Source organism: Apus apus, chromosome 1, assembly GCF_020740795.1.
Source record: "Apus apus isolate bApuApu2 chromosome 1, bApuApu2.pri.cur, whole genome shotgun sequence".
Classification (NCBI taxonomy): Eukaryota; Metazoa; Chordata; class Aves; order Apodiformes; family Apodidae; genus Apus; species Apus apus.
Genome location: NC_067282.1, coordinates 100,139,008 through 100,283,186, shown reverse-complemented (window position 1 = coordinate 100,283,186; position 144,179 = coordinate 100,139,008). Strand labels below are relative to the sequence as shown.

The window sequence follows — 144,179 nt, the reverse complement described above, 5'->3', positions numbered from 1 at the left end:
CACAGCAAAAGGTAAGTCAAGCACTTCCTACTTAGCTAATAAAGAAACGGCTGCATTATTTCTTAGCTATTGCATCATTATGGTTTCATGCCTTACTCTGCTCTGCAGGAAGCCATTTAACAGGCAATAAAACAATCCCTGGGGAGCCCAGGGGTAAGTCAGCTCTACCCAGGCTCTCTCACAGTATTCCCAAAGGCAGGGCCTGGGGAACAAGTCACCTCCCTCCTCCAAAATCACCAAATCTCTGGCCCCAGTGGAAAGGCACTAAGAAGCCACTTCTTAACCTCATTTACCTGCCTGTATGAACAGAGGGTTTCACTATCCATGTTGATGTGAAATGCCAGGGTTACTGCAGAAAGAACCTTTAAGCTGTTGGTCGAGTCTTCATCCACTTGAGTCTTGCATGAACCCTCTTGGGCACAGCCCAGGAAGCACTGGCTGCTTTGAGGAGCTGGGTGCAGACTCCCTGCTGCTAAGGCTGGGCTGGGGGAAGGGACTCTGAGGAGGTTCTGGCTCCTGCCCCATAAGAAGCTGGAGGGCCAGGAGCAGGCCCCTGCTGGGTGTTCTCCTGAGCATCTCCCAGAAAGGTGTGTGACAGCTCCTCAGCTTGGTCCAGAGGACAAAAACAAGCTTCTCAGAGGTGCTCTGAGGATAAGACCCCAAGCAGTTTCTTAAATGTCTGTGGTGGATTTACTCAAAGACCTTCATAGCCATGCTGACTATTTTGGATGCAATAAACAAACATCTCTCTATCCTCCTGATGGCAGGGCAGTTTCTGCTCATTTTTCCAATGTTCTCACAGGTACCCTGTGTGGATTGATTTCAGCTGTGGTAATGAAGGGAGCAAGGAGGTGGGGAAGGGCCTTTGATGAGTGAAAGCCAGGAGAGGGCTCTGGCAGGAGGTCAGGTAGCAGGTTGCACAGCTCAGCAGCATCACTCTGGCTGAAGCCTGGGGCACCTGGTCGACCTGATGTGTCGGTCCCCACCAGTGCCAGGATGCTGCAGTCAGTCCCCTCCTTGCTCTCCTTCCACCCCCCTTGCCCCTGCCCCTTTCTGCCTGTGCTGCTCCTGACAGTGTGGTGCCTCAGGGAACTGATCCAGCAGAAGAGCAATCCCATGTTTCAGTAGGGGTGGTTTTCAGCAGGATCAGCTCCTTGAATCAGCTCTCCACAGGCTTTCTTGGCAACTGCAGGCAGGACTCTGGCGAGCTCAGTGGAGCCACAGCAGCCCTGCACTGGATCCACCTTTGCTGCCATGTAGCTGCATCTTCAGCTGCTTTGAACTATATGCATTTTACTAGCAAAGCACTTGGGAAGTTCCCCACACACCTGAAAACCTTGTCACTCCGTGCCTACACCAGCCTGACCCCTCCATGGGTCATGCAGCCTGTTGCAGCCAGCGATGCTGAACCAGCCACTTGCTCAGATGCTGAAAGAGCCCAAATTGTGCCAGTGGGGTAAAAAAGCAAAAATCTCGAGACCTATTCAATTCCAGAAAATAACAACAGTGATCTCTAGAAGTGGACCTTAGGTTATTTTGGCATGTTTTCCTCTACTGACAAGGGCACCTGTTCTTTTCTAGTACTGATTTAGCCAAACTTCGCTTAAATATTAAACACAAAACAACCTTTACCACCATTACTAGTGTGGGTTTTTCCACTTAAAGTGGCTTGCTGGATCACAGCTTAAAACAAACCCAGCTGGATCATTGCTTAAAACAAACCCAGCTGTAGGAGCCAAGGCTGATACGTGAGTGGGTGTCATGGTTTGGGGCCCAACTCGACAAAAAGAACAGCCCCATGGCTGCTCACTTAGCTCCCCACACACACACTCTGGGACGAGGATGACAAAGCTCCTGGGTCGAGATAAAGGACAAGCAGGGTTCTTCACGGATTAAGGTACTGGGCAAAACAGACTCAACTTGGGGAAAAAAATAATAATTTAATTTCACACTAAGCAAACACACACAAGACACAGACAACACAGAGAGCAGGGCTTGCATGTGTTACCCCACCCCTCCCTTCTTCCTGGGCCCAAATCCCTTTGTTCCCAGTTTCTCTCCCTCCTTCCCCCCAGCAGCACAGGGGGACAGGGGATGGGGTTTAGAGTCACTTCACAGGCTGGTGGTTCCTGCTGCTCCTTCCTCCTCAGGAAGAAGGATTCCTTACAGTCCTCCCCTGCTTCCCCACAGGGTCCCTCCCATGGCAGAGTCCTCCACGAACCTCTCCTTCATGAGTCCTTCCCACGAGGTCCAGAGCTGCTCCAGCCTGGGCTTCCCACAGAGTCAGGGGCTGCTTCGGGAACAAACTCCCCTGGCCCTGGGGTCTTCCACAGCTGCACAATCAGAGCCCACTGGCAGCAAATCCTCTGGCCACAAAATCCAAGTCCCCTGGCCAAGTTCACCCCTCCTGGCACCTTCAGGGAATGTTCCACCAGGTTCCTCCATGAGTGCAGGGGGACAGCTGCCATCTCACCATGGGCTGCAGGGAAACTTCTGCTTGGGCACCTTCTTCCCCTTCTTCCTCACCAACCACCAGCACCGCTCTCCTCCCCCAGCACAGCTCTTCTCCCCCAAGTGCTCCTCTGCTCAGGTGTTACATCAATTGTTTCATAAGTTTATCACAGAGGTGCATCTATTGTCCCTCTAATGGCTCCTTGGCTGGGTTTGGAGCAGGGGGAGCTTCTCAGCTTCTTACCAGAGCCAGCCCTGGGGCCCTTCCCCCACTACCGAAAAATCCACCAAACCAAACCAGCTCAGTGGGTTAGGGCTGTATCATCAGAACATGGGACCCAGCTGTGAAATCCTGGATGCTAGGCAGCAGTGAAGGGAGTGTTAAATTCTTCCCTGGCTTCCCTGCAGTTGAGGTACTGCTGAAAGCAGGAGATTTAATTGCCTTTGTCTTATCAGATGCAGCGAAGGAGCATTGTGAATAACACCATGGCTTTCCAGCCTTCCTGAAGCCAGGCAACAGACCTGACTCACAATTCAGTTCAATTCAAATGGCTGCCAGTGCTGTGTATTAACCTTCTGCTCATTTTTACACACCTTTGTTAGTCTTTATAGTAAAAGAAGGTTGACAGGGTGTGGAGGTGGTGGCAGCTTTTAATACTTCATTGTTATCTGAAATTCCTCATGGTTGTGTGTCCTGCAACGCTCTCTGTTCTGTTTGACACAAAGCTTACCAGAGGAAAATTGGGGAAAAAAAATAAAAATCCATGTGTTTTTATGGCAGGGCTAACCAGCCTGCTCTGTGGAGAGGGCTCAGTGTTGGGCAGCCACAGTCCATGGCTGGAACAGGAATGTAGGGGCTCCCAACTCTTTTCACCCACAGCAATGCACCTTGGGCACAAATAGGATGAGCAGAGTTCAAAGTCAGAACGTGGCCTTTCTGTAGTAGTTGAAGTCCTTCTTCAGAACTTGACTCGCATCCAAAAAGACTTCCCTGTCTCCTGCTGGAGTCATAACCTCCCCCTGTGTCTTTCCTGCTTTCATTTTGTTCATCCTCTCTGCTCGGCCCTCTCACAGCCCCCATGCCTGGCCAGCTTCATTTTCCCCCTCTGGTTCATTGCTCAGGTGACAAGCAACGTGATGATAGCTGTCTCCATGGCACAGCAGCATTCAAACCACAAAGGAGGCAGCAGGTACAGTGTTTTCTACCTGACTCCCAGCTCTCTGGGCTGCCAGCTGGCTCAGGTACAGACTTAACTGCTCTGGTGACCTCCACTAGGAAATGCTCCTTTTTTCAGAAGACACTCCTTTTTATGGGACACACAAGAGGCGCATGTCCCACATTGGCCACACAGATGTCCTGGAGGCAGGCATGTCCCCAGAGACCCCCAGACCATATCAGTGGCATGGGGGAGTGAATGCGACTGAGCCATGGAGACAGCACATTGCAGCTCCTGCTGCTGCAGAGGGACCTGCTGGAGGCTCTGCTAGGTCTCTCCAGGAGTAGGTACCACTCTTCCAAAGTCTGTCTTTACTTTGCATGTGCTCCAGTTCTTCTCCTAAGCAAGTGGCAAAGGACAAGAAGAATACAGAAGGGCTGCTACTCATGACAGAAGGCAGCCCTTGCGACTGTGGTGCCCCATCTGAGGACAACAGGGCTCTAAAGAGGACAAAAGGTTCAGCGCATCCCCCTAAAACATCTGTTGAAATTGTCTTTTCTGGCCCTTCCCCCAGTTCCCTGTCTCAACTCTCCAGAGCCATCAGCTGCCAAGGAAAATTGTGGGGTGCTCCCTTCCCTTCTGTGCTCACTCCAGCCATCAGCTGGAGGGGCAAGCCAAACTGGCTCAACACATGGCTCTTCCAAAGGCTGTGGTGACAATTCTGCTGCTGTACATCACATGGTAGAGCCTGGGCTGCTATAGATGGGCTGTTAGGCAGCAGCAATAGTGCCCACAGGGGCAACCCCTGCTTTGGAGAAGGAGCATTTCAGGGAGGACCTCAGGGTTCAGAAGGGTGAAGTTCTCTGGCCAAGTTAGACTGACAATAGCATCCCTGCTGCACACACAGAAAGAGGCTTCCTGTGTGTTCTCTCCCGTGAGGATGGATGCAGTCAGATCAAAAACAGGCAGATGCCGGGATCATTCAAGACTGCACCTACATTTGGGATTAACACCCACAAAGTGTTGGGAGTAGCCATGTATCGAATAAATGAAGGCTGAAGGGATGGGCTCAGGAAGGCGTGTGGCTGTCACCACACCTCTCCTCCTGGCCTGCCATTTCGGACACCTGCGCCAGCTGAAGCCAGCAGGCCAACCCCCTTCTGACACTGGCCTGAGATTTGTTGCCCATTCTTACCACATCATCTACAACCGTTTTACTGTTCAGTAAGGTTTCAAAATGTCGTGGCACAAGCAGGACTTAATACCTTCCTTCTAGGTTTTAGGCATTTGTCACAGGCCAACAAATAATTTTCAAATAATTATTTGAAAACATCCAGAGCTGCAGGAACTGAGGGGTAATTGGGAATTAATAGCAAGGTGCTGCTTCAGAAAGTGAGGTTTCCTTGCGTGGGATTCCTGGAGGGAAAGCTCTTGAGCTGCTTGACTGCAGAGGCCACTGCCATGTGCTGCAGCTCCTGGAGGCAGAAGGCAAGCACAGGAGAGGAAAGATGCAGCAGGATGGACACCAGGCTCAGCTCCTCAGGTAATTAAGGGGGGTCTTTGCGAGAGGAGGGCAAACACCAGCATGCAAATCCCCCAGTTACCATCTCCAGTAAGGCTGGGCTGTCCCAGTTAACTAGGGAAAGAGAAACATCACACAGGAAAGAAAAAAAAACAACCACAAACATCTAGGAAAGAAAATGTTGTTTACTGAAAAAAAAAAAAATTACATTCACGTACACCATGAAAATACGAATTGTGTGTTATTTTCATTAGAAGAGGTTAAGACTTTCACAAGAAAACCACATTCTTTATTACAGCATTACTCCACGAGATGAGGCTCTGGTGGCATCTGCGCTGGGCGTTTTCACTAAACAGCAGAGCAGGACTATATGTGCTTTGGGCAAAAACCCTAAATATTGGCCTCTTTCCAGTTGCTACTCCCCACTGAAGACATGACACTAATTTGGTCGATACTGAATTACTTCTGAATTAAGAGACAAATGTCAAGTTTTTGCTACTCACTTAGACCTTAGGAGAATTCATGGCTATCCCTTGCCTCCATTTTTAACCATCTTGATTTGTATTTCCCATTCAGCCAGCTAAAAGCATATCAAAATGGTATATAGGCTGACACCCTCCCATCTTCTGGTCAGAAAACAATCCTGAGAGGGATATACTGCACTCACAATCACTAACAGCAACTTAGAAGATCACCAGAGGGTGCTAAATCCTTCAGTGCTTCCTTCTGTCCTTGCATCTCCAGCAACAAGCCCTGCGGTGTTCCTCCCTAGCAAGGCAGGTATTCACAAGCACACACGAAGCACGTGAACACGTGCTATATGAAGTGCAGGCCACAGGACAGCAGTACCCCCAGTGCCATTTGTCACAGATGTATCACAAGAAGCAAGCTGTGCTCCAAGCCAGCTGTGACAGGCTGCATCACACCACTTGGAAAAACACCTTCCGAAACTCCCTTATAACCTAGAGATCTTTGGTGTGGTAATATTTAAAAATCTGTAGGCAAAAATCAATGCCACTTAAACTCCCAGGTAACTTCCTTATTTATGTGATTCCTTTCTTACTTTAGTGGGGACGGGAAGGAAAAAAGCCAGACCTGGACAACTCTGACACTATGCAAATGCTGTGTAAGTGAACTCAAAACTTTCTCCACCTGGATCTTACTACGTTCCCTAGTCAGGTAACTGCTTTATTCTCTGTTATTTTCTGCCGTGCTAGGCACAAGCATCACACAGATCATTACGACAGTCACACAAAATCTTTTAGTACTGGAATGTTTTTGTGGAACAGGGAAGGGGCTGGACTGAGAACACCTAACTCAGATTACTAAATATGCAGTTCCTCTTCCAAACACTTAGCTGACAAGGACTTCTTTTCTTCAACACTAACAATTCAGTTTTGCAATTAGGTTCTGCCTACCCAGCATCTAACTGCCAGGAAAAGAGGCAAATGCCATTCTCCCCCATTTTGTCCACCTGCATCTTCCCAGCCCTCCCTAGCAGCAGCACAAGTGCTTAATCTGTTCCCAGGATGAGACGGTTAAGGGAATTAAAGGAGATGAAGACTTCAGGGATTTGGCTAGATAATTTCCCCATTGGTTTAGCTTCTTCACTCCTTCTGGGGACAGACAAGTACCAGTGCCAGCACAAACAATGGAAAAGGAAGGTTAGGGTGCAGTTTTTTGGTGTAGCTGAATGGGACAAGTTAGATTTATTATAGCAGCTGTTAAATCTCTCCTTTTCTTTCCCTAAGCCTAGCCTAAATCACCTGAATAATTCACTTTTAGAGCCTCTTCTTCTCCATGGCCTATAGCAGAAGTCTAGGGAAATTACACTGCTAAACTAGATTCCTCAAACAGGGAGGAGAATGAACACCCTGGCACCTCACACCACAGCCAGGAAAGGCATGTGCTGCTCATCACACGCTTTCAAGCACATACAGTTTGGCCTAAACTGGAGCTCTGGTGCAGCACTTTGAAATGAACAACTTCACACAGACCTCATCTCCCACTTGCTCAGAGTAACTCCTTTGCATTTCTCCCAAGGGAGGGTGCAGGCAAAACAGTCACTCTGCCACCCCCACGGGTATATTGCACCCACAAATTCCCAGGGGAGGAACATAGAGAACAGTGAAGCATGCGAACCAGAGCTGTCCCCCTCCATAGCCTCTCACCTCAACAATGCATTATTCGTGTCAGTGATACTTTTCTTGCTAACTCAGCAAAGAACAAGTACTTTTGTTTCAACATATCCAGAACTCGGAAACTCTTGAGAGAAAACTTGTGATAAATTCTCCCCTATTTTTTACAGTAATGATTTATTCAGAAGCATGGAAGGGATGCTGCCATGTTTCTTAAAAGAGACATGAGAAATGATGCTCAGCTTTTCCAGATCACCAACTGCTGCATCAGGAGCACAACACTCAGTGGAGGGCCATACTCCACAAACTGATTTATGTTGCAGACCCTTGCACTTTCTAGAGAGCCCCTGAATGACAAGCAAAGAAATAAACATACATGGACGGTTGTGCTTTAGCCCTTGTCTCCCAGCCATAAGAAACAAAGACTGAAATAAGTACCATAAGATGAAAAAATCATGCTCTGATTTTCAGACATGCGAACAGCTTGCCTTTTGACTGAATGGGATTTTGTTGGTAACTCAACTCTTCTGAAAGGCAATACATTTATAAATTTAAATTCTGATCACTCTAGTAAAATTCTACACATGATTACAACAACTGACAAACTACAGGGGAAAAATCTCCATTTTCTCCCATGTAGCCTACTCTTCTATCTGTTGCATGCATTCAGTACGAGTTACAAAGTCAGCCCAGTCAGGTTCATAAAATGGGAATGAGCTGGTTCTGCTTCAATCTCTTGTCTTGTCTGTTTACATGTTGCTATTAAGTCACTGTAAGATCCTCTAGATGTATTTACTTAGATAAACAAACTCCTCACCTATTTTTAACCTGCTCTAGATGTATTTGATACTTTATTCCAATATAAAATCTAAATGTCAGGCGTAAGCCACAACTTACCTGATTTTATAATGGATAAGGTAGCAATATTTAGGGTTTTCTTTTTAACGAATGGTATCTACCATCCTACTGCTTCTCTCTACAATCAAGCATACAAGCCTTACTGTAGAAAGAATACAACTCACAACCGCCAACCAGAAAATACACAAACACTACAAAAGCCTACAATTTCATCAGAAATAAAATAATTTGCTATTACACAGAACTTAATTGTTTTTCTGGCATAAAAGTAATTGAATAACTACATACGCCTTGAGGACAATCATTAAGATGTGTAAACATTTAACAGGTCCACCTAGTCAGTACAAAGCACCACACAAACTTTAAGTACATAGGAAGTTTGCTCATAAATATTTCTTTGTTTAACAACTCAGCACTACAAAAATATTACTTAAAAAGGCATCTTTTATTAAGTTACTTCAGTTTGTCTAGGGCTGGTGGGGTTGTACTATCCCTACTGTATTACAGCCACCTGACTTTCTTTCCATACTGTTTTACTTTTCTGGAAAAAAAGGCCATGTGTGGCCGGGACCCAAAGCTTCAGCACAGTCTATAAAAATATAAATCTTTTAAGACCTTCTGCTCACATCCTGAAGGCCTACACAGCCAGCCCCCAAAATTCAGTTTCCCACCCTCACCACATTGCAAATAAAGCTTCAACATACACACACATACATACACACACAGAGTACATATATTACACTCTTCTACACACAGATTTTTCTTCTAAATAGCGATGCAATCACAAGGGCAACAGGTAAGGAGTACATGTGATTTCAGTGGCAACATATGGCACAGCCTTCTCATATTGCTGGTTTTCTCTGTCTGAATAACATGCTGCCTTGTTCACTGCTCTGCAAATTGTGTATTTATTACTATTACTTGCACTGCAGAGGTACTAAGTCAGGAATGCAAGCACACCTGGGAGGACCCCATTTGCCTCGAGGTCCATTGCTACTGGAGCAGTAAAAGCATCACACTGGTAGCACTGGGGCTGTCACCTGGCACTGGATTTCTGGTGAAGCAGACGGGAGCTTTCCTAGGCTGCTGAAAGCCAGACCCCATTCTCCCCTTCTGGAAAACGTGTAGCCTAGCTTGGGATCTCGGGAAAAAAAGTGTGCTGACAATAGCAGCTCCCTTGCATTCTGCAATCAACACCCTTCACCAGGCACCTAGGGCACTCCCCCAGTTTCTGATTGAACCGCATGGATTTATCTTAAATTTGCTCCTGCACACATGTATAAACTCGCTGCTTTACTCATGGATTTAAGAGAAAAGAGCTATTTTGGGGGGCTGTGATTGAACATCTCAAAGCTTAGTTTCCATGGTTAATATCTGTCTTCAACTGACATGTTCTATAAAGCTACAAAATTGTTCACCAGTAGGTTCTCACTTATCAGAAGCAAACATCTTTCCTGAAGAACAGCTGTCTGCATAACCTCATCCTGTGATTCTTACAGAAGATGAATGACTAGTCAATGAGTAAGAATAGGTTGTGTTCCCATTTATGAAGAAATACTCTGGTTTTAGAGTGACCAAAATTTTAACAGTTATGTCTCAGCTTCTAAAGGCAGTATTTATAGGGGCAGGGACCTCTATTCAGGAGAGATGGCTTTCTTGAGTATAAATATAAACCTAAGTTTTCCAGTGGGCATAAGCATACTGACCTTCTCCAATAACCAACGCCCTCATTAAACTGGATACCTGCTCTCTTCCTCTTGCTAAACACCACCGCAGTAGAGAGACTGTAGACTGCTGACAGAGGCACCTTGTTCTGACAAGCAGGAACAATTGTTTCCAACTACATAGTCTTGTATGCTCTAACCTACACAGGAAGATGAAAAATTACTCTGTGAAACAGAGTGCTGCACAAGAAACAGACTTCAAAATGAGTTGTGGTTCATATTCCAAGCTCCTCTTCTCACTTTGTCTGCAGGAATAAAGAGCATAACACAGAGAGATCCTACACATGCAAGTAAGAGGCATACAAGGGCACTGGTGCAGAACTTCAGAAGTTGTCTTCCAATGAAATTTCTTTTAAAAAAATTAAATTAGGATGACAAGTATGTTGTTCACTTCCACATTCCTACTATCTTACAATGAGATGATTACAGAGCATAATTATGCAGTCTTTCATTAGCTACCTTTTTTCTAAGCTAGGACATAAGCAAACCTTTAATTACATCCACTTTATTCAGCAAGACTATCAAACTGTTCTTGTTCTTTTTAATTCTGAAAATATTAGCATATTCAAAAATCGGATTTAACAATTTGTGTGCGCACAGTATATAAGATGTAGATGCTTTTATTACAATCTTCCTTGCCACATATTTTAAAACAAAATAAATCAATACAATCACCATAACACTCTCAGACAACAAATGAACCCCATCCAAACAAGATACAGTTGAGATACTCAGAAAGGCAGTATAAGTAGCTGAAAACCTTGGTCCTCTGATTTCTGTTGTATAACACATTGATTATAGATTTTTCCCACCTACAGTTAAAATCAGCAAACAAACATTAAAGTTAACCATTCATATGGCAGATTTCTAAAATGTTTATATTGAGTGTGAACAGCACTGATTTCAGCACAATGTCCTTATGCATGTCTCCCGAGGAGGTATATCAGAATTTTAAACATGTAGAGACTAATCTGGGCCCAGAATAGAGTAGAACATTTTAACAACTTTTGGTATCTCCTGCACAACGGCTCCACAGACACAGTAATCAAAATGGCTGACCACATACACTGCCAAATTTATTCCAGAAAAAAGGGATCTAACACAAATTACTTCCAGTAAGAAAAAAAGAAAGAATGGTGGAAGAAGTTGACTGGACACAAACATCAAGCATTCACCGCTGCCATGTGCACAGGCACTTCAGCATCAGAAGCTGCTCCACTGCCAACTTCACAGATACACGTGGGAGTACGAGTGGCACTGAAGTTAGCAGTCCCTACCTGGTGAATGCTGGAGTGGTGGGTTATAGAAACCTTTCATGCTGTTAGGACGGTCGTGGAGAGATAATCGATTAGTTATTCACTCCACAATCTGGGCTAAAGTGCTTGTTCTCTTGTAATCAATTAGTACCAACATTGATTTAGACTAACGATTTTTCTTTACTTAAGGATCTGCAAGTGGAGCAGACAACCGTGATAAGTCTCCTCCAAGCCCTGAAGTAAAGCCTGGGCAGCTACCTAATACTGAGACACTTTTCAGCTGCAGCAGAAAGACAGCAGGAACTTTAGAGGCAGATGCAGGTATTACATGCAGGAGAGGAGGGAACAGAACATTGGACAGGACTGTGCTGAGCCTTTCAATTTTGTTCTACAAACTCTCTGGGCAAAGTGCTATGTTACTTTGAACAAATAAAAAAGCATCTAAGTATGTATATGCAGACATTTAAAAATCCTTGTTAACATGTTGTGACTACAAAACATTAGCTACAGATTATATTTACAGATAATTCCTGATGTTTGATGCTGTCAAGAGATGTCAAGCCCAATTCTTCACTGGAGACATAAACCTGACCTAATTTAGATCAGGTCAGTGGGAGTTTAAAACAGATGTCACACAACCAACTCCCAGGGACGTAAGCAGAAGCAGCTAGCAGCTCTACAGAATCCAGCTACTGCAAAACAGGAACTTTTGAATATTGAGCACATTAGTATGGTTACCTTTTTATTTTTTAGCATCAATATGTCAAAGATTCTAAGGAAGGCATGAATTACTGGACTGAATCTTTCTTGGAAGCAGTGGGAAAAGATCATACCTGACAGGTATAAACTGCTCCTACATCTCTCTCTCTCTCTCTTTTATGGCAAGGTCAGGGTTCATGATGGTTTACAGATGAAACGTTATTTGTAAGGTAGCTTTAAGATTCCTAAATTCCAGGCTTCTTTATTTCAGTGAAAACCAGCCCTGCCTTTCTCTGAATTCCTTCGTGAAAGTCTGTTTTTAGTGCCAAAAGCAGTTGTGCTGTCTCATACTTACTAAAAGGGTTTTTCCCACATGTCCATGCTTACAACAAGAACACTTTCTTTGACAGCATGTTTTGACAGTGCACACTTAATCTGGCTTTCAAAAAATAAAGGCCAAGTTTAACTCTCCTTTTGATACCCTGATGTGAAGAACTGAAGAACCTCGATTTTCCACTGCATTAGTGCAGAGATGGCCACCATAAGGTTCTCAGTTTGGCACCATGCAGCTCCCAAGACAGGCCATGTTATGTGACTAGCAATGAAGCTAATGCTGGTACAGGGGATGCTGTGCAATCCACAGCCCTGGCTATAGGACAAAGTGCACCAAGAGCCACTTCCAGAACCAGCTGAGCTCTGTGCTGGCCCTAGAAAGCAAGTGCCATTTACTGTATGCGGATTGCTCCTAGGATTTGTCTAATTCTTGGCAATCTGAGGGACATAGTGGAGGTCTCAAAGCTTGGCCATCTGAAAATTTTTGTACGTGACCCAGAGGAGCTGCAAAACTGGACACAGGTGGGTGAGGGTGTCAAGCATAATGCCACGAAGTCAACAAAGATATTTACAGGCAGGGAAGTTCAATATGTTGATCCCTTCATCCCAAGAGGACAGTAAGAACTATACACTTCCACATGAAACAGTCTAATTTTAAAAGATTAATAAACTCAGAGTTATGTTTGGAATATGGCAGGCAACACTTTCATCAGTGCTAAAAACATTTAAATCCTTTTGTGTTCAACTACTGAAATGCACCACCAGCTAAAGTATTTAAATACCTTTGCTGAATGCAACTATCTCAAAAAATTGTATTCCTGGCACAACTGCCCATGCAAAAAAGCAGCTTACCTAAAAAGGGGACAAATTATTACTACTGAGCTCTTTTCTAGCCTATCTGGAAGTGTGTACTCCAGAAGGAAAAAAAACAACTTGCAACCATTTAAAAATACAGTGCTGCAAAGAAAGGCCATTTGTTGTACTTCAAAGAATCACAGAATGGTTGAAGTTGGAAGGGACCTCTGGAGATCACCTAGTCCAAGCCCACTGCACAAACAGGGTCAGGTACAGCAGGTTGCTCAGGGCCATGTTCAGTCAGGTGTTAAATATGTCCAAAGACAGAGACTCCACAACCTCTCTGGGCAACCTATGCCAATGTTTGATCACCCTCACCGTGAATAATATTTTTTTAATGTTTAAATGGCATTTCCTGTATTTCAATTTGTGTCTGGTGCCTCTTATGCCTTTGTTGCACACCACTGAGAAAAGCTTGGCTCTTTCTTCTTCACTGCTTCCTATCAGATCCTCATATACCCTGTTAACATAGTTCATGTCTTTTTACATGTTGGATACCAGCCATGAGCTTATCTCTGTTTCTGACTGCTACTTGCAGTGATTGTTCACATCACCAAAATTATTATTGCTATAAAGTTATTTCATGGCAGTGGTTACTAAAAACTGTGGCAGTAACGTTTTGTAGGTAATTTCTGGGTTTTTTTGCCTTAAAATTATCAAGTGATTTTTCTTTTTCATTTTTAATACCAAATGCATGAGAGGAAATAAAATTATTATTAGTTGTTGAGAGTAAAACCCTGAAGTTTCCATCCTATGTTTACTGCAAAACATGCTAATCTCTACATTTCAGTTGCGTCAGAGATACGGAAAATGAGTAATATATTATGAAATCTTACTCTATGAATAAAATCTATTTAGCTAAAAATTCACTTTCAGAATAAATTACTCTTCTACTAGGTGAAACCAATTAACTTTTACAATGGCAGAAAATCCACAACAAATGGTGGGACAAGTGAAGACTTCAGTGGCCCAAGCAATCTCCAAACCAGCTGCTCTGGGGACTCTGAAGCTATGCAAGTGACACTGGAAGTTAGGCAGGTGTGATGAGGAAGGTGCAGGAAAGGTGTCTGGGAGACAATCAGGAGTGAGTTTCCTGAGCATACTCAGGTATTAAAGAAAAATTCAGCACTTCCCTCTAAGGCAAATCTGCTTCATGCCACTGCAAGTAAAAATGCAATTTTAATATCCCTATGTCATCTGAGACACTAAAGCTCATCAACTGAATTTGGATTTAACAACCCACTAGACCTCATCTTGGAAGAACGACCTCAGTCCCATATGGAAAACATACAGGAGTATGAGTGGTAGTTCCTGTCAGCATATCTGCCTGGTAGTTCCTGTCAGCATATCTGCCCTACTGGTATATATATAGTGGTGATGTACACGACACTGAAACTACTAAGAATCTCATTTTGAAGCCTTATGATGCAGAATTTTTAAATAAAGATGCATTAATAATGCATTTCTGTAATCTCTAATCAGTGTAGGGTGCAGAGACATTGTGAACAAATCCCGTGTTTCACTGCATTTGGTAAGCATGTGTAATTTACTAAACTAAAAATGTTACTTTTACCATATTGCTTCATTGATAAGCCTGCAAATAGTGCTCACTATTGTGGAAGTGCCCTACGTAGTTTGGAAATACCTCCACCCATGAAGAACAAACTAGGGTAGCCAGCTTTCAGGGTAAGAGCTGCTTTCTCTTTTGTCCTTACAGAATGTTTGATGCTAGTTAAAAACTAAACAAAAATCAAATCTGGCCTCAGAGGTAGAACTACAAATGCTACTGAATAAAGATACTATCTTATTGACGAAAATGTTTCTGGAGCAGCTTTTGGAAGAAAATCATGAGGGCACCTACAGACATTAGAAATAAGCAGCCAGTACCTGCAAAAACTGAAATTATGCAGCTGTCCATTGGCAAGAAACAGGAGCAGTTATCAGTAACATGAATGACACCTCAAGGTCACTTCACAGTACTTATAAATGCCAAACATCTTCAAAGTATTCCTACACACAAGCAGAACTTTGTGTGTAGTTTTAACCCTGCTTAGTTTCATAGCAGCCGAGATACTGAATACCAGAGCAGGTAACCAGATATCTCCAGGAAAGGGGAGCATGGAGCCAGCTCCATTGGCACTAGATGCTGTCCTGAAATATATTTTCCAGTCAGTCAAGCATTCCATTAGCAAATTCACATCTAAAGTCTTTGGCAAGGCAGAAAACATTGTACTCTCTTGCCTGGGTAATTACACAGACTAAGTGAATTTGACAGCCATTTTGATACCTGGTAATACACTTCAATCCACACTGTTTTGTTTTTAAAACTGCACAAGGCCAGCACATATGTTTGAGAGTGGGTATCTGCCTATGCTGGGCACTATTTCATGAAAGTCAGTTTTCTGTCACAGATCTAAGGCAAATATTACAATTTACAGGAAAGAAATGAGGACATCAATACATTGTGCGTTATTGGAGACGTACAGCCTTTATAACACGGTGGCTTTCACTATGATCTCTGGGTTTTCTATGTCCTTTTTGCTTTGGACCATTCTCAGTTCCAGCTGGGCTGAGTTTGGTTTGTTTCCTTCTCCAGCTTGTGCTAAAAAGATGACATCAGAATGTCAGTAAAAACAGCAGGTTAAAAAGAAACAAGTTACATTGCTCTGCCACCCCACTATTTTTTCTACTCTCCTCCCCTCCCCAATCTCTCTTACTACCCTCTGCTAAAGGCTTCCACGGTGGACGATCCAGGCCAGCACTGTGATCTCTTATCATGCCTGTTCTGTACCTCTCTCCAGGATAGAAATGCAGCTCTGATGCTATTAGAAAGTGACACAGATATACTCGGAGAACCAAGAGATCCCATCTGGATCTCCTTAGGAATTGAAAGGCACAGGAACTCCTAGAGAAGCTAAAAAAACCCACTGTTCACATGGAAAACAGATTGTTTATTGTTAGTTGATAAACCGCTCTCAAAACTAAACACACACAAAAGGAAAGTGAGCGAGCTGCACTTAAAAAAGAAGCTCTATTGCATGTCAAACTCAGGTCAAACTCAGCATTTCTTCAAGTTCTTCCACTACTGTTTTGCAAAGCAGTCAAGTGCAGCCAGCACGACTGCAGTCCCACTACAAGGTGAACAGTGACATCTTCAGTCGGGTGTTGTCAAAAATAGGCTTGGAGGACACAGTGAGGAACATGCACTGACCAGACTACCAAGCTCTCATTCTGTAATTTCTCTGTCTGCTTCTGCAATGAGGGCTGCCTTTAGTCAGAAAACCTAGAAAGCTCTCTGAATGTTTCCTCCGATGCAAATCCAGACAGAACAAGGTTGGAATAAATTACCTTTTGCACTCTTAATGGTCCTTTGCAGAACATGTTGCATGGCTGACACAGTTTTTTCACATGCCACCTGCATTAACATAATATATTCAGGTTTTAGTAAAATTTTAGCTGCCTGCGGTTTAATACTATTAATTCAAAACCCCTGCTATTTAGAGGCAAGTATGATGCACAAGATGCAAAGAAGATGACAACTACACAATGCAGTTTTTGGGAAAAAAACGATTTAAACTCTCTTAATTCTCACAAAACAGGTATTAGAAACCGTGCACCTGTTACGTGCTTAAGCGAAAGAAACAAAACTAGATCTGCTAGATGATTTTCAGTGCTTATTAAGAAATGACAGTAAAAAATATAATTACAATCATGCATGAAGTCTCCCTCTCTCTCTAGAGAACCTCTTATTGGCAAAATTACAAAATCCATGTCACTCAAATGCAAACGTCCAAAGTTGTATAATGTTTAGGGAACAGGAAAATTCTGCTTTTCTTTCTCTGAGGTGAGGAAAAGGAGTCAAAACAGGGAAGAGTCTTACGTAATGTCACAGATTAAATGTAATTTAAAAAAAGAAAGTCTAAACTTGGAGAGACACTAATAACTTCTCCCACACCTTCAAATTGTTTGGATGCTTATGTGTCCATGCCAGAAGCATAGCAGCAAACAAGTCTCCAGTTCCAACAAAGACAGCATCCACTTTGGGAGACTCCATTCGAATTCTTTGTGTCATCTTGGTACCATCTGCTTTAGCTACAACACAGATAGACAGTTAAGTAACAGACATGGCAATGAATACAACAGCAATTTAGAACAGCTGTAATTTAAAAGTGATCACTAGATTTTAATTCTTTTGTTGTTTGGACCATAAAAGATTTTAAGGAGCATTGTGCCAGCTCTTTTAAAAGGTACACCCTTTCAGAACTTGGACAAGTTAGGACAGCACTTACAGCTTACAGACTCTACCTACTTGAGGGGGAGCAGGAAGCTAGCACCTTCATTTTCATGGAGGATTGAGAGCCACCTATTTTTGTTCAGACAGCAGTAGCACCTGGCTCAGGAAATGGTGTATTTATGGAGACCATTGATTCTGAGACAGGGCATGCCAAACCATAATCTATAGTATCTCTGGGCTGTATGGAGGCACAAGAGCAGCTGCAGACATCAGCAGAGAGTATCAGATCCAGGTGCCATATTGTAATCACCATTGGAAAGATCAAACTTACTCCAGACCTGACACATATAAGTGCCAAGAGATACTGATTCCTTAGTGGAGTCTGTTTTAAATATCAATACTTTTTTTGGTCTCTCAGTAGTCCAGAATGTGATACCCACATTTAGATCACTTAGACTAACAATAAAATAATATACCAATGTTACATAACTATACAATTCTCACATAAAAACAGCTCGTGACAGTCCAAAAATACAGTGCATCTTGGTCAAAGTATAGAAGAGGAAATAAAGAAACTGGAGAAGGACATTTTAAAACCTAGCAGGGCCAGAAAAACCTGCTAACAGGACAGTGTAACTTTTCATAAAAACATTCAACACATTCAGAGTTCCCGTTTTATACCACTACTACTTGTCAGGGCCACTTACTAGGGACTTTAGTAGCCCTGGTCAACCTCACCAAGGACATTCTCCAACCATGCACTCTCTGCCCACTTGTCCAGGAGCAGCACAAAAGCTCAGGCCTAGGCACAAGCATCCTTGCCTGAGCTCTGCTGTTGTAAGTCCTGACTGGATTTTCCAGATTAACCTCAGACCTGGCTTGTCTCACCTTTCTCCAGTGATCACTGGACTGTCAATGGGACCTGTCTGCCATCACCACCCCTGTCTGGCTCACCTTATTTAGACACTGTGGGCCTCTGCCCTGTTGGTGAGGACAGTACTCTGTGTGTTATGATCACACTCAGCTCCCAGCTTTTCTTCCCTCATGTGGGAGGCTCATGCTTATTGCTCTCTGGTACTACTGTAGAAGAAGCTCCCTTAAGGATCTAAGCTTCTTCTATGAACTACACCTGGGTCTGATGAAACCACTTCTTCATAAAGTGAAACCACACAACAGTTTAATAGAAAGCACTGTTAAAGGAAGGAGTTAATTCCTTACTTTTTCTGTGGCTTCCCAGAGCAATTAGGTAGTCATTTCCTAGAGGTGACTGCAGATCTGAGCTTGTGATCACCACAGTCTCTGGTCCCATGGCATGGAGCATATCCATTACCTTTCCATGTGCAAAGAAGGCAAGCATCAGTGACTGCAATGTCTTTTAATTAAACCTAGAATCATCCACAGTACTAAGGATTTTTAACAAGCACCTTGTTTTGGCATCTTTACTCAAGAGAAAAAAACAGTTTCTACTCAGAGAATTCAATTGAATTAGGGAAATTAATTTGAAATACCAGAATCAAATGTCTGTACTTAAATTTACACACTTCTTAAAACATAAAAGCACCTCTGTATTATCTTTGGATGCTCCTCTGAAAAGAATACAATGTTTCAGCTGTAATCAGATTTTTTTGTCTCCATCATGTTTTCAGAACATACCACCAAAAGAATAAGAGAATAAATACACAGACATGCATGCTGGCATCTTCAAATGCTTGCTAGAAAGACATTAGCTCCAAGTCAGGAAGTCTTATCTAGCTACTACTTTAAGAGTTAGCAAAAATTAAGAGATAAATCAGAAGCACAACTACGCCTGCTGCAAACTTCTTTTTTCATTCTGTTTCAAACCCCAAATGATACCTGTAAATTATGTACCTTTGCAGATGCACTTCCACTGTTTGTGTTCCTCACTTAAATTAATTAATACTCTACTTCTGACATCACAATTGGTTGCTACAGAAGTTACTATGATTTCACTGAAGAAAGAGCAACTTCAATAACAAGTTTAGCATAAAACCACAGATAAAATATTAATTCTCCCAGAAGAGTTTAACTAAAAAGCCTCTCAGACTTGCTATGATTCATGGGCAGCTGAATGATAAGAATTTATTTCTGCTATTTTTAAATTATCTGTTGATTTTCTTTCTTGTCTAAGCCTCCAAGATTCTTCAACTGTCAGACCTCTTTGCACAGACATCAGCTGGGTTTTAAAGCAGCAGTAAATCCACCAGCACATACTGACATAATCAATCTGTGAAGTAGTACTAAACTCCTTTTCATTTCTCAGTCATAATTCACCACAAACCTAATAACCAGTATTTCTAGTTGTAGGACTTAGCCCATTCTACAATGTTATTATGTCATACTTAATTTTATGTTAGAAGACTATACTGTCATCACTAGGCCTTGCTAAAGAAATTAATGAAAGCATGTTACCATAGAAATTGATGCCAGAATTCCTACCACCTCCAAGGGGGGACAAATTCCAGCATGGTTTGTTATTCAGAAGGATAGACTTATATATGACATGCAGCATGGGAGACAGTCAGATTAAAATATGCAAGCAAGTATTTTTAAAATGGAATTATACTTCAGAATGGAAGCATCTCTTTAAAAAAGATTTTTTTAAAGTCATCACAGATAAGAGCTAGCACATCAGTCAGACAGACTGTCAGAAAACTAACTTGTAAAATTGTTTAGCATGTGCAGCTGAAATATGCAAACCTAAAACTAATGGCTGCTCAGCTAACAGTGTTGTTCTCAAGACTGTGGTCCCACTGGTGAGGATCAGAAGAGAAGAAATGAGGCGTAGTTAGCAGCTAGTGGCATGAAGCACAGTTCAGCACCCTTGCCCAGGCCAGTGTGGAAATGTAAAACTGGGGGGGAGCGAGAGGGGCACAAACTGGAAAAGCTGAGATATTTGGAGCTGCTTCCTGCCATGAAGAGATGGTAATCAACACATGTAGTTTGACATCACTGGGGGAAAATAAAACAACAAATGTTTGGGCTAACAGACCCCAGCTACTCTCCAGGGTGCCACTGCAGCTGCTGTTTGTCTGAAGACTGTGTCCCTTTGAAGTTCAAAACAAAACGGGAAGAAATGGTATCAGCCCATTATGAAAGCACTTGACTAGTCAAGAAAACAAAGAGCTCAGCCCTTTTCAATACACCAATAAAATAATTTTCCTATTTTACCAAACCCTACAACTTTTTTTTTAGCACTTTGTGTAAAATGGCAATTCCCTGCACCTCACTACAGTGTATTTGCAGACCACCTATCATCTCTGTATGGCGATGAGAGTAGCTATCAATGCTGTGCAATTGTCTGTTTTTCACTAGGAAGGATGCAAAGGCGTCAACCAGTCTTGTTACTTGTCTTTATAGCCTATCCTTTTGCAACCCAGGCCTCATCTTCTCTGAGTCAATTTAAGGAAAAGAAACAAAGCACCAGCAAGCACTATCAAGCACTATCAGGAAGAGATTCAGAGTGTATTCAATCAACCCTTGTAAGAATGGGCTAGTAAGCTCTCTCCCTTGCAGTCTGTATGGGCGAACGAGAAACTGCTGTCCCCGCTCAGCTTTGCTGCTGCACGACTCCCATGCGGACAGCAGAGGGAGCGACTCACGCAGGTTTTTAATGCCCAGAGTCACGGGGGGTCTTCACCCCAACCAGTGCATTTCCACAGAGCTGACAGTGTGTGGTTACTTGTCATGTGTGCTGCTACTTCCCTTGTCATACTGCAGGAAAGCAAGCTCACAGAGATCTACTCATTACCACTGTAATGCCTTTATCTGAAGTTCTTTTGGGATGTTTCTTCATAAGTCTGTCACTAGAACACAAAGTGATTTGTGCTTGGAGTACACAAGCTTTAGTGATAAATGGAGAGAAAGGGCAGAGGCCAAAGTGACTTCAATATTAAAGACAAATGACAAACTGCAGCACTGCAGACAGGAATACAGAAAGAGATCTTGGACATCCTACCCCTTGCCTACTTACCTCTAAAGCTTCTTTCTCTGTGTGAATCTTCCTGCCCGTGAGTAACCTGAGAATGAAACAGAAATCTTAAAAGAGTCCGTGTTCTCCAGGCGGAGACTGCATTGTTTACTCTTTGAAAGGAGAAAAGCTTGGACTGCACCATGCAGGCTTAAATTATGTGTAAATACATGGTCTGTGATACCAGATCACTGTCATTAGAAGTTATGTACACAGATAAACAGTGCTTCTGAAGCAGACTCACACCAGTCCTAACTTGCCTTCTGTAGAGATCCCTGTATCATAAAATGCCCCTGCAAGTGTATTTCTCTCCATCTCCTATGCAAATGCTCCCTCCCCTTAGGGGGACAGCCTATGATGTACCACTGCATCTCCTGACCAAAGAGTCACAGCTACACAGACAGGACAGGCAGAAAAATTCTTAATTCCTATGAGATGTTGCCACAGAAATACTACTTTCTGAATCTCATTTTAGATGTTTGAGTCAATTATTCCAGTTTTTATATTCTGACATATAATAAAAATCTTCCTATGAATGGTAGGGATGGGGAAGGAAAGAGGTATTTTTTTAACCTGCCCTAGATACAGCTCTCTGGAGACAAAAAGAAGTAATAATGAAAATGAGAAACAGGAGAAAACAAGAAAAATCTTTTCCTCAAATAACTCCTAGATTTTTAATTTGTTTAAATATGGAACAGTTGGAGATTTGCTGGAAGGCATCACTTGAAAGTAACAGCTAAAAACCAAAACCCACCACATACGTACAGCACCGGGCTGAGACACATAAAAGAGAGGGTATCAGTCTTCCCTGCTTTTATCCCCAAGTTTATTTGCCTATAAAAGGAAATAAGTACTTACTCAGCTTCAAACTGGTTAGGAGTAATTATATCAGCAACAGGTACAACTTTGTCCCTGTAGACTGGGAGCAGATCCTTGGGCACATACTAGGGGGGAAGAAAAAGTATTGAATGTTGTCAGCAGCATCCGAGATGTGGGAATGCAATTCTCCTTCCCTCAACTACCATTCATGCTGCCCAGTGTACTGTTATGCAGCAGGAACTGCAGTGGCAATGCATCCTCCAGCTGATGACAGTAGAGCTGACAGCCCTTCCTTTGCTGGAGGCAATAGGAAGCACCGCTAAGCAGACAGGCCTAAACTGGCAACATAAAAAGGAAGTGATGCCTGGATGAAGAACTTTTTGGGTCCCCTCTCACCAAGGTGACACAGCAGCATGAGGAAATACAGTGTCCCAATATGCAGAGCCTTTTCTCATGTCTCTACCTTAAACAGCAAAGGATGAAATGCATCCAAGGGTGCTGAGGGAGCTGGCGGAGGTCATTGCTAGTCCACTCTCCATCATCTTCGGTAAGTCATGGGTAACTGGAGAGGTGCCTGAGGACTGGAGGATAGCAAATGTCACTCCAGTCTACAAGAAGGGCAAGAAGGAGGACCCGGGTAACTATAGACCGGTCAGCCTCACCTCCATCCCTGGAAAGGTGATGGAACAACTTGTCCTTGGCACTATCTCTAGACATATCAAGGAGATGGGGGTCATCAAGAGCAGTCAACATGGTTTTACCAAGGGTAAGTCATGTTTGACTAACCTCATAGCCTTCTATGAGGAAATTACTAGGTGGATAGATGATGGTAGAGCAGTGGATGTGGTCTATCTTGATTTCAGTAAAGCATTTGACACCGTCTCCCACAGCATCCTTGTAGATAAGTTGATCAAGTATGGGTTTGATGATCAGGCAGTGAGGTGGATCAAGAACTGGTTGAAAGGAAGAAGTCAGAGAGTTGTAGTCAATGGGGCAGAATCTAGTTGGAGGCCTGTGACTAGTGGAGTCCCCCAGGGGTCGGTACTGGGACCGGTGTTGTTCAATATCTTCATCAACGACCTGGATGAGGGCACAGAATGTACCCTCAGCAAGTTTGCTGATGACACCAAGCTGGGAGGAGTGGCTGACACACCAGAAGGCTGTGCTGCCATTCAGAGAGACTTAGACAGGCTGGAGACTTGGGCGGGGAAAAACCTGATGAAGTTTAACAAGAGCAAGTGTAGAGTTTTGCATTTGGGGAAGAAAAACGCCATGCACCAGTACAGGTTGGGGGCTGACCTGCTGGAGAGCAGTGTAGGTGAAAGGGACCTGGGGGTCATGGTAGACAGGAGGATGACCATGAGTCAGCAGTGTGCCCTTGTGGCTAAGAAGGCCAATGGCATCCTGGGGTGTATTAGAAAGGGTGTGGTTAGTAGGTCAAGAGAGGTTCTCCTCCCCCTCTATTCTGCATTGGTGAGGCCACATCTGGAATATTGTGTCCAGTTCTGGGCCCCTCAGTTCAAGAAGGACAGGGAAGTGCTTGAAAGAGTCCAGCGCAGAGCCACAAGGATGATTAAGGGAGTGGAACATCTCCCTTATGAGGAAAGGCTGAGGGAGCTGGGTCTCTTTAGTTTGGAGAAAAGGAGACTGAGGGGGGACCTCATCAATGTTTACAAATATGTAAAGGGTGAGTGTCAAGACGATGGAGTTAAGCTTTTTTCAGTGAAGACCAGTGATAGGACAAGGGGTAATGGATACAAGTTGGAGCATAGGAGGTTTAAGATGAATATCAGGAAAAATTTTTTTACTGTAAGAGTGACAGAGCACTGGAACAGGCTGCCCAGAGAGGTTGTGGAGTCTCCTTCGCTGGAGACATTCAAAACCCGCCTGGATGCCTTCCTGTGTGATGTACTCTAGGTGACCCTGCTCTGGCAGGGGGGTTGGACTAGATGATCTTTCGAGGTCCCTTCCAACCCCTAGGATTCTATGATGATTCTATGATTACTGCTGTTGTCTTCCCACATGGCATTTTTTACTGAAATTATTTACTAGTTTTGATCAAAAAATGTTTCTTTGTCAGCATGCAGTACTGGCACACAGAACCCTTCTGCCACTGATCATAGCCCAATGTGTAGCAGCTGTTTGATCATACATGCAATAAGTCATCTTCATTTAGGTTCAAGGGGTATGTCAATTCACACGATTTCTGACAATGCCAGCCAGGTTACAAGCCAGAACAGAGCTCTTGACAGAAGATGAGGGAACTCCAGTGAGACAATAAGGGGGAGCAGGGGGACATTTTCCTGCAGATAGGGTCTGTGTTCCACCTATTGACTCAGAGAGTTGGAAATAATCCCAGAGCTAGGCAATCATCATTCTTCCTCGATACTATGGTCATTCAAATGCAGGAAATTCAAGCACAAACTTAGTTGATGCTGGGATCCAAAGCCACACTTGTGTAAAGTAGCTTTATTTTTGTATTTAAAAATTAATAAAACTTTATATAGCAAATATTCACCATAAAGAGAAAACAAACAGGTAAATACTAACCATAGAGCCTTCTCCATTCCATTTGTCACCCATCACTGGATCGCATACTGTAATAGAATAAATCTAGCTTTAGAATTGGGGGACAGTTAGAGACTCTGGTGGAAGGGAAATGTTTTAGGTAACAGCAGTGGTGGCTATGTAACAGCACTGAACGCTTGACAGCTCACATATTCACTCAGGTCTTGGAGAACACACAACCTGCTGCAAACAGAGGGTTGTAGTCAGTCTTTCCTACCTGATTCCATTATATTATGTCTGAAGGTGATGGGGATGACAGGGTCTGACTGCTGGGAGTGAAGGGGCTTTTGTTATGGAAAATGCAGAGCCCTCTTTTTCACTCCCCAATGCAAAACTATGGAATATCAGTATGTTGGGGAAGAAACAAGGGTAAAACTAAGAGCTGTGAAGAGAGTCCTATTTTTACGTTAGATACATGCCAAACGTACAGACTAAAATGCTCTGTGTACAAATTTTAAAAATATGTGTATTATAATGAAACAAGAAAATCCATGCCAAAGTACATAAATTCATACTTGGTATAATAATATTAACACATATTTGGCACAGGTTCTGAATCATGAGCAGTATTAACAACAAATTCCAAGTGCCCCAGCTTCAAAGCAAGAATGGGAACAGCCTTGTACTTTAAAAGGAACACTTTTCATTGTATTAACAGAGCTTTTAACAAGGTAAAAAAAATACAAATCTGAAGGTATCAAATCAATGTCCAATCAGTATATAAGAAAGTTACTATGAGTAAAGAGAGGGTAACTTGTTCTACGTTTAAAAGTATTTTCTTTAAATTACAATCTATTTATTAAATATAAAGGATCTTAGAAGCCCAGCTGTATTCTCACTATCTGACCACTTCCTTCCTGTTCTCAGTTCTAGCATATAGGGGTTATGATCAAAAGTCCTAAAACGCTCAAGAGTGTCATAAAGGAAAAAGGAGAATCTTTTTTCTCAGGTTTAAGCCTGATGTGACACATTAATGACAACAGTTGCTAGAGTCTGTTATCTTTGAGTGCTTCCAGGTAATATTAGCAGAAGACAGAGTTTAAATAGCCTTGGAATTTAAGCAAAATTATGAAGCCCGTAAGGCACAGTAAGACACTTACTGAGGTGTAACATGAGACCATGGCAGGGCAATATGGGAGAGTATATCTTGCTTTTGACTGACTTGGAAATCAAGGAGACACTGCAATTATCAGCACTTTCAGCCTATGCCTCTGAACTACAAACAACAGCAGCTGGCTGGGATTTTACAAGCCTTTATTTTGATACAAGCTATCAGTTCTCAAGACACACACACCACTGGACAGGATAATGCAAGAAACATACTGAAAGGCATAAAATCAGAAAGATAAAAAAACAACTCCCTCCACACTGAAAAAAAAACCTTAGCTAAACGATCAACTGGTCCCATCCAGATCAGAACACAAAGCTGTTTTGAAATGCTGAGTAACATCGGACCAGCGTTTTCATCCTAAAACATGAAAATGATGGGTATATACAATGACAAAGTAGAAAGAATTATAATACATATCCTTACCATATACTAGGTTAGAATTCTGTTGCTTCAACTCCTTGATAATATCCACCACCATTGCAAGAAATGATGTGTCTCTTGTATACCCTATGGGCAAAAAAGCCACTTATGAAGTCTATTTTCATTAACTTTTTTTTTGGTATTACTATTTTTTTATAGAAATGTTACATACTTCTCATTCTTTTGAACAATGCATTCTTAAAACAAAGGCATGTTAATATTTCATTCAGGAATAATAGCTGCAAGACAAACTCAGACAGTGCTTGCACAACTACAAACACAACCTGAAAAATCCATTTGCTAAGTATGTTATTACATGAAGTTTGTGACTTCTTTCAAGGATAGAAAGGGTGTTTCTCTATTTCCCAATCACAAAGAACCCATTTATCCTGAAATTAATTTCCTTAACCTTAGTTGAGTCCACTTTCTGTTTAGTCTCCGTTACTTTAGAGCTATTTCGCTGAAAAAGGAAGGAAAATAACTCTTCAGACATGCCACACCCTTCAAGCCAGAATGACTGCTTTGGGATTATAATCAATACACTTAGAGTTTCCAGTCTTCCCTGTCTTTAAAGCACTTTCCTACATGCAAAAGCCATGAAATCACTCAAATCTGGCAACAGATTTCTGCTTACCTTAAGACATTAACTGCTATAAAAAACTGACACTGTAATCTAAACCAGATGCATAGCTCTTACCGAGGTGAAACCTGATCAGTAATCTATATTTGAGAGGCAGGAACTGGATGAGAACCAGTTTTTAATAAAAACTGCACACAGAATCTCTCTGTTCTAGAAAGCATTCTGTGAGAAGTTCTCTTTGCCTATATTTCTAAACACTTTACACCTAGCAGCAAGCAAAGGAAAACACTGCACAGTCATTATGTCCTGTAGAACTGTATCCACTCAAAGGAACTACATAGTAACAAAGGCAAAAATTCGAGAGATACAGCAGAGTCAAAACCAAAATCCAACCCTGCTTACACTTTGCGCTGTATCCAAAGCACTGCTCCTTAAAGGTGGAGTAAAAAAATCAAGGACAGACAACTGTGTATAAAATCATGCTATGGTACTGCAGAGTGCCAGTACTGCTGATTTGGGAGAAAGGGTTAAACTCATGTCTTCATAATACATTTTAAAATAATACTCTGCCATCCTCATCCTTTTTTTCAGTAGAGGCACTCCCAAAACATTAATTAAGCCTGTACATGACTGGCCTGTACAAGTCTGTAAACCACACAGGGGGCTCTGCTTACCCATCCAATTATAGTATTCAGGCTGGAGAACTCTGGCTGTTTGAAACTAAATGGCATGAGCAGTTGCAACTATAATATACAGATGAAATTACAGGAGGAAAAATGTAATTGCTTGGTTTGGAATCATGAGGGATATGGTTTATAGCTTTACTTTTGTTTTAACTTCTGGGAACTCCAATGAACAAGCTCTCCTTACCTGTGAGTACATAATCATACCGGTTGACCTTGTTCAGCTTAAGTCCTTCATACAGTTCATGAAGCTCATTTGAATTTAACACCTGACCCTTCCAGTGGGAATAACCTGCAAAATAAATGCCAGATAATTTTTCAGGAGTTAGATGTTTCCATTTAGGATCACACAGATTATACACTTGAAGGGATTGTATCAGATACTAACACCAGGAAGCATTTCCACCTCCTCTTCTGTAAAATACTGTTGCCTGCTGTTGCTTAATGAAAGCTGCTGTCAGCAGAAAGTTAACACTCTCAACTTTTTCTTAGCATCTGTGCTTCTCAAAGGAGCTAGAGTGACTACAATGGAGTTTGAGACTGTCCATTTAACAGCAAATCGAGCAGAGAACAGCCAAGCTGCTGCACGTTTTCCTATGGAGTCTATACAACTGTACCTCTCCTGTGTGGAGGGGGACAAACATATGTTTTAGACTTCACTGGAGGAGGGTGTCAGTATAATCTATTCTACTTATTTTATACTAAGAAGAAAAAAAAAAAAAAAAGGTTGACAGGTAGATGACGAGCTTAAACAAGCTTGTGGATCTGTCTGGACACAGGGATGCAGTGCTGCTTCACCCATCAGATATGGTGTTCACTGGGACCTGGGACCTGCATGTAACAAATAGTGATCCCAGCAGAACATTGCCATGGATGCTTTTTGAACTTACAATGTCATCTGACAGATTTTCTTCCAAAAATAGCACAATTTTAATGCTGAGGATACTGGGGGAGGCAAATGAGTATCACAAAGACACTATAAACAGACAAATAATATCCATACACTCTTATTCTTGAATGATTTCTAAGAATTACAAGCTGATATTCTTGGCTGAGAAGTGGATGAAAGATTAAGTTACTTGGGAGATGCTGAACCGATTTCAGGAAACAACGGACCAAGCTCCACGGTAGTCAATTTCAAGGGAAGAAAAAAAAAAAAAAGTCTTCCTTAACGGACTAAACATTTGTTGAAAAATGTAAATGTACCTTGCAGCTTTCCATTAAAGCTTGCTCATCTAGACAGCAGCTTTCACTTCTGTTTATATAAGAATGGGGTTTCCTCCAGGATATTGGACAAAGAACCCACAATTTAACTCTCCCAACCTCCATAAATGCTGAGTTTGTTAAAAAGCTTATCTTTTATTAACTGGAATTAGGAAAAGTGAAATGTTACATGGGGTACCTTCTTTCACACTACACCCTTGTAAAGAAAATGGTATTTTGTTTGTTTTAATTTCTGCTCTTGGAGTTAGAAAATTCTGTGATAAAAACTGTTGGCTTTGATTATCACTCTAAACTGCATTATTAGAGTAACTGCCAAAAGGTGCCTAGAGCCTAGGATAAGCACATTTTTCAGTTTTCCTTCTTTTACATGCAAATACACCCACAGGAGGTTGAGCAGATGGATCATTTTGTTCTCCTCAGCTCACAAAGGCCTAGGCTCTAAAACACGACTAGCTGCCAGCTGGCTGGGGGACTGACTCACATCAGCCACCATGATCCCCTCCCTAGCAAATGCTTTTTAAAAAAGTCTCTGTGAAGAAAGAGACAAGGTGAGGGATTCCAGTGTTTTAGTTCCACTCCAGAACACAGCAGTACTCAAAGCAGCAACACCTAACACCTAAGCACATGTCTAGCCCCAAGTATAATGAGGAACCCTTGATGACAACTGACTCAAGTATTCAGTTTATTTAACACAGTGCAGACGTTTGCTCTGTCCCATCTGCAGCTTCAGGGTGAAATAATCTGCCCTCCCCTCTTCCTCAAACCTCTACTTCTATTAGCACTGCAAAGGCAGCCCATACAGGGACACAACAAAGTCCTTTTTATTCCATTGTGCCCATCAATGAAACCAAGCGCAGTTTTCAGCCACAGTGAAGATCAGCTGGCAAAGTGGGGGATCAATAATCTTACACACAGCCATAAAAATAACTGATAGACTGTCCAGACAACCTAGATACACCTGGGAGCCATTCCTATAATTTGTGAATGTGCAGGGTCTACCTAATTAAAAGTTCATCTCCCTATGTCAAGCTGTTTTAAACAGACAATGCACAGGGCCCATGTCATACTGTTCCTCCACTGATGGAGAGAAAAAAATACCTAAACAAAACGTTAGGTAGCCGCCCAGCTTAGCTCAGGAATTGTTAAATTATCCACATGAGGCAGGGACATTGTCTGAACTCTGTAGCAGTGACTTCCAAGGGTAACTAGAGTATCCTTTCTACCACCAGGTAACACATATAACACCACCTAAAGTCTAAAGACATGATAGTGGGAGAAAAAAAAAAACACACTAGGGACGCTCTCAGGGAAGCCCCAGCTATTCAGACAGAAGAAAAAGGGCAATGACTTCACTGGATCTGCAGAGAACTGTTGCTTCACTGGGAGCTGAACTATGTTTGAGTATGCAGAAACAAAAAACTGGTGAAGAACATGGAAACCACCCTAAGCCCTTTCCCCAAGGTAACTTCATGTAACATGATGAACAAGGGACAAATCCCACAACCCTACATCTATCCTATTCCGTTAGTGGCACATACAATCAAAAGGTAGCTTCTGTAGAAGAGAAGAAAAAGCTAGTTACTCATGTTCAAAAAGGGTTTAACTAACTGAAGGATGGATACCTTAGGGTCCCAAGAACAGGAAGAGGGATGATCTTGAAAGAGGAGAGGCAAAAAATCCAGATAGATACTGTGTGGTCAAAAAACTACTGCATAGTCTTGAACCCATAGCTAGGAATGCCAACACCAAGTTTAAACAACTGAGATCAAATCGGCTTTAGGGAAAGTGGCTGGAGTTAAGGATGATAATGAGGAATCGCTGACTTCCTCAGCTCAACATATGAATTTGGCTGGCAGTGAGCACATTTGAAGACCCAGAGCTGGCTTGCAAGATCTAAAAGAAAGGCAGTGTCCCAGAAATGTTATTCCTATGCCTACACCACTAAACATCAGTATCTGGGAAACATAGCAAGAGAAAAGTGAAAACTTTCTATTTAACTTACTATAACCTCTACACTGCAGTTGTATTTCCACTCAACAACACAGAAGTTCAAAGTCTCACAGTACTTGGCTATTTGCACAAACTGTACAAAAACCACAGCCAAGAAAACTAAACTGAGTTTCAAGTTTGTACTTGGCAAAACAACTGAATGCCATTCGGAGACCATGGAGCTGGTTAGTCACAGGAGCCAAAACAAATTATTACTCTCTTATTTTGGATATTAAGGTGAGATCTTGGCTTGTATCTTCCACAGTAGAAGAAGATGAGTCCTCCTTGTTTTAGTTAAAAGACCTCTGAGTAACTCCCCTCAGCACCAGACTGAGAGAGGAGAACATTGCAAATCATGATACAGCTCTCCAAAACTGCATGTGACTGAGACAGGACTGCATTAGGCTCCCAGGACAGTAATAAACACGTAGATGAACATAAACATTTAAACACCTTTATACCCCTTCTGCATATCTGTGTTATGGCCTTTTATTGCAATTAAATGTTACATATTTGCTTTTAAGTAGATAAGGGAATGAAAGACAGGTTAGATACGGTGCCTCTTGTCACTTAACCCTCTGATAAACATTCATTAGTCTCTAAGAAAATGTCTTGGTTCACCTACATGAAAATTAAGAAAAAAATCTGCAACCAAGAGAGGCAGCTAATACTGCATCTAAGATGCATTTACATACTTTTTTTGCCTTCCTCCACTGGTACATTTTTTTCTCCTTTGAAATCTATTTATAAGTCTCTTACTTCCAGAAACAAGGGAAAAAGAATAAAAATCCCAGGCATACCAGAAAAAAACCAAAAAACAAGTTACCATTTAAGTATAACAAGGCATGTAAGATTTCTTTGTTTTCCAGCCAAGAACAGTCTATTCTGAGGTTTGAGTTCCTCCTGTGGTGCTCCCTGCAAAACTGTTCCAAGTGTTTTCAGTAACCAAGTACTTCACGTGGGAAAAAGGAAGAAAAGCCTAGTGTTTAAGGCATGTAACAGGCAGGTAATCTGGTCCCAGCTGTGCCACAAAATTCACATGCAAACTCTGACAACCAACCTGGTCTAAACAAATGGCTTAATCTTCAGTTATCAGGAGACCTTCAACAAAACCAGAAATACAATCCAAGTTCTCCACTGTGTTTTTTAAAGCTGGTCAGTGTGGGAGTAAAATACTACCAGTGTTAGGCAGGATTGGAGATCTTCTCCTTTTGTTCCACGCTACACAGGTGTGAATGACTGCATCCATGTGGTAAACTGTGAAGAATCCCATCAGTGAGACCTAGCCATAATTTCTCATGTATTAGGCCTACCAGCCAACCCAACCACCCACTACACATCCACTAAGTGGAAGTTTGAAAAAACAGGGTATTTGTTCTGGAGTGGTTTCAAAGGTAGGATTTGGATGGCAAAGTAAGCACATGATATGCTTATCATTAACTACCAATTAAAAACAAAAATGCAAATCAACAAAGAACTAAAAATGCACCCCAAATGTTCAATAATATAATTAAAACCCCCTAGATTTTTATTTTTGCACATCAGACAATGAGATGCTTCTGCAAACAATACAATAAAACAGAATTAAAAGCACAGAATTGTTGTAGTTTGTATGACAGCTTTTTTATTTGTACATGAAGCCTGATGCTATTCAAGGGTGAGTCACTCTAATCATAAAAGTTCCTCACCAAGCAACATGTCAAACTATTCTCCAAGGGGGACTGATTTTAAGCACATTTTCCGAATTTCAGGATTATCAGAGACTAAAGAATGTTGAATTTTCTGAGCAGGAGTCAGCAGAAATATGCCTTGTGACATGTTGCTAATTTAAAGACAGGACAAAAAAAAAAGATTCACCAAAAAAAGCCTGTGTTAGTAATGAATTCTCTCTGCATTTTATCTTTTGCTGACAAGACCAGGTTTAAAGACAAGGATGGGAAAAGAAAGAATCCCACGTTCAAAACACTTTGCTACCTGTGACCCTTTTGATGTGTCACACTCTTCTAGAAACTGCAGTTCAGATTCTGAAACACTACAGCTTTTATGCTGACCACAGAAAGGTTTCTCACAAGATCTTGTTCTTGTAGGAAAACCAAGTCATCTTTGTCAGTTCATCCAGCAGGATTCCCATGTATTGTGGCACTGCTCCAGACACAAGCCACAGCCCAGCAAGGCAGTTGCTGTTCAGTAAGTCCTGCAGTGGCACAGACAGCATATACATTGATTTGCAGGTACTAGTTTGTGTGCAGACATGCATAAATGTTCATGACTTGGAAAAGTCCTCATATGAGGACACCACATCTTCTTACACACTGCTCTCAAAGAGGAGGTGCAAAGCCACTGGGCTTAGAATCTTCCTTTGATTTAAGAAAGGGTAGAAAGGGCTTAATGGAAAAACTGCAGCGTTAGACAACTAGACCTGCCATAAAAGGGACTATAAGCCCTGTCTTTTCCATTCTTTCCTCTTTCAGACAAATGACCAAGACTTTTAAATATAATCTCCTTTTACACACTCTTGGTAAATCCAAACACTAACCATATTTTGATATTTTTTTTCCTGAAAGCTCCTCTTTCCAAAGTCATGAGGTTGTGCAGCAACCTTTTCAATTTTTAACACATTTACTAAGATAATAAAGATTACAGAAAAAATCCTGAATACCAGGAGACAAAACAGTCCAAAAGTTCTAAATATTTTAAACATCTTGGAGACGTTTTTTGTTTTGGAATGTTCATTTAGGCCTTCTTAGGGGAAAAAAACCCAAACAACAAAAAACAAACCACTAATTTGTTGTTCCTTATACTATCTTCATCATCTGCCAAACCTTGAAGGAAGCACTGGTAATGTTTCTCCAGCTGGGATACTATTAAAAAAAAATAAAAAAATCTTCCTTCTTTTATGTTTTAAAAACCTGGTCATCCTATTGGTAATGTAATTTTCCTACCTTCAGACACATTCCGTTTATGGTCCAATAACACCTCTATTAAGCTCATTTAATGCCCTATAAAGCTGATTTAATCTTGAAACTGAAAGCCAACAAACGACAGGTGCTCATCCATCTTGAGTGCCGAGTTATTTCATGTGAAAAAATTGCTTAATTTCTGTAAAATTACAACAGTTTTACCCAGCGATCAATAACTAAACAATACAAAAAATTTCCAAACTCTAAAACGAGTCTAAAAACAACCCATAAGTCACAGATAAACATCTCTTTAAAAAAAAATGAGAGAAACTTTGGACTGAGCCAAAGGTTACAAGTAAAATAAGCAGCTTTTTGCCTGAGCCAGGAAAGACCCCCACCCCTTGTTTAATTATTACCTCTTTCTGCCTTCCCTCAACAAGCAGAGATAGCTTTCTAGCTACCTTTAAAACATTCACTCCTTCACAGGGTGACACTAAATTCCTTCCATGATAGGAATATCATACAACCTTTTGAAAGCTGCACAGATCTCAACACAGTAAGAGGGCAGAGGCTTCCTGGGCTACCCTATTTTAAAAACTTAGTAGTTTATTAATAGATCTGTATCTGTGAGATATTAGTAAAGTATTTCAACTTCCGTCACTTATTTAGTTAGCGAGTTTTTCAGAAACAATTTCTGCTCTTTTCCAAGATGTTAAAGTCAGAATCTGTTTCTGAATTCTTTTTTTAAGACATTCTTAGAAATTCTTTATCTAGAGTAGACCTCTCCTCAAACAACCTGCCACCACCATAAGAGCAGACGTATTTCTCTTGATCCAAAACCAGCAAGGCCCTTGGAGGTCCTTTATGGATAAAAGGTATTGCTAAAATAAACATATATTTCATCTTTCTTTTAAAAAATAAAATACTCTAGCACTGTGAGTGTTAGGAACTCAAAGTATTATGTAAGTGCATCATGTTTAGGCTTAGAACCTAAGTAAAAATAGACTCAAAAGTATTAACATTCCACCCCCTCTCTCCCTCCAGAATGTAATTTCAGGATATTTGCTAGCCATCTAGGTACACCCATAAAGAGAGAAAACACTGAGTCTAGCTCAGTATTCTTCTGATGTTTGGGCTGGTAACATGATTATGAGTATCACAGGGCCATAACACAGAGGAACAGCACTGAAGACTCCCCCATTCACAGGACTGACTGTGTAGATGGCTGTATTTGTGTCACTTCACTGACTGAGTTAATTAGATTACTGCCTAACAAAATAAACTCACGCTCAAGTAGCAAAACAGGACATTACCACATCATATCACAACCTAATCCCAAATCCAGACTTCTATGTGACTTGAAATAAAACATGAAAATTACATTTCTCTCCTCTATCCTGAAAATGTGAGTGAAAATGTAAAACCAATCTCCTTTCCCCTAACTTGGGATGAGGTAGGTCACATGTTGAGTAGATCTGAGTGACTGTGCAGTGGTATCTGAAGACACATGTAAGATTTTTACCTGTGTGGTTTGAAAACTGGACAGAGTTCACCGTATCAACTTCAAATCCCAAAACCTGGAACAGAACACAGAAACACTTATTTTACTAACACACCTTTGTTAATAAGCTATGAGGATCACAAAACACAAGAAAGCATTCTTATTTCCTAGTGCATGTTTAAAAATCTTGAGAGCTGTTTTAAACTGAAAGCTAAGCCAACATAAACAAACAGACAGTTCATCTCCAGACATGGAACAGAAGTGACACTGGCAACAGCACCAGAAAAACAGAGCTTTGGATCCTCAGGGTAAAGTTCATTTGGAGATAAGAACAGAGAAGCTGGCCAAGCAGCAATGACTGAAGCCCTGAAGAAAGCCTTGTTTTCATCTTCCATGTCAAGAAAAGCAGTCTAAATTTCAAGGTACTAAATTAACGTGAAATAGTGAGGGAGGATGCTGTTAGTATTCCAGAAAGCTAATCTTTCCAAAAGGACAGAAGAATTTTAAAAGGGATGAACATTATTAGCCATCCTTCGACATTACAAGCAGTTTCCTTACAACTAAAAGAGAATAGAAAGAAATTACAAAGAATTTATTTGAGCCATGATTAAGCAATCAAAGGGAGAGAGCTCTTAAAAACACAAAGTAATAAAAGCTTAAAGCATGCTCCAAAAGCCACCTGCTACCTTGCATTACCAACAATCCAAATATTGAAATATCCAAGAATTTGCTACTGCAATCAACAACCACATCCTTGTTACCGAAAAAGAGATAAATACTATGAAAACATGAGCATTGAATCAGGAAAAAATTAATTAAGGTTTTTAACCTGACAATAAGTGCTTGATACAGGCTTGCATTGCTGTTCAAGCCATTTTTAGACATTTTTATCTGCCATGAAAGAAAGTCTAATGCAACAGTGACATAACAGCCTGACAATTAATATCTGTTTCCACATTCTAAGAACTCTCCTCAAGATGAGCTGCTATATATATGGCTCAGTGAGTCATACCAGGAGATAATAGTAATGATGCATCGCTGTTTATGATCCACATTCAGGCAATTTGCTGAGGAGGGGGGAGTGAACAAACGGGGCTTTTGCCAGTCACGCTTTTCACCAAGACACACGCTTCTCCCTTTTTATCACGAAGGCAACCCCTTCATAGATACTAAAAATCTCTGGGTGTTTGGTGCCAGACATTAGGTTTTCCCTGTGCATGTACTTCATCTTGCACATGAAAGTAATTAAATGATAAACCCCTTATTTCAAACCCTGGGCTGCTACAAGATGGAGGTACTTGCTGCAGTGGGTAGTTCCTTCTGCCTGCAGGCGCTGCATTTCTGTCCTTTCACAGCTCAGAGCCCACACAAGTCTTCACAGAATAAGTCACTTCTTTCAATATATAATAAAGATTTCTGTTCATCCCTAACCAGAAAGCAAAGTAATCTTACATTAATTACAAGGCAGAATGGTGGGTTATCTGTGTCTGATCAAGTGAAAATTAACCTCAGCTTCTACTATGACCTGTGTCTTGTTTCACCTTGGTGGATTTTATTTTAAGACCCAGGAGTTAAAGGTGTGAGAACATGACAATAACATTATGACCTCAACCTTGATGTATGCACATGCTCTTAAAAGAAATAAATGAGAATACTGCCTCCAAGCAGGCTGTCATCCCATATGCAAATCCCTTTCCTATAATGAGGAGACCTGTAAAGGTAATAAGAACTTCTAACAGCTTGATAACAATTGTGAATTAGTCAACTTCTGCACAATATTTAGAACACGTCTCTCCAACTGTTTAACACTTGACTCTATCAAACACAACTACTAGGATTTAGTTACTAATCAGGTTTACACTTAGTGCTTTAGGTAAGAAGAACACACAACTGTTTGTAGGAAATGCTGCTCCATAACATGGATAAACAGGCCCTATACGAGCTGGGGATCACAAGAAAGAGCAGTCCTTCTTCACTGACTCCAACAGCACTAGCTATTATTTGATTTCTCAACAAGCTTTTCTGTAGGATTAGGGATTTTTTTGTTTGCTTTGGCCAGTCAACCTGCTTCAAACAGCAGAAGGGAGGCCAGCTCTTTTGGACACAGCTATGTCTCAAGGTTAGCTGAGCTGAACACTTCGCAAAAGATAGTTCAAGAAAGTGATTTTGAATAATTAAGGAAAAGTCACAGATCAAATTTAGCAAAGGAGCTCAATATTTTCACTTTGCTCATTAGTGCAAAACAAGCTAAAAAGTCTCCATAACGATCACTTACTGGTGTTAGTCTACTCCGTCATAGTTACTAATCTGCCCTAAAGTTATCCTTTGAATCAATGCACATTACTATAATCTAACATACCTAATTACCTAATTACGCAATTCTCTACTTCTGATTCAACCCTCAAAATAAACTATGGTTACTCTGCTACAAGGAAGTTCCCTTTACAAATATTATTATCAAAACAGAGAGTAGTTAAAAGGCATAAAATGTCATTTAAAAAACAAATTATAATTAGAAAACATAATTAGTACTACCTTTAAAATGGAAGTTTAAAATGTTGAGGTCTAGACTTAGTATAAAGTATTATAATAATAAATAATAATTATGAAGTCAAGTTAAGCCAGTATGTGTTTGCTACCAAGGCAAACTGAAGTCTCAAGGAATTTAGTCATCAGATGACCTGAAAACAGTGTACACAAAAGTGCAAAAAAGCAGCTTTTGACAGCAATCATCTCTTCCATGGCTGCAGAGGAAACTGTGTCTTAAAATGAACAACACAAACCAAAATCAACAACTTGATCATTTTAAGTGGATAAGGAAATGTTATCTCCTTCCCTCAACCAACGACTAAAAACCAGTACCAACAGTCTTGTTAAATCTTTTTAATATATACCCATATTTTTAATTTCTTGGGCAGACCTAACTAAAAGCACTGATTATGAGGTATTTTAATTAATTAAAAAGTTCTACCCAAAGCTGAGGTTAAGTAAATTTTAAGTGAAATTTAACTACCCAATTAGAAATACAGTATTTTCACATGTATGGACCTAGAAAACTGAGATCAGAGCAAGCATATGAAATCAGATAAATAATTTTTTTTAAAAGTCTGTCATATTTGTACACAAAATCATGCATTTAGCTGGATATCAACAATTTTTTCAACATTATAAAACAGTAAGAATCAAAATTTCCTCTAGAAAATTACTAGAAACCACAAATTCAACACAGCATTAAAGTCAATTATTTATTAATTTTCTTGCTTGTTAATATGAAACACATTTAAATTATTTTAATTAATTGATTTAAATTCAATCAATTTCAGTTACTGTTGTTTTTCCTACATACAGAAACAAACCTCTTCATGTTTCTGAAGCAAATACATAAATAGGCACCAGTTCAGTTGTCAACACCTTTCCTTACTTCATGAGCAACCAAAATGCCGTAATGCAGCAAAGTCTGAATGTCAAATGGTAAATAAATATGAAATGAGATCTATACAGTAATTTTGTGGGGTTCAGTCAACAGAGGACAAATTCAAGCTGGTAATGGCTTGTCACAGTTCACTGAAGTACACAGTTATCACAATGCTTTGCTCAAAAATACAGCAGAAGGCACAAGTAGCACTTTGCCAGGTCCACCTGCCTGACAAAGGTTTTTACTGAGATACTGACAGCTTCACCTTATACTCCCTGATGCACCACTTTCCCTTTGCTTCCTGAAAGTCTCTGCATATCAACCTGCTACGTAGAACAACCTAAAGACCTAGACAGTCAGAAAATGCCTTGAGTTATACAGGATCTACATATATACCTAGATCTTAGTTCTGGTTCACTTCTAAAAATGCAACCTTTTGGGCTTTGTCACTGTGTGAACTCATTAATTAGAGCTTTTTTAAAATTAAGTCTTTCTTCTTCCTTCTTGCAGAAAGCATTTCAGTCATACATAGAATGAAACATGCTATTTCTTCACCTCAAAAATCTAGCACCTAAGATTGTTAGAAATAGAAGATTGCAAGCATACGTTTCCTTCAAGAGAACAGCCTAAGTTGTGCCTCTTATGTGAAGGGTGGCATTGTAAAACAAGAGAAACTAAACCATTCCACATTATGGACAATTGTGATTATAGCAACAGAGAAATTAACAGGAAGATTCTGAAACAAATGCAACATCTCAAACTGAGTTTTAATGATTGCTAAGCTTCATGTTTATATTTGTGTAATTTACATTATGCACAATGGTCTGGAGACAAATACAAGTAATAGTTTTTACCTCCTAATTGTATTTGGTATTTGATTGATAACACCACTTCAGATGGAAAACTGTTCATTTCAAAGATAAGCTCTGCCACAGAGTAAATACTAATATAAACCCTTACTTAATACTTTTATTTACTCTGATAAGCACTTAGAGAAATGTGAAAAGCTGTTACTGAACTGGTTCCGTTTAAAATTTGTACTGCAGCTTTGCTATGCTTCTGCAGAGGAAAAAAGTAAATTTTCAATAGTATCACTTCATAGTACTCAAAAAGTTCTCATTTTTTCTTGCTTGTATTCAGTTGGGGGGGGGAAGGAAAGGAGATAAATAACTTAGATCTCTAAAGTGTGTGAGAAAAACTGTCACTGGAATTACATGAACTTCTGAACCCAACTTCTTTTATTACTTTCCTGGATACTAGACATTACAAACAAACATAGCCTAAGATTTCCGATGTATTATATTACATATTTAGAGAAAAAGAGGTTTAGGGAAGGCTGAGAAATACCAAGATGCTGTGGAATCACTGTCCTTGGAAGTTTTCAGGACCCAAGAGGACAAAATCCTGAGCAACCTAGTCTGAACTTAGTGCTGACCCAGCTTGGCGCAGGAGGCTGGACTGGGGACCTCCTGAGGTCCCTTCCAGCCTGAGTGACTCTATCATTCAGTGATACTGCTACAAACAAAAAGCTCAGCTTTTCCACTGTAGAACTCCACTTGTAAAATCACACAAAATGTCATCACCAGCTACCCATCCTAAAGTTCTGGGTTTATGTTTACACTAGTAACTATACCCATTTTTTCAGTAAAGATAGTATCCCCTTTGCTGTTGACCATTGGACCAATTTAACTAGAATTCTTTAGTTTGTACTTAATTTAGATAACCTTACAGAACAATAAGCTAGTTCTGCAAGAATGAAATTCAATTTAAAATACCTCTCTATTCTGCACCATGGCCAGTACATATTTCCCTCTTTTTAGGCCTCTAGTGGCATTTCATTTTAAGGTTTGAAACTAAAATCCCAAGGCAGCACTGCAGCTCAAGTTAGAGGAAAAATCTGGAAAAATGAATGAAAGTGTGAAAGGTGGCCGGGGGGAGAAAGAAAAAAAGCAGTGTAAGAAAAAAAACACAACACAACAACAGCAAAAAACCAACAGTGTAGAAAAGCAGACTTTGCAATCTGCATACATTTCTTCCATAGTGTCTGTGTCCCTTGAGAGATATTCACAGGTTGCTATCTACATTTCATCAAAGCTGAGACCTCCATGTGAACTTTGCAGTTCCTTCTAAGTTCTTAATTCCAGAAAATGGTAGCTTTACCATAGCAGAATGTATCAAAACAATTTTTCCCGACTCCACAAACCAAACAAATACAGGGAAGATATCAGAGGTTGAAGTTGTAAATCCTAGTTCAGCCAGCAATTCATAAATTCTTTTACTGGGAACACTAGATACTCCATTTCTTGTATGCATAATTAGAGCTTCTCATCCAGATCTGAGCTACCAATGTGCCACAGGTGAAAATATCACTATATAGTTTGTTCACATCTCTAAAAGGTAAGTTTATCTCCAAGGGAAATGCAGTTTGACAAGAAAGGGGCACTGGCTAAGAAAGTAGGAACAAGATTCTGCTAACCAGGAGAAAAGAACCTTTGAGACTACACTTTTGAAAGGAGGGTTTGACCTTAATGCATCTAGTTGCCCCCACTGTATTATAACACTTAACTTTCTTGCACTTCAACTCTTCTGCTTTGTAGCTAGATACTCACTTCATAAGTTAAGTTTATAAAAAAGGATTACTCTGTTCCAATAAATATTTAAAAGATGAACCATCCTAGCCAGGTATGTCCTGTCCTTTATGCCAATAGATGGTAACAGACTGATGAGTTGCAGCAAAGTAGCAGTAGATATTAAGAATAGTGAGAAGGTCAACACAGACTAGATAAGTGAGTCAAAACCATCTAGATAGAGCCTTAAAAAAGCAGCATACTAAATTATGCACAGAACTCCAAATCAAGGATTCAGGTATGCAAACTCAACTGTGCTACTGATTTGTTTTCCTCTGCTGGGCAAGATCAACATGCTATATTTTCAGAAACAACTACTAATTTCAGCTGCTTCCCTACTCAATTACTAAATTGTGCTGCCTAGGAACGATTCAAAAAGTCATGAAACCCAGGCAGATGTCACTGCTTTCAACTCCGAAGTGGCAGTCAGGCTTGTCTTTATTGTATTGACCTATGCTCTGCTAAAATCTCTTGCCTGAGTTTAGAGAGATTGTCTCTGCAGAGAAAATATGTCCTTGCAAAGAGTCTGAGAAGCAAGGAACTGTTACCCTCAAACCTTTTAGTGTGTGCACTCATCCTCCTGGTAAAAAACGAGCAGTTACTGCTACTGAAGGATTTCTCAGCTAATTGCATTTTTGGATCAAGATATGCAAGTTCTAAAGCACAACAAGATCATTACAGTCTGACCTCCTGATCATTTCCTATTTCCAAACCCTTTCTAACCATTTTGGCATTCATTTAAGGAAGCAGAAGGCAGGCATCTGGAGAACATGGTCTACCACCCTGCTATCTTAAATACAACACTACTACAGATTTCAGTGGCAGGAGTTGTAAAAACTAAATGCTGTTTCAAATGCTGCATATTAATCTCCTTAAAGTATTAAAAATAAAAGCCTTCATAGAGCCCTGTGAACTGTACAGGTGTTAGTTCATTCGGAACTGTATTATCAGTGAACAGTGACAAAGGAAAGAAGACCACCACTCTACAAAGCATTGTGCTTAAACTAGTAATAACACTTGAACCCACATGTAAAGATCCAGTGTCCTGTTCTTCACATACACAGTAAGAATACAGCTAGAAACAAACATAGGTCCCTCCCTTCCTGCCACCAAAGAAGAGCTTAAGGAATTTATGCAGAACAGAATCAATTATATGTATTATTTGTCCTCTATCTGTGTGCTGCCATGATCTCTGCAGTACTGTATATGTGTGATCCTGTACTTTGTTTTTCAGTTCTGAGACCATGCCACCCACTGCAACAACTGCAACAGACACAAAATACCCTTGTTTTACCCCACAAATTAATGTGTTGTGTTTTGGGTTTTTTTTGTTTGGTTTTGGGTTTTTCTGTTTGTCTCTGTTGATTTTTTTAAAATGGAAGCTTTCCTATATACTCAATAGAAAACATAGTGTTTAATTTTAAAAAGTTAATGGAAGCACATTATGGAAAACATACATAAAGCAGGGTACAGAGACTTATACACAATTTATGAGGAATTTTTAAGAAATCTTGTAATTAGTCCCCAAATTCCTAACTTTTCACAGAGCATGTGTATAATCCACAAACTGATTTAGCCAGTAATACCTGTAGTTGTCTATAAAATCACTGTATCATATCAACAAAAAACATTTCATCCCTTCAAATTTTTAAATATATATTAAAATCAAGATTAATTGAAGGTCATTAACAGAATTTATTTTAATGCTACAGTTAAAATTACCTTGTTAAACAAGCTAATTGGGTTTGGGTTTGTTGGTTTGGTTTTTTTTTTCCTCTAAGTAACACGAGCAATGCTTTGCCATAAGAAAATATCTGTATCAGGTCACAAAACACTCTATGTGTCCATTGTATTATAAGTCATTTGTATATATGTGCTGATGTTTATGTACTACAGTTTAGAACTTGTATCTTACACCATCATCACTGTAGTTCCAGTAGACACATACTTTAAAAAGTTGAATTTCTGTAATCAAATTAATATGGAGGGGGAGAAAGAGAAAGGATTTCTCAGTTGCAGCTTGCACCTCTCACTATGTGCCAGCTCTTTCACCTACTTGCATTTCCTTCCATTTGATACTGAATCAAAAAGCTACTCTGTTTAGAAAATTTGAACATAAACTAAGTTTGAGAAAAGGAATTCGGGGGAAAAGAAAAGGCATGTCCTAGCAATTAGTGAAGCAGGCATAATTGCTGGCGTGGGTTGATAAAACCGTACTGAAACTGCTACTGACTAACCCAATCTCTTTTTTACACTTTCTGAGCTTTTAATAAACCATACCAAGTAGATAATGAGAACTCTTTACATACAATATAGCTATATTTTAGTACAGCATTTGACAAGGCACTGCCAGAAAAGCATTAAGATATTGGAGATATCGTGCCAGGATAATCATGCAAGAGCAAATAAACTAGCTTAGGAACAGGGACGCCAAAGACACCGTCTGGAATAATCCATTAATTCGGAGTCAGGTACCAAATAGGCCACTTCAAATTCTGAGGTTAGAAACTGGTGATTACAAAAAAGACAATTAAAAATACAGCAGATGACCTTGAGAAAAAAGAAGCTATTTCACTAGTGACACACACAGGAAACACTAACAGATATAAAAGAATAGTATATGGATAGCATCTCATACTTGTTAAAAATGAAGTGACTTTATACTTTAAAAAAAAAAAAAAATCTACAAAATTCACTATACATGAACTATACAAACAATACATACAGGAAAAAAACCCAAACAAACACAAAACAACAAAAGCCATTTACAAACGATGTAGTCACAACTATTGACCCTCACACTAAAAAAAAATCCCTGGAAAACCACAAACCATCATGCCTTTCTCTGCCTGAACTTACCTTTCACCTCAACTTCCTCTACTCTCAACTCAAACTCAACACATCTCAAACTGTATTTATAGAAACTATATATGCTGCAGCCATATCTTTTTGATGCTTCATTTTTGCTCTATGGCCACAAATTCTCAGGCCCAACAACTAGCCCCAAATCAGCAAAAGGAAGACAAGTTGATCACCTGAGGTAGGCTAATACCTGGTTCTTGAGTGACACTTCCTCTTCACCTCTAATTAACTGTCTATTAGTTTTCAGGATTTAACAGCTGACCTCAGCAGTGGATACCACAGAGGACATACTAAAGACTAGAGCAGAAAACAAATACCTCTCTCTTTTGCAACAGCAGACTGCAATTTTTGTTAAAATGCTCTTGCAAAATTGGTACTTACTGAGAACTTCAAGATGAGCTGACCTAGATGAAATATCGTGACCACCGGAACAGAAATGACTAGAATAGCCTGAGACTGCAGTGATTTGATCTCCAGTAGTTTATTTCTTGATTTTTCTGAAAAGGCTCGCAATATAAGTACATATCTGAAACATAATCGGGCTAAATCCAAGATAAGGATAATAGTGCCCTAAAGATGCTCCTTCAAATAAGTCTTTGAGTCACAGGTATGCCTCTAAGCAAATACCACCAGGTCACTCAGTTTTACTTTCCACTCTGACAGACTGATTGGTATGCATTGCTTACTATTCAAGACAAGTTATTTATATGACATTATTAAAATTTCCCCTAAGCTGTTTTGTTCAGCATTAACAAATCCCTTGTTCTTCATCAGCAGCATTTTTTTTTTTCATAGGCTACTCACATGAAGGGCCTCTGCGTCTTCAAGATGCACATGCCCATCACCATTGACCCATGCATTACACCAGTTCAGTTCAGGGCTGACCCAACTGCATAGCTGCTCTATTAACCTCCCTATGGACAGGAGGGAATTCCTGCCATCTGGGGTGGGACCAAGCAATGGATCTGCAAGACTCTGATTTATAAGGGCTAAGGCAAATGAAAGAAGGAAACAACAGGTTCTGTTTCCCCCTTCATTCTTCCCACTAAGGGACAAACATCAAAAAAAGAAAAAAGAAAAAGAGAGAGATGGTGCTGCAAGTATCTGGCTGCCTTCCACCCAAGAAATACATTCCACCCCCCACCCTGAGACTCTGTTTACTGTTAGGTAACAGTGACTTTAGATACTGATTTCAGATGGAGAAGTTACAGTTCAAATACTCCTATGAAGAGCTGTAAAATCTGCATCTTCACTGCAATTTTCAGATTCATCATCTTCATGCTCCTTCCTTCTACACTTGGATGTAATTTGACAAAAACACCATACTTGTCACTGCAAACTCCTGCCAACTGAAACCACGCAGCTTTACACAAGGAAGTTCACAAACACTGATGAGGAGAGTCAGACATACACAGCAATAGGTGCAGTAGGCACGGACTTATCTCGTTTATTTTAATGACTGAAATGGAGAGGGAATCCCACAACACACACTCTTCCTCTGATTTTTATTTTATTTTTAGTCCTGCTATTAATATTTTGGATGGCTTGCTCATTAAATGCCAGTCCACTAGCAAGGCATGTCAAGCACATTATGTACACCTAAGGTGGAGTTATGCTACAAAGAAACCTGTTTTATCCAGCACATATGTTTTATTTGGACTAGGCAGACTATGAATGGATTCCCCTTCCCTATCAAAGTTTTATATTTACACTGCAAGATAATGGACACCTGTAAAAACAGAACTGGAAACAAGTCCCTGAAAGAGGTGTCCCCTTATGCAAAGACCACAGCAAGGCCACTGTAGGGAAAGAATGAAGCTTCTAGTGAACAGCTAAACGTCTCACATTCCTTCAGAGCAAGCAGATGTTTTAGGTAAGAATGTACTTGGAGGAATGCTTCCTTCAGCAGAGAACAGGGGTGCAGGAGCCTGAGGCTTGCTCCTGCTCTTGCACCTCAGTTATGCTGAAAGAGCTATTTGTAGAGCTGTGTAGGGAACTGAATTGGGAAATTGACTTGCAAGATAAACATTTTCTTCTTTTCCTCCTTTGTCAAGTTATAAATAACTTGCATGGCTTCTCAGACCAGTTTACCACATGACCTCACAAAAGTACTTTCCTTAGAAGAGTTGAAGTGGACAGGAGAAATGTGCAGCTGGAAGTACCAGCTAGTGGTGGTAAAACTAGAATTTCTCAAGGTGACTTTGCTACTGAAACCAGCAGATTGTGAAACTATACCCTAGAGAACAAGTGAAAACATAAAACCTCCCAAATTTAAAAACTAACTGAACTGGTGATACATTTAGTTGGTTGTTGTATGAATGAGCAGAGGCACAGTGTTACTTCCACTAACTACAGCGAAAACAAAGAAACTACCCCCAATATAAAGCTACTGGCCAAAACGAATGAGCTGTGAAACAGGCACTATCTTGTGCTGGTCCATAAACAGCAAGTAATGAATGTAGTGTTCCTGCTGGCCTCAGTTCTATGTTTTAAACATTTTTTTTCCATTTCTGTTAGCTGCTCAGAGTGTCTGATGGCTTCCACAGGTAATGTGATGCCCACTCCAATGAGACAGGGACTGTAGCCTGTCAGAAAACCGAGAGTAACCACAGTGAAGAGCCGGACAGATGGAAAACGAGTTCTCCTTCAGCCTAAACTTGTACAGTAGCACTCATCACCTACAACAAATATATGAAGATACACAGATTTAGAAAAAATTACATATATATTAACTGATGAGATTTAGGCAGAACTTTACAAAATACATCACCATAAACTCTAGCATATACTTCTGCAAAAACGGTATCAAATTTTGAGAATTTAGCAAACATCTGTTTCTATTATAACTTTTTCTTTTCTCTTTCAAGAAGACAGAACAAAATAACCTTGCACAGTAAGACTCCAGAAAAAAAAACAAATACTTAAGTTTTAACAACAAATAAATAGAGAACTTTTAATGGGAGTATCAACACAAAGATACTTAGCTTCATTGGCTAACAATCTGCTAAGGTAAGTGCAAGAAAAAAAAAATCCATATTCTGGTATTATTGGGATTGACAAGCAATTTATCTCTTTGACAGTTTTGAGTATGATGACCTATGAACTGCAGAATGCCATTACTGAAGATTGCCACAGATCTCTCCCTTCAGCTTATGACAGCCATTGACAGCTGTATCATCCTTGCTCCAGATTTCCACACAGATCCTCTTTCAAGGTAAAACATTACTGGACCCAACAGTGGGGAGAAGAGGAACAATTGTGACCAGCCTAGAAAGTGGCTCTCCAGCTCTTGCTTTGTCACAGGGGAGACTCTTACCATTTTCCAGTATGTGCTCCAGCACCTCCTCAATGCCACACATCCCTCTGGTAAGAGGTGTTTTGCATTCCCAGGAACGCAAAGTTAAATCACCATGGAAAGATTTCTATTCAGCCCAAACTAGTCCATATGCTTAAAATTTACTTAGGATGACAGAAGGTGAAGTGAGGCTTGGTTGGTTGTTTCTTTAATGAATCAAGTACGAGAATTTTTGTACCAGAGTTCTCTCTCCTACTTTATGCCTAATTGTTCCAAATGTTGAGGAAACTGAAGCTCAGAGGTGTCACAGATGAATTAGCATCAACAAATAAAAGTCCTGAACAAAGACTTGAAAAAAATCAGGTAATGCAGCATAGTCAAATTTCAGATCAGTAATACTTTTTTGCTATGACAAGCTAACCCACAGCTGCTAAGCGCTAATATGATGGACTAGTCTGGCTTTTGTTGGGGCATGTATTATCTATAAACATGGAACTGCTTGGCATGTTTCAGAAGTTATCCTCGTAATATTTTTTTTTTCCTCTCTCTAGATTATGATTCAGCTGCACACTCTATCACACATAGTAATTTCAGAAGAATAGACATTTTATGTACCAGGACTAATGTCCCACTCCTGACATTAACCTTGCTTCACCAACTCCAGACTTCTTTCCACACAACACAGGCAATTGAAGTGGAACTTCCACTTTCATCTTTTCAGCCTAAAGAGGCTAAAAATACCTGCCTGGCACGTGCTCAGTCAGCCATGGATGCAGCATCCCTTATCTAAAATGACTAAATACGCTCTTCAAGGAAATGTGATAATAATTTTGGATATAAATAGAAAAAATGAAAAGTAAGAGACAACACTTTACTAAAAGGGAGATTCTAAGTATCAGTAGCTTTGTATGTAACCTGCTTTTCTCAGGTGTATTTTTGTACATACAAAGTACATATATACATTCACACGTACAAACAAGTAAAGATTAATTTTATTATTAAAATTATACTTGAAAAATTATTTCAGCACATTTTAATATATAAATTTACTTTAACTTGAAGATAACTTTTTTCAGAAAACTGATCAATATTTATTCTTGTGTGTTTATATAGGGAAAATACCCACTCTCTCAACTGTTTCATTTGGAGCAGAAGTAAGACATAAATAAAAGAATTAAAAAAATAAAAAAAACCCATGACAAACCTAAGGCTTACAGATAGGACCTAAAGCCATTTCCTAATTTAAAAAAAAATGCCTTTAGCAAGTAAACACTTTGTACTGAGTCTCAGTACATTTCTGTTCTACATACAAACAGTGCAAATCTGCCTTTAGGCAAGGTTTTCCCGTCCTTAAATAAGATTTGCAATTTCTTGACAACTCAATTTTTTTTTTCCAAAATAAGTGGGTGAATCAGGGTAATGCAGTTTTGCTTGCTCTAAATTAATATATTTGCATGTATGTGTAGACACCAAATGGGATGCTCTTTAATCTTTCTACTTTGCTGTGTTGTATTAGATCAAAAGATTATACGCATGTCTGAAAAAAGCTTTTCTTCACTACAGCACAGATTTCAGTGTAACTACTATGCAAAATATCAGACTATGCAACTGCACAGTTACAATTTTCACAATGTACCATGAAAAAGTTAGCAAATTATAATAATAATTTAAAAAAAAATAATCACTGTAACTATTTATAATCTCATTTTTAAAAAAAATAAAATGGCAACTGGTCAAGAGGCCCCTTACACACTCTGCAAAATAAATTGTAACGTGTCTTAAAATGTTTTCCTCAGCTTTTCCACTGTAATATACCATCAGCCTATGGGAACATCCCTCAGCATTTCTGTGTTTTCATGATTGTGTTGTCACAACAAAAACGTACTTAACAAGCTGCCACAATTAAGTGATTTGTGGGAACAGTTATGAATACTACTATCACACAGTTAAACTTGACCTCAGACTCTGACTCCTCAGTCAGCGCCACCCCCTGTTCATTAGAGACCATGCTCAATAATGTCATTTAGAGTCCATAGCAAAGAGCATGCCCAGTTGCACTTCTTTTAGGCAGGCTGAAATTACTCTTCAAATTAATTATTTTGCATTGCTAGTTGAAAAGATTTCTGTTACAAGCTTGTGAAGAAATTTGGGATCTCTTAGTTAACAGTGCTATACAAACCTAAACTACTACTACTACTGAGATCCCAGTATTTTTTCCCAGTTCTTTGCCTCAGTTTCCTCTGTACTCAAGCAATGCTGAAAGGTAAAAGCATGATGATGACCACCGCCCCCTATTTTTTTTGTTTGTTTGTTTGTTTCAAGGAGTTTTCCACTTTCTTGTCCTCACACCTATCCTACTCCTTTTTCAGCTTACCATATAGGTTGAAAGTCCATCATCTCTGAGAATTTCTTCAAAGTTCTCACAGTATATCTGAGCTCCTAGAGAGCCAGAGCCATCCTTTCTTCATATAATCTGGACAAACACTTCTGGAAAGTTCTGGTAAAGTTTTTTTTTCCCAGAAATCTAGACTGCCAGGTGGGGAACCACCTTGTTATGACCTTTTGGATTACAAGTCTTTTTCAGGGTCTCGCTTTGGTATTTGCCAGACTTTTGCAATTACCTATACTGACATCCACATAGTAAGAAAATGCTGTTTACATAGCTATGAATAAGCCTTCCCAGAGGGGTCGCAAGCTAGCTTTTTGCGTTGTTTTGTTTGGTTTTGTTGTTTGTTTTGTTGTTGTTTTTTTTAATTTATCTGTCTCTTGTTTACCTTTCTGACAAGAACAAGAACAGAAACAAGGAAGAAACCTGTCTGCACAAGCTTCATTTGAAGTATGAATATATAGACACAATTATTGTTTCAGATACGTAATTCAGGACAATCTTTGGATATTACAAAGTGTAAATTCATTCTTTTATCTTTGTATTTATTTTTTTTGTTTAAGGATTAGGCTTTCTCAGCCTTTGATCTGTAACAAAAATAACGGCTACCCAGTAGGAACATTTTTACTGTTATCCTTTAAAGATTTTTTACTGATTCATTCTTCTGAGTCACATAATTAGCACAATGGAAGTAGGTTTTGAAAAACAGAACGAGCAGTCATCTTAAATAAGAGATGCTCTTTATCTGTCTCTCTTTCTGTACAATACATAATCCATTTGACCAGGTTGCTCAAAAGAAAAAAAAAAAAGAAAAAAAAATCTTAAACTAGGGCAGCAGATAATCGTTAAAGATCAGTTGACACTGGTTTTGGTCTCAGGGTATGAAAGCAAATCATACCCTTGGCCAAACAATGCAGCTCAAGACTACTCTTAAATATCAAGGAGACTACCATCTGTGATGACCAAAGTTGGTTTTCCATCTTCTTTAAAACTAAGAAGGTGCTAAAAAATGTAGACTTACTGTTTCTTTTGCAGAAGAGAATCAATGAGGACTAGCCTAAGAATGAGAATCATCAGCTATTTTTAATATCTGAAAAAAAAAATTATTTCCATTCAGCAGGGAAAAAAACCAACAAGACAAAAAAGAAAGAAAATTGTTGAACATGTTTCAAAAGGCCATCTTATCCTGTATTGTAGAAGCTGTTTATGGTGGTGTCCTACAATTCAGAATTGACAATTTCCTCCTCCAGACCCAATTAATGAATAGTATTTGTCTATGCTTTCAGCTCCATCTTCAAGGTAAGCAGATATAAAAGGAGGTCAATAATACTTAAAACATAGACAAGATTGTCTCAAATTCTTTGAGTGTTAGGGCAGACATAAACATAAAAAAAAAACAACCCAAAACATAATCAAGTTTCACTAGCATTATCAAACAGGGTAAAAAACAAAGTACAGAACTCTCTGGATCTCACTGATACCTGTGCACAATCAAAGATCAACAATCTCTGGCATGCAGACAGGAGTATAATCTAGTTCTCTGACAACCAAATGCTAGTGTCCCGTGCCCACGTGAAATTGGCTGGGACTTTCTCCCATCCCTTCCTTGTACTTTCAAACCTCTTCTTGGAAACTCAGAGTCCCAGAGGACTGAACATACAGACCTAAACACTCATTCGCAAGAGCTGATATTATGATGGGTGTAATATATGAATCTACCTGCCTACAAATTTTTTTTCCTGATGGTCAGAATTAAGTACCTCTACAGAACAGCAACAAGCTTGCCCTTATGTATGCACCCTGTTGTTTGAGGTCTGTAACTCTCTACTTGCCAGCACTGCACCCTTCACTTATTGCCACATCCTACCTACCTATAAGGTGGGGCAGGAAAGGTAAGTTAAAATTGTACTTAAAATTAACAAGTAAGATATTGCACTAAGGAAGAAAACATATACAATAAAAGTAATGTTGAATAGCATGGTGAAAATGTTCAAGGCCAGGCAGGATGGGACTTCGAACAACCTGGTCTAGTGGGAGGTGTCCCTCTAGGTTGCAACTAGATGATCTTTAAGGTCCCTTCCAACCCAAATCATTCTATGATTCCATGAAAACATACACCTTTATTTTATATCATAAAATCTATGATAACTGTTAGTCAAGTAGAAGCAACACTCTTTGGTGTTTTAAAACAATTTATCTGACTGACAGTGGCAACTCCGTAGGTTAATGTACACAGGACTGTTCCTCCACTCTTTAAGTGCTGGACAACCCTAAACCATTTCCTGATACCAGAAGTTGCTTAGGTTCAATGATTGTGAAATCACTTATGACTACTTTTAATATAATTCAGAACCACTTTCAGAACTTTTAAACAGACAGTAAAACTATGCAAGTAAAAAACATTTAAAATGTTTGACAAGGTAGAATCCAAAGCACAGCTGAGGACAGTTCATTTCCTGTCATTTTACTTTCTGGAAAATCCAGGGGCATGTTTCCTCTATGACCTATTAATTAATCTAAAAATTCAAACTAGTTAAACACATGTATTTTAACCTGAAATAGTGTAAAGGATTCTGGCATTCGTCACTCAGTTATATTACTTCCATTATTATAACTAATGTAGAGTCTAACTCTCTTTTGCTGTGTTTGTTATGTAGAAAGAGTTTACCACATACATCAGAGAGAAAGTATTTCCACACACCTACCTTCAAAATACTTCAAAAATACTTCAGTTTTTAGTGTAATGGAAGCCTGACAAAGCAAAACCACTGGTTAAAAAAAGACACTCAAGAGTGCTCTCCCGTGCACACTGCTACGCTACCTATTGCTAACAAAGAATAATGACACACGCTTCCACCAGAGATCCAGCCCTTCAAACACAACTGATGTTTTGCAGAAGTCTGCAAACAGCCAGCCAAACCAAGTTCAGTTTTCTAATTGGGTGCTGCTGTCCAAATGCAAATTCCTGAACTGTTCTGTCAGGATTTCAGCCCATCACTCCCCATATGCACACACATGTGCTTATCTACACACATCTTGCCTAGCAAACTCAATACTGATGAGGTCTGAAGGAAGCCTCATCTAACTATTACTGATTTAGAACACCAAAGTAAAAAAGATAATGGGAAATACTATAAGCATGCCAGATTTGCACCCATGCTCCAGACAAACTAACATTGGATTTCATGCTTATCCTCATAATAAATAAATAAATAAATAAATAAAATTAAAAAGAGACTCAGGTTTGTAAATCCTTTCCTTGTTTCAAGAAAACATAAAAAAGGAACGTTTTGCCTGGTGGCAACTTGCTACATCTGATGCTCTAGAAAAACTTGGGTTTAAATAACTTTCTAGCAAGCACAACTTCATTAAGGGTCACCTACATGGGATTTTCAAGCGCAGTCTGTAGTGACAGGAGTTCAGTTGTTCCCCAACTATCTCTTCCCCCACCCTAGCAACTTCTTGTTATGCTATACACTGAGGAACATTACAGTGTGAGTGTGCAAGTCTCCTGAACAGAACACAGCTACAACATCAACAGCACTTTTCATGAGAGGAGTATTTTATAGTGTCCTAGTCAAGGAATTAAAGACACTCTACAGGAAACAATTTGCCAAGTCGTATGAGACACCCATACAGAGGCTTCTATGCCACAGAAAAGCTCAGTTACAGAAGAGTGAAGAAAGCCTTTGACACAGAATTAAAATGAAGACAACAGTTTAAGAGACTGGAGATTTCTGGAACAAGTGCTACTGTGTGCCCTTCTGCTACCATGAAAACAGCTGGGGGAGGGCCACAACTTAGAGGTCATTCTGGTAAGAAAGGAAGGATAGCTGGCCTACAGATCATGACAGCCTTTCAGGCATTAGTCTCCACATACACAGGTTTTTCCACAATACGTGGACTTCATATGTACATCACTCTTCACCATATACTAATTTTCAAGAGTCTTCATTACATTACAGTTGGATGGTGATAAAATGGTGTGATGTTAATTTGTTGCAGGCCTTGTCTCAAGTGCTTGATGTAGCAGAGTATACTGTCTTCCCTGTCTAGTCAAGTGAGATGATGCCATTGCTTGTTAAGCATCCACCAAGATAACCAATGCCGTAACATACTGTGTTCTGGCAATGAGATACTTCATACAGTCACATATGTGCCGAGGAACAAAGACCACTTGACGGCGAGGCCCCAAATTAGCCCCTTACGATACAGACACCTGACAAGACAGAACAGCAAGACTGGCAAGGGCTCACCCCAGGGCACACGGATGTTCTCCCCGTCAGCCAGACCTCAGCAAGCAACCCTGAAGTCAGCACACGACAGCCACCAAGGCCGAGATCCAATCATACCCCCAAGCGCTCGGCTATGGAAGCTCGCTTCCCTGCCCCGCTCTCGTGCGGTCATGAAGCGGTCCCGACCCTCAGAAACCGCGGCCAGGGGCTTTACCCAGCCCCACCGCCCACGGGGACAGGAGGGTCCGAGCACCGGCCCGCCGAGCCCGGCCCCGCGTCCCCCCCCCCCCGCCCCGCACACCTGCCAGGAGCAGCGCACACGCTCCGCCGGGCGGGCCGGCCGCACCAAGCCCCGCCAGCCCCGCAGCAGCAGCAGCTCTCCCGCCGCCCTTCCCAGCCCGCAGCCCGCGGCCAGAGGACGCGGCGCCAGCGGCAGCCGGCGGGAGGCGCAGCCGCACCGGCCCCGCACGCCGGGCCGAGCGGAGGAGACGCGGGACGCTCACAGCCCCCCGGCTCCCCCGGCCCGGCCCCGAGCTCCGGCCCCTGGGAGGGCGCCGAGAGCGCCCAGGCCGACGGCTCTCCACCCTCCCGCGACCTCCCCTCCGCTCGGCGGGAGGAGGCGGCCGCCCCGAGCCCGCCGGGCAGCCCTTCCGCTGCGCCCCGCGGGCGGGCAGGCGGGGGGGGGGGGGGCCCGTCGGCGCCCGCTCACCTGCAGCGGGAAGGTGGCCGCCTTGTTGCCCACGTAGCCGCGGACGACGTGGCTCTGGATGGAGAGGACCCGGCACTCGCGCTCCGGCTCCATGGCCGCGCTGCCCGCCCCGGGCCCGAGCGGCGGCGGGAGGGGGGGGGGAGCGGGGGGCGGCGGCGTCACGCGCTCTCCCGCCCCTCCTGTCACACCGACGCCCCGCCCCGCCCGCGCGCGCCGTTTCCTGTCAGGGCCTCGGCGCGGGGGCGCTGCCCCGGTGTCACGCGCCCCGGTGTCACACCCCCCCGTCCCTACCCCCGAATGTCACACCCCCCGTCCCCACGCCCCAGTGCCACACGCCCCGTCCCCACACCTCAATTTAACACGCCCCCGTCCCCACGCCCCAGTGTCACCCCCTGTCCCCACGCCCCAGTGTCACAAGCCCCAATGTCACACACCCCCTGTCCCCACCCCCGTGTCACACCCCCTGTCCCCACCCCTCAGTGTCACACGCCCCCTCCCCACGCCCCAGTGTCACACATCACCTCCCCACGCCCCAGTGTCACACCCCCCATCCCCACGCCCCAGTGTCACACACCCCCTCCCCACGCCCCAATGTCACACGCCCTGTCCCCACGCCCCAGTGTCACACGCCCCCTCCCCACGCCCCAATGTCACATACCCCATCCCCACGCCCCAGTGTCACACCCCCTGTCCCCACGCCCCAGTGTCACACACCCCATCCCCACACCCCAGTGTCACACGCCCCCTCCCCACGCCCCAGTGTCACACCCCCTGTCCCCACGCCCCAGTGTCACACGCCCCCTCCCCACGCCCCAGTGTCACACGCCCCCTCCCCATGCCCCAATGTCACATACCCCATCCCCACACCCCAGTGTCACACCCCCTGTCCCCACGCCCCAGTGTCACAAGCCCCAATGTCACACACCCCCTGTCCCCATGCCCCAGTGTCACACGCCCCAGTGTCACACCCCCCTCCCCACGCCCCAGTGTCACACGCCCCCTCCCCACGCCCCAGCACAGGGCCCCCGGTACTGCGGGCATCGCAGCCGCCTTGCACGTGCTGTCCCCCAGACACTGCACAGGGTGTCTATCTATCCCCCGCTTCGCCGGGTCCCGCACGTCACGCCGGCCACCGTTGTCACCTCTCCCTCCCCCGTCCTTGCCCGCACAACCCCACCGCACTCGATGTCCTCGGCGCTCGAGAGGTGTGCCCACGGGTTGGGCAGCAGACAGCGTGGGCCGACCCGCTGGTGCCACCCGTCCTGTGTGCGAACGGCCACTTGCCGCCCACGCCGCGGTGCTAGGAACACCTGCCCTCAGCGTACTGGGGACGTGGGAGCCGTACACACATCCCAACGGAGCTGCGGCTTCGCCTCCTTAGGCATCCAGAAAGCCCTGTGGAAGCCACGGGCACCAGACGCAGCCCCACGCCATGCCCTGTGGTGGCCCACGCTGTGGGTGCCCTCCTGGCAGGGCACCACCCTCACACTCGGGCTGTGTAGCGAGTGCGGTTGTGTGTTACTGACACACACACACACAAAGAATAAAACCCTTTCAAAAGGCTGCCAAAGTGTAAAAGAAGTTGTATGTGTTGGCTGGCAAGTGCTACGATACATCAAGACTCTGCTGAGATAGGACTTCATCATCTGTTTGGGTATTTCACCTTCCTCTGGCCATTTGTCATTATCGACCGTCACTGCTTCAGTCAAAGATCACAAGAAATGATGCCAAATGCCTCTTGTTCTTCTTTGCAGATACCTTAAATTGACTCTTGAAATAGCATGATTATTTCTCAACAACACAAAAGAGTATTTTCCTCATCATAAGTAATTTGCTGGAAAATGAGGGAACATACTGTTCTCTTTTCTGTCATCACTCCAGTCGCAAACCTTAGGGCTTGTTCTAGGCCGGCCTTACCACTAATAATTTCTTCACCACCTATAAATTTAGGTACTTAGCTGAATTATACAAATTCGTATGTCTCCATGGAGCATAGGGCCACAACAAGGAATTATCTGCACTATGCTGTGTTGCAGCTCCAGTAATCCAGGAAAATGTTACAAAACAGCATTTCATACGAGGTTATCTCAAGGGAGCACAGGTAAGGGTAAGTCAGCAGAATTAGAGACAGAAGTGTATCCTGGGGTGTGATCTTCTTCAGTTTCTGATCATTCATCTTCCCTCTTCAGGCTCCTTACCTGCTTTCCTCCACTGAGTCACCTGCCACATCCCTCAGCATCCCAAATCTTAATTTTCCTCCTCTCCTCATCTTAGTATTCCTAGAGCCAGGTCTGTTACCTCTTTCACACTTCTTGCATCTCTGATTTTTGTGCCAGTCTTCCCTCTTATTTTTCCCCTGACTTGAGCTATTCTGTTTCCCTCCACAGCAACTGCACCTTATTTTCTTTTCCTCTTCTTATTTTTTCTTCTCTTCTTTCTTTTTTTCTCTCTTCCCTCTTCTCCTCTTCTCGTTCTCCTCCCCTCCTCCTTCTCTCCCCTCCTCCTCCTCTCCTCTCCTCTCCTCTCCTCTCCTCTCCTCTCCTCTCCTCTCCTCTCCTCTCCTCTCCTCTCCTCTCCTCTCCTCTCCTCTCCTCTCCTCTCCTCTCTTTCCATTTTGTCACACCTCACTCTCTTGCTTCATACTCCTTTACCCATTCCGACTTGCACTCTTCCCACCAGCACGTCTTGCTGTCATCCAGACCAAGGGTCTGGACCTGATTGGGGTCAACAGTTTCTGAACTCACAAGGGAGGAAGAGGGAAGGCTTCATTTGCAGTGCTGAGACAAGACAGTACTTAAGACTCCAGACTGGCAGCTGCAGGTCAAATCTGTTTTAAAGAAGCCAGAACTTTAAAGAATTTAAAGCACTTGCAAATCTCAACAAAGCATAGAGAGCATCTTTTTTTTTTTTCTTCACAAAGACTAACAGAAACAGGTTACACTTGGGGTCGCTTTTCATAAGTTGAGCAAAATGCACATTTTTTACATGAAAGCATCATCTTCCCCAAAATAAGAAATCAGCACAAGATGTCATCGTATTTTAAAAGAAAGGTTGCCAAAAACATGGGGGGATATATTCTGTATCTTCTACAAGACTTAATTCTAGACATGACTCAATCATTTTAGCTAATATTCTTTCCCTCTGTCTTCTCTTACCCCAAAATGAATCCAGGACAGAAAATTTCTCTGAAAACACTCAAGCACTGGCAAATTTAGTAACAACTAAAAGTAAGGACTCACATAAAAAATACTAGGCAACTGTAGAGATGTTTCCAGCCCTGTTTATGTTTGACAGTTGTCATAATAACAGAGTACAGAACGCACACACTATAAAGAAAAACGTCTAAGTGCAGCAAGGCATATGCCACATCCATGTGTCCTGATGCACATCCAAAGGACACAGCCTGCTCTGTAATAAACAGCTGTACAAGATACAGACTGCAAGCAGCTAACGTGAAACCCGCTTACAGCTTGCTCCACTCAGCCTGAAGTCCAACCACTCTTTTTCATTTGCTAGCAATTGCTGCATGTGTCCTGTGCTTTTCAAAGCAGTGGCTACTGCAAATTATTTGGAAGAGAAGACAGCTGTGCCTCCATTTTGTTGCTCTGAAGGCCTCCACAAACATGATGCAATGGGTGCTGGAGGGCTATGTTTTTCCACAGCTCTTAATATACTGAAGAATAAAGTTTCTTTGGCCTTCTAGCTTCCAAGACAATTGTTGGAATACAGTTAAAATTATTTTCCTGCTTTTCCTGCCTTCTCCAGCAGTAGGGGTTAATGTTCCACTTTGACCTTGCAAGTGTATGATACATGAATATTGGCATATGTTCCTTTTAAAGATGACTCAAGAAGATCTATCTTGTGTGTTCCACAGTGTTGTCAGGTGAGACTGGGCCTCTAATAAGACAGCTGGGCAGTGACATTAACGGTTTGTCTCTGTAGTGCCTATGCCAACTCTATCTTTCCCTTCCTGATAATGATATACTGTCCAAAGAAGATGCCAGGAAGTGTTCTGGCATTTACAGCTGCTCTTTCTAAAAACTGCCCAAGCACATCTGATGTTCCCAGTGGAGGAACATCATCCTGACCTCTCAAACCAATTCTCCTTGTTCAGAGCAGAATAGTCTCTGGAAATAACAAATTTTGAGTAGAACATTATTGTAATTTGATCAAGAGAGAGGATAGCCAGAAAGACCACAGTTTATCAACAACTGGCAATGTTTCTTCCACAAATGTTTCCTATGTTCTCCCTCTACAATGCCCCATAATCCTTCTCACATCCCCCCAGTTGTCTACTCAGGCTGTCAGAGCACCAAAAAGCAATACACCCCATGGCAGACCTGAGGCATAATGCATGACATTTGTCCAGCCAGCAGTCCAGGAACATACCCATCTTTACCTACCTTCTCCTTGCTCCTGGATGAACAGCACAAACATCTTTATGGGTCATTTGCTGCACAGGCTGCTGCCTTCCTAGATCTCTGCTGTTACCCTTTGGAATTCCAGCTCACCATGCATGAAGAAATAATAAGACTATAGCAAACAACAAGCTTAACATGGGTCAATAATATCACAACATCGCAATAAAGTTTATCACCTTTTGGACTGCATAAACAGCAATATAGTCTGCAAGACATATTAAGCAATCCTGGCAGTATATGCAGCACTGCTAGGGTCTCCGGTGGAGTGCTGTCAAGGTTTTGGAACAGATTTCATGAAAAAAACAACACAAGAGGCTGTAAGAAGGATCCAAGGCTCAGGATGTACAACCTAGGAGGAAAAGGCTTCTTTAGCTTAATGGAAGTTCAACTCTATTTACAAAAACATATAACACAGATCTGTGAAGGAGCAGGAGGCAATAAACTAATGTCCATAATGAAGGGCTTAACTCTATTATATGAAGGATTATGAAAAGCACAGGAAGAGGTTGTTTTGGAAGATTGATGAGGTTTTATCTTCAATTTATTTGCTTTTCATAACTAGGATAATAAATATATTTATAAGTACTGATAACTAGACAGCTAAGATTGTTTGGGAATGGAGGGGTAGACTGCATTAACTACCAAGGTCTCCTGAAATCTAGATTTTCTAAGTAAGGACAATGCAAAAGATATGGAGCTGCCAGGAATGTGACACACTCAGCTTGATAAAACATGCATAGACAGAGGATCTTAAATCAGACTTTGTAAATTGCATATGGATTCTTTAAATCATCATAAGCATAGACAGAAAATAAAAGGTCAAGGTTATGTAGAGTCCTATCAATAGCCTTTCTTTTTCTCAATAAATCTTCAAGGCAGCTGAACTGAATGAGTAGAGTACTAATTGTGCACTCCCCAGTCGGAAGACCATCTGTATTTAAGATACTGATTTTTGCTGGTCAGTTGAGTACTTTACAATCTGTTTCACCAAACACTCAACTGTCGGTGCTGTTTCTCCAAAATCTAGCATAGAACTGCAAACTAGCAGGGTTGACATGCTTTCAGCTTTGATGAAAAAACAACATGAAGAAAAATTGTTGGACTTAAATCCGTATTGACTCCACTAGCGATTATAACGCAGAGAATGGTACTCATAGATGCCCCAACTTCTTTAAACAGAATTGAGAGAAGCAGTCATCATAACAGGCAGTAAATAAAGAAAGTGATATATGTAATTGAATACTCCAGATCCAATAATGCTGGGTCCTCCCTTCTCTTATGGCCTTTGGAACTTGCAGAGCAAGGACCTATACAATCTTTCCCACACCCTGGAATAGCCTGACGTTGTAGCCATTAAAAAAAAAAAAAAAAAGAAAAGAAAAAAAAAAGAGTAAGTTAAGAAATGACATGATCAGAAGAGTAACAAGAGTATCCATTACTTCACGCCTCTGACTCAAACCTGTTCTCTAAGGCTGACTTGCTGAAGCTCCATATATTCTGAGCATTTTTGCAAAATAGGGCCTCAGGGAGGAGATCATGCCTCCAAGTTTCAGGTCCAGCCTTGCAATCCTCCTCACTTCAATTGTTTCATTGAAGTAAACGGAACTGCTCCTACTCATAACACCCAAGGGGCTGGGTGTCAAGATGAGAGACAGGCCAGTAATAACAAAGTTCTTTTTAAAATGCTGTACCACTGTCAGAAGTTGTCACAGTTGAACAGCAGAACATATAGTGTGGCATTCTTCATCCTCATCTTCTTCAGAAAAAAAAAACCCTCTTTTTAAAAAAAAACAACAAACAACAACCTGCAATGCAAGACCACTATTCAGTGAAATTCTAAGCAGAAACACCCTTTTTATTCATACAGCTCTCAGTAACTCTACACAAATATTTCCATTGGTGCTGTTGCCTGCACGTTTTGGTTCCAGCAGGCATTTAACAAAATGGTTGAAGTTAATGAAAAGGAAGCAGATGGCCTGCTTTGGTTGGCTGAGGGAGCCTAAGCTACAGTGCTTAGGATCAGCTTGCAGCTTTAGCCAGAACGCTCATATTTGCACCCTCAGGATCTACTCCCATTGCACTTCGCAACTACTACTACTATTGGGGAAAAGTAACAGTATAATCAGGAGTTTAATCCCAGTTACCCCATTTTGTCCTTGAATTCACCAGCATTACAGAGGTAGCAGAGTAAGTGCACATACCTCTTTGCCGGTGTGTTTCCGGCAGCAGAACAAAACCCTGCTCTGGCAAGCAGAGAGGTACGTGATGCAAGCGGCTTCGGTGCAATACACTACGACGTGGCATGTGGTCATGAGAACAGCTTTAGAGAAAGGCATAAAAATGTCATTTTGCTTTTACTTCACTTTTAAGGCACTTTGGGGGGAAGGAGGGAAGAAATTTGTGTTTCATTGCTTTGAATGTTTTGATTTCATAGGCACTTCTGTACCTGCCTTTTAATATTCAACCTTGAAAACTGTTCGATAAAGATTTTGGATCAGAAATGCTACACTATGTATACTTGCTTTATGGAATGTGTTAACAGCTGGAAAAGAATAAGGCCTTTCTTGGCAGTGGGAATAAACCTCTCAGTCATGAACTGCATCTCTCAGCAGTTCATTCTGTGTGTCTTGTATCACATGCTGTTGTCTTGCAGTCATGAGTCACTTGCTTCAGCTCCCACTGCTCAGGGATATCTGCTTGGCAAAGCTACGTGGCTACACAGCTTATTTCCTGGGGAAATGTGCACACAAAGCAGTGGGAGGTCAGGCCACTGCTGTGCTCAAAACAGAACAGATTTGCATTTGAGTTCAAGCTGCAGGCAGTACATGCTAAGTTGACTAATACCACATCTATTTCTGGTCCTGTTACCTGGGTAATGTTAATTTAATTTTGTTCTTTTCCTTCAGCGGTTACAAAAAGATTCTCTACTTTAAATTAACCTTTAAAGATCTGAATGGAATTCAGTAAGTTCACAAACTGTATACTTTTTTCCAGTTAGTATCACTTAACTAATTAGCAAAATAGTGATCATGCGGGACAGATTTCAGGAGTCTGAGAGATGTTAGTTCTGTTCCAGGCTGGAAATTCCTTTCTAATTTGCTCTTGCTTTTGCTTGTGTTATTAGGGAACAATTCTCCCCACTGATGCTGCTTTGAACACTGCGATTAGTAACAACTGCTAACCCATGTAGTTTTGAAGGTCTCATTTTTCCTTCTTAGTACAAGAACGATAATGGTAGGATGAATTTAGCAGCCATTAATGGGACTATGGATGTCATACCAAACTTTCAGACTTTCATCAGGAGTTTCAGAATGTTTACTAGTACATCGTTGGTTTAGCACCCATAGATATTTAAAATAAAGAAAAAGAGAAACCTAAATCCCCTGCTCCTAGCCAAACAGCCAAATACACACAAATAGCTGAAGTTACAGCAATTCAGAGGAAATTAATAATGAGCTTCCAATCTTGGAACATTAATAAGGAACAATTAGTTTCTGGAACTGAAGATAACCACAGCTTAAGATCCTCTCTGCAAACAGCAGCAACTCCAAGGCATCACTCCAAAACTCTCGCAAAAGTTATAAAATGAGAACCCAACACTACAGACCATTAGCACAAGATAAGCAATGCAATTGCATTGTGTGCTGGAAATAAAGATTCTGGATTTTTCTGGAAAGGGAGGACCAAAAAACAGAATGATGTTTTGGACTGATTTCATTCGGTCACCTAAGTGAAAGCAAGATGCTTCATACAAGATTACTTCTTATGAGGACCTTCCATTTTCCCTTATTTGGTATCTGGGGATTGAAGGAGAGAAAACTTTTTACATGGAAATTACCACATAGTGAAAAACATCCAGCAAGATACAAGTAGATTTCATAGCAATGGTTTTTCTCCAGGACAGCTAGCAACCTCTATATTTACATGAGCTAAACTGATACAGAAAAGATATGATGACTGCACAAGATAGATGGGCAAAGACTAAAAGTCACCATCTAGTCCTGACAGATACATGAGCTGTCTCTCTCATTACTAGCAGCGATGGCAGACTCCCTGGCAAATAATCATTGACCATGGCTGCTTAGAATTAATCAGCAAAAATATCTATCATATGCAAACCCTAAACATGCCAGTGGTCAACTACAAATTCCTGTGCCTGGCATTACAATACGATACAGTATTTCCTATTCTTGGCAAACAATTGTGTTGGAGTTCAGGCCCTCAACAACCAATTTTGCAGCCTGTGAATGTCAAACAGCAATTTCTTCCCCTCATGCCATCAAGGGCTCATTTCTAAGCAAGAAACAGTGGGCATTCTCTCCTTTCTGTCAGTCTATTTGAAAGCAGGGCAGACCTCATTAACGTTTTCTGATCTTCCTTTTAAAGAGATTAATGACAGGGAAAGACTTGCAGGCTTTCAGAAGCAAAATTACTTGGTGGCAATACTCTGCAGAAACAAATGGACATTGGAGAAGTGTTTACAGTTTCAGTTGTCCTTCTGTAGCAGATGCCTCCCAGATGTTTACCACAGTGGCAAAGCCTAGGAAAAGATGAGTTTAGACTGGAACGAGATCTGCTCCCTAAAATGAGTGTGGAATTCACTTCCCTGGAGAGCCTAACTTTTGGCACTTCCACGTTTTTCACAAATTTGTCTCACAGAGGTAGGATTTAATTGGCAATTCTCTCCACATCCCCAGTACTTTGTAAAGAGCAGAATTTCCTTCACTGAGAGCTCTTTTGGTGTTTTATCTTCCTCTGAGCAGGATCAAAGAGAAGGGTCCAGTTTGGATCCTGATCAAGCCTTCATTAAACTAAAGCTTTCATCAGCAGAAAGAAATTCTAAGAAATTGTGCACCCAGAAATCTTACTGGACTTCAGGGTGAAGTCCGGCTTTTTGGTTACTAGGAACACCTTGGAACTCCAGTTTCAGTCTTCTCCCCTGCTGCTTTAATAGTGTTTCTGACCTTGTATGCATATTTTTATGCTGAGTATTACATTCGCTATCGTGTTAGCGCTGTTAGCCTTCAGAGAAGGTGGACCATAGAAACAGTGACAGCAACTTTTCAGCAACAAACACTGCAGGAATGCAAGTAGGAGGCAGTTTCCAAGACTGTGGAACTTGTACCCACAGTAAAAACCACACAGTGAACAGAATTCAAACCTCCCAGGGTTCTACTTTGATTATGCAAGACAAACATCTGAAAGGGAAATGTAAGTAAGGAGCAGTTTAGACCAGGAACTGTGCAATTGTACTGGGTTACATGTTCTATCTGGAGTGTTGTAAAATGCTTGTGCTGAAGCCATTGGAGGTTTGTTTTTTTTTTTAAATAACAACTGTGAAATTGGCTAGTATCTGCTGGTGTTGAATCCAAAATGTTGTGATATTTCAAAAGAATGGTGTACAAATCCTAAAGAAATGATGCTACTAGTAAGTGCACTCCTCTGTTTAACTCCCCAGGAGTCAACACACAATTGATTGTAGGAAGGATTTGAATCTCATGCTTTAAAGCTCTTCTCCAAGAAGAAAAGTGCAAAAGACTTTTTGTGTAGGAAAGAATCTCACAGATGTCTCCTTTACTGTGCTTTTTTCTTTGTTTTAGGGCCAGTATCAGAAAGACAGTATGGAGGGGCTAAATCCTGAGGCCTACCTCTCAGCAATAAGGAGCATGAGCAGCTCTACAGAACACTATCAACCCTACCTTTTCCTTCAATAAGTTTATGTAAAATAATTCCAAGATTAAATTAATGCAAACAGGTTTCTAGGCACAGGTTTGTGAGGTTTCTCAAACCCCCTTTAAAAAGGCTTCCTAAAGAACCAAAAAATTGTCTTATTCTGTCTGATAAAAAGACATACCAATGAAGTGGCTATCTTAAGGAAACCAGTGCACAAAATGGTGTTAAAAGCATTTTTCCCCACTCTTGGATGTTATTTACAGTGGTTAGCTGTATTATTTGCAACAAGTTGCAATGTTTTTACACATGAAGTATTTGCTTTTCCTCCTCAAACTGGTTTGTGCTTTTACATATGCAAAATACTTGAGTTTGGATCCTTCAATAGAGCATAATAATCTCTCTCTTTTGCCCCCCACACCACTCTTTCAGGGACAAGAGGGGAAAAAAAAATAAAGTCCTTTTACCTGAGTTAGAAATTGTTTAATCTGGGATGCAGCCAATACAGATACTTGACTGCAGCACACCGTCTATCATGCTGAAGTTATTTTAGAGATCAAAGAATTATCATGTTAATAATCGTATCCATCCAAAATATCATATGACAACTGTTGCAGTATTACGTTGAAATAAAAAAACCCATACTTTTTTTTTTTTTAAAAAAAGAAGCTATTTCCAGGAAGTGTTGTTTGTATGGTTCAACTTCCAGTTCTGCAACAGACTATTAATCTTGAAAGAGGCCCTATGTTTCTCCTTGATTTGCATGACAGGAATAAAATGTAAAACATACTTGTGTTACCCTGCAGACTTGGGCAGACAGACATTTTCTGCCTTCTTGGAAACACCAGCCAGCATGGATCACTGAAGTGCCAATCCAGGTGGCATTGTATGCCAGGTGGCATACAACCTGTTTGCATGGATCCCATGAAGAATGATGAGAAGCACAGAATCTTACCACAATTCCTTGAAGTGGTCAAGACCAGCACCACTAGTTTTGCTGTAGAACACTCCACCAGAGTGACTTAAGATCCTACATGGCATGAAGGTGGTGTAAGGTACTGCAAGAAATCATTATCTTGGCCCCACAGCTAAACTGCAAATGGGGATTTCCACCTGACACCACATATAATAAAAGCACATTCAGCACTTAATTTATGGTTGTATGCTATCACTATGATCTTCAACACTGTCAAAACATACTACCATAGAAATGTAGATATGTGCATTTTTTTAAACACGTAACAAGAACTTCACCTTTACAGGACTGTTCTGAAGGAAACCTCCTTTCATTTAACCTGTGGATTTATGTTTTCATTTTACTGGTGCCACTGCTGCGGACAGGTCACTTTTCTTTGTCCAAATAAAGATTTTTACATTTCTGAAAATTCTGTGTCTGTCAAGAAAAATGACTCATTTTTTAATTGATCCTGTGCAGTTGCTGGGCTTGTCATTACCAGAGGTGGAGATGCAGTACTCTGTGCAGGATTCCTCTACATACTTAATTACATATGGTGTGCTACTGCTAATGAACATGGAAATGCCTTTCAGAGGGTTCACCTCTTCCCTACTTTGGCACCTGCACAGTTACACCTTTTAAGTATGCCTCTCGCCATGTTAATCACTTCAATTACCAATTTTAATTGCCAAGGAATGGCTGCATGGGATCTACTTAGTTTTTCCTGAGCAACCTTGTAGCTGCTGGCATATCTTCTCTATGGCCCAGTTACAAAGGTCAGAAGCTCAAGGTGTATAAGCAGGTGTATCCTGTCACAACCTTGCTCACTTCTGACATGTGTCTATGTGTCCATCAGTTTTGGTTATTTATACAATAAAATTAAATAAAAAGAGAGCATGTGCATGTATGCAAGAACAACTTCCTTTGTACTTTCAAGTAGCCCCATGAATACTACCCTCCTAACTCCCACCCCCCAAATTTACAGATTTACCCGAAACAGAACATCCACCAAAAAAAAAAAAAGTTTTATTGGACTGGACTAAATGATATAATTCTTAAGACACTGTATTTGTAATTACAATGCTGTTGCAGAGGTAAATAAAATAACACATGGATATTTTTTCTGCCTGTAATTAAGTCTAAGCACAGGAAATACAGGACAAAAAGGGCACTTGATGCTTTGCAAGTCACATAGATTTGACAGACCATAAGAGATCTTGCATACCAAATAATTTAAAAATAATTTCAACTTTTTGCCTTGCTGAATTAATGTTGTGCTTTTGAGTTCTCTTGAAGCTATAACGAATTATAAAGCACTGAAGCTTGGGAAACCCAAAGCTGATCAGATTTGTAAAAAATATGTAAAGACCATAATTACAAAATACTGTCCCTTAAAAGGTATGCCACATACACTTACTCTGACTCACAGAATGATTGGCAGCTGTAAAGTTGGAATAACACTATGAAAAATATCTATGAAGTGAAATCAAACAGGTCAGTCGTTCTCTTTTCCTACTGATACATCTCTCTGTATAGTACCATTGTGACTGTGCAGTGGATATCCTAGATGTTACACTTATTTTTCCTTTGTTTTTGTCCACATTATTTATTTGAATTGTAATTATTCAAACATTTTGGGTAATGTATTCAATTTAACCCAACAATGCTAATTAAACTGCATTGACACTGCGTGGGTTTTGTTTGTAAAGTTTTCCTGAATAAAATTCCAGACCACTGAAGACAATACACACCACATAGGTATATTTAGAAAACATTCCACCAGTTTCATGGCACAGATGGATTATGCATGAATCCCAACAAGCAATCACACCACTAAAATTCTCAATTAAAAACTGCCACTTCTGCCGTCTTCATTTAGCACTGTGGACAACAAAATAAGTGGACAAGTAACAGGTTCAATGGATCCACAACCAATAAAAAAGATCCAGACAACCATTTACACACATTTCTATAATAGGTAACAGATAGTAAAACCAAATCCCGATGTATCCTGATCCTGGATTTTTCTGTGCACAGCAGAACTCCCTACCAATTGTTTGATTTATATCCTTGGAGGAATGTGGCATCTTCAACATAATGCATTAAACAACCATGCACATACAAATGCTTTTATGCATATTCCACAAAAGACTTCTCACCCACAGTACAAAATAAACAGTAAAACATATTGAACAGTCTTTGTTAAATCCTACTTACCATTGTTTTGCCCAAAAAATGCATTATGCTAATATACAATGAGATTTTGTTTTTAAGTAAACGAACAATAATCGCTCAAACAGCAAATATTAAATTTCTCAGACGTATTCTCCAGAGTTCTTTACTAATCAGTCAAGCAAATACGAACTAAAATAAAACCAAATGAAATTCAGTCCTTCACTTCAGATGATAAAAGAGTAAAATTACTTTTTAATACTTCCATGGCAGCACCACAAACCATGGATTGTCACAAACTTAGTGCAAGAACTGGCACGGATTGGAATGGAGCAACTGAGACCAACCAGCAACCTACAAGTACAAAAATATTTTAAAGAAATTTTGGATGAGCTGTGAAAGAGCAGTTTCAATCCAGTTTCTTATGGGGAGTATTCTGGCAGAGGATAGTCAGCATCAAAGACTCGTAAAAAGTAGTACTGAAATATGCAAATTATGATTCAAAATTTAATTTTGCTGGCTGCAGTAGCAAAATGTTTACCAGTTATCATAATACATGGTAATGATGCAGGCCTACCCTCTCTCCTGCAGGATCATAGAAGTAACTGGTGGGAAGTTACATGAATAGCTGTGCTCTGGCACAGGGTGTGTGCTTTGAAGCTGAGCTCTTAACATAGACATCTGCTGCAAAGCCTTTGCCTCATTTGTATAAGCAAAACTTCCAAAGAAAGATTTCAAATCTTCCAACCTTATCAAAGAAGCTTTTATTTTAATTTGCTCTCCCCTTCCTCACAGTTCCCCCTTTCACAGAAATAACACCTCATTCTTTACCAAAGAAGCAAAACAAAACCAAAACATGCACAGCAGTAATAAAATGTCCAAATAAAAACTTAATGCAAGGAAACGGTGCAGAAAGAATTCTTGTCTACGTCAAAACCAAAATCAAGCTGTCTGGGCTGTAAGGTTTTACCCTGTACTGAGAGGCACCAAAGCTTTTAGAGAAAGATGTGTGTTCTAACCAAAGATGCAGTACACTGATCTAGCTCACTTTAGGACAATCAGGGGTTCATTCACTGAATGAGATACGAGTTCTGGTAAAATGTGGTGACACCAGCTGCTGAAGAAGAAATCCAGTTTTGTCAGACCTTCAGGAAAGACAGCAGTGGGGTGTGGGCAAAAGACCTGGAAACATCAAAGGTTTCTCCCATGCAAGAGCATTATTTCAGTTACAATAGAGAGAATAAGCCAACTTACAACATGGCAAGTGTAAGCCAGCTTTGGCACTTGTGTTACTGAAAATAATGTGGTGACTGTTCCCAACTCAGCAGACAACCAGTTGTGATGGTTTATTTGCAACAGTGACCACTGGAGCAGCTAGGCATTTCTTGCTATCTGTAAAGCTACCCAAGTCTTGCTGTTATTAAACAGAGAGATGAGGTAATTATTATTTCCAGAAGAATTAACAGGATACCAAGGATGACACAGGAAAAAATATGGGGCAAAATTTTAAAGACATGAACAACCATAGTAGGTTTAAAATCCACATTGTCTTTTTCCATTTTAAGTACTGTCCAATGAAAGACAATTTAATAGCATGAAGCACCAGTTTTCTTAGACTGGCTCAAAAAAAATCATGGGAACAATCACATCCTGAACATTCCTTAATTAAATAAACAAGCCACTCAAGAATGACATGTGCAGAGACCATACTTTCCATAGACCAAACCTGAGCAGAGATTGGATTTTGTTTCTTTTCTGTAAATACATAAAACGCGTATTTCAAGATACAGCTGAAGTGGTGATGACCTAGGTCACAATCAGAATTTTGTATATACAATCTGTATTAACTTAAAAAAATAAAGAAGTTCAAAACACCTCCAGAGAACATTCTGGGTTAACAAAATGTCCTGTACAAAAGTAGGCCACATCTGTTGGTTTAAAATAAGTCCATAGCCATTAGTCTCTTCTTAGTTGATACAGAAAATGGTTTCTTCCCTTGAGGCTCTCCTGCTGGGGTACCCGTGGATGACTTCAGCACCCCATGACGGGGTTTCTGTTCAGGATTGAAAGCCACACGCGAGGGTCCTTCTGGGCTCACTAGGATACTTTTGTCAGTCTTTTTAAACTCTGTTGAAAAACAAGCAAACAAGTTAAAAGAAATACAACTCTTGGGATAATTTGGCTTGTCAATTGATTGTGGAATTGGCCAACATTGTAAGTTTGCTTTTGATCCTTAAGTCCATCATTATGGATCAGAAGCCTAAGACTTTGCAAAAAAAATACAAATGGAGAGATGGTGGTGAAACACATCTCTTAGCAGAGTCCCTTTGAGAACGGGGTCTGCTGCAACCCAGAGAGGCTGTGAACCATTCCTCATGGTTTCACAGAGCACCAGAGATGCTGAGCCTGCTCCTCAGAAACAGGCATTCCAGCTATCCTGAAGAACACCACACTTGAAAGATGACAATGGGTACGAAGTGGCTCTGCTCTGACTGTTAAACAGCACTGTTCTAGACACTACCTTATTCCTTCTGCCATAAGGTAGGCATTTTCTTCTTTTTGTGCAGCTGTGTTTTATTAACATAAAGACATATATCTAAACACACAATTCTCCATTTGAACTTGGCCTATAACACACCTCGGAGAGTAAAAAATGAATATATGGAATAAACTTTAATGCTATGGAGCCAGACATTATTTTAACAGGGAAAACACTGTCTGCTTACATGTGGGATGCAGAAGGGAACTGACATTTATCTACTTGTTACCATTAATAAATTACAGACAGCCAAGTTGAGACTGAAACTTCACTATTAAACAGCCTGGGCTCAGCAGCCTATGACCCCCTTTGTGCTGGGAAACAGAAATGAGCAATGAAGACTGAAGAGCACGAGTTCCCCTAGGAAGTACCTTTCAGAACAGACAGCTCAGGAAGGACAGTTTATCACTAGTGCACTTTTTCTATCCATAATGCTCCATCTGCAAGCCCATTATGCAACACCCTAGAATCATGCAAATCTAGCTGTTGGGCTGAATGTCCTTAACTTTACCATCTCCTCTGGAGAGGAACTTGAGGATGATTCATAAACAATATAAATATTGAGACAAAAATCCTGTTCCAGAGAGGTGAAGATTGTAAGTGTGTATAAGTGTGCACAGCTTCCCCTTTCCTTGGCTACAAGAGAGACTGTGGAGACACACAGATGCAACAGACTCACCAGCAGTCATGTTTTTATTCAAGCCAAACGTGACCTTTTTGGAGCTGGACGACTGCAGTTTGTTCAGCTATAAAGCAAAATAAAGACATGAAATAAAATAAAATAATGAAATAAAATATCTGAGGCAATGCTACGAGATCTTTTACCTGCATCCCATCAAAATCAACGCAAGGCAACCTACTTCCTTCATTTGATTTAGAACTCCCCCAGTTCTCTAGCACTGACCCCTGTTAAGACAGCACTGGTTTTTTTAGCCATTTGTAGATACATCACATACTGTCCTAAACAAACAAACAAAATATTTGTGTATTAAATACACTGGTGCTACTGCACTCAGGCCTTGAAGTGCAAAGAGGTCTTGAAAAGCTATTATATGTTTAAAATGTTTAGAAAAGAGAGCAGTCTTCCAGCCTCCACAAATGGGAGGCAATGGAGGCTCAAAGTCCCTTAGCAAGACTAAAAGTCAAGTTTATGCTTTTGCTTTTTTTGTGAAATGAGCAGGTTCAAAATAGTGTCCTTTCAACAAGGAGGTATTTCTGAAAGCAGTAGGGGGAAAAGAAGAGATTTTAAACATGCCTACAATTCATTTTATGAAACTCTGGAGCCTTGTGTGACTCTGTCTACAAGGAAATGCAATGGCACTTCCAGTTTTATCTGTCCCTTTCAGAGGACTAAGGCAGAATGGAAAAGACATCACGAGTGTGGTCATACCCTTTGCAATGGCAGGTAGCTTGGAAAGACCTGTGCCCAGACTCAGCTGCCATCTGTGAGATCACATTACCTGCATAGATGCCCTGGTGGAAGAGATGGCACTTCTGGCTTTCCTGAAGAATACTGGCTTTGGTAAAGTTGATTTTTCAAATTTTACAAAGTCACTTCCTGGTTTTGCTTTCTTTTTCTTTAATGGTGATAGGGCAGTGTTGCTTTCCTATAAAGGAGGGAAAGAAAAATACACTCTCAGTACAGAAGTACTATGGTTAACTGTATTTAGTGCAGTGAGCAGTGCTCAGAGCTTACCACACCCTGCTTCTGTAAATATTGTCACAGCTGAAAAAGAGCTAGTTGGTACTCCCACAAGCTAATCATCATGGTTAACTCTAAGGAGTTAGTTTTGCAGTTAGCATGACTGAAAACAGAAGTAGGTTCTGTGCTGAAATAGGATGGTCATTGCAATGCAAAGAACTTGTAATACATTTGCCTGGCCCAGAGTACAAAGAAAGATGTTTTCTTTATGTGCTTGAACCTGCCTTACAATCCCTCCCAGCTCTCCTGCACACAAGCACTGACTTTTTTTTTCTTGGCCTTAAGCAAAATCTCTTTTGTGGTACCTCTGAATGGGTAAGATATGCAACTGATGAACAAACCCAGCCTTAGGCTAAGATGGAGACTTCAGAAAAAAAAAAAAAAAGCAGCAGAGTATGAAGTCTGTCTGTACTCTCAGAAATTCAGCTATTGTGTATTTCTACTAGTTTGCTGCCTCAAATTCAAACTGAGGATTCCCATTTAAAGCAATCCTTCTCTCCAGTACAAGGCAATTCTTAGGACCTGTACTGGCAGTGCCACTAATAAAGTGCACTGCTCCAGAGCTCAACCTGTTGCCTAGGGGCTTCAGGTATCTGTAGACTGCTGTGAGGGGAAGTTCACCTATGCTTCACATCAACCTACAGATGTGAAATTCCAAAAGCAGTTCACAGCTCTGCTGTGGAAAATGTCCAGGGGATGTGCCCATGTTCATTTTGAAAATCACTTCTGCTTTAGTTAAGATGAAAAAGGGTCTTTTTAGCTTTCTGAATACTGGAGACAACTGTGAAATAATGCTGAACTTGCCTTTTTTCTCCTTCTCCCTCTCAATATTTGAAGCTAACTCTTTGGGGGTGTATGTTGTTTTTGAAATCAAGAATCAAAACGCCCCTCATGAGTTCTGGGCACAAGACCAGTATTACATAACTAAACCCAGGAAATAAAACAACATATTATTTTCTCAAGCAATGAAAACAAAATTAGCAAAGCCTTATTTCCTCCACATCTGTGCATTTTAGCTTTACTCTGCTCTCTTCTTTCTTATACCAATACTCTCATTTTCTTCCTGACTCAACCCCCAGATTTCTCTCCTTGCCTCCATCCCCTCACCCCCACTCAACATACATACATACACACGGCTACCTGGACTGGGCAAAAACCAGCAAATGCTGCAGTACTTTTAGAATTACACATGGGATGAGTGGCCCACCAGCCCGTGCACTGACTGCTTAGCTAGCCAACAGACAAGTCCTGGGGGTTATGTTGCTGCCTTTCCCTCAGTGGCTATGCTAATCTGTGCCAACAATTAATTTCCATGAAGCTTGCAGGAACTTCATCTTGAGTCTATCACAGGTCTCTGAACCTGTTGGTCGGTTGCAGCAAAGTTTTACAGATGGAGATGGCATAATCATATTTTCTTAGAAACGAAGCTTTTATAGAAACGGAAAGACAAAGCATACAACACAGAACATTTTGGCAACAGGAGACAAAGCCTATGGTTCCTACCTTGGAAGGACAGCAGGAAGAAAAACGCAGTTTGCATACTGGAGAGAGAGAAATGTTTTGGTCCTTCTCTCTCAGTACTTTATAATAAAAAATAGAAAATATCAAAGCTATTTTAATACTATTTAAGCAATGTTTCAAAAAGTATTTTTCTCCTTTGAAGGACTGAGTTATGTCAAGTTCATTTATGAGGCTGCACTACATTACTAATGATACATTTTTAAACTTAAGACAGACAGAGGTGAGCTGATTGGCTAATAACACAAACTTTAGTTAAAGGAAAATGGAATTGTTTTGTATTCTGAATTTCACTTATGCTTTGTGAATTTTCTTTCCACCAAAAATGAGATTGTTAGCAAGACTTCCAAGAATATAACTGAACCCCTAAAAGTGTTAGGGTGAACAGACACACAGGAAATAAGCAGTTAAAAGAATTTCAGTGGCAGGAAAGGGAAGAACCCCTGCACTCTCCTTAGCCACTCTACTGAAAAGATACAGCACTAAATGCTTCCTGAGTCTCAAATAGCTGAGCAAAATCAACCCTATTCTACTTATTGCCAATAAGAAAATGGGAATGGGAGGTGTGGGGGGGAAACTCGAGCTTGCTCCAAACTGCAAGACATAGTTTTGAAGAAGACTACCATCAGACCTTCCTAGCAAAAAGCCACCGTATTGTCTTTGTAAGAAACAGACCGTTAATAAAAATCCTCTGATTCCTTTTTCCTCAAATACTTTCCCCTATACAGCACCAGCAATTTGTTTAGATGGAGAAGTGAGCTGGCAAATTAAGCCACTATTCGAATTGCTGTGGGCAACACAAGGAGCTTATACTAATCTAAGTGTGTACTGCTGCTGCTGCTGCAAAAGAGATGTTCCATCTTCCCATTCTCATTACTTTGCCAAAATATGCCCTTTGTGAACAAGCTGTAAGCTCAACAAGACACCCAATTAAAAGACTACTTAACCAAGGGATCAAAGAGAAGGAGAAAAAGAAGAAGAAATAAAGAAGAAAAAAAAAAAAGGGAAAAAGGTAAATCCATACTCTAACAACTCAAGTTTCAGCTAGATGAGTTCTTACAGCTGAGTAGCTGGTACAGGATTCAGTGTTGTTGCACAGGAGCGTATAAGACCATTGGCAGTGGGTGTGGATTTGTGGGGAATTGGGTTATTTTTGGTGACAGTGTTTGATGACATCAGTATGTAGCCTGCCCATGAAGCCCCACACTCAGCAAGCTAAAGCCAAATTTGAACATTAAGTCTGGCAGCTCATAAAGAATGTAGAAAAAGGAATAAGGCATACATACCCCCTTCCTGCTTTTCTTGCATGCAGTCTCCAGAGCTCCGTTGCCTTCGACAGAGTTTAGCACCTCTTTTAGTTTTCTCTTCTTTTTCAAGGTTGCTGCTTTCTGGCTGGAGATTTTCATCCCTTCCAAACCAACAGGCTTTGTCTTCAATTTGACCTTTCTGAAGGGTGCAGATTCAGAGTCTGCACCTCCTGACAGGGTCCCCAGCAAGCCCTCCTTGCTGGATTTCATGTCAGTTTGCTGCAAAACGGTACCCCCATTCACTAAGACGGCCCCTCCTTTCTGTTTCTTTTTCACAACCTTAGCAGGTGATGGTGTGACAGATCTGCTGACATCCCCTGCCTCACTGGCATTAGCTGGTCCATTCTGAGATGCTGGTTTTACAGGAACATTTTGCACTTTTGGATTCGTTCTTTTCAACTGACTCTGTTTACTCTGTTCTGCATCAGTTGAACTGTTCTGTGCAGAGATACTGTGGTTTTCTCTGGTGTCAGTTGCTAAATTTGTGGTCTCATTTGCCTCATTTACTAGCAATTTATTTTTCTTCTTTTTCTTATTATTTTCTGGCACCTTGCCCTGGCTAAAAACATTAGATCCAGATGTTTCAGCTTCTCCCTCCTCACAATTTCCATCAGCTGTTCCAGAATCAGCATGTGGGCTGTCCCTCTTCTTCCTCTTTTTCCTCTTCTTCTGGGGAACTGGTGTCTCCTTTGCACTTGACATCTCTTGTTCATCCTCTAAATCCACCCCAAAAAGAATGCCATATAACACAGACATGAAACACAAAGGTATTTACAAAAACTGAGTTCTATAGGGCAACTCAGAAGTCCAGTAGTTTGATGAGATATTTTGAGATATGATCGGGCTTGTGCCACTTGAATACAAGCTGTGATACCAGACATATATGTAACTCTCTTCACCTTTTCAGAAACACCCCTAAATTCCTATATTCTAAAAGTAATTTTAAGAAGTCTGACGTATTTCTGTTTTCTTACAGGAAACAGAACTGCCCAATGAAGCAATTAAAAGAATCACTTCCAAGTTATGCTTTTGAGTTAAATTTTTGAGGTGATGCTTGCCTCAAAATTGGTAATGAAATTTCCACCACTTTCAAAGAGACCTTAATTTCATATTTAACCTTCATTGCAACGTGATACAAATCAGCACATCCTGAACAAGTTTGCTTCCTTCAGAACAGCTTGTATCTGATATTTAGCCAGATTACACAAGTGACTGCAAACTGTGTCTCTTCCAAAGGTTTATTCTGCCTTACCTTTTAGTTTTTCCAACTTGTTTTTCTCCCAAGGCTTGACAGCTTTTTTCTTTCGTCTTCCCCTGTTGAATTCATCATCGTCTTCATCTGTAGAAACTTCTTCAGGAAAATCTTGGGGGAAGATTCCTGTTGAGGAGGAAAGATAAGGTAAATCTAGTAGTTCTGTTTTTATGAAACATTATGCTGTTCATACACAGTATAACTCCCACAGAAAGAAAATCATCGTTCCTTACTCAACCCCAACGAAAATTGTACGAGTGATTCCTATTTGTTTAAGTAAAAAATAAACATATTTAATTTAAGGACAAACTACAAGGTTGCTTAAATTGTGGCCAACTCACAAAAAATGTGTAATGCGTCTTAATGAGATTTAAAAAAATCCCATGAAACTCCCCAAAACAGCTGTATTGAAATACACCCTAAAAAAATGTAAAAAGAAAAAAAAGCTTTGCAATACACATTGTATGGGAACATTATATATCCTTTAACGGAAATAAACTACTGTCTCTTCATGCTGCTCAGTCCTTACCTTCTGCCAAGTCCTGGAACCTGGAGTTCGGGAAGAAGGAAGAGAAAGAAAAGCAAATCAGTAATACTGGTTTAGTACCAACAGTAACACCAGCAGCATAGTGTCACTATGGTTTGGTGACACTATGGTGGTTTGGTTTGTCACTATGGCACTATATTATGGTTTTGTCAAAACAGGAACAGCTTATTTTATTTTATTTTATTATTAACAGAGGAAGTTACAAAGAGCTCATTCCATAAGAGATCTGCCTCCAAAAAACTGAAACCAAATAACTGGAAGTACTGAGGAAAGAGCAATTCAACACTTCCCCTGTATCTGTAATTTGCATCACACAGATGCTGCAGTACAAACCCACCCAATGTAGATACACCTCAGCTAGCTGCAGTTGTCTAGTATCAATGAGGAACAGAGGCTTCAGGCACCCTATGCATGTTACCCTGGGCTGTGAAACAAGCCTACTCTTGTGAGGGTGGGAAGAAAACAAAGTAAAAGTTGTTTAGCACAAGTTGGCACAGGCAAGGTGTATTTCAACAGAACTCACCTTTTGACCAGCTTGTACAGGCGCTTTCTGTTAACAGACGGTGTGTTTTTCTTGCTCGCCAATTCAAAGAGCTTGTCAGCAACAGCCTTATAATCAAACTGTTGGAGGAAAGTATGATACAGCTTTCTTAGGTAGCTTATTCATGCAAGATAAACCAATGCGACTGATGTTATCAAAACTTCAAGCAGCATACACATCCTTTTAACAGCTACTTCCTTTAAACCCAAAGTATTATTTTCTCTGCTGAAATGTACACCCCCTTCGTGCATGGATGCCGACTTCCGCAGATGGCTGCTTCATTAACAGAACAGCTGAACTCAGGATCACTTTCTCAAACATCTCTAACCTTTGTTTTTACCCAAGAGAGAAGCCAAATCAACATCAAACCTCATGCAAACATTTAGCTAAATATCAAACTTCAAGTGTGTCATGCCCTGATTCTTGCTTAAAAGCCACAGATGCGTGAAGCTTATCTGCCTGCCTTTGTGTTTGATTGGTGGATCTGCCAAAAAACACTGCACTGGAAGTGGGTCTAAAAAATCCCAAACTGCAACATATTACCCTCTTTCCTACGTTTCCCACCATCCCTTAGTTTTCTTCTTATTGTCAATGAAACTTATGCTGATTTCTTCACCAGCCACAGTGACTTGGCTTTTGCCACACATTTGTGAACTCTTGAAACAGGAAGGGAGGAGCAGAGAACAGAAAGTATGGGAGAGAGGAAAGAAGAGTTCAGAATTTAGGCATGGATTTATTTTCTTACAAGCTACTCATGGAGTACATATTACATAAATATCACTTTACAGTAAAGCAGAAGGAGATGAAGTTTTGTAACACGTTCATCCAGTTAACACCCTTCTCTGCCTCTTGAAAGGAATGAGAAAAAAGAAAACTGAGGGAAAGTACAAATAACAAAGCAAGGCACAAACCTGAAGCACAGTCCCAATACCATCATCGGAATTTTCATCAACATCCTCTATTTTTTCAGAGCTCTGTGTTGATTTTCTTGATGAACATCTGTCTGCTACAACAAAAAGATTACTATTAATGTTTAGCTTATAAAAATTGAGATAGCATGCACTGCTCTCGTAGACAGAAGATGAGGTGATTTTTTCTTCATGTTACCTTGTGAGCCTCTACTGATTTACATACTTTATGTCACCATTATGCAACACAAAACAGTGGCATTATCTGATACTCTGCACCAGAATATAACTGGCTTGAAAAACTTCCTACTCAGTTTATTCTTTGTTTTTCTTTTCTTCTTTTTTTTTTTTTTTCCTAAATTAAAAACTCCCATAGAAAGCCAAAACCTTGCTTTCTTAAAAAATGTCTGGGCATCCAAGAGCCAAAACCCAGACTCGGTTATCTTCTAGCACAGTTGCAGAAAGCTGATATTGCCTGGTTTTACAGAGACCACTGATTTTTGGGATATGTTTATTTGGAGCCACTTTGTTTAAGCACATCTGAAGAGGAGAGAGGAAAATTATCCTTACAAAACCTTGAATGGGTGTTTGACTGGTTCAGAGCAGAAACGTATTCTTAAGAAACAGATTTTTAAAACCTAGCAAGTGTTACCACGGCCATTTAGAACTTCCTCCTCACCTTTGGTTTTAAGTGCCTCTTCGTTTTCCTGTTTTTCTTCTTCAGACTCATCCTCCTCATCACTGTTGCTACCCAGTTCTTTCATTTCTCTCATTAGGTCCTCGATGGCATAGGGGGATTGATCCACAATCATCTCAAAGATACCAGTGGCTACAGCATGCAGCACACATCGACTGTGTTATAAGAGCAGGGATGAGTCAAAAGGCAGAAGCATGTACACCCACCCCTCACATGAAAAAAATGGAAATTTGAGGGACACAGGGAAAATGGGTAAGTGGAAGAGCATCTAGCTCTCCAGATGAAGAAAGCGAACCTGTTGCTTCCTAAACAACAGTGCCTTAATCCAAATAGTGTCCTGCCAATATTCCCCTCTTAAACGTCACTGTGTTTATATGCTGCTCTATATTACACTGCAGCAAAGAATCTAGCCAGCTCAGCTGTTCTATGCATGTTTTAAAAAAAAAAATACCAGACAAACCCAACCGAGGTTGATACAATTCTTATAAATCCATACAGATTACCTAATAGCTTTGATAAATATAAACTGTCTTCAAATGACTGTGCACATCTTTACTAAAGTATCCTTGTTTCTTTACATTCTGAAGCTCTACTATGGCTGCTCTTCAATCCATTTATTACCATATAGAGTGGTTTATGCAGAATTTCTTAATTCTTAAAAAATATTTATCCTTTCATTAAACTTACTCCTTTGATTTGGCAGCAATTTTGCAGAAAGGTTCAATGAACTTGAGATTCTGGTCTGCTGTAAGCTGTATGATTAGAAATAAAATAATTAGTACAGTAAATATTGTATGTGTATATTCAAATCTCTTGAATATTTGGTGTAGGGGAATCTTCTTTAAGAAGTCAAGTCTAAGTCTTTCAGCATAGTGGTGAAATTCAACTGACAGGAGTATCCAGTGATACCACTGGATTTTGATACCACTGTTACTACTAACTTCTACATTATTTCCTGGAAGAATTATAAAAATGTAGACTGGTTTACAGACTTTAATCTGCTGAGTACAGAAATATCATGAGGCGAGGCTTCTTACTTTAAATACGAATACTTGAGGCAGAGAACTCTTCAGTAACTTTTTGCTCTTTCACATAGAAGGTCTGTAGCAGACACGGATAAGATCTGTGTTTCTCTTAATTGGACCACCTACACCAAAACACTGTCAGCTATAGTTATACTAAAGATAAAAATCCTTCCCTAAAATCAATTTGTGTGCATCAGCTGTGATTTGAAATAGTCTAGGGAACTAATTCTCTGTGCTTCCTATGAGTGCTTTAGTCGTGGAATGAAGGTTTTGTGACTGTGGAGCTGCGGAAATTATTGGGGGTCCAAGTGTAGGTGCTTCTCTTGTGCATTTCTCTCTCACACTCCACAATCCAGAACCACAAAAGCTGCAGGCAGGATTGCTTTCAGTGCTGACTGCAAAGAGTACAAATGGAAAACTGCTAACAGCTCCATCCATTGCAAGGAGATGTGTCAGATGCCTGAAACAAGAGAAGGTAAACGTGCAGAAGCCTGGAGCTAACTATTGGGCAGCAGGCAGCTTGCAGTAACCGGAGATGGACTCTTTGGAAGAAGTTCAGAAGTGACAGCTGCAGGTAACAGGCTTTTAGTTGATGCAAAACTCTGCATCACTGTAACATCAACCAAAATTAAGGTCAACTGAAACAGCAATACACAGCAGAGAAAGACAGATGTCATAAACAAAATGACCAACTGGATGTAGAGGTTAAATTGCTCAACGCACAGGCAACAATGTTTGAAGTCAATGATAAGCAAATAGTAGACAACTTTGAAAGCTCACTTTCTTCTTCTATTTAGGTGTATTATACAATCCAGCCAAGAGCAGGCTTTGTGTCATTTTTGGAAAAGCAAAGACTGGCAAACACGTTCACATAAGGGAAAAGATGCTAAGACCTTTCTGTTGAAAGAAACACACTACTATGGTGTACATTTTCTGAAGAACTTGAGTGAAACTAATATATTCTCAGTGTCTGCACTAAGACATCAACAAAAGTAGAAGCATAACTTGTAGTAAGTCACTTTCTTCATGCTTATTCACTCTTGCTATGTTACATTTAAAACAGTTAAAACATACATAACCTAAAAATTATATTTCTTCCAAAATGCTGCACGTAACAGTTAACGTTAATCAGGAAGAAAATGACAACATATTTTCTAACCTCCTTTGCACCAACTTTAGCCAATTCATCCAGATAGATATCAATGAAATGTAACTTTATCCCAGTGGGAGAATTGCTGACTGGGTCCATAACTTCTTTCATTAGTAGCTGCAGGAATACTTCAGTTAGACTGCAGGGGGAAAAAAGAAAAGATTAAAAAAAAGGAACATAATATTAATATTTAATTGCTCATGTTCTATTTGCTTTGAAAATGAACTCTATTAGTTCACAGTTTTACCAGTTCTTTATGACAGTTCAACACTCATAGGAAATAAACCAGTGGTAAATTTTCACATCTCAAAACAAAATTAAAAAAAAAATCCATAATGAGATTTCTAGGTGATTTTGTAGCATCAGAGAATCCAATCAATGCAGTTTTCTACAGTGCAAATCACTGTTTTAAAATTCACACCTTAATTTGGACTGAAGTTTAATGTGCCATGTGATTGATGGGTAGGAGAGCTTCTGACGTTTTAGCAGGGCACTCATACAGACACAGCTGCCACATTCATCCTGGATGTGCAACATCTGGCACCCTTCTGTTTTATGAGACAATTTTCATTTTGGTGCACACCTAATGATTACATTTAATATTGATCTTTCTCAAACTGATTTCAACTGTGCAGACTTTGCCTTTGTTAAAGCATGTTATCCACTGCCCCTTAGAGCAAAACAATTACACTAAAGAACAGATCTAGGGCTAAACTAGGCATAAAAAAAAATTATTATTCCAATAGCTCAAGCCAGAAGTGATGGAGCTGTGTACAGGTTGAATGGAGCCACAGTTCAGTTACTGGCTTCTGGAGTACTAAAAAATACTGCTGGAGTGACATGGCTCAGAGAAACAAGCTGTCACTGCTGCACCGAAGCAGACTTTGGATTTTTTGTGCTTCTTTTTTTTTTTTTTCCTGAGGCCTATGCTTGCTATCTTTCAGGAAAGTAAAGCTTTGTATATTCCACATGTTCACATTTGGCGTTCTGTGGGACCTCCTGCAATTTTGCCAAGAACAAATGTTTCCAGTTCCAAAGAAAAATTAAATCATTCTAAAACCATGAAGTTTATTTCTGTTTTACTTTTATATACCTTTATTCAAAAGCATTTTTAAAGAAAAATTGAAGACATGCTAAGCAGCTTCTAAGCTCCACGACAGAGGGAAAGGCAGCTCTTGAGCTCCCTCACTCTGCAAAGAAAGGAATAAAGATCTTCTCTTCTTACACTGCCTCCTCTCCTGGTGAAGGGCCTCCAGGCCATTCTTCCTATGAAGCTGAAAAAAGGGAGGGGCAAAGCCCTTCGTATGAAACCCTGTCAGAGATTAGTTTGGGTGATCACGTCTCTGCCATGGGAATATGTACGGGGAAAAAAGGGCTTTAGCTTTATCAAGCCTCCTCCCAGGCTTTCTGTTGCTGCCAAGGAGAGTTTTAATCTCTTCAACCCATGGGCAAATGCAAACATGAAGGCAGAACACAGATGAGGTATACTTTAGCTTTGCAGTCCTTTCTATTTCCACAAAAGCATGCCTATATGCATTCCACATTTCTGAAGGCAAGAGAGAAAAAAGGATAACTTTAACACTAGGTTATCTAGCCCTCTTAATTAAAACACTTAAAACTCTTCATCAGTTTAAATAAAGAGGAAGCTTAGAAGTGGCAGAAGAGCTCTAGGCAGAGCAAGATGACTGCAATTACTTGCCATTTAATAGAACATGGAAGACAAACAAAACCACTGAAGTATACAATAAACAGGAAGCCAGTTTAGAATTAAGGAGTTCTGTCTTACCAAAAGACAAGTCACCAGGATTAAACACAGTAAAATAAAAAATGAAAAAAGTCACAGCTAATCAGAAAAACAATACAACCAATGAAAAATTCATTCTATGTACTTTCTTTACACAGGTTCCTAATTTATTCTCTCCACAGCTGACATTCCACTGATAGGCCTCCTGGCCACATCAGTCAGTTCTAGCAAACTCCATTTTGCATAAGCATACATTAATTACTGTCCTGGTTTGAGCCAGGATTAAGCCAATTTTCCTTTCACTGTGAGTTTGTTTTTTCTTTCAGTTATCTTTCTTTTAATTAGTACCAGAATGTTCCAACTAAGACTGATAAGAGACAGTGGAATGTTTTTGCAATTGCTGGGTCTTCAAGGTCGCACCTTCACTCTGCCTGCTCAGGCACTACAGGGAGATCTATGAGCCCCCGTAGGAGGCTGAGTTAGACAGACAGCAAAACTGGCCAGAGATATTCCATTCCATATATCTACGTAAGCTCAGAGGAAGGTCAGAGATCACAGAAGACAACTTCCTTCCTGCTTCTTATTCCTTTCTTTTCCATCCATGCCTGGAGTCCAGGGAGGACTCTGTCCATCCAGCACCATCGACTCCCAGGCTTGAGCTCTCCTGACCCTCATCACTCTCCGCTTTCTCCGGCAGCTCCAGGATTTTTTGGGACTGTTCCAGCTGAGGAGATGCTGTGGGAGTTGCTGGGGGTAGAGAAGGCAATAGGGGTTTTGTACATATCTGAACACATTTGTATATAATTGTATATATTCTCTTTTATCATTGGTGTTTAATTAAAGCTGTGCAGTTCAGTTTTCAATCCAGAGAGTCTTTTTTTTTCTCTCTCCTTCCCTACCCGGGTGGGAGGGGGAGGGGATTGAGAGCATTGTTGTTGAACTGAGTCAAACAGTGACAACAATGTATTGGCGCCCAACGTGGGGCTCAATTTTAAGCCCAATTATACATTTTCGCTAATTGGGAGTGTTCAAAATTCCATCTCTGATGAGAGGAATCCCTCAGACAGCAATGGGCAACACTTCTGCTGAATTTCATGACAGATTGAAAACTAAACTACACAGCTTTAATTAAACACTAATGATAAAAGAAAAAATATAAAATTATATACAAATGTGTTCAGATATGTGCAAAAGCCTCTCACCTCCCCCCACTCCCAGCAACTCCCCCAGCACTCTCCTTAGCTGTGAACAGTCCTGAGAAATCCCGGAGCTGCTGCTGGAGAGAGCGCAGAGTGATGAGGGTCAGGAGAGCTCGAGCCTGGGGGTCGATGGTGCTGGATGGACAGAGTCCTCCCTGGACTCCAGGCATGGATGGAAAAGAAAGGAATAAGAAGCAGGAAGGAAGTTGTCTTCTGTGATCTCTGACCTTCCTCTGAGCTTACGTAGATATATGGAATGGAATATCTCTGGCCAGTTTTGCTGTCTGTCTAACTCAGCCTCCTACGGGGGGGTCACAGATCTCCCCGTAGTGTCTGAGCCAGCAGAGTGAAGGTGCGACCTTGAAGCCCCAGCAGTTACAAAAACATTCCACCGTCTGTTATCAGTCTTAGTTGGAACGTTCCGGCACTAATTAAAAGAAAGTTTATTGAAGGGGAAAAAAAAAAAAAAAAAAAAATCAGTAAAAAGAAAATTGGCTTCATCCTGGCTCAAACCAGGACAATTACTTTCTTAAATCTATTCCTATGAAACATGCACTAAATGGCTTGAGTGAACATGAGAGTTACTAACTGCAGTGTGTATTTAACTTAATGAAGCCTAACAGCTAACTTTGTTTCTGAATTACGTATCATAAGCGATCTGGAGAATAAACCTTAGTGTTAGGACTTCTTAATTGTGCCATCTATGAAGAAAAAGGATCTATTAAATGAAAATATATTTGATGGGCAACTTCTTTATGATGCAACTACATTCAGAAATCTGCTTACCTTTCATCCCATTCATTTCTTTTCAGCACTTCAAAGGATTGCCTCAAAATCATACGCATTAGCTGCAAAGTACAAAATTTGTTGTACATGTTGCTCATGAAAACAGATAAAAGGAGTAACTGTAATTGTAATACAAATAGAGTAAACCTCTTTGTAGCACAAGGTGGAAAGCTTCCTCATTTGAATGTTTTGACATACTTTTCTATCATGTCAAACACCACAAAGATGCTGTGAAACTCAAAAGCCAGTAAACTATTATCATATCCTAAGCCCAGAAAAATCCATGACTACTTCTACTACACAGCTTGCTCTTGCTCCATCACTCCGATTTCTTTATTACGTACTGCCAAAACTAAAAAAGACCCCACAGCTTAAACTGGAGACAACAATATGGGAGAGATGATAACACTAATTACTTAGTTTACTTGAAACTTGCGTAAAGAGATGGCTGAACATAAAATAGCTACATTTAACAGGCTCAAAACACCTCAGTTACTGAAATACCTGGTTTCTGCTAACATTGAGGAAAAAAGACAGTGAATGTGCATGCAACTAACTTCTTTCAAAGATTAATGTAATTTTGTTCTTTACAAAGGTACATCTTTTAAGATTCTTCTCTCACTGATTTTACTACATATTTTAATATATAATTTCTTATACAAATAATTTTGATACCTGAATGCAGTACAGTAGATACTTTAGTGGTGGAAAGTTCAGGTTCTCTATACAGTCATAAAAAAGTCTTTAAACAGTCTGATCTAAAACCCCAATGTTTATTCAGTGTCCTGAGACAGTATTTGTATTCCAAATAGAAATCAATAAGCAATTTCACTATGTTATAAAGGAAGGCAAACAAGAAAGGACTTGCAGCCTGACATAAACCATAATGGCCTTCAGATCTGTGGTGGTGAGTGAAAGGAAGTCTTTGAAACATGCATTGCTTGCAATGCAACATGAAGATGTTCACTCCTTTTCTCACAATACACATAAATGCATGTGCAGACAAAGCTGCCTTCCAGCACACCACCACACCTTCTTTTCTTGCTGAAAATATCTACAAGAGAGTTATTATTACCATGTAGTACTTATCCAGACGCAGATTGTCTATCCCATTCCATTCACGGTTCATAGTTTGCCAAAATGTCTGAATGAACAGGTGTCCTGTAAAAGAGTAAGAAAAAATACCTGCATGTTTGGCACAATGGTTTATTTTGCTAACCCAAAAAAGTCTCAATAACTCACTTCAACATGAGAAAGGGACACATTTCCCTAGGGATTTGCCAAGTGACAGAGACAAAGCTACGGGAAGACATGCTTGAGACAGGTACAAGGAGGAATCAATTAAACTTGAGAACAACACAAAAAAAGGACACACAGCTACTTTTAAAGTAAAGTGTAATTACAGGGACAGCTTTCTATCTATTTTGTGTTATATACACACAAGTTAGAGCAAAATATCCATTCTGCACTAATTTCTACCTAGGCAAGTTTTGACATTGACTGAGCACTACTTCAAGTGCATTTGGAGTATTAGGTGTTTAACAGCTTATGAAACAAGGTTGGTTTTGAGTAAGAAATACACAGGACAAGTAAATGCAGAATTTCAAATAAGGGGATGAGTCTGCTTTGCTGCCCACCCAGAGAAGTCTCACCTTTATCACACTGGAGATACAACTCGTCTGCAACAACTCACCAAACTACATCTCATGCTTCCCTTAATACAATCACAGACACCAGGTGGACAAAAAGCAAAAAAAAAAAAAGCAAAGCAATGCCTCTTTCTGGCTGTCTTTATTCTGGCACTGTGATAGTGGCCTAAAAATTGCCAAAGATGAAAGTACTTACAAAGCATTAGATAATGAAATAGTACTTACGAGCCTCTGTATTCTGAATCACATGGATAAGCTGCGAGATATTGCCTGCAAGTTCCTCCTAAAAGTAAATAAATATAGTTTAGCACGTTTCAGAGCTTGGTCTCCTCACTAAAGACACCAGCAGAGAACAGCAAGAAGTATAAATACCATGAAACATCCTTCAAATAAAAAATATTCTCTCAACAGCTGCTTTTGTACTGCAATTATCATTCCACTGGGATTTCACCAAAACTCTGCACAAATCATATTTTGACAGCAAAGTTAAGTTAGGAGAAAAAAACCCATTTAATTAACAAATTATGTAAACTTCAGAGGTACTGTTTTCATATAGCTTAGTTGCAGATGGAGTGCTCTGTGCTATGTTTCAGAGAAACCTTGTTCATGCAAACAGATGGGTGATTTAACACTAATTAAGTGAGGTTACTAAGATTTTGTACTCCAATATTGTTATCTTTTGAAAGTAGGGAGACAAACAGGTAGCTACTGACAAAAGTCAGTAGAAGTCAGTAGTAAAGACACAGTTGTAAAGGAAGTGCCACTGAACTAATGAAAGAAAAGGAAGTGTGAAACTTTGAAACAAAGCTAACTAAAGGTTGCAGGTAAGGGCAACCTGCTCTTACTGTTTTACCTCCACCAAATCAGTGCACTTCATAATGGCACGCGTTTCAGTTCTGGTTTTGTAAGGTAAACAGCTACACCTGCCAGAGGGTGACTCCAAACATGATGCCATTTAGGCTTCTGCTCCTGTGGTGAGGATCACAGAATTACAGTTGCCTCTCGTGCACATGGCACACAAGAGCAGCAGGGGAAGGAGAAAAAAACCCAGTAAAATCACTAAAACTCACTAAGGTCACTTCCACGATTCTAAATTAGTATATCCCTATAGTATATTTTAGAAGAGACCCACTCAAGCAAATATAAACCCAGTTACTATACCTGCAGCAGAGGTTTATCCTGCATCCACATACAGTAGAACAGGCCCTTCCATATTTTTAGCAGTTCGTCCTGGCTGAAGCCACCTACAACACAGAAATAATCTGAATGAAAAATCCCACACTTCCACCAAATATTTTCATGTAGTTCCCTCTGTTCCTCACTTTCTTCTTGGTTTTTGTTGTATTCTCTTAAGCAAACCCTGGTTCCTACTGTAAGCACACTACAAGAAAGCAACTTGGTGTAGTTCAGTGATTCCACCACATTAACCTTCTATCTTGTACAAAAGTAACAAGGATTTCAAAGAAATCACAGCTTAGGTGAATTTGAAGATAATTGTGATAAATGCCTCTGGCATATTTTTAGCAGAAAGACTGAGAGATATTTTTCATGAGAGCATCACATCCAATTTTGCAACTGAAATTATATGCAAATTCTCAAACATAACTGACAGGCTTTTTTTTTTTTTTTAAACACCACTTCACTTTACCAATGGTTTTGTTCCTTACTCAGGGCTTGTTTTGACAGAATAAGCTTCTAGCAAGTCAACACAATTATTTTTGCATTACAATGCATAATCAAATAGTCTGAGCAACCATAATGAAAATATTTTCTTTTCAGTTAGCACTGAGGTACAGTATAATATGAATTTTAACTGTAAAGAACAGTTTCATTATTAATAGTATAAAAATTCACATTCTAGTCAAAATCATATATTACAGAAGGAAAGTACTATCCAGAAAATTAAATTTTACCATCAGTAATAGTTCAAGAATGTTTTAAAAACTGGATTACCCATGACATCAAACACATTTCTGGGAAGTAAAATCATAATGTTACACCATTAAAAGGTAGCTACTATAACCTACTACAGCTATATTCAAACTGTGGCCTATTAAGTACTCTCAAGTAATTTTAAGAAAAACACATTAAAAGACGAAACCCTAATCATTACCAGTAAGTACAAATTTGCTCCGAAAAGACTGTTGTCACTTCTGAAAATTTTTCAGGGGTCTGCCAACCCAAAAGCCTGAGGCCCAGTGCTAGGTCTAAATTGAGTGCCTCCTCCTGGGACCAAATAATTGGAAAGCAATTATCTCTACTGTGCCATCCCCAACTCAGACAAAAAAAACCCCAAATGTGAACATGTTAGTTAATCATTATGGTTGGCTAAAAAGAAAGGAGGTAAAGCTGAGTGAAGGAAATACGCAAAATGCTACATAGGAAGCAATATGTCTAGTAATATTAAGCATTAATTATTAAATTAGCTTACATTTGTTAGTAATATTAAGATTAAATACAAAAGTTTGATTCACTGCCTCAACATTAACTGAAATATTAAAATTTGTAACCTTTCTTAACAGAATTATAAGCTACACACATAGCAGTGAGAAGCACACTTAACCTCACAAACAGCACTAACTCTCCAGAGGCATCAGACATCTGGCTTATGTCCAGGGGATGTCAGCTGCTACCTAAAATGATGGCTAAGGAGTTCTTCCCTCTCTGGGAACAGGCTGCTTTTCATACACAGGAGGCTTTTCAAAGTGTCCTAGGTATTCCTTCATCTGTTAGACAAATGACCCTGATTAAAATGTGCTAGAGCAAGTTTCTTATCCTAGTCACTCAAAAAGAACTTCCAAGATCAGGTTTTCCACTTTGTGTGCCTTGCTCTGGTTTTGTGCGACACTACTAACAGAGTAAGAGGGTCTAATGTGTTTAATTTGCTCAGAAGTTTTTATGCTGAATCCTAAAGAAATTGTGACTCTGGCATGACCTCATGTTTCAAAAGGAGATCATCAAACTGTGTAAGGAACTGTGTTTGCAGGGCTACTTTTTTGCTGACAGGAAATGCAACTCCAATTTTAGAAGTATCTACTGGGGAAATAAGAGTTAATTAAATTCTACTTATTTACACTACTGTAAAAACTACATAGATGAAGCCAGCTCTTCTGAGCTGAAGAAACAAAAAAATACATAATCTACCAAGGTGTGGGAAAGGACAAATGGCTACCACAGGAGATAACAATAATCATTCAAGCAAGGTTATTTAAAAACCTGAATACGTTGTATTAACAACCACAGTGTGCAAAACTGAAGGCCTTCTTAACTTTAAAGCTACCCTGAGAAAGATTTTGGTCATAGTACTTGGATTATAATTCTGTCCTATGTACAATGTGGGAGCTTGAATTAGTGATATTTCAACCACTCACCGAAAACATGCCACATCAACGCAAGCCTTGTTAGCATTTCTGTTTGCCACTTACGCTGTTTTGACATTGCTAGCATTCAAATGGTTGCAATTTTCCTATTCTAGATAATTGTCAAGGACCAGATCCACATGGGCAATTACATATACCCTTTATAGATCTGGGCCTACGTAAACGCAGCTCTGTCAGATAGGAAACTACCCAACAATCTTTCCTCATTTACTAAAAGTTACCTTTATGTACTATTCTTTCATCAGTGTCACTCCAGTTGTGATCCCAGTACAGAATGCTCTTCTTCTCTTTCAAGGTAAGGATTTTAGAAGTAAGGCGATCATCCAAAGTTCATCTCCCCACACAACCTCAGAGCTTCAGTAGTTCTGTACCTTCCGTAGAGTTTAACTTATTGAAAATCAAGAGCTCCAGCCCTTCAAAGAAAGCTCTCCAGCATGATCTATAATTCAGCCTTAGCACACACCGCACTGAATGGTCCTGCCTACCTACGAAACATTTGACTGAGGTGTCAGATGAACTCTGCCACCTCCTCCAAAAGTTAGCATGTTCTTGATTGTTCAAGTTAGCATGTCTAGCTGGGTTACCTAACACGTAACCCTCATCCCTCTCAGAACACTGCAGAGATACAAGAATGATAATAAAAAACTTGAAAAAATCTCTTGCCTGAACATAACACTTTCTGTCCCAAGTCCAGAGAAGTTAATATTTGCTTCAGTATTACTGACTTGAATAGTAAGAGCAAGTAAATCTAAGAGCACAGGAAATCAGTCACCCTTGTTTTCTACTCATTTGCATTTCACAGTGGGCTGACATTAACGTGCAAAAGGTTCACATCAGAACTGACAATTTCCCTGTGGTGGTTCCCTTATATCATCCTGGGGTGCATTAGAAAGGGTGTGGTTAATCGGTCAAGACAGGTTCTCCTCCCCCTCTATTCTGCATTGGTGAGGCCGCATCTGGAGTATTGTGTCCAGTTCTGGGCCCCTCAGTTCAAGAAGGACAGGGAACTGCTTGAAAGAGTCCAGCGCAGAGCCACAAAGATGATTAAGGGAGTGGAACATCTCCCTTATGAGGAAAGGCTGAGGGAGCTGGGTCTCTTTAGTTTGGAGAAAAGGAGACTGAGGGGTGACCTCATCAATGTTTACAAATACGTAAAGGGTGAGTGTCAAGAAGATGGAGTTAAGCTTTTTTCAGTGATGACCAGTGATAGGACAAGGGGTAATGGATACAAATTGGAGCATAGGAGGTTTAAGGTGAATATCAGAAAAAATTTTTTTACTGTGAGAGTGACAGAGCACTGGAACAGGCTGCCCAGAGAGGTTGTGGAGTCTCCTTCACTGGAGACATTCAAAACCCGCCTGGACGCCTTCCTGTGTGATGTACTCTGGGTGATCCTGCTCTGCGGGGGGGTTGGACTAGATGATCTTTCAAGGTCCCTTCCAACCCCTAGGATTCTATGATTCTATATCTTAAGACACTAGCTTAACATACAACCTTTTTCCTCAGTTAGCACACTCCTGTCCATCTGGCAGGCTACTTCCACAAGCTTATATGAAGCTGCACTTTGCAACAAGATGCACAGAGCATTACTGAACATACAGGACTCATGTCCAGCTTGAAAAGTTTCCAGAGCTAAAAACAGCTGGAGGATCAGAAAGTGCTTAAGTGCTTGGGATGAATACAATGTACACTCACCTGCTTTTGCTAGTCCCTAGGCATCTCCTAGGTCTAAGGTAACTGTCAAAAATGAGCTAATAGGCTATTTTGTCCTCTGGCCTGTCCCTGTAATGGTCTTCTTACATGCTTATTCACTGTTAAATGTGGCTAATGCGTCGAATATTATTTGGAACGGGAAGAGGGTAAGAAGAAGAAACAACACATATTCCCCACTGTCCTTGCAAGGGATTACTATAGGTTCAACCAGCATTCCAGGCTCAGTTTAGCTCTTGGGCTGGCTTCCTTAAAGCCAACGGAATGTGTATGAATAAACCTTTGTACCAGTTTCCCAAATGCTGCAGGAAGGTTTACTAGGTCAGACATGGTGCTCTGCAAATGGCCATAACCAGTTCCCCTCCCATGTTGTGTCCAGTTTGCAAAATGGCATTCTGGAAAAAGCAGTCCAGAAATATGACAGAATCTCCTGGGCATCTCCACACCATGCTTCATATCACTCCAATGGGAAGGTTTACTAAGCCGGATCCATGCCTTCATACAGTGCTATGACTGACCTTGCAAGCTTCCTACAACCTGCATCCATGAGGAGAGGGTGCACAGCAGGCACCTTTGGGTGCAGGCAGCTTCAGACTGGCATGGCCTCAGACTCATTGGCCAAAGCCAGTAAGTCTAACTAGACATACCCAGTCTCTAGGGCTCACCACTGAGGCGTCCACGCACTGAACTCATGGTTTTAAGGTGGCAGTATCCAAGTAGGATAATAAATCTTGCTGGAAAAAAGGTTCTGATACCATGAATGTGGAGGCAAGGGGTGAGCCAGGTAATATTAACAAGCATCACTGAACTGACTGCAGCTGTAGAAGTGCTGAAACACTCCTAAACTCTTCCCAGTTCCTTCCAGTGCTCCTGAATACCAGTCATGGAAACAGGCAGCAGAAAATAAAACTACTGGCTCCACGTGCTGGGGTGGGTTCAGCCTGGGCCAGGTCTGAGTCCTGCTCCCGGGAATGAGCGCGTGAGCGGCGCTGCTCCGTTCCCGGCCATGTCAGCGCCGGCAGCGAGACCCGCAGCGAGACCCGCAGCGAGACCCGCAGCGAGACCCGCAGCGAGACCCGCAGCGAGACCCGCAGCGAGACCCGCAGCGAGACCCGCAGCGGGCCGAGCTGATCCCGCCGGAGCCGCCCGCGCCCGCCGCGGGGAAACCCGACGGGTGGGGATCCGGGAGGCCCCCTGCCCCGCTGCGGCCAAACAACGGCCTGGGGCGAAACACGTGCTTCAAGCAAAACAGAACAACAACAACAAGCAAACAACACGCAAACACAAGTAAAAGAAAGCACAAAAAGCGGGACAGAACCCCTCTCCGCGGAGCCCGCCGGGCCCAGGGGCCGGGCCGGGCCCAGGGGCAGCAGCCGCTCCCTGCTCCTCGCCACACGTGCCCGGCCGGGCCCCCGCTCCCCCCGCGCCAACCCGCCCCGCCGCCCCGGGCCGCACCGCCCCAGCCCCCGCCGGCCCCGGCAGCGCCGCGCTGGGCCGCCCCGGGCCCTACCGGCCGGGCGCTGGGTCCGGACGCTGATGTAGCCCCGCAGCTTCTTCACGGCGCGGTCGCGGATGCGCTTCTCGTTGGCGGCCAGGCGCTGCGCGAACTGGATCTCGGGCGGCTGCAGGGCGGCGGGAGCCATGGCGTGCGTCTGTCTGTCTGTCTGTCTGTCTGTCTGTCTGTCTGTCTGTCTGTCTGTCTGTCTGTCTGTCTGTCTGTCTGTCCGTCCGTCCCGTCCCGTCCCGTCCCGTCCCGTCCCCTCGGGGCCCTCCCGGCCCGGCCCGGCCCGGCCCGGCCGCGTTGCGCACAGCCCGGCACTGCCCGATGGCGTCACGGGCACCCGCGGCGCTGCCTTCGCCGTCACCGCCGGGCGGGGCGGGGCGGTGGTGCGGGAGGGGCGGTGCGGTGCGGTGCGGGGCGGGGCTCCCTCCCGGGCCAGGCCCCGCCCCTCCCCCCGTCCGGCGCGGGCCGGTGCCGCGTGGCGCGATGCGGCGTCGCGCGGGCCCGGCGGGCGAGGCGCAGGTAGCGCGCGCGGCCCCGCGCCCCGCCCCGCCCGCCGCGGGGCCCGGGTGCGGAGGGAGCGCGTCCCCGGTTGGGCGGCGGGTGGGGCCGAGCGCCTGGAGGGGGCCCGGGGCGGGCAAGGCGGGAGCTCAGCCCCCGGGGCCCGGCGGCCGGGGCGGCGGTGCTGGCCTGGGGGGGCTCCTGAGCTGCGGGCCCGGGGGAGGGGTTGTCCGCCTTGTTAGGGAGGGCCGCGGTGGGGGCTGCGTAGGGCAGTGTCGGCGGAGAGCCTGGGGTGGGTGGAGAGTGGGGAAGGGGCTGGTGGCGGGTCTCCGCGGGGCTCTGCCCGCCGGGGTCTCTGCCCGCTTCAGCCCCCCCTGCCAGGCAGGAAAGGGGGAAGTCCCGCCGTGCAGGTGATGAGCTCAGGTACATAAGTCAGGAGTCCGGCTGTCGCACAAGAGGTGTGAGGGGACTTAAGCGAGATGCCTGCGTCTGGTCACCTGCCGTGATTGTCGGGCTGGATAGAAAGCCGCTGCTACCCGTTCTCTTGGTGTGTTGGTTTCTGACACGCTGCTGTAGTGGAGGGAGATGTTGAGGGAATGTATAACTTGTTTTTTTCTGTACTGCTGCAAAGATCTGTGTCTACAGTGGGAATTATAAATGAGAACGTTCCGGGGAGCATCCCTGCCCAAGCAGGGGCGTTGGATCTGGATGATCTTTAAGGTCCTTTCCAACCATAGCCATTCTGTGATCTCATACCTCAACCCCAGTACTTCAGTAGTGTGACGACAGTCGGTCTCTTCTCCCAAGTAACAAGTGAGAGGACAAGAGGAACCGGTCTTAAGTTGTGCCAGAGGAGGTTTATATTGGATATTAGAAAAAAAAAATAATAAAGTTGTTCTTTGAAGGATTTGTCAGGCATTGGAACAGGCTGCCCAGGAAAGTGGTGGAGGCACCATCGCTGGAGGTATTTAAGAGATGTGTAGGTGTGGAGCTTAGGGAGATGGTTTAGTGGTGATCTTGGCAGTGCTGGGTTATTGGTTGGACTTGATGATCATTAAAGGTCTTTTCCAACTAAAACGATTCTACGTGTTTTATTTGAATTTAGCTCCTGCTAGGGAATAGAGCTATTTTTATGCCTTTACCAAATGAGCTCCATAATTTTGAGCGGTACTATATTTTCTCTCCTTCCTGTTCACTAACATACAGATTGTAGTCTTTTGTAGAGTTCTGTTGACATGTGTTTATTCCATACTTTCTTGAGACCTAAATGAGTTGTATTTTTCTTCATTCAGGTCATGTGGTGGTACTCGGCCATACTGACTTTGCCGTAAACACTTCTAAATGCAGCTTAGAGGAGATGAGTCAAATTGAAAGTGAAACCTTTCTTCCATACCTTTATTGCAGTGATGGATCTGAACCAGGAAAGGTGGAACTGGTTCTGTCCCTACAGCTATCTGGATATGAAAGAGAGCTTGGAAGGAGACGGAGTAGGAAGCAGAAACCAAAGGAAACGTTTAACCTGAGGAAGTAGGGAAGCAAAAAGGGAGAATTGTAGGAAGGGATAGCAGTGCCAAAGTAGCACTGTCTGTACCAGTGCCAGTGACCTCCATTTGTCTTGCTGGACTCAAGAAAAGGATGGCATGTTTTGTACCTTCAGGAGGTGGTTTCTTGTGCTCTGCAGTACTTTCTTCTCCCGGGAAGAAGAAGATGTGACATGCAAATGATCTAATTTTTTCTCCACCATTCTCGATGCACTGCCAAACAGTACTAAGATATTTTTAATTTTGCTTTGTGGAAGTACATTAGATTGTTAGTGTTTTAGGCAAAGGAAGTTAAACCTTTGTGTGTATACAGCAGTCTTTCTAAGAGACAGCAGTGTGGACATACACATACATAAGAAATTGGAGTTTAAGAGTATTGTAGTACAGGGATTTCTTTATAATTTAAAAATGAATGCACATTCTACTGGAACATGAAATAATAGCTTATCACAAGAGGAAACTAGTAAATATTTTTGACTTGGCATTAAATTACTTTTATGTGGGATTGGGTTGAAAATAGCTTGTGCTTCTCGCAAAAGATTTCTTTTTTTGAAAAAGTGCAGTCTACTCTAAAAGAGCTGTTGTAGTTTAGCAAGGTGACTGAGGATCTTGCAGATATTTGAATTAATTTAAAAAACTGAGTTGCAGTGCAAGTTTTGCAACAATCTTGGCACAATACCTTGGCATATGCATAGCTGTTCACATTTTAAAACATGAATTTTAATTGTTGCAGAACATATTTTAGGTAAAGAAACAGATGCAGAGAGGTAATAGGATTTGCTTTAGGCCAGAGTAGCAAAAACTAGATTACAGTCAAAGAGTTTGTCTCAGAGACTTTTAGGTTTAGTTATTACTGGATAGTTCGCTTTTAAAAGAAAAAAAATGTGTAATGCAGAGGAATATTATGGTCTGAGATAAAGTATCCAAGCATATCAGCACTTCAAGCCTGTTACAGTGTCTTTGGTTGGTCGCTGGTTTGTTTGTTTGTTTGTTTCAGTAGGTTGAGACCAAAGAGGAGTTTGTTGAAATAAAAAGGAGGGATTTGGAAAGGCTGACAACAGAGGTTATGCAGTTGCGGGATTTCTTACCCAAAATACTAAATGGGGATATCCTGGCGACATTCCAGAAACTGGATGCTATTGAATCAAGTGAGTAGTACCATGTTACAAGCTATTACAGTTCCTGCCAAAACTATGTAGAAAAACTGTCCTACCTCTATGAATAGTTGTGGAGTTTGTAGAGGTGTTCCAGATTAAACTATGATGTTCAATGACCACCTCAGGAAATTAATTTGTTTGTAATGGAGAAAATTACAAACTGCATTAGAAGTAATTAGACATGTCAAATTAATAATTAAAAATATTTTACTGGGCATAAAAACATACCTATTTCAGGCAGTCAGGAAAGCTGTATCAGGAAAGAAAGTGATTTCTTTTCGAGAAAAGGCAAAAGTGTTCTGTTTTTCAAAATATTACTTTAGGTGCACAGGAAAAATCCATAGGAAATAGCTGTGGAGAAAAAGTTAATGTAAAGGAAGAGATAACGTATTTAGCTTGTCATCTTTTTTTGGCTTGTAAGCTTTTCTTGCCATAAATATTCATTAAAAAAAAAAAAAAAGGATTGTTACACAGGTCTTTTTACTGGTGCCCCCCAAAGTCCAGCTTTTCTGTGTTGTCCTTCGCTGTGCATTATTTTTTAAAAAATTCCACCACTCCCAACATGCCATCAGGACCAAATTTGAGTCAGCTCTGTCCCTAGGGCCTGTAGCTTACATGCACGTAGCAATGCATTTCACTTACTCTCCTAGAAGCTGATTTTGTCTGAAAAGACAAGGATCAAGCGCTGAGACAAATTATAGGGAGTGTATCTCTCCTAAAATCTCAAGTGATTAATTGAAAATTAATTTGCAACAGATGGCTAAGAAGGACTAAGACAGAGCCTCAAGACCTTTCTCCAATACTAAATAATATATTGTGGCAGAGCTTTCAGCTGCCTCCATGATCCATTCTTTGGAAAGATTCTTCCATGCCATCAAATCCTTACAGTGATAAGTAGACTGTACCATCTTTCCTGCTGCCAGTCAAAACATTATCCATGTCACAAGAAGTGTCATAGGGTCTGGAAATATTCTCTATTGAAATGCATCAAGGACTATTGCCACTTACATTAAGTGTTCAAGACCCTCAACTAGTCAGATAATTGTTTTTCTTATTTTTATCAGTCTCAAGGTTTCTCTCACTGATCCTTCTTACCCTTCTTGTGCCTGGCATCAAGAAGATCCTATCAGAGCCTTCCAGCAGCAGGTTTGTGGCATAAACATGGAGATTTTAAAACTTTCCTTCAAATGTTCTGCTGACTAGCCAGCACTCTAGGTTCTTTGGAGGAGCACCTGAAGCTGAGTCAGCCTTTACATTCTCTTGAGCAGATCCCCACAGTGAAGATTTCACTTGCAGTTAAGGAGATTGTTTGAATATTTAGGCTCTTTTAAGTGTTTACCTCTAGAGCTAGACAAGTCAAGGCCCATTCAGTTGTGAGACTAAGGGAGTCTTGCATAGCTTCAAGAAGCCTTGGGATCTTTGTGTGTTTCACTTCTATATTTAGGTCAAAATGGATATTTGTTTGCTATGGGAGCATCCCACAGGTGGTGTCTGAGATCTGACCTAGCAGTGTTCAATGCAACCAACACTGACTTTTTGGGCTGGTGTGTAGGTCTTTGCTAAGGTTTTTGCCAGGGTAGTTGTTCATTTCAAAAAGAAAAGTCAGTTTGAATCTTGCTGCCTTCATTGAGAAGAATGTTTGGCTCCAGGAATCTTAGAAAAAAAAAAAGCTGCAAGAAGCTTTTTGTATTATTATATGTATGTTTAGTGGAACTTGGTTGACTGGGGAAATGTCAAAAATTGCATTTAACATATACCTAGAATTTGGATCAGTAGAATTGGAATTCCGTCAGTTATTGACATTCATTGCAACTGTACTGATTTTTCCACTTCCCAGAGCTTTGGGACTAGATCTCCTGTCCAGAAAATCTCCTGATGTGACCTACAGCATGCATGAGAATGAACCCACCTGAAATGTGGGCATCCTCTTCTCTCCTTGTGCTTATTGCCTTGTTCTGCTTTTGAGTCTGCCATCTCTCTCACATCCAAATGCTTCTTCTTCCCAGAGTCTGATTTCCTGTTTGTATTAAGGATTCCATTTCATGTTTCTTGCTCATTGAAGTTGACAGTGAAAGTTGCTTCTTCACTTGGGGTAAGAAGACAGCCTGAGCCTCAAGATCTTAGTATAAAGAGGGCAGGAACTCTCTTACCCAGGGTTGGGACTTGCAGGCAGTGGGAGAACCTCCTGGGCTTTCCTATGTTCTGCTCAGGACCACTGTGTGCAGGAGTCAGCAGCACAGCTGTGGTATTTGGAGTCAGCAAAATGTCTGTTGCTGCATGTCAAGAGATCTGTTACATGTCAGGACTGGTGCATATGTCCTTGAATTCCCTTCAGAGCAGAGGCCTGCACAGCTGCTAGAGCTGAGTGGGTGTATTAGGGGGAGCTTCCAGGAATGAGACACAACTGCAAGTAGATCTCTCTTCATCAACTTCCAATATTACCTGGTCTTTCCCTTTATAGAATGGACCTAGTTTCTCTTGACATAAAACATTGTGATACCTAAGAGAAGGTTAACACATCCATCTTTTTTATCTGGAGGACTTCAAAAGGTAGTGTTCTGTTAACACTCAGTGAATACTGTACCCCTCTCCTGGCTCAGTTTTGGTTCCAGGACCATTGAACTCTGCCAGTGAAGGATGTGGGCATCTTTGTGTGGTTCCTGACTCTGCTGATACTGGATTCAGGGTGGATCCGTTCTTTTGAAGGCTGGAGAGCTTGTTTCCTTACAGTCAGATTTTCAATGGGAGTTGAGTTCCACTGCATATACTTACCTGGCAAGGGTACACGTTTTTTTGGTCTGCTGTTGGTAAGCAGAGCGTGCCCTACTCAGGCTCGAGACATCTTTCCATCAAGTACGTAAGACTTAACACCCACATGGTAGTAGGTCCAGGAGACTGAATTTACTTGATGGAAGGAAAGAAAGTTTCTTACTGCTGATCAGTTATTCCTCAAAAACTCAACTGATCTATTATCCCCTTCATTCTTTTCTTTTGGATTGCAGGTTGAAAAGACTGGAGTGCTTGGAGAACATGCCTGTGTACATGCTTGTTGCCTGGGAGTGGCCCTTGCCTTGCTCCTTTGGTTTCTCTTAAAAAGTCTTAGTGTTGATGGCTTAGAATCATGGAAGGGCTGAGTTCCACCTCTTTACAAAAGCTGTTTGTAGCTAGAGTATCTTCTCTTACACCTACTACTCAAAGCAATGTGTATGTATTTGAGATGATAATGTTTTGTCAATTAGGGCCAAAAAAGAAAGGAATTTAGTTCCAAATAATGTAGAATTACTAAATAAAATGAACCCAAACCCTTTGAATAAATAAGGTCTGTTTTTAAAATGACGTTATCTTTTTATGATTGAATTTTATATGCTTTTTGGTAAATACACCAAAAAATATTGACCACTTGTGAGGGAAAGTATTTGAAGGGTGTTAAGCCATGGGCTATACTTGCATGACCAAGGGTATGGCACTTGAAGTGGGGTGTAACATTTTATTAAGCTAACCAAAATGACAGCAGATGCTGTTTGGGCGTTAGTTTTTGGAATTACTTAAGTGTGTTTCCTTTTTTTCAGGAAATTTTTTAATCCTAAGCATCCAGAGCCATGTTTTTAAAGTAAAATATAATACAGTTAAAAATGCCCTTCACAGTGTTTTTTTTGAAAACAGACCTCATGATCATGAAATACAATACTTTTCACTTGGTTTCCATTCACTAAAATAAAGTGTCTAAATTGGAAAGTATTTATGATAAAAACAGAGATTAATTTTTTAAGGGAATTGTAAAAATCGGTTTATCAATGACATAATTTTTAAATAATTTGTAATTTCTTGTAATATTTTAGAAACATTAATTTAAAATGTTGTATTTTGTTCTTACTATTCATATAACTTGTACATTGTATATTAAAGTACATTTAACTGATCTTGATATTCTTTTTCTTAGATTTTCACTATATTCACTGATACAGTCACAAGATATGAGACATGAAAACCATCTTGAAAACAAACAAAGAAGCAGAAAACTGAATAATTTTTTTCAAATCCCCGAGGAGCTGTAGCTCAGTTCCAGAATGGTGTCTTATCTACACACAGTATTTAACAGCAAAATGTCATTCTTTCAGTCTTTCCCGTTTTTAGCTTCTTTAAGAACTGTTAAATGAGGCATAGTACGATACCGCAGTTTAGCCACAAGGAGGTGGTGTAACACAACCAAATTTTTGAAGGACCTAATTAATGTTTGTGGATTCTTTAGTGCAAGTCTGTTTCTCATAACTTATTGCTTCGTTTATCTGATTTATCCTATCACAGACATGGAGAAAAAGGAGGAGGAAATAGAGCAGCTGAAAATGGATTGTGAACACTTCAAAGCCCGTCTGGAAACTGCCCAGGCAGATTGCATGAGAGAGAAGAAGGTATATTTGCTGTAGGAGCATTGGTATCTGTATTCCTGAGTTTTAAGAACAAAAGCAATAATGATCAGGTTTTCATATTCATGTCACAAAATACATCCTCAGCCTGAAAACAACTTGGGTTTTCTACTCATATAGTCAGGTGATGAATACATTGCTCACTTACAGGTTCAGAACTGATGCTTTTTTCCCCCTTTGATATTTGCAGAGTAAAAGGATCAATATTCTAGCTAGGAAAAATATAATAACATACAGTACCAAAAAGTATTCAGTGTGTACACATAGAGGTACAGCTGACAGAGTGTCTCCTGTTTACCTACATACCTCTTGCAAACCTGCATAGATCTCTGTAACTTCCAGACTGTGTGAGCTGCAGGGTTGCATTGCAGGCTTCTTGGCAGGGTTTGTTTTGGTCTGTGCAAAGTTAAAAATCAACCATTACCATTTTGTTTATATTAAAATATTGGAGTAAAACATGGGATATATGGGAAGGTTGTGGGGTAGCTGGTATCAAAAGGTCCTTCATGGAATCAGTGCTTTTGAATTTGATGTAACTATAAAGTATTTCAAAAAAGGGCAACAAGATAATTTAAGCAACATATGTACAAAATGAAACTGGCTTCTCTTTTGGTTTGCTGTACGCTGTGTAACTTTGTTTAGTTTTAATAGTCTTTTTCAATGCACCTATTGATCTAGTTGCCATGTACAGCTATAAGTCAAAGAACAATTACAGGGCTCCTTTTGCTCTGTCAGTATTGTATTTAGTGAATATGAGAGCAGAGGTTCTTAACAATGAAGGAATAGCAAAGATGATGACTTGTCAGACTATGGGTCTTCTGTAAAGCTGTTGGGGTTCAAATAGGATCACACAGGTTAGTGGCTTAATTTTTGAGAGAGTTGTGAATATTTGCTGTAAAAGTTCATTTTCTCAGAGCTGATGGCTGTCCTCAGTAGTCAGCAGAAGCTCACTTCATTGGGGTTCTAGAGTTAGCACCTGTCAGCCTTGGAATTACATAAAGAGAGATGAATCTACAGGAGTTATTTCATTTTTCAAAAGGAATAAATGAAGAATTCAGACATTCAGTTTTAGGGCACATCTGCATGGACAAGTCATTCTGGAATCAAGTTTGGTATGAATGTAAAGTATGATGAAATATATTTGTCTATCTGGATATTCCTTACCTCAAAATAGGTATGGGACAGCTAGTGCAGTTTGGCAATAGGTTCTTGTTTAGTTTTGCTGTGCACCTGGGTCTTTAGTTGTATAAGCATCCAGCATGAAATCTCTAAGATTTAATGTTGTTGCTTTAGATATTAATGAAGTGGGTCTCATCCTTTGTTCCAGCTAATATTGCAAAACAAGCGACAGGTGGTTTAGGTTTGTGATTTCTCTTGGATGAAAGTTTTACCTAAAGCATGGATAATTTACTAAGAGTAGTTGTGTTGGTGTTCCTGATTAAAGCTCTTCTCTTCATATCTTTGTTGTTGTACAGTATATACTGGTTGTCTAAATGGCTTCTGTTAAATGCCACAAAGGTGTATTTGTCTGAGTGGATTGTGCTTGTGTAGATTCTGAAATTTTTTAGCTGTTTGAGATAAAAGAAGTTGGTGTATGTGTACGTGTGATTTTTGTTCCTGTTAATAACTGTGTGGTGTTCTTATTTCAGTTGCTGTTCTGCTATAGACATCCTTGTATATAGTTTCTGAATTATTTTCTAACTATTTATCTTCTGAAGGAAAAGGAAATGATTCACTGAAACAAACATAAAATAAACACATTTTCTAGCTGAGCAGTGCTTAGGGGTCATAAATCAACATCTTGCATTCCAAAATTTCTGTGCAGTGCTGCATCACTGATTATGGAATTGCCATGCTTTCTGAAGCTGAGTAAAACTTGATGTACACAAGTTATTCTTGGCTAATGTCTTCTTTGTCTGTCTCTTCATATTCATGTACTTAAGCACTGCTGTGTTCTTGTGCCTTTACCCTTTCCTGAAGATGGTAGTGTTGCACAGCGCAGTGATTGCTTTGTGATGTGAACTCTCAGGAGTGTTGCTTCCAGCTAGGTTATTTTCTTTTGCAGGCTCCTTATTTTTTCCTGGCTCTTGCGTGTACTTTTTTGTTTTCTTTGCTTAGTACCTTTGTTCTGATGTTGCTTTTGATCTATTACAAATTCTGGCATTTCTTGTGCTGGCTTTGCATCCTTGTTGGAGGATCTTGCTTTGGTATTACTGAGTTTTATGTCTTACTATACAGTATTGGCACCCAAATGCAAAGAAAATATCTTAAAGGATATATTTTCCTAAGACAAGGACCGCTCAGAAAAGAAAGACAGGGACAATATGGAGTTAGACAGGAAGGTGCCTGTGGACATTTTGTTTATGCATATGGTGGCAGGAAAGTTGATAGGTCTAGCAGTGAGTTATGCAAAAGGTAAATATTGGCTAACTTGTTTAAAAATGATCAGAGTGTTAAGAAATAAGAAACTTTTCCTGTGACTTTTCTGCCTAGGGAGTCAGCAGCAAAGTATCTGTGTTTTGCATCTATTAAACTATAAGGTGAAAGAGACTCCAGAGGGTAAACATGCACAGAAATCTGCTTGATAAATTCAATTTGAACTTTACAGATCCTAGCCTGTGTGTTTTGTTAGCAGCATGATAAAACAATGCAAATCAGGTTGTCAGGTGTGACACAGGAGGCTAGGTGGGTACTTGATGACAGAGTACAAGCATCTTTGTATTGGTTGATGCCATGTTACATAAATTTTCAGATGAGTTTATGTTTCTTTTCTTTCCAAATCCTTAACACAAAACATTGAGGTGAACCCCTAAAATGACAAGATACATATTTCAACTTACTTTGGCGGGGATACATGGTTGGAAGTTTTGTTCTGTTTACTTTTTTTCAAAATTGACATAGAAAAGATACTTTCTCAGTATCCCAAACTTCATCCTGACTAACCACACGGGCCAGGCTGGGCTGAGAAGGGTGTTTCCGGTGTGAATCTGAAAATCCTGTGCACACAACATGGACAGAGCAAGATTGTTCTTTTGACGTAGTGTAATCTACGATTCTCTCTCTCTTTTAATACTTGAGTTAGCTTCACTTTTCTTGACTGGCCTTTTATCTTTCCTTGCAGCACTGTCTTAATACCACCTCCCTCAGAGTTAGCAGAGAGCCCCCACCCACCCTGAGAGACTGCAGACTGTGGTATCTCTTCCTTAATCCCACTGTCCACACTAGCTCTGAGCTGAGAAGTGCAGCAGCTACGCTACCCCTTTGGCAGCTGGCAGGAAGCCAGTGAGACCTACAATCATACCTAATCTCATGATACTATCCTGGCCAACTTCCCATGTGACTGGAAAGAAGTACTGCTAAACTGAGGTTGTGCCCTGGTGTTGAATTCCTCTTTTCTCCCTTTATGCTCAGTGGCAAGGACCACTGACCAGCTCACTTCAAGCAAAGGATGCCTGATGGTGCCTGGGCTTTCTTGGTATGAAGTGCCCTCTAAACTTCAAAACTTAGCTGTTTTACTTTGCTGCTGCTGATCAGGAATATGTCAATAGGAGAATGTTGGAAGAGACACCAGTGTTTATCCTAGATAACCAGCAGCAGGATCATTTGGTTAAGGCACAAGTCAGTTTTGAAAAAAACAAACTACCCTCCCTTTCTTTAAAGGTGTTTCCAGTATGTTTTGTAAGGTATCTGGAAAGGCTGATCTCTGATGCTGAAATCTCTTCTCTCTTGAAAAGACATGTAGCTATTTACTTAGGAGGAGTAGACTCTCCTATCAGACTTATTTAGGTGCCATTCAGTCTCGGTGGATCACTTGGTCTGACCTTGTGGACAGGCTTCTGGTTACTGTCAGCTTCCACAATGTATTTTACTACTTAGATATAGCTCAGGAAAGAAGGTATGCAACTGCTGTGTGTTTGCCACCCCACACTCTTCCCTCCTCCCATTGCATATACGGCCATGATGTTACTTGTTCTGGCCCTTAGCCTAGAAAACTTGTTTTGGCTGATATGAAGTGCAACCAAAATTTCCTTCTGTTATTACAGGAAAAACTAGACCTCCGCCAGCAGCTGAATGAGGCAAAGCAGCAGCTCCTGCAGCAAGCAGAGTATTGCACAGAAATGGGTGCAGCAGTGTGTACATTGTTGTGGGGTGTATCCAACAATGAGGAAGCTGTTAAAAGCATTCTAGGAGGAGTAAGTATCACAGGTGAATATGTATTGGTGATAATGCTGTTAGGGCTTTAAAAATAAGGACCCTTATGTGCTGCAACACATCATAATATAAGGATATATTTCAGAGCCTAATTGGACAGCAAAAATGTTCCCTAAATTGTATATTCTTTGGGAAAGCATCCATTCTCGTTTAAGAAATGTTGGAACTATAAAGTGTTAAGAAGCAGGCTGGGAATAAATGCAGTAATGAATTCTTACGTGACCAAACAAGAATTATCTGTTTTCCACCTTGCAGTTACACTGGAAGCAAGGCTACAGTTAACAAAATGTAAATATCTTTGCAAGCCAACAGGAGAAGAAAATAATTCTTGGGCATGTGCAGCAGTTCCCATGCCTGTAGAGAGCTTGGATGTGATATTTCCATGGAAAGAAGACAGATCCATCTGTTCTTAACTTGTTTAAATCTTTGTGCTGCCTTAATACTTTAATGAGTCTTGGAAATTTAGAGAGCCTAGCTGCTCTGCATCTGGTGAATCTTATTAAATCTTCAATATTAAATGTGGACAGGTAGCTAACTTGAAAAAAACCCAAAACAACAACAGTTAAAGATAGTAGTAATAGTACAACTAACAGTTTCACTGCCAAATGCAGCTGATGGAATTAGGAGGGATCAGAAAACAGGCCTGGTAAAAATAAGATTTTCACTCTTGTCACAGCCAACATGAGAAGGAATCGTATTAAATCTGAGTGAACTGATGCCACAGTTTCTTCTGGCTTGATTTTTTCAGTGGCATAATGAACAGCTGAGTGAATAGGTGCACCAAGATACAATTGCTACCTTATATTGAAAGCTGTACAGTGATAATTTTGGTGACAAATTCTGATGATTCAAGATCCAAGCAGCAGCTGTTACTATGGGGAAAAAAGTCTCTAAATACACTGTATAAAGCAGTTAAATTAAAAGAAGACACACCAGCAGGTACTACAGAGCCCCACATAGCAACAAAAACAGTATAAAACTACATTCCATATTTTCAGGACAGTTTATTTCTAAGACTTGACAGTATTTAGTGACTAGCCCTTGTTTCTTGACTTGTGAAACAGTTTTGGAATGGTATGTTTCCCACAAAATGCTAGCAGTGATGAAAATGGCTGTATTTTACAAGATGAGAGTAAAGTTAGTGGAGGCCTTGTTGAAAACAGTCTTAAGTATAAAAATTAAGTAGAATAAAGTAAAACCAAAACCCAATACCTGATCATTTGTTTAAAGGTAAAAAGCCCAATTATGAAGATGCAATACCTTTTTTTCTAGGCTTATTTGAAATGCAGAGTACTTCTGCTAAAGTTATTCCTAGCAATCATTGGACCCCATTCAACTGCTCTACTTCTGGTGAAGGCCATAGAAACATTTTTGGGCATCATTTTCTTGTGATGGTGCACATGATAAGAAGCATGCCTGGGGTTGCAACAACACCGCTAGGAAAAAATGTAAATGGGTTGTATGGCATTCCATCAACCACAGATTGCAACTGGCAATGAGTCAGGTTATTAAAACATGATGGAGATTTGTCATACAGAGTTTTTGGTCTGGGTTATTTTTGGATAAGTTGTACCTTGCAACATCTTCCCCTCTCCCCTGAGAAGGTGCGGTGAACTACAGAAATGTATAAGCGCATCAAGAGTGCTTTGAAGCCGTTGCTCATATTTAAGCACGTGGAGAGGGTGGCATCAATGAAGGAAATTCCATGCCTTAGGAAACAATGCTCAAGATTTTTTCACTCTTTGCGCAGATACAGAAGTAGGTCTTTCATACAGATCTATAATGCAGATTGATCCCAAATGTAATTTCAGTCAATATACCATTTTTGTTGTATGGGTTGGGAGAGTCAAAACTCAAGCAGCAAATTTGAAATGTAGTGCAAATAGTTTTCAAGGTAGTAGGGGGGGAGATGGCTATTGTTTCTGCCCATGCTTAGTGTTTCTGGAGAGACATCCAGAGAAGCAATATGAGAGTTTTCAAGAATGCCTGCCTGTGTGTGCCCAAATAGAAGTAAATTAATTCCCATGAGATTATTTTAGATGTCTTGCTGAAAACTTCAACCACATATTCACAGGACAGGGCTCTTACATGGAAATAAGAACTAAAGGTTTGGTTTCAGAACAAAATCAAGGCTTGTTTCAATGTGAGAAATTTTGGATCCTACAAAGTGGTCTGCTACTTCAGTTATCTGCTGTGATGGCAAATGACTTTATATTTTATGGCAGCATTTTTGCATGTTTACTGATGTTTTCATGCAGGAGTTACTTGGACACCATAGGGTACATGGCACCATCTGAGAACAAGCACCTTAGTGGCTGCTCTCAGAACTGTCCTTATCTTGACGTCTGTGGGCAAGACTTTCTTCAGTCCCATGAAAATACTGTAAAGCTAGTAAGAGATTGCAGAGTACGTAATGTTTGCTATTTATAAACTTGATTGGTCTCTGCTCCATCTCCTCAGACTTCACTGCTAGTTAATTAATGGCTATTTGGAAACAAGGTTCAGCAGATAGGACACCAGTGGCATCTCAAGAGACTGGCAAATAGAAGATTTTGGTAATTTCCTGTGCGTGCCTGTGTAAAAAGCCCCTCCCAGCTTTCCTGTAGGCCCTTCAGGTACTGGAAGGCAAATATAAGTTCTCCCGGGAGCCTTCCCTTCTCCAGGCTGAACAGCTCCAACTCTCTCAGCCTGTCTTCATAGCAGAGGTGCTCCAGCCCTCAGGTCATCTTCATCGCCCTTCTCTGGAGTCGCTCGAACAGCTCCATGTCCTTCTTGTTTTGGGGACCCGAGAGCTGAACACAGTACTCCAGGGGGGGTCTCAAGAGAGTGAAGTAGAGAGGGAGAGTCACCTCCCTCAACCTCCTGGCCATGCTTCATCCGATGCAGCCCAGGATACAGTTGGCTTTCTGGGCTGCAAGTGCACATTGCTGGCCAATTGCTTCTTGAACTCTAGTCACTTCTTAGGTTAGAATTGCCATCTTTGAGGTGTGGTGTCCCTAATAAGTATACGAAGTACATCCAGCACACGCAGAAGTGCACACATGCACATTTCCCCGTTCTCTTTCCCCACAATTCCTTAACTCATGTTTTTTCTGGGACCACAGAATCATCTGTGAAGATACTTATTATTGCCTGATCCTGCTTTTCACATCCCGGTGCTGGAGTCACCCCCACAAGTGTACACCTTTATGTGGTGAATGTGCAGCAACGGAGGAATAAAAGTTACCGGTATCTTTGTACATGCTGTGAAACTAGTCATTTTGACAAAATATTAAAATTTTCAGGCATTTTGCAAAATTAAGAAGTGTTCCGGCATTTCTCTGGCTGTCCCATTAGGTTATTGCCAGGAATGACTGAAAGTTTCAGCTGTTTTGTGAAAAAATTGGCAATATTATTAAAGACAGTAGCAAACCTGGCATTATGGGCTCTCTGCTATGCTATTTTTATTATGAAAACCAGCATCCTTTGTGCAAAATAATGTTACATCAGTGTTACAGTTTTACAGGTCAGAATCATTAATAAACAGAAACAGTTCTCTCTATCCTCCTCTGTTGTCTCTGTTAGTGCCTCTGACCAGCCCCTTTGACCCACCGAGAGCTTTGTACCAGGTGGCTGGTTCTTCAACCAAGATATCCCAAATGGAGCAGTTTTCCAGCTGAGTGTGGAAGCCTGTGCAACATAATTACAGGCTGTACTCCTGCTTGTATGCTCTGGTGTGGTGATCATCTTTCTCAAGTGAAATTGTTGACTTAATTCGACTTGTGACGCAGGGAGAGACCTCTGTTTCCTTTTCTAAAGAACTACCTAACCAGTTGTTTTCATCCCATTATTTTCCCATTTTCCTCCAGTCTGCTCGTTCTTCTTGATCCTGTATCTGAATCCTGAATCCTGTTAGGATCCAATGGAATGCTGCTGCTTTTTTTAATATTTTTTTTTGCCCCCCCCCCTTTTTTTTTTCTGCTATTTGACTTGTTTTCTTAGGAGATTCATATCAAGTCACTACATGCGGCTGCTCTCTGGTCTTCAGCTGGATAGGCTTTTGACAAAAGCAGCTGTAGTAGCCCAGGTAAATGTGAAACAACTGATGCAGCTATTGCAAAGTGAAGGGATAATATCCTTAGTTTTGAAAATAAGCATTACTTCTTCTGTTATTGTGGGTTTAGGAGGTGAGTGTGCAGTGATACCGTTTTACAAATAAGTGTAACATTGAGTAGTTTCCTGTATTATTCTGAGGTAATGGTTTCAAATATTAGGTGACCAGACATGTCACTTAGTGCATATCTACTAATTTCTGTTCTTATTTAGTCACTGGATGCTTTAGAAATTTTGCATATTGTCCAGTTTTACTGTAGCATCTAATAATTGTAGTTGGTGTACTGTGTATAATTGGTTTTCTTCCTTCATGATTGCAGACTAAAGCAGTAAAGTTTTTCACAATCACTGCACAGACCATGGAGAGCTTTGTGAAGTCTTTAAGTGAAGACATGAAACAGCAGGATTTGGATTCTGATGAAAATCAGTTTGTATTAGCTTTGGCAGGGATTGTAACAAGTAAGTTAATATTATCTCTCAAAGAGCATTACGTGGGTACTGTGAATTTTTGTATTGACTTACATGTGCTGCCATAAATACAGCTTTTCAAAGGCTGGTATTTAGTCAATGTTGATATCATGGGTGACTTTTAAAGTTCCTAGTAGATTTTGTCATCGACACTTCTGTGAGGGATTGTACTGCCTGTGACACAGTTAAGGATTAGAGGGGTAGGAGCCATTCAATTCTGAAATTCCCTAACACATCCCTTCAATCTGGTGTAAAACAAGTGCCATTTTACTAGTCATGTATGCTTGCCTTAGTTTGTAAATGTCAAGCAATTTACTTTCTGAATCATCAGGAATGCTAACATCTTCAAGATGTATGAATTGCAGATGATGCTAGTAGATCAGCCCTATCTTAAGGTATGTCCTCAGCATTTTGAAACTGCTTAACAATTTTATTGCTGTCAGATGGACCCACTTTCACTGTCCTCAGTCCACAGTGCCAAGAGAAGTAAAAGTTAATAAGCCTGACTTCCATACTAAACATTTCTTTTTAGGGTCAAGAAATAAGTAGGGACACAGAGATCTATATTAGTACGACTGCCTTTGGCTTTAAAGACTATGAGAAATGGGGTCTATGTGTCGTCTGCAGTTTTGTGAAACCAAGCAACAGTTAAGATGACACTATTAATGACATAATGGAAGATAGATGAAATAGTGGGTATTTATACAAGTAAGTGAATCTTGCATTGACCAGCTTTTTTGAATGTGGTATTTTAGGTGTTGTGGTGCCATTTAAGATTTTGTAATAAAACCAGTATGTGATGCATTATGCCACTGTACCAAGGTGGGATTAATTTCTCTCCAGTTGCTTTACTGAAAACAACAACAGCCAAACAAAAAAACAAACAAGCAAAGCAAAAGTCAAGTTGGAACAAAGGAGATGTTTTAAGGCTTGGGGTGGGAGGGAGGGTGTGTTGGGATTCTGCCTGAAGAGGAATCAGGATGATGGAATGAAATCTTGCTTCACTGAAGCTGATATAAATTTTGCTGGCAAATTTGATGTTCTCAAAATTTCTGTCTTTGTCTCTGTAATTTGAGAAAGGGGTTGCTGGAACTCAAATGTTAAAAAGGTTGCAGTCAGATGAATGATTTACAAGGTGCCAGTTTAATTCCCCTAGCTAAGCTATAAAGTAGTATCACACTAGAAAGCTATATTAAAATAATACTGAGGAGGTAATGAATTGCCAAGTATCCAGAAGTTAGAAAACATCAGAAGTTTTCAGTGCAGTCTTAGCACAGCCCCACATGTTACAACAGTGTTGTTACAGTCTTTAATTATGTGCCATGTCCCTAGTGCCACTGCTCCTTCTGAGATGAAAAAGGCATCATGGTGCATAGGGGAGAGAAAAACTGGCTGCATGGAAGAACTGTGTCATGTGGCAAATCCCCAAACTTGTGCTGAATGGGAGTCTGGGGAACCATGTTCTGGCACTAGTTGTGTACACTGCACTTCACTCGTTTGGAGAAGGCTTAGCCAGTTGCACAGTACAAAGAAGCTTGGGTTGCTGGAAGATACCTCTTGCACATAAGCAAAGTAAGGGACAAGTGTAAGAAAAAGTCTGCTTTGGAGTGGTAGCCTGTGGAAATGTTCTTGCCTTTTGGTTTGTGCATAAATGATGCAGTACTTGCAGAGAGGTAGGAAAAGAGCTTTTGAGTAGATGACCATGAGTGTTTTGGTTGTGTAACATGCCAGGAATATTGGATTGAGCAATTATAAAAAAATATGCAGTCTTGTTTCTTTCAGGTGGGACCTATAATGGTCAAGTTTGTTTCAGTCTCACAGTATTTGCAGATGAATCCAACCTTTTGTTTTGTAATTCACTGTGTTGCCATTAGGATACTGGCCAACCTGAATCAATATTTTAATTACCAAAGTAGAATTATGAAGGAGTTTGACCAGTGTCATTTTCTGCCTCATTATTTGCTATGTAGATGAACACAGCTTCAAGTTTGTACAGATGCCATACTTCATTCTTCACAACTGACCTATTGTTTTAGTGGTCACAATAATAAGCATAAACTTCTGTTTGAAACATGATTTTTATGGTGGTATTTTTTGTTCTCTCACAGATGTGGCTGCGCTGGCATGTGGCCGTGAGTTCTTAGTTAGTTCAAATCGTGAATTACTGGACACAATGATGCACCTCCTGGGACACATGAAGCCAGGACTCTGTACCAAATTTAAAGTGTAAGATGACTTTTGTCTTTTCCTTTCAAATGAAATGCATTATCTTGCAGTGGAGGTCACAGTAATGACAGCCGTTTTCCCACTCTCCCATTATTTCCTTTCCTGGAGAGGAAACAATTTTTGGAAACTTTTCCACAGTAGCATTCCTTGCGGATATACTAAGCTTGGCTACAAGGTTAGCTTCATCCAGGTTTTGTGTCTCTTCAGAAGTCTCTTAAGCACCATAATATTGTAGACATGAGCATGGATGCACTTTATCTTAGCAGAGGGTCATGAGTTTAGGGTCAGATAAGGAAGGTATGAGGTCCAGTTTTAAAGCAGAGAGAACGTGGGATATGTGGAATCATATTTATTCCCTTGCAATATGAAGACTGTCTGTAAAATACTACATGTGCTTAGTGTAAAAAGTGTGTTATGTATCTGCTACTTGGTCACCAGAAGCACCACGCATTTACATTTGTAAAAGGTGCAGCCTATAAAGGGACTTGTGATACAGCATTGTAAAGAAAAGGCCACGTTCACAGTTCAGATGCTGGGAAAGTTGTGCTTTCCAGCCAGTGGAGAGATAAAATAAACTATTCCCTTTGCCTTTTTCTCAGAACTGTTACAAGCTGAGGTTGTATGGCCTTAAGTGAGCAAATTACCATGGCTTAACAAGCACTTGCTCATCTGCTAAGATGTGCGTACTTGCCCCGTACACCTGGTTGATTTGTTTGTGAAGATGACTTAAGCCAATGTGACTTTATTTCATAAACTGGGAAGTGGGAGGGGGTGGAGGGGTAGGGGGTGGAGGGAGGCATCCACTAAGAATTCATACCCAAGCCAACTGTCAACAGCTCAGCTGACAAACAGCAGCCCTGTCAGCCACAGCAGCATGACTGCACCCATGCACACATTTAGGCAACTTGTACCTGATAGGCGTGAAATCAGTCTTAACTTCAGACAGGTTTTATCTTGCCTAACCTCAGCTATCAGAAAGCTTGATTTGAAGTATCTGCTAACTGTCTGGGCTTCTTCCCACAGTCAGTGGAAGGAGATGGTGCTGTCAGATAATCACTCCCTCAGCCCATGTTAGGGAGAAAGAGTTGCCCTCTGAAGTGCTTGCCAGCAACACAAAAAAAAACAACACATAAAAAGAGGGCCTATACTACTTCAGAATCTGTACAGAAAAAAAAAGTAGCAGGAGAGGACTTAGGTTTGAGAGGAGAGGAGAGTGTTCCTAAACACACACACACACAAACATGAACACAAACACACACTCTGAATTTCAAGTTAATGTGTGTCTGTGAGTCCAGATAAATTAATTTTTATAATCTCCGATTGTATTAATGTAATTGGACAAAGTAATTGGATTTGAGGGCTTTCCTTTTGAATTGATGTTTTGAGTGTTTTTTAATTACATTTCAAAATCTGCCTGCTTTGCAGAAGAATTACACATGATCATATAAACTTTGCTACCATACAGCAGCACTGATAAAATACAGCTAAAACAATCCCATGAAGTGGCTAGGGATTCAACAGGGGCCAGCCTTTTAAGCTTACAAATTGAGTGAAGCTTAAAAAAGAGGTTGCACAACGTATTTGATAAATGAGAAATGTTAAGCATATGTTACAATAGCTTGAATTTCATTCAGTGATAGAGTTCTCTGATGTTCCACAGAACAAGCAATATTTTTTCTTACTTTGAACTTGCCATTTGATTAAAAAAAAAAAAAAAGCTGTATTATGACATAAGAGTAAATGCCAGAAAGGAGATTTCTTCCTGGCCTTGTCATGGAACAAGGGATTCCAGTTTCCTCAACTGTTTTAGTGCAAAATATTTCCCTTGTGTTTGTCTTCCTTGTCCATGGTCAGGTTGCCTTTTTATCTACAAGCTCCCTATATGTCTTGTCATTGTTCAGCTAACACTAGATCTCTCTTTCCTGACTTTTTGGGGGACTTTCAACTCTCCCAGACTACCAAAGAAGGGTTTTGGGGGTTGGTTGGTTTGTTTTTAAACTGTTCTCTGCATGTAAGGTTTTTTAGCTGCTTGTTTATCCTAAATAATCATTTTCATAAGAAAGTGAGTCACAAGAAGTCCCTTTCCTTCCTACTGTAAGGAACATAAGGCAGTTCAAAATAAAAGATGATTGGATAGTTAACAGAAAATTTCAAAGTTATGTGTAGATTACTCTGGAGTCATCCTAAGTAATGTTTAGACACATATACATACATATATGCATACATACAGACGCATTTTTAAGACTATACCTCATGGATGAAAATATCTTTATTTTGGAAATGTAATATATTTTTCTCAAAACATCACCCTAGTATTACATGGAACAACGTCATCAACTTAAATCTGTGAAAGGAAGCACTTGGTGTATTATTTTCAAGAATGTGTTTGTCCTTTGCTCAGTTTTGAGGTTTTACAATGCTTTTATGCATTTTCAAAAATATTTTTCTTTACTGTGTCACAAATCAGGGGAAACTTTGAGTCTCATTCTACACACAGCAGTATCAGAGATGATTAAGAGAGGATACCCAAGGCATCTACAGGAGTGCTGGCATTGAAACGTCATGAGTTTCTTTGCCTTTCTGAAATAGCAGTGGTGTGAAAGACTAGGTTTTCTTCTCATTGGTCTAGTATTGGTTCAACATTTGTAATTGTTAGGCAATCAGTTAGCATTTACACAATTGTTCATAGCTTTAGTTAACTTGTTAGGAGTATTTAACTTCGTTTATGTAGCCATTCAATGTAGCCAGTAAAAATATGTACTTTTTTAGTGCATTTTAGGTACTTTTCTCATGCATTAAGCAGATGAGAAGGAGCTTTAGTTGTGCTTTTAGTTCTAGATTTTAAAGAAAGCTTTGACAGATATAGCAGTACAATATATTAATTAAATTTGTCTTACCTAATAGGAAGACTGTGAAGTGCAAAACTAAAAAGCCCTCCAATTAAAAAAAAACAAGAAACCAAACAGAAAATATTGTTTATCCAGTAATTGTGTGTGTTGGGTTTGCTTCAATAAGCACTTCTGCAATAATTTTCACCAAAAATACTTATTTGGAATGTGCAAGTTCTAGCAGTAAAGGTGGTATAAAAAGGCCTGGAAATGCTTCTGTTAGGCTCAGGGGAATGATATGCTACTACAATGGCTTGTGGGGTGAGTTGTGTCATCTTCTGACACTCCAAAACCACAGCACTTCCCTGGATCACCACCACCAGTCCCTGTTGTCTGCACAAAGCAAACAAGTAAAATAAAAATACAAACATAGCAGTATCTTTTTACGTCACTTTATTTCTAACTGCAAATGTCAAACAGATTAAGGATGAATGGCGTTGTCAAGAAATGCTAACACTTTCTATTATAAGATACTGTTTTATTGCTCACTTTCATTCTGATTGTAGGTAATTTTGGCTGTGCTCCTTTGTCAGGGTTTGGATTCTGGAACGCAAGTAAGAGCAGCAGAGCCTGTATAATAAGGAGTGTATGGGCTTTGCAAGCTGCACATTCAGTTCCACAGCACCCCTCTCTGCTTATTGTTGGCCACTGATACAGAGCATTTAATAATCTATTTCTTCTTCCAGCTGCTTAAGAGCCTAGGTGATCAAACTCACAAAGGTGCAGCACATAATAAAAGTTGTGCCTCATTGCAGGCTGAACTGAGTTGTATTATTTCCTGTTCCTGCTTTCTGAAGGTGTGCATGGAGACTGTCTGAAGGTCTAATGGTGGCATAGTAACTTCAGCCATGAAAACTCGTTTGAGAATAGGATGTGAGGTGTGAAGTCCGTTTGGAATAACATTATTTCTCTCCTGTTTGGAAGAGGTGGCAGTGCAGTGATGAGCAGGTTTTTCTCAGGCATGTGAGGTAGCAGCCATCAAGATGGCCTCAGAACGTTCCACCCAATTCCTGTTTCTCTGTATTTGCATTGTATGCAACTTAGCACCCTGCTGTGAGTGGTTATGATGACATGTTCCATAAATGTTAGGAGAGCCCTGGTCATTAATCTTCCCATTGTCCAGAAAATTGACTTGTGTGTTGCCATCTTTGAAAATAAATAAAAAAGCAATAACATCCATCATAGCACATCATAAAGTGCACTAATGCCTTCTCCCCTCAGCTACTCCACATCTGTAGAGATGATCTGCATAAAAGGCAGAACAGGAGAACATTGCTAGAAGGATGAAAGAATTTGTAAGACAACTTTTGACTCCAGAGAGCAGCTCTTTTTCCAGGCTCATCAGGGGCCTTTTGGCTCAAAGTTCATGGTACTACAGTGATCTGATTTATTTGAAAGAGGCAGAGCATTAATTTGTCTTGTTAATGTCAGCGGGTTTTGTTTTTTTTTTCTGGATGCTTTCTGCTTTTGAGTATTAGGTCATATTCCTATTGGAAGTTAGAGGAAAATGGAAATAATTTTTGTTAAGCCCACTAAGACTTCATTTAGCTGAAAAAGAATTTTCTCCACCAAACCCTTAAAAACCTGTATCAGAAATGTGGAAGATAATGTAACAACATTTGTACTTTTGTGGTCTTTTATTTTTTTATTTTGTCATTTACATGCTAATGTGCAAGGCACGATCTTGTTTCTGGTTTGTCAGAATTGCTGTCTTAGGTTTTTTTAATGCTCAGTTAAGAAAATGTTTTATATCTGTCAAACCATAGACCTTTTCTATTACCTGGAAGACAGGTTATGGGTTCTCTCCTCCTTCAACGTCAGTTCTCATAATAAAAGACCAAAAGAAATCACCTTCTGGGGAAAAATTCATAAAAATTATGGCCTTGAGTGGGCCCAAATGTTATTTGGAAATAGTTTTGAAGAGGTGCAGGTGAGGGGACCATTTGGCCCTTGTTACCCTGGTGTTGATACATCTTAAGAGCACAGTTTACAGCCAAATTGAATTCCAATGTTACTGTCTTGAAAAAAATAATTCCACTTGTACATTGGACATCATTAATCTGTATTTGTGAAGGTAGGGTAAATAGGAAAGTCCATGATGACATTTTAAGAGACAAGCAGTCACTTTTTTCACAGCGGGATTTCACTTGATGGTGCGGGCCTTTCTGACTGCAAGGGGCTGGAGAGCAGGCAGATCAAGCTGGTTCTCTGCCTTGCACCTGCAGCAGAAGGGATGAGTCTAGCTGAGAAGAGTGCGTGCTAAGCTGAGCTGCATCTACTAATACTTCACTTTTCCCTCCTTGAGGCCATCCCCTTCTTCCAAATGCTTCTGTAGGTGTAGTAACTTCTCCTGCCAGCAGAGAGAGACTTCATTGGAGTTTGCTGTGCATTGGCTGTGTATTGCATCTGCTCCTGTTTGCATGGGGAAGAGGAGGGTGCTTGAAAGAGGACAGCATTAGCAATGTGTCTGTGTTTCAGCTGACTGGAGGGTCAGCATTCAGAAAGCCTAGTGTTGCACAACCAATGAAGCAGAGACTGACGTTATTTCTAGTACTCAGTATTCACTCTTGCTTTCTGTGTTTCCTAGTGGCCCTTGTATTTGTAAGGGCAAACAGCTTATGTGAGGTGATCATCTGCCCAGTGAAGATCATCACTACAAACTCTATTGGATAGGTTGTATGGTCACGTAAAGCCAAGTCCTGGTTTAGCCCATTTCACATAGTTAATCCCATGGAGATTGATGAGACTCTCTTACTTTTGCTTGGGATATTTTTCCATGTGTTTGAAATATGTGATTTAATGGTAGAAACAGGGTTATGCACAACGTGGCTTATGTATAATTTGAGACACTTTTATCAAAGTAGAAATTACAGAATAGATTTCTGCATCAGTACATGGTTGGCATAAATAGCAAAAGATGCCAAAACATGTAAAGAAATCAAAGGACATCACATATTTTTTTTCCTTCAATTCTAGGCTAATGCTAATGTCACTTTACAATGTGAGTATCAACTTGAAAGGCTTGAAGTACATCAGTGAAAGTCCGGGTTTTATTCCTTTGCTTTGGTGGCTATTGAATGGTAAGTTGCTCTAAAAACTTTGTAACTTTGGGGGTTGTAGATTGGCAAAAAGTGTTGCAAGTAACAGAAGAGAAATTTGAGTCTGTAACCTGATTATCACAGAATCATTTTGGTTGGAAAAGAGCTTTAAGATGATTAAGTCCAGCCATTAACCCAGCACTGCCAAGAACAATTATTATGTATGGCTTTTGTCAGATTAAAAGTAAACAAAAAGGGCAAATAGCTAGAGGGAGATGTGCATTTCCCACAACATTTTTGGCACTGTATGTTATATTCCACTAATATAAAGTTTATGGATTTAATAGTAGTAGTAGTAGTATTAAGAAGTAGTATTAAAAATAGGGAATGGAGAAATTTAATCAAGTGGATTAAAAAGCCACCTGGGTCCTCATCTACCAATTTTAAAATAAAAACTGAAAGGAAACTATATGTGAGATGACTACCATTTAACAAAAGAAAATGTAACTGTTGGAGCACATTTTGGGGATGGAAGCCAACCTCTGTAACTACACTCACCTGTTACAAAAGTCACCCCTCTCACAGCTGAAGAGAGGCCTTGTGCTCTAATAGGATTTGTGCTTGCAGGGCTTGAGCACTATTCCCAGCTTTGCCTTTGGCCAGTGCAGGGCTGCAAGGACGTCAGTGACTTCTGTTGCCACTGTTGGGTAGATGAGTGACATCAAGGCTCTGCTCTTTCAGAGGCTTCAAATCCCTGCGTGGGAGCCAGCAGAGATTGACGTTGCCAGCGTGCGTTGGACTTGGCTGGCAGCTGTGTGCACAGTTTGTAAGGGACAATGGGGACAGCAGTAAGGACAGAGCCATGACGCTATCCTGCCTAGGAGCTGCTCATAGAGTTGATCTCTCTTGGCTTTCTCCAGTTTTTGTGGCTTGTCCATGAGAGATTTTGGTGTGCAGGACTGGGGAGGTTACCCATCCCAGCACTCTGTGCTGCTATGCAAAACCCTGCTAAAATACAGCTCGTAAATACTTGACAGCAGCTGAAGTGAGAGAGGTTACATCTGCTTTTTCAAGGAATTAATTTGATATTGAAATTTTGGAAATGCTTTGATTTGGACTGGTAAACTGGAAGCTACTTATACTGCTCACAGCTCCCTCAACTATTTTACAGAAAGTGTAGGTACTTGTGCTTCTCACCAAGATTTTTCTGCTTTGCAATGCCAATGGCTCTTTTTTCTGAGATTTTTAGAAAATAAAGCAATCCTTGTGAGACTGTTGAAAAACACCAGTTTCATAGTTTTTTTTTAAATATAGGTGAGAAAAATTGCATTCTCAGAGAACTAACATGAATGCATGATCCTTTGTTCTACTATGCTTGGAAATTTAACATTAGTCCAGATTTTCCTTTCCTTTATGTTTGGTTAATATATACATAAACTTTTGTTTTAGAAAACAAAACCAAACCCAAACCACTCTCAAAACCCCTGAGTTCTCAAATGTGTCCTTCTTAATGTGATAAAACAAAGAAGCTAATCATTTTATGCAGTCTGTTGTCTGAAGAAGGCTCCTAGGTCATGTAAGAGGATGAAATGGGGCACAGTTATAATTAATTTGCATCTGCTAGTGGGAATAAGAAACGGAAAGGCTACTCTCCATTTTGGAAGTGTTAATTTTGTATGGCTGGATTGTAGAAGGAAGGACAGGCATGGGTAATTCCTTCACTTTTTGATAATCAAGTTCTCCCGTTACGGCAAAGGAAGAAGATTCTCAGATAAACCACATCTGCTGGTTCAGATTTCTGACTTTGGTGGAAGTCTGTTTACTGTCAAGGGAGAGGGCTGACTGGTTTGTATATCAGATGAGAGGTCAGATCCAAGAACCAATCCTGTTCCCATAATTTTGCATGAGATCTCTAGAGTTTTCTCTACATTTAATCTGTTTTTAAATGTTTCAGCTTGCAAAACTTGGTAGCTTTCTCCCACACTTGCTCCTCTTCTGTTTCTGGGGCCAGAATCTTCAGCTTCTGCTAGTCATGATTCAGCTTATAAGCACCTGGAGCTGCTACAGCATAAAGTCTTAATAGTTTTTTCCATACAAGAGAGTAGAGCACTACATTCTGCTGGCAGGGTATCCTGCATATGCTGCCTTCCTGCAGGAAGCTTCTTCAAAGAGTGTTTTTATTAAGGCTTAGGAGATGATTCAGCTTTCCACAGTTCTGTAAGCTTTTATCATCATTCCCACTAAGAAGGGCCCCAGAAATTATCCTCTGACTTTTTTTATTTTCAGAGAATCATCCTGTTTGCTTTTCCATTGTCAATCTACAAGTGTCTGTGACATCAAGGTCATTTTTCTTCACTGGCTTGTAGGCTGCTGATAAATCTCTCCAATTCCATCTCTGAATTCTCAGCCTCTGCTCAGTTTTCTTGTCCCCTAAAGAAGAATATCCTTCCCATTAAGTGAAGAGAGAAAATAATAAACCTGATTTTCTTTATTTCGCTTTGTTGTATCTGAAGCAAAGAGGGTTGTCTAGCAGGCTTTTTGAAGAGACAGATATATGCCTTGACATTGAGTACATGGATTGGAAGAGAAAGGAGGAAAAATCTAATAAAGATTTCTAGTGGATTAAGAATATTAACAGCAAATGGGGTTCATTTGTCCTACTTACTGTCTTTGGCAAATTTGGATGAACTCGTATGACTTCCACTTGCTAACAAGAATTCTTAATAGCTCTTTCTGCTGGAGGCTGTAGTGATAATAGGAGAAAACCAAATGTTTGACACACTTTTTGAAAGTAACGCAGATCTCTCTTGTTTTAGCATTTTATGAGGTGTGCTGGGTTTTTTTCAGCCTTTTTCTGTCTAAAAGATGGGCATCCTTTAATGAGCTACACTGATCGCTGAAGAAGATACCCTAATAGCTTACATAGCTATTGTATTCTTCCAAAGGTATTTGCCGTGCCTTCCTTTACCTTCCCAGCTTGGTGCCAGCATAAAACACGTGAATGATGACTCAGGTTTCTGTTGGTGGAACAGCTTGTGGGATCAGTAGAGTTCTTTTCTTGTAGAGCACCATTTGTTTGCAGAGCAGCTGTTCCCATCTTGGAGGCAGCATTATTTTTCACCATCAGCTGGTGTCCCCTTGTGCATGTCTTCGCCAAGGAGTTTGCATAACTTTGAAATTTAAAGAAGCCCTGTCCTCACCAATAGGAAGAAGTTACATAATTTTGGGTAGAAACTCACCTGAGAGTTGTCAATATTTTTTTTCTGGTGCATTACATCTGTAGATGCAGTAAGACTTTTAATTCTGTAATTCCCAAAGAGATAAACTGGGACTTTTCTCTGCCAAGGATCTTTTGAAGAAGAAGTGGCAGTCAGCTCAGGTATTAATATTAAATACTAGATTTATGTTTTTAATTTTTGAGCATACAGAACATCTACCCACAAATGAGTGTTGGAGAAAATGGGTCTAGGCTGTTTTCTGGCATTAGTTTTTGGTGGGTTGTGGGTTTTTTTCCCCCAATTTTCTTTGAATGCAGTTTAAAAAATTGCTCTCCTTGGATACATGAGAAAGTGTGGAATTCAGAGGGACTATGGTAGTGACATTTCTTATCTGTAATTGGGAAATTGCTCCAGGTACTTCATTTAACAAAAGACAACAAGAGAACTATGACTAATTTTAGATCTTGCCCTTCAGTTTCCTCCACCACAGTTCCACACGGAAATCTAACCTTGTTTATCCAAATTCTTTGCAAATGACGGTTCTGTTACAGGTGCCTGTATGATGCATATTCTCATTTCACTAATGCTTCCTGCAACGTTCAGTATTTGCTTTTCATGACTAACCTTGAAGGTTTCTAATTCCTTGCTTTCCTTTTAGAATTGGTCATGGCTGTGTGTTTTTGAAAATTCAGGTTATTTGCATGGCAGCATGTTATTTAAAAGACATTTGGACAAACAGAACCTCCTATTTATAAACTGATGTCTGTATTAAAACAAATTTTGGTTTATGAATCAAAGCCTCAGTTTTTAGTCCTTCCAGTGCTCAACAGTTTCATTCTCCTCAGACTATGAAACTACTCTTTAAAAGAGGATTGCCCTTTAAGACCACAGCCATTTTCTTAAATGCAAAGATGTCAGCTCTGACGCAGAAAGTCCCTGAACCACAGTTAGCTGAGAGGCTGGAAAAGTGGCCAGGGGAAGTCCTACTGAATGCTTGCCCTTTTTCATACTCCCCTCTAAGCAGCTGCTGCAAACGATACTTGCCCAGATGGAGCTCTGGCTGGGTGCAGTGTGGCTGTCCTTGCCATCTCAGCAGGAGTTTCTTGACTAGATCCTCACCCTGCCTGACAGCAGGCTCATGCAAACTGACATTCTCCTTAGGAGCACAATGTTTCTCCTTTTGTGAATATATCTAAGAAACCTTAATTCTAGTAAACGCATCTGTCAATGTAACACATTGGGTTGTTCTTGTTCCTCTCATTCAGCAGCTACTGTGGGAATCCTCTGAAGCTCAAGCTTGGATTGGTGAGAGCTGGAAAACATATCTAACAGCTCACCCACAAATCTGCCAGCTGCAGAGTGGCATCTGTGGAAGCTCCTTTTCTCTCACAGCCCCTAAGTAGCAGTCAGGCAAATTGGAACCAAATTACCACTTTAATCTGGGCAGTCTCTCTCGAGGATTTTCCTGGTAAAAGTGTGACAAGCTGTAGGGGAGTGGGAAATTCTGGTTAGCTGAACTCCATGTCTGAGAGCAAGGGGAGTCAGCTCACCAGGGAGGAGGCTAAACGAAATTGAGCTGTTACACAGGAGCTGGGGCAAATACGTTGCAGAGAGAAAGTGCATTCTCATCTGTAGGAACTGCAACAGCAAAGCTCAGTCTTTTTTCTGCCATAGGGTTCTCCCTGCTCCTTCTCCACATGGTGTTTTTATTGCTACACTTCTTGTCTCCTCAGACCTATCAGAATTATGAAAATGTCTGGAAAACTGCTGCTGATGATACTGGCTCAGCTCAGCCAGCATTGGCAATGCAAAGAGATCTTCTATGGGACAAGCTGTGGCCCTGGCTTTCTCTGTTAGGCATGAGTATGTCTCCTTGTGAATGTAGGTAGTCTGACAGGTTCATAAAAAGGAAAGGGGGAGTGGCAGGTCACCTCTTTATGCTAGATGAAGTCAGGCAGTAGTTGAATGACATTAACAGCAGTGGTGGGAAGCTTTTGAAGTACTGCTGTTGTACACAGACATAGCTGTAAACAGCTTGCTGGTAATAAATCTTGCCTTCAGGTGGGCAGGGAATGGTTTAGGCATGGGTAAATTGAGTTCACACAACTCAGAGCCAATTGTAGATAAGCAGTTTAGCATTGATGAAATGCAATTACTTAAACCCTGCTGGAGGGAACAGTTCATCTGAGAGCATGGTGTTAATGACAGATGTGACTAAAATCTGTCCACGTTATCAGTAGCATTTGTCAGTGACTGGAAAGCCAGTGACATCAAAGGGTAGTGCTGGCAGCTGGCAGAACGTCAGCAAACTCCAACAGTTTCAATACCTTGTTAAAATTGCATCAGCATTTTATGACAGTGCTACGCTTACGCTACACTTGTGATCCCCAGCTGAGGCAAGCAGCTTGATTTCTTCCCCCATTCCCTAGAAATAACGATTGTAGTTTTGAAATTTTAGTGGAAGAGATGTGTGTGCTAGTTGTTGGGAGGATATGATACACTGATTTGATTACAGCTAAAGGATTTTTTTGATCCTGTACAAACAAAATGTTACTCAACTAGTGCAGAAATGACTAAATCTGGAAGCTATTAAAAGAAATATAATGCTGAATAATGAAGATTCCTTATATTTCTTCTGAGTATTCTTTTAGACAGGGTTTTTAGAAAAAAAAACTAAGAATATTGGAGAGACAAGGGAAAGACTTCTAGGGTATTTTTTTTAAAATCCTCCTAGAAAATATGATTATTTTTAATAATTAGTATTCTCAAAACCACATGTAATCCTAAGGGAGTGTATTTTAAGGCATATATATTTGTGTAACTCAAAGCATCTCAAAATACATGCAAAACAATGGCAATCAGAGTTTAAATGCATATTAGGTCATCTTCTGGTGCAGGATCATTTCCTTCCTTCTTTGTATGCCCGACTGCCTAATCTGTTCTTCATTTGAGTTACTCAAGCCGTTGAGCTTTCCTGGCTGCTGCTGGAGATTCTTCCTAGAACCTTTTTGCTCATACTGGAACATGTTCTTGTTCATGAAGCTGGAAATAATTTCTTGATCTTCTACAGATCCTAATTTTGCTAGCTTTCCTGCTAACACTTCTTGTCTGATCAATTCTTTACTTTCTATTGCCTTTAAACAGTTGCAGATAATATTAGCATAGACGTCTGTAACAATATTAATAATAAAGCACTTTTCATCTAGGGATTTATAACTTCTTACATACATGAAGCTTCCCAGCAGTACTGCAAGCCATTAGAAGTATTAATGGCTTTATTTCCTGGAAGAATCATGTCGCACGGAGGAAGGTTGTAATGAACTACATGGATTTCACTCCCAAAAGCTTCTTTCTTTGTACCTATTTGGGCTGTTTTTTGTTGCTGCTATTTCCAGTGTATAAATGTAGAATGATACTAAATACAGAGAAAGGAAGCAGGTGGTATATGCATAGTTTGAACGTTATATCTGAAAAAAAAACACAGAATCAACAAAAAAACCAAACTCATCTAAGAGGCATGAAGACAAAAATAGAAGGATTTGGAGTACGAATTCAGGGCTTCTAGTCATATTTGCATTATGTCAGAATAAATCTGAAAACCAAAATTTGCACCCAAGTGTTTTCTAAAGGATTCACTGAAGAGTTGCTGCCCAAGGAACTGGACATAAAGTTGTGCTGTCTAGGAGGCTGATTTGCAGTATTTCTTCATGAGTTATGGCTGCTCATCACTCAGCAGATTGTACCTGGAGATGATGATTCGGAAGAGACTCCCTAGAGCTTTCAGCCCTGGTGGCAGCAATAGGAGTGCCTGTGCTATCCATATGGCCACTTCTGAAGGGTGTGTGACACTAATAATTGTTCTTTTCAAATGCTGATTTGAATGTCTGAAGTTGTCCAGTATTCCAGATAGCTAATATTCTTGTTGCATAAAAAATCAGAAAATGGATGTTATTGTTTGGGTTTGGACAATTTCTCTGTCCACTGATTATAGCCCACTCTGCTAGTTTCCCAGGAGGAAACAGAATTCCTTTTTTTAGAGGTTTGCACTTTAAACAGAGAAGAAGGTAGGGCAGAAGAGACCTACATACCTCATATATGATGGAAAATGGAGGGAGAAAGAGGTGGTGCCTCGCTTGTGGGTGTAGATCAGGTATCATAATCTTTAATATTGCATATCAGCCATGTACTAGTGGGTATTACAGTAATTTTCATGCTGAAAGCCATAGTCTTCACTGTCCATCACATTCTGCCTTCTCCCCTGGGTGCTTTAAACGTTTTCATTTATGCTTTAATTAATAATACTCCTTAGTCCTTTTTCAGGTGACCAGTGTTAAGGTATTCAATAAGCCAGCAAAGAAAAAAGAACTTGCCTCAGCCCACCAAAGGCTTCTCTCAGACTCAATACAGTGTGGTTTATTGCTGCACTGCACATATGCTTCTTTAGTGAGATTTTGGTCTCTGTGGTGGTTTTGTGCTCAAAGTGATCTGAATTAATTTTTTTGAAGAGTTCTGCACAGTGCTTTGTCAAAACCTTGCTGAAGACTAGATCTATGAATGACGAGCACTTAAAAATGCATGGCATGTGGAACGAATAACTCCTTCAGCCATAAAAGTATGATACATTTTCCTCTGGAATAAGCAAAATAGAGAAGTGCAAAAATGGGGCTTTCTGTGAGCTCCTTTTGATAAAGCTCTAAACAACTAAATGCAAATGGACCATTGTGAATAATTACAATATAATGCTCCTAATGTTTCACTAATTAAAAATGCATCCTGTGTTCTTAACAAGAGAATTACATGTCTTCCTAGCTTAAGTTAGTCAAAAGTCTTTGCTACATTTCTCTGACCCATTCCTCAGCAGCAGTGCTTAGATTCAGTACCCATTTCAATTTAATGTAGACTGAATTAAACACTTGGAAGGTTGATACATAGTTACTGGAAAGTCTTACAAAGATTAATATTTTATTAAGCTTTGAAGACATCTGAAGGCTTGTATAAAACAAAATGAAAGAAAAGCCTGGTCACTTACTGCAGATTTGATTAGTTGGTCAGTTTGTTTTATAAGTCTGAATAGTCATGGGATATGGCTTGTTCTGGTCTTAAATCAGGTTGCATTCAACTGTACATCTTGGCTAATGACTGGGTAAGTTCAAGGTGATAAATTCCCTGATTTATATAATTTTCAACATTTGAAAAACAAGAGAAAGGTTCCTGGTTAGCTCTCCCTCCCAAACACTGCTGAGCATAAGCTGCTGAGGAGAGCAAAGGTGTTGCTTTTGGGCTCCTTCTAGAGCCAGCCAGGCAGCACCAAAACGACAGCTGTGAGTTATGAAGCTTTGGTTACTCCCTGTCTGCATGGTAGGTGATGAAGAATGGCACTGCTACATGTTTGGACTTTTTTCTAATAAGTACTGGATTTTTTCCTCCCTCACTTTTAGACCCAGATACAGAAGTTTGTCTTCATGCTCTGCGGCTCCTTCAGTCCGTGATTCTGGAGCCAGAAGTATTAGCCAAGTCAGCCTCGGAGATGCGTGACACTTTGCCATTTCAGCGTATCCTTGCCCTGTCAAAGAGCCGCAATGCAGATCTGCAAGCACTTGCGAAAGAACTACTTGAAGATCTTAAAATACTTGAGTATGAAGCATAGTAGAGCTCCGTGACACCAACTGATTATGTCTTTCCTATATTTTTATGCTGCAAGAGTTGTTAGAGATGGGCCTGACTGAAAAAGCCTTTGCCTACATTCCTTTGACAAAACCCTTTTTGGAAATTAGGTAACCCAACTAAAAAAATAATTGGGAAAACACGTTGGGTTTTAGCTGCCCAATACAGTTTTAAGTGATCTGGTAGAGATGGGGCAGACTTAATTTCTTGAGTAGGATTTTGTTGATAATAGGTTTCCTAAATGATCCAGGTTATGTTGTCGAGTTACCATATATAGGGAGTAAAGTAGTAATCTCATTCATTGATAAAATGTAGTTTGTTGCAGTGGTTAATAATCCTTTTGATCCATCCTTAAGAATTATTGTACTGCGAGGAAAACTTTGTTGCTTTTCGTAACTCTTCTGTGTCAGAATACCTCCAAGTTCCAGTGTTACTGTTGTTACTTTTCACCTCTCTTTTTCTGTTCTAATAAATGAACACTTAAATTCTGCAGCATGTGATGAATTTTCCTTTCAAAGTTCACATTCAGATTCATTCAAACTGCAAGCTGACCTGGGCTGTGGCTGCCAGGTGTATTAGAAACTGAGCCATTTGTTTTTCAAAAGCCCTGGTAAAAGGAAATTAATTACTGTTGTATGTGGTACCTCGAGAGTCTAAAATGAACTGCTTGTCCATTGTGAGCAGCATTGCATTCCCTTACAACTCTGGTGTTTTTAGAGCTGCTGTGTACAGCAGTGGTAAATACAAACATTGGTATGCTTTGTATTGGTGAAATTTACATTTTGTTTCAGAAAAAAAATAGCATCCATTTCTGTGATGACAGAAACATGGCCAGTTAGATGATGCTGTTCAAGGAAGCAGCAAATGAGAAATGCAATTCTATGGTAGCAATTACTCCATACTAAGGTTATGGTACCTCAGCTGTGAAACCAACATATTAACAAAATACAATGTGTGTGGTCTTCTAATCCAAATGTATAGAAAACATAAAAGTAAACTTCATAGATTTAAGTTGTGGTTGGCAGAGAGTTTTAGAGGAAGACTGTTGTAAAATGTGTAAGTTAAGGTATAGGTCATCTCCCATTAGGCTGTTTGCAGAATGATGAATGCTCAGATTTAGAAATATAATAAACCAGCTTAAAATTCCTTGAAGGAATTGTCTCAAATGCTACATATGGTAGCAGTCTGATTTGAGTCTGTCTACAATGAAGATTAAGATACAGATCTCACATACACGACAGGGTTGCATGGGGTTCTGCTGTGTCTGATTTAACACTACACAAAAGTTGCCAAGTGCAGGTTTTTGGAAGACTTTAAATCTTCTTTAAAATACACTTTCTTGGGTTTTGTTTTCTTACCTTGCTATCCTAGTTAAACTTCCTAGAGTTTAATCCTAAAGGGATCAAAATTACAATTGGTAATTTCCTGGAATATAAACTCATGAAAGTGTCCAGCTTTAAGAAACATTTTCCACATAATGGCTAGATGCTTGTGAAGGTCTTTCATCAAACTTTTTGTATTCAATAACAGAAAAAAGAAAAAAATAGTTCTATGAGCAGAAGAGCCAGTGAATCCTCATGTCCTATGGCTTTGAGATACTGAACATTTCCCTGTCCTTCCTAGCCCATTGCCCTGAAACCAAGTCCACCCAAGGGGCAGCATGGAGTACATGAGCTGAGGGTGACTCAGGTGCTTGTGATCAGGTTAGTAAGCTGTGGCAATGGGCTGGTTAGCTGCTGCCAAGCAGGGTGTACACCACTCTGCCAACTTTGCCCTTCTGATGGTTTTAGTTTAGGTCTTTTCTGCTGTTACTCTAGCTGGAGCTTGAGGCAGCTTAATTATCTTTGAGAAGTCTTGTCTCTCTGTCAGGCCTGCTGGAAGCTGACTGACATATTTGAATGTTACGAGAGGGACTAGCAACACAATTGCACCTTATTCCATATGAAATCAGGAAACAAAATGCTCAGGACTGTTAATTTTAATTGTGTGTTGCCTGGCATGGTCAGCATTTAAAAGCCATCTTAAAATAGGTGATTCCAGGCACTACAGTTTTTCCTTAGCAAGCTGCTCAGATCTGATTGTAAGTATTTGAATGTCTCCCAGATGACCTTATTTTTAGGTGTAGCTCATCAGGACTGTTTCTTCAGAATCAAGCCATCAATAGTCCACCAACCCTGAGAAAGTCTTTTTTCCACACTGTTTCATCATGCAAGATTGATAAATAAGAAAAAGTCACCCCATCTGTGAAATGCAATGTATCTTCAAAAATACCTGAGAGCAAAAATAGTACAAGCATCAGTGAGAATCTGTGACAAACAAGCCTCTGGGAATGTTTTTATGTTTTCCTTAAATTTACTTTGCCTAGGTATTTGCAATTAATGCTATAGTTTTAATTCTTGATTTGGGTTTATGGAAAAGAGAAAGAATACATTTGAAGGGAACTTGTCACAGGGAAGCAAATTCATAATACTTGAGAAAAAAAGGGTCACTGAAGTCAAATGGTGCTGAAGTAAGGCAAGTAGGCAGAAGCCAGGAAAAAGCCTGACCCATTAGCATTTCAGAGTGTTTGAAAATTCATTAAGGTTTCTCATACTTGAATATTTTAATAAAATAAGTTGGACTTTTATTAGTTGCAGATTGCATTATGAGCTGTTAGATCTTTTTGCTGTTTTTCAGGTTCCCTTATTCCCCAGTTCCCCATTTGATGGAGCCAGGAACCAACCTCTTCCTCCTGCTTCACTACATGGCTAGGGCTACGTTGCAATTAATTAAACCTTTTTGCTGTGGGAGTGAAGCCTGCAGCTTTCCATTCACGTATCTGCTATACTCCATCCATACTGTCAGAAATGTTATGGTGGGATTCTCCCAGACCTCTATCATAAACTAATGATCTGGACTCTTAAATCAATGGAGAATTAATGCATCAGTGCCAGTTTTCAGGTTACTCTGCTGTTCACAAACAGCATCTCATTTGTTGATCATCTTGAGAAATCCCTGTTTGGAGAAGAGCATTTAAACTCTTAATTTGTCATGTGGCTAGTGCCAGAGATTAGGCTGTTAAGTAACTGCGGGTCTCCTTTGCATCTCCTTCCCCCCCTGAAACACATCTATTTTGACTCTATGAACAGAAGAAAGTCTTTAAATAACAGGTGCTGCTCCAAAACTTAGATTGTGTCAAAGCTTTACTTAGAAAGTTGAACAATAGGTGACAGAACACAGTATGACACTGTGAGGTGCTGCTGCAGCAGCAGCATGCATTATACATCTGCATTAAAAATCTCTGGGTTTACTGTGCTGTGAAGTTTTGCTTCAGTCTGAAACTATAGGCCATGAGGAAGTTTTACTGGTTTCAAATCAAGAATTCAGTGTATGCTTCAGAAACACCCGCTTTAGAATGTTGCTTTTTGTGGATCCTGCTGAAAAGTTTGGAATTCTTCTGTGTAGTAATTGATTAATCACGTTACTAGCTTGCAGGAGGAAAGGCAGTTCACACAGTCAACGCACTAGTTAACTTGCCCTGTTCTAAGTTCAGAGTTCCTCTGTTGTTGCCATTTCCTCTTTTGCACAATCTCAGAGTTTAAGTGACAAAGAAAACGTGTGTTTAGTGTTGCTTTGAGATTATCAGCATTACTCCAGATTAGTATCTATATAACTGAAAGCAAAATTTGGCTCAGGGTAAGCCCTTTCAAAAGATGAAAAATCTGTTTTAAAAATCCTTAGAAGAAAGCGCCTGTTTACTTCACGGTATCAGCTGCACAAGTAAGGCTGAACTTTACATCCTTCAGTTTTATATACTGTGTACAGAACCACTGAAATCACGTCAGTTTGCTGGCGCCCCTGGGAAATGCTGGCTTTTCGTATTTGGTGCCAATGACCAATTAGATGGAAAGGAAGAATAAATTAAGATCCCCACAAACTTATTTCCTGTAACTTAAAAGAGGTTTGACTATGTAGTGTACTGCCCCACCAGTTCTTTCTTTGGTATGTTAGGGTGATGTTTGGCCTGGACTATGAGCTGGCTGAAAAGAAACTGGAAAACCCCAGTAATAGAAAGGAAGGCCCAGTCTGAAGGCAGAACTTCCCCAGTGGCTCTGAGCCCCATGCTGAGTGGCAGGCATGGCACCATGAATGGCCTGGCATCTCTGAAGGGGACTCTAATACCTTGGATGAGAACGGTAACCAACTGCCCAGTTCCTGAGGGAAGCTGATTTTTGGTTGCATGCTGATGCTGGCCTGCTCCCAGGAGCTCATGACAAAGATTCAAGACACATCATCCTGTTACAGGTGTTCAAGGGAGGGAAGTAAGCATGAGGGAGAATGGGAGAGGGTAGCAATTTGGTTGTATGACCATGAGTGAACTTTCAGATTATTCAATTTAATCTGGTTGTACCAGTCATTTAGATGCTCCTTTGGGTTAACATCTGCGCTTGTGATATGTACTGATTAGCACAAATTGCACTTCAGAATTGATAAGATTTTACAAGTCTTGTAAATGTTGTATGACTCATCTCTACTGCTTCCAGTCCTGCAAGGATGGTGGAGGTGAGGAGAAAGGAGTTTCACTTGGGAATAAGGAACCTCTGTTTCTGCTGTTACCCTTGCTCTACACACACAGCATGAGTTAAGGGATATGGCAAAGTACAGCTACCCCTCTCCTTCACATCTAATTTGCATCTGGTGGTGTCTGTGTTCTGTGGGTAATTTTCCTGATTTGTATACAGGAGTTTTAACAACTGCTAGTTGCTTCTCATTTATATGAGTTACAAGGTACAGCTGATAAAGAAGTCATCAGAAAACTCTTGAGGTCACACATTTTAACTTCTCCAATTCTTTATAGTGACCTTTACAACCTATAACTTGCTCTGTCGGAAATCTTAAAAAGACTTTGACCAAATTATAGTTCTGCATGTAGTTTATAGGACTATAATTTTTACTGTGGGTGTGACTGCAATTAAAGCAATTCTGATGCCAGGTGCTCAGTCTTTCTGAACGTGTGTGCTTTTCGTTTTCTGTGCTCTTGGGCTGCAGTCATGAGAGGCAGCAATCACTGAGGCCAAGGCTGGCGTGGGTCTTGGCAAGGGCTAGGGAAGGGCAAGATGTTGTGCAGCCTGGGTGGTTCTGCCAGGTGGATGGCGAAGGTCAGGTTCAACTTGGCTTTCATGCAACCTGGGTCTTGCTTTGAACTGAGGCAGGGGGATGGGTTGGACATTAGGAAAGCAAGTGAGCTATTTGAAGCTCTCTGCAGAGATAAATGCCTCCTTTCTTCTGTAGTGGTATCACCGTCAGGGTCAAATGAAGTGCAGGAGTCACCCTGTATTAGCACAAAACAGAAAATGGAGAACGTAGGAACAAAAGCCCAGTTCTTGGATCTGTGCCGCTTCCTCCTGAGCACGATCTGTGGTGTCCAGAATCAATTTCAAGGGCACTTTGGCTTAGCCATGGCATGTGCGAAAGCTGATCGATGCAACCCACCCCTTGCTGCTTGCCAGCGTGCTGCAGCTTTGTCAGAGTACTTGCTACGATGGTTCCTGGCATTTTTACAGCTCTTGTGGGACTTGTTGGGGGCTGTGGTGCAGCACAAGGATAAATCTTCAGGAAGGCTTCTTCCATTTGCTCATCTGTGTGTTTCTGGGAGCTGCTGGCCTGAGGAAGAGGGTGGTGGGAATTCAAAGGCCAAGGACAGACTGGACTTCCTGCTAAAGACAGCAGTTCTCCAAACTCATGGAGTCTGGATCTGTGTCAGTACTCCTAGACGTGTGCCAGAACATCTAATTGGAGGTGGAATATTTGTGAGATGACCCCTATGGTGATGGCAAGGAAGGAAAAACATGGGGACAGGTCTTCAGGCTGGCCTAAGTGGGGAGCAGAGCACTGGGCTGCTGAGGGCAGGGAGATGTGGGGCCCCACAAGGCAGCGCCACTCCTGCTGACAGCGGGGTTTCACTCGCCTGGCTTGCGGGATGTAGTAAATGGGGAAGAGACTGAATTTGGGTGGATGGGTAGATACAAGGCAGCTTCTGCCGAAAGGGAGATCTCCGCAGGGCCAACCTGCTGGCTTGGAGCAGAGCTGAGCTGCTGCCCCCGCCCCACAGCAGGCTGGGAGGGAGCTGTGGGGTGGCGATGAAGGGCTGGCATGCCTGGCTCCATGGGCCCACCAGGCATCACTCTGTGTGCCTCCAAAGCTGCTTTTAAAAACATGGATGATGGCACCCCAGGGCTGCTTCTGACGAAAGGACCACTTTGTGTGTGGGTGAGCTGTCTGAAGCTTTGTCTGAGCCAAACGTCTCTTGCCTTCCCAGCAGGAATGGCCATGAAAGAGGGTTAAGATGAGCCATAATTGGGCCCAGCAGAGGGCTGGGAAGCCCACAGTCAGCAGCCAGACACCCTTGCTGCCATGCCAAGCTGTGGCTGGACCCCACAGCTTGAAGGTGGGCTGGGCACCAGCAATAAGAGGGAGCTAAGTCTCTGAGGAGGTGACAGGCAGGGCAGGGTGGGGGCAGACATGTCTGGGATTTGAGCAGTGCTCTGGGCTCTTCCCCTTGCAGCAGAGTAGGGGTTTTTTTCCACCTAGGTGGAGGGTAGTGGTACATGCCATCCTGAATGATTTTCTTGAGCTGCCTTACTTTGGGAGGGAGGGAGTGGCTGAGAGCACCAGGGCTTTGCCCATGCCAGAAAGCGGCGGTAGCGTTGTGCGGGATGCCTCTTGTGAGCAACCAACCTGGGGTGAAGGACAGGGTGGCCAACCTGAAGGGCAGAGAGACACTGAAAACCTGAGTGCTGGCAAGTGAAGACTCTCCAGCCAGCCCCCAGCTGGTCCCCTGCTTGCCTTGGCAGACCTTGCTGGCGCTGGAGGTGTGAGGGCAGAGCTGTGTGCTGGGAAAATGGGATCTCTGAGAGATCTGCAGTGCATAATAGGCCTGTAGTCACAACACCCATGGGGCAGATGGGCAGGTGGGTACCTCTGCTTCACTCACATAGGCATGCTGTAGCACTTGCAAGATCCCCAGCATGCACATACAGACATACCGTATGCTCTTGTGACAGTTTTTTGCATTTCCCAGCTTGGCTGGGTGCAGCTGCATTTTGGAAATTATGCTTCAGCCTGTGCCTGACACAAAGAAGCGCAGAGCTCTCCATGCACTCTGAAATTGTTCAGCAGCGAGAAGCTACTGATAGATCGCCCTTGCTGCTCTTCCCAAAAGTACCCTTTCTCCTCTTTTTATTCCAGTAACTGTTTATTCCTGCAGAGTGATTTTCATGAGCATCATTACTACCCTGCTGAGGCAGAAGCTTAATCTCTCTGAAACAAGGGCAGCTGAGTAGGCGTGAGTCACTCTCCTTCCAGTAAGGAAGCCCCTTCAGGAAGCCTCTCTGGCAGTGATGTCCTGTGCGGCCCTGATCCGCCTGAGCTATTCAGCTTTAACAATGCTGACAGTGTGTAATACTGCCCCGGAAACCTTCAGAGATTGCTTGTCAGACATAGCCAGTGTCTCCAGTGCCCAGGCAGCTAATCTAGCAACAGCCAGGTCTCGGGTAAGGAAGCCAAGGGAAAGGAGGTACCCTCTTGGCTGAAAATGGCAAGGGACCAAAAGGTGCGGGAGTTGTTTCAGGAGCACCAGTGGCAGCCTGGAACACAGGCAGAAAAAAAAAAAAAAAGGCTGCCTCTGGGGATCTTAAAGTCAGCTGAAAAGCTGAGGTTCTAAAAACAATAGTGCTGCTCTAAGTGGCCTAGGGAGAGGGGAGGCTTCAAGGGCAGATTACCCAGCATGAGAGCACAGTGAAACTGGTGTGGAACCTGCCACTGAGGAGGCAGTTTGTGAGTGATGTACTGAGCCTGCAAGGGAAGGGACATGGTATCCCACAAACCTTTGGCCCCAGAATGAGACACATTTTTCAGGATGGAGAAAGCATTTGCCATTAATTTTTAATTATAGTGGAGTGTTTCTTCAGTATAGGCTGTCTACAGCAGGGGCTGGCCCAGTGGCAACCTTCTCATGGGTAAGGCTGTCACAAGAAGTGCACAGAGGAAAAAAACAGAAAATCTTTCTAAGGCAGTGCTATAATGTCACAAAATATGAAACATTACTACACAAACTGAGCATTTCCATTGAAGTGCTCTGCTGCTACTAGAGTACAGTTTTGTACAGCTTGTGCTCCACCGGTGGCCAGGAGATACTGCCTCCTGAGTGCCCAGGTAAGCCATGTGGACCAAATTTGCCAAGGAGCTGAACTTCTTTTGGAGTGTTCCTGATTTCAAAGGGTGTATGTTGGCAGGTTCAGTCCAAAGTACTTCAGTCTTCAGATTAGATTTCTCCTTTGGTTCTCTTATAATGTCTCTCCCCTCCTTTCTGCCTTAGTCTGACCACTTTTATTTGGGTTGCAAAAGTCTTTAGGATAAGTATCTAAAGTGTCTGGCAAACACTCTTGACTAGTACTGCAGTCCAAGTAATAGGTGGTGGAGGGAAGAAGAGGGAGCCTGAGGTGTTCAGGTACCCAGGCTACTGCTCCCAGCCTCCAGCTGACTTCTGGCTCAATTGGTTGTATAGCGGTGACATGGCCTCTCTGCCAACCTGGTAGTCCATGCATGGGTAATGAGTGAGACCCATGCAACCTCCTAAGAGGACCTGTCTTTTCATAGTCCCATGAGTCCTTTCCAGCCCAGGAGATGTTGTTCCTGCCATGTTACAGAGAACTGGGTGGAAAAGAAGGCCCTGGGCACGCTGCTCCTGCCTATCTGCATCCCAGCTTGCATAAAGCAGTCTGGATTTGGTCAGCTTGAGCTCTGTTCGACTCATTCTGTGAAAGCAGGATGTGGGTGCCAAGAGGGGCAGCTTCTATATTGCAGGGAGGGCTGAAACTGGTGTTCCTGCTCTCACCACCACATTATGGGAGGGAGAATTACTCCAGCCCTGTCCTTCTCTGCTGCTCCAGATGGAAGACTGCTAAGATCCTAAATGGGGCTCCTACAATCCTAAATGAGATGCTAAGGTACTAATTGAGAATGAAGTAATGCTTTCTGGATACTTCAAAGGAAGACAAAAGGACAAAGGCCATTCTGGCACCAAGGTGAAAAGAAGAAACTTGCTTCCAAGGATTCAACCCTTAAGCACAGTGATGTAGAAAGAGGGAGATTCCGTTTACAGAGGAAGTGAGAAAGGAGATTAAAGAGTAGGGAAGGACAAAGCAGCTTGCCCATGAAAACTTGTCCTTTGGGGCAAGGCAAAGAGGTAGGTCTGTTCCCTGGGGAGCTATTCTCCCAGGAGCTGAAGCCACTGTCTGTGGCTGCATTGCCTGTGGCACAGGTGTGCTGCTGTTTGAGGGTCTGGCTTTAGGAGGCCTGTGTGTGCACTCAGTCATGCTGCTGCACAGCCAGGCTTGGCTCCCTCCCCTGGGGAGGTCAGGGCAGGATGCTGTTTGAGTACTGAATCTGTTCCTTCTTGAGAGCTCAGCTTCCTTGGAAAGTAAAAGATTCAGTCAGGGAGTCGGCAACTTAAGATTCAGAGTGTGTCTTGGAAACTGGAAAATGCCCCGTGTTTTGTTCCTGCTGCTAGCAACAGCCTGGAGAAGTTGGTTGGGTCTATGGCATTGCTCTGTCCATGGATCAGCACAGCTCCCAGACCTTCTGCCAACCACAGCATGTGCTAGTGCTGCCCCTGCAGCCCTCATCTCCCTGTCAGGTGTCAAAGACATTCCTTCCTTCATTTCACAAGGTCTTAGAGCAACATTCCCATACCGCTGAGCTGGCTGGTGGCTTTGGGCAGTGTATCTAATAAACTGACAGCAGGTTAGCTGCAGTGATGCCACCCCTGAGGGGCTGCAAATCCTGTCTTAACCAACCAGGCTGATATTTCAGCTTCTCTGCATCAGCAACGAGTGTGGGATTGCTGCAGGGAATAGAGCAGAACTGAAAAGAGAATACAGCAACAGCAGTGACCGGAGTGCTGTACAAAGTTGCCTGGCCTGTCTTGAGGAACTGAGCCAGGGCACCAGGAGCTGCCCAGCTGCAGCAAGGTGCCTTCTTCTGTCTGCTCCATGGCCACAACCTGCAAAGAGAGGAAGGGAGGCAGCCAGGTAGGTGCCCTGATATTCTCTTTATCCCAACCCTCTCCCAAGGGCTCTCTGTCACTCCCTTCCTTCCTTTGCCCTGCAGGGGTTGCTTTGTCTTGTTACTTTGAAAACGTTGCTGTCCTTGAATTCAGAATAGTAGCCAAGGCCAAGGATGCAACAGCAAGGGCAGGGTAGGTCTCCTAGTTGTCTGTGACTGACAGTGGGAATATTTTTCTTACCCTTTTCACTCCTTTACCCAAAGATAGGCACCATCTTCTGTTCTGCCCTCTTCCCTCTCCTGGGTGCTAAGCACTAAAAAATGCCTATGAGGCTTTGTATTGAAAAAGACTGAAAACTGCTGTAGTGGCTGGGATATAGTGCTCTTGCCAGCAGCTTTATACCTGATGCTTGTCAGATTTGGACTCGTGCAAGTGGGCATGCAGAAAGCACCTTCAGTATCATGTAGATTATGCGATCTACCACTGGGCTTGAGGTGCCTGCCCCGCAGTGGGAGGGGACAAGGACATCAGCAGCAATGAAATCTTACAGAAGTAAAACCTATTATGTATTGTTTAACAGATTTTCTGTGCAAGGCCAGAACTAATTAGCAGTTGAGCAGTAGAGGAGCTGTCTGCAGGCAGCTGGCTGGATTCAGGGGTGACTCAGCTCACTAAACGTGTGTTCCCTCAGATCTAGTAATTTCCCACCTCCTGCTTGACTTTTTCTATCTTACAAAAATATTTGAAGAACTAACTGAAAGTGTGTGCTCAGCAGTACAATACAGGGTAAGGATTTCTGTGAACATCCCAGGCTTTCTCTCAGGAAAAGCAGTAAGGAAAGTTTGGAAAAAAAAAAAAGTTGGTTTAGTTTTTATTCTTTCTGTCTTTGTTTTTCTGTGTGAGGTAAGACTTCTGATATGGAGCGAAAGCAGCAATACAGGACAGAAAGGTGAGTTTGCCCATAGTGAACTGGAGCAAAATGTAACCTCAGCACTGATGATGTCACTTTTCAAATGAGGAGCACTGAAAGGCATTCCTAAGCCATTATAAACACTCTACTCATTGCCTATCATGTATGCAGAGTCAACCCCATGCATGAACACTGCTAAACAAAGCTCTGCCTGTGTTCCTGCAGGACCAATGTTTCTGCATTTGTCTGTGTATGCCTGGAGCATACCTCATGACTTCCTAGTTTGAGATGCTCTAGACCTTTTTCCCAGACAATTAAAAGGAAACTTGTCTGTCCTTCTAGGAAATGATGAGGGAAAGCAGTGGGAGATTTCGAATACTTGCTTGATTTCTTTCCACACATTCTCTGTGCATACAGGCAGCTCAGGACAAAACCTTTGCCCTTGATCACTTGGCTTAGGAGTCGTTTCCCAGGCTGGAGTCCTTCCGTTTCAAAAGGTAGTGAGGTATGAAAAAGCCTGTGTGACTGCAGAGAAGATGGATACTGAGCTCGAAGTCATCTTTTGATGTCCAGCATGATTTTTCACAAGAGCTGGCTCCTTACAGTATTTCAGAGTAGGTAAAAATATGACCCTCTCCAATGAGTGTAAATGGGCTTCTTGCACCTGTAAAATGCCCTCTTCCTTCAGGTTAGGAAAGCCTTGAAGGCTATGGTAGTATACAGCAGTATCTCAGTAGAGATGTTCCACTGGTCTTTGCTCCAGCAGAATTAATATTTGCTTCATCTATTTTGAGATGAATAGGAAATACCAGCAGCTGCCTTCTCAGAGGAGTGCTGCAGAAGGGTATAGTTAAAATCTAGCATTATGTTGAACTCCTGGGATTGCCAGGCAAGGCATCTCTCTACTAATGATGACATTTTAAAAAACACTCCAAAGGTTTGATCTTGATCCCATTGGGATCTTAATGGTTCTGTGGCTGATCTCTTAATCTCTAATGCACCTGTGCAAACTTGACAGTTTATTGCAATTTCATGCTTTTTGGAAATCGTCTCACACTAATGCCATCAGAGAGAGCAATGTTTAAGGTCATTAGCTCAGGACATAGCAAATAAATAGTGAGAGAAAACAAGCTGTAGATGTCATATTTGTCTAACACATAAAGTAGCTCCTTAAGAGCAGTTATCCTTATGTCTAGAAAATTACATTCTTTGTGCTTGAAAATATGGGGCTGTTGGAAGTAAGAAGAGTATAACATGGTTGTTTATCTTCTCTACTCTGTGCCCTGTCTCCTCATTGTTCACAGAATCACAGAATCTTAGGGGTTGGAAGGGACCTCAAAAGATCATCTAGTCCAACCCCCCTGCCAGAGCAGGATCACCCAGAGCACATCACACAGGAACTTGTCCAGGTGGGTTTTGAATGTCTCCAGCGAAGGAGACTCCACACGGCCACAAATGGGCATTAGGGTGGGAAAATCAGTAGAAAGACAGATATTCCCTTTGCTAGTGATTAGGGGGGAGGAATAAGAGGAATGTGGGCAAGGGGACTGTAAGCCCCCTGTCCTTCTGTGTCCTCATCAGGTCCACCCTGTGGGGTGCATTTGCTATGTGGTGTGATGAGGAGAGGCCACCCAATCCAACCACTGCTGCAACATCAGCATCTGCCCGGCTCTGTGCCACAAGTGTTTTGTGGTCACCGACACATTTTAATTAAAACTAGAAAAAGGCTTCCCTTTAGGTGGTCTTCTAGCTGCCCTGGAAGAGGATCTCTAAAGATCAGAATAGTGGTGTCACCACGGCTTCAGGGCACAGCATGGTTTTGACAGTAAAACCTTCTCCTGTGGCTCATATTGGTCCATTCCAACAAGGGAGGGTGCCTCCACTGTGAAGGCGTCTGAGAGCACTGGCATGCTCTTAAAGGCCCATGAAGGTGGTCTTAGACAAGAGCTCTTATGCTTTTCCCAGAGTGCATGAAGGCAGGGCATGGTATTGTGTAAAAATTCTCCAAATAAAGAGCTTTGTCCTCCTCTGTCACCATCTACCCTTCCCCTACCCCACTCTCAGAACAGGATACACTCACCAGCAGTACTGGAACATCTGCTTGTGGGACAGAACAGATTCACAGATTTAAAAGAAACCTTGACTTCTTTCTGGTAATTTTTTTGAAGATTAGAGCAAAGTCATTTTCAATGGCTTTCCCATGGTGAAACTGTAAGTGTGGGACCAAACCCTCAGTTCCTAAGATGGATACTTAGTAAATGCTCACCCTGCCCTACTATAGGCAATCTAAGTTGATAGATTTGTCAGCTCTCCAAAGACTGACTGTAGGCTCAAGTGAGTAATTTGAAGCACCCATGTGTTTTTGAGTTTATGCTGAGTATACAGGCAGCTGGACCTCCTAAGGCACTGGGTGGATTAAATAAGCTTGGTGTCCAAGATAAGTGGGGTGAAATACACATTTCTTTACGTACTACAGGAACACCAGGCTATCAGCAAGCCCAGATAAGCTACAGTAATGGATAATTATTACAAGGCATTGTGTCACACTTGGGTTAAGCATGACAAGAATTTCCCCAGTGTAAGAAGTTGTCAATGTTTGCTGAAAGTATGTGCATTATTTATTTTTTTTTCTTGCTTAAAATACTTGTTTGCTCATTCTGGAGAAAGTTAACACTGTAAATTTACATTTTACAATGTAAACATTAGTCCACTAGCTATTTGTTCTTTTTGGCCAGGTTTCTTGAATATTAGCTATATGTTTAATGGTTGCTTCATTCATTACTCTTTTATACACTGCTTTAATTAATCTTGTAACTCAGCAGGGCTGTAGAAGCTTGAAGTGGGGCTTCACTGCCGTTAGGGTGACGTCTGTTTGCTTTTATCAAGCCTTGTGACTCAGTTTCAATTGATTTGTACATCCAGAGTTTCAGCCATGCTAGGGTGCAAATGCAATTTCAAATAAAGAGAGACAAACTAAAGTGAATATAGGAATGCTGTCAGTTTTGTCATGCTAGAGGATTTGGTGCCTTTGAAAATTTAGCTTCTGTAAAGGGCTTGAAGTTTTGTCTGGTAGAAAATCCTTGCCAGGATTTGCTGCCCAAGTGGCAGGTGCAAGATGTTGAAACCTTCTGGATGCTTCATGATCTGACACTCTGCCATAACTCACATCAGCGGTAATCCAGACATTCCCACTCAAAATGTGCAATCAGTCAGCACTAAAGGAACAGCAAGAACTGTGTCTTTTAGAGGCAGGTTGTTTCCACTGTGGTGGGGACTGTGCAAAGAGAGCAGCACATCAGGCAAAATCACAACCTGATCTGAATCAAGTCTGAATCATGTCATCGCACGACCTGGTGGTGGAGCAGCTCTCTCCTTTTCTGAGGGTGTTGTATATGCTAAAGGAAGTTCATGTGGATCCAGGAGAAGGTTGGACAAATTAGTGGAGAAAAATCCACTGAGTGCCACCAGCAAGTTTGTAGACACTGCAGCTGGCTCGGGAAGCCCCTGAAACACAAGTGGTGGTAGGGTATCAAGAAGAGGCATCATATGCAGTTGCCCTATTCATGGAGAGCCATGTCTTTGGCAGCACTGCTGGTTTCAGGGGTGAGTGCCCTCATATTCTGTTATGCTGCCCACTTGCTTTTGGCTGGTGCTGTCAAGCAGATGGGACACCTGAGCTGGGTCAAACCCCAAGCATTCCTTGCTGTGTTTGGTTTGTTTGGGGCTGGGTTTTTTGTTGTTGTTGTTGTGGGGGTTTTTTTAGTAACTTTTCTGCTGGATTGATTCCATAAGCCAGTTCAAAACCTGGCCCCAGAGACAGTGGTGCTAGGAAGTATGAGGGGATGACACAGGGGGCAAGAAGGGAGGGCAATGTTAATTTCCTGAGCCAATGTTGCTGCTGATGGCTTTGTATTGTGAAACCATAGCCTCTTAGTCCTGGTGTTACTGTGTCCACAGGAACCTTTGAAGATCAAACCTCAGCTGATGGCAACAGCTCTCTGTTAAAGTTATATGTGTGCTAATTTGCAGCAGCAACAAGTAATTTCAGAGAATATCCTGTGGCTCCAAGTACTCCACATCAATCCCACCCAGCCTGTGAACATGTTGCTGTCCTGTGGCAATGAGTTCTGCAGGCTGCTGGAGCTCTGCTGTCTTTGTAGTGGTACAGGTAGAGATCTGAAAAAATACTTTCTCACAGCTCACATTAATAAAGCTGTTAACAATACTCTCCTCAGCATATCCACTACTGACATTTTTCCATGTTTGAATCCAGGGGTTTTAATATCCCTGTGTTGTTTTTTGGTGGTTTGTGTGTTTTTTGTTGTTGTTCTTTTTGTTGTTGTTGTTGTTGTTTTGCTTTGTTTTTAATTCATTTATCTGTTAGGAAAAAGGAGATACATACCTATATAGATATGTATGTATGTGTATATATATACAACTGCTGAGAAGAATAAATCTTGCTATCATAACAATTTTAAGCAAGAGAAGGTTATATGAAAAGCAAAGAACACATCAGTCAAAGAAAAGCTGGTATGAAATAACTGACAGATTCCTCTGCGTGCTCTGATTGCTGGGCAGCTTTCAGGGAATTCAGTATAGCCATAAACCCAGCTTATGGACAGCAGCTTATGGCTCAGAGCAGAGGCTCCAAGCATCTAGTTGGATCAGTAAATTTATCCCTAGATAAAGCAGAGATTTTTCAAATGCAGAGTGCAGCCCCCAGCTGCTTGTGAAGCCTTCCTGTGTATCCTGTGAAGGCTGCAGCAATCAATACATGACACATGACAGCAATCATATATTGATTGTGTCTCTTGTCTGGCATATATTGCATATATTGTCTATTGTGTATCTCTCCTTTTGCAGCCTGACATCCCATGATTCATTGACCCTTTGGAGCAAAATTTCCCTTTGGAAGTGGAGGCACCTTCTGTGTCTCCACAGTCACCAGTCTCTCTGGAAACCTGGGAAATAGCTCACTGAAGAAAATGCAAATGTAGGTCTCATGTATTTTTTATACCTGAAAACCCCAAACCAAGGTTTGTTGTAACAGTGATGGGCCCAGCTTAGGGGGACAGGGTGGGACTTACTTCCTGGCAGTACATTCCTTGCTGAATTATGGGCCTAAGGCAGAGACCTCATTTTCTCCAGATGACTCTCAGGAAATACCCTCCCCATCAGCTATTATTGCCTAAATAATAGGGAGGGAAGTGCAACAGACTTGAGCAATATCTGAGGTACTCCATAGGGCACATCCCAAATCTGGTATAGGGAAGGCTGCTAAGACAACTGATTATAATGTCACTCAGTGGGCGTATACAGTTCTCATTTTGCCCCTGAGTTACGAGGTCATGTGGAAAAATACAGATACTTGTTTAGAAACAGGTAACTTGTTGAAAAGAAAATTACAACATCCCTTCCTAAGCAAGCATGTACTGTCAACATTCGTACATAGATTTAACTTCAGTAATGGGGCCTCTAGGTAGGAAAATGTGTACCACTGTTTGGAGGATTAGAATCTTAAATGTTAAGTTTCCAGAAAATCCAGTCCAGGAAGGGAAAGCCTGTCGAGGGAGAGGTCTGCTGGGATTTGATTTATGAACAGGACATCCTGCTTAGTTCTGAGATCTTACAGATACGATTCTAGTGAGACCGCTGGGTTATTGTGATGGCAAAGAAAAGAAGCTCACCCTCACCCTTATCTGCCAAAGGCACTCAAACCTGCCTGAGCATTGTATCAGTGCTAAACATTTGGCATTCTTTATCAGGTTTCATCACCACTGTGTACTAAGCAATGTTAAAAACGCACGGCATGTGTGCAGCTCCATGCAAGCAGGCTGACATGACTGTCACTAATTAGTGAGTTGCATGCTGTCATTTGTGCAATTAAGCTTAGGGTTGATTTCATGACCTAGCCACAGAAGAAGACTGTCCAGAACGTTGGGGCAAATGGCAGAGGAGAGATAGAGCTCTTAGGAGGGTATTTCCAGTTCTCCTTCTGGATCACTGCAGCTGCATCTACATTTTCCACAGCTGGGGCATAGGCTCAGCTTGCGCACTCAGGTTTCCTTGGTGTGGGAGCTGGGGTGCAACAGGGGTGAGAGAAAGGACAATTCACTCCCACATAATTCTCTAGGAGGAGATCAAGAGACATCCAAGATGTGCTCTCGGGCAGTGATGTTGACACATCTTCTGTTACTCCAGTGAGTCAATCGCAACAAAGAGGCTTTAGAAAGCTGCTTTGTTCTTGGTGCCTCAAATGCTAGTGCTTAGCTCACACCACTGAAGGGCTAGCTGCCACTGGCTGCCTGAAGCTGTCCCCTGGTTTTAGTTGGAGTTGCAGTACTTCAGCACCTCAAGCTGCTTCTCTGCTGCTTAATTAAACGGTGCCAGGGCACATTCCCAGACATCGTGGCTGAGTTGTCTATACTGTTATATTGTTAGGATGTCCAAAGCATGTCTGTGGTCCTTCAGATGTTTCCCAGGCATGGCTTGGAAGCCAACAGGGCCTGGAGAACATCTCAGTAGACGTTTGAGATGAGACTGCCTTGTTGTGACAGATAAGAAAGTTCAATATTTTGGAATACTGGCTGGCCTTAGTGCCAGAGAACAGATCTGAGCATGCCTGTTACACCGTTACAGACATAATCTGGGTGCTTCCCACTGCCTGTCTTTAAGATAGAAGGCTCTTGTATTTACAGGGGGTGGGGGAGAGTTACAAAGGGTTGTATAGTACTTTAAAGGTCAGTGCTGAAACTGGCCGTTCAACTAAATACAATGCAGTGTAGCTTGGTGGGAGCTGGTAAGGGAGGAGGTGGGTAAATTCACTTGTCTGGCTGCTTCCTCATCCATGAAGGAAGGAAGTGTCTGAATTAGAAATGGGTAA

The 144,179-nt window shown here is 41.2% G+C and overlaps 3 protein-coding genes across 4 annotated transcripts; 1 reads left to right on the top strand and 2 right to left on the bottom strand.

Annotated features, from left to right (window-relative positions):
* Positions 1-10,339: 10,339 nt before the first annotated feature.
* PDXK (pyridoxal kinase) lies at positions 10,340-54,712 on the bottom strand. Its single transcript, XM_051608635.1, has 11 exons — positions 54,540-54,712; positions 35,032-35,086; positions 27,584-27,688; positions 26,137-26,220; positions 24,585-24,631; positions 22,074-22,159; positions 21,219-21,264; positions 18,446-18,557; positions 16,949-17,085; positions 16,342-16,408; positions 10,340-15,595 (listed from the first exon to the last, which is right to left on the bottom strand). Exons 1-11 carry the CDS (start codon positions 54,630-54,632, stop codon positions 15,483-15,485), a joined length of 945 nt encoding a protein of 314 aa, XP_051464595.1. The 5' UTR covers positions 54,633-54,712; the 3' UTR covers positions 10,340-15,482.
* An 11,877-nt stretch (positions 54,713-66,589) lies between these two features.
* Positions 66,590-93,138, bottom strand: RRP1B (ribosomal RNA processing 1B). 2 transcript variants are annotated; one of them, XM_051608633.1, is made up of 16 exons: positions 92,922-93,138; positions 87,483-87,565; positions 86,547-86,604; positions 85,748-85,833; positions 84,673-84,734; positions 80,953-81,082; positions 79,456-79,520; positions 78,751-78,923; positions 78,075-78,169; positions 77,146-77,243; positions 76,605-76,624; positions 76,076-76,201; positions 74,803-75,539; positions 71,757-71,903; positions 70,976-71,042; positions 66,590-69,884 (listed from the first exon to the last, which is right to left on the bottom strand). In XM_051608633.1, exons 1-16 carry the CDS (start codon positions 93,052-93,054, stop codon positions 69,694-69,696), a joined length of 2,271 nt encoding a protein of 756 aa, XP_051464593.1. In that variant the 5' UTR covers positions 93,055-93,138; the 3' UTR covers positions 66,590-69,693. The 2 variants fall into 2 exon arrangements, with proteins under 2 accessions (XP_051464593.1, XP_051464594.1); XM_051608634.1 differs by having other exon boundaries at positions 78,075-78,166.
* A 2,819-nt stretch (positions 93,139-95,957) lies between these two features.
* Positions 95,958-126,833, top strand: HSF2BP (heat shock transcription factor 2 binding protein). The gene is made up of 7 exons (XM_051628452.1): positions 95,958-96,102; positions 100,417-100,520; positions 104,579-104,728; positions 109,160-109,298; positions 111,416-111,533; positions 117,398-117,501; positions 126,116-126,833. The coding sequence occupies exons 1-7, from the start codon at positions 96,021-96,023 to the stop codon at positions 126,322-126,324; spliced, it is 906 nt and encodes a 301-aa protein (XP_051484412.1). The 5' UTR covers positions 95,958-96,020; the 3' UTR covers positions 126,325-126,833.
* The last annotated feature ends 17,346 nt before the right edge of the window (positions 126,834-144,179 follow it).

Coding starts and splice junctions, on each gene's coding strand:
- PDXK (XM_051608635.1), bottom strand. CDS start 54,632: ATGGAGCCGGAGCGCGAGTGCCGGGTCCTCTCCATCCAGAGCCACGTC. Junction 17,086..18,445: donor TCTGGGAAGCCACAGAAAAA/GTAAGGAATTAA, acceptor TCTGTGTTGTAG/CTAAAGCAGATGGTACCAAG. Junction 16,409..16,948: donor AGCATCCAAACAATTTGAAG/GTGTGGGAGAAG, acceptor ATGTTAATGCAG/GTGGCATGTGAAAAAACTGT.
- RRP1B (XM_051608633.1), bottom strand. CDS start 93,054: ATGGCTCCCGCCGCCCTGCAGCCGCCCGAGATCCAGTTCGCGCAGCGC. Junction 85,834..86,546: donor GATTCAGAATACAGAGGCTC/GTAAGTACTATT, acceptor ACTCTTTTACAG/GACACCTGTTCATTCAGACA. Junction 71,904..74,802: donor GCAAGAAAAGCAGGAAGGGG/GTATGTATGCCT, acceptor CCTCCTTTATAG/GAAAGCAACACTGCCCTATC.
- HSF2BP (XM_051628452.1), top strand. CDS start 96,021: ATGCAGTTGCGGGATTTCTTACCCAAAATACTAAATGGGGATATCCTG. Junction 96,103..100,416: donor ACTGGATGCTATTGAATCAA/GTGAGTAGTACC, acceptor ATCCTATCACAG/ACATGGAGAAAAAGGAGGAG. Junction 109,299..111,415: donor TTTGGCAGGGATTGTAACAA/GTAAGTTAATAT, acceptor GTTCTCTCACAG/ATGTGGCTGCGCTGGCATGT.